This window comes from Elephas maximus, chromosome 6 (assembly GCF_024166365.1).
Source record: "Elephas maximus indicus isolate mEleMax1 chromosome 6, mEleMax1 primary haplotype, whole genome shotgun sequence".
Classification (NCBI taxonomy): Eukaryota; Metazoa; Chordata; class Mammalia; order Proboscidea; family Elephantidae; genus Elephas; species Elephas maximus.
Window position 1 is genome coordinate 20,676,127 of NC_064824.1, and position 144,179 is coordinate 20,820,305.

At 43.8% G+C, this 144,179-nt stretch overlaps 1 protein-coding gene across 2 annotated transcripts; it reads right to left on the reverse strand.

Moving 5' to 3' along the window:
• Nucleotides 1-8,407: 8,407 nt before the first annotated feature.
• Nucleotides 8,408-67,724, reverse strand: MARCO (macrophage receptor with collagenous structure). 2 transcript variants are annotated; one of them, XM_049889182.1, is made up of 17 exons: nucleotides 67,604-67,724; nucleotides 33,258-33,359; nucleotides 32,167-32,394; nucleotides 30,565-30,600; nucleotides 28,452-28,559; nucleotides 28,327-28,371; nucleotides 25,734-25,778; nucleotides 25,315-25,422; nucleotides 22,398-22,496; nucleotides 22,258-22,293; nucleotides 21,674-21,772; nucleotides 21,520-21,582; nucleotides 12,898-12,942; nucleotides 11,647-11,745; nucleotides 10,809-10,853; nucleotides 9,836-10,012; nucleotides 8,408-8,679 (listed from the first exon to the last, which is right to left on the reverse strand). In XM_049889182.1, exons 2-17 carry the CDS (start codon nucleotides 33,310-33,312, stop codon nucleotides 8,549-8,551), a joined length of 1,419 nt encoding a protein of 472 aa, XP_049745139.1. In that variant the 5' UTR covers nucleotides 33,313-33,359; nucleotides 67,604-67,724; the 3' UTR covers nucleotides 8,408-8,548. The 2 variants fall into 2 exon arrangements, with proteins under 2 accessions (XP_049745139.1, XP_049745138.1); XM_049889181.1 differs by lacking the exon at nucleotides 67,604-67,724 and adding an exon at nucleotides 46,788-46,955.
• Nucleotides 67,725-144,179: the final 76,455 nt, after the last annotated feature.

A 144,179-nucleotide genomic window follows, 5' to 3' on the forward strand; every position in this document is an offset into this window, starting at 1 on the left:
TTAAATTTTTTTCTTATAATTTTTCTGAACATGTGCAATTAGTTGAATTTGTGTAAGCTAATTGTGTATTTGTGTGACTCCACAGTGTCACTTTATTGGTCCAGTCTTTCAGGCCTCCCAGCATACATGCCCTTTGCCATCCTTCCGCCATGGACGGAGTGAACATTCCAGCCATTAGACTTTGGGCTCAGCCTTGTGACTTGTTTTGGTCAGTGAAACATGGGCAGAAGTGACAATGAGCCACTTCTGAGCCTAGGCCTTAGGAAGCTTCATGTATTTCTCTGAATGCTACGACCCTCATCCGTAGATGAACCCTAAAGAGGATACAGGTGGAACAGACCTAATTCCAGCCTCAGCGAGGAGCCCAGCCTAGGTGGACCTGCAACTTGAAGCAGAACTGTCCAGTTGAGCCTCATCTAGGATCAGCCAGCCCCCTCTGGCCCGCAGGTGCAGCAGTGAGAATAAATCACCATCGTGACCCAAGCGATTTTGGTGGGATTTGTTACTCTGCAATAGCTAACCAATACAGTGGGCATTTCTGACTGGTTCTTCTTTCTGGTTCAGAAGAAGCACACATTTTGTAAGGCTCTTGGTACGTCTTACCAAATTGCTCCCTGTAAGATTGGATCCATTTATTCACGTGATCCATCACCATCCACAGCGGGCAGTAGTGCTTGCTTCCCTCTTGACCAACTCTGGGTATATATTTTTTTTAATTGCCAATTTAGTATGTAAATAAATGGTCTCTCTCCCTCTCTCTCTTTTTTTTTTGCATTTCTCTTATTATAAACGAGGGTGAACTTTTCCCCCCTTATGTTTAGTGGCCAATAGTCTTTCTTCATTTGTGAATTGCTGGTTTACTGTGACAAAGAAGTAAGGTCATGGGTATCCAGCAGGAAGTGAAGCTGCATCTAGCCTGGTGTTAGCCACACAGTAGGCCCTCATAAACTCTTAGTTTCTCCACTGCTCTCCATCCTTACATAGATGGGCCGTGGGGAGTGAGAGAAAGAAAAGCTCTCTCTGGAGTGAGGACAATCAGGCAAGGTTTCATGACGGAAGCACAATCTGAACCGGGCCTTGAAGGGTGGGGAGAATTTTGGGGTGGCGGATGGAAGAAAAGGAAATATCCCGGGTGGAGAGACGTGGTAAGGATAAGGCATGGAGTCAGTCGCTCTAATAAATTCTACCAGTTTCCAGTCCCCAATATGGGCCAGGAGCACAGCAGTTAATCCACATAACAAGGCATTCTTCTTAGGATTATTATGCGCATTCCCACTTTACAGATGAGGAAGCAGGAACTCAGAGAGGTTATGTGACTTGCCCAAAGCCTCAGCTGTAATTGGTGCTGGGGTTTGAATCTGATCCCACACTTGTCAGCACACCGTCTGCAGAGCCAGGAAGGGCCTCTGGGTCCAGCCTGCAGTACAGCCGTGCAGGAGCCAGCTCTGCTGTCAAGCCACGGCAGGGGCCAGGCAGTGACAGAGCAGGGCGGGTATTAGGGCCCGGCCATTCCTGCCCCACACATGACTCCTCTGAGGGGTTCTTTGCTCTGTAACCGCCTGTAGAATTGGCCAACACATCACCATATCTGCATCGCAGTCTGAGGCTCTCCCTGCCCGGTCCTGCTCCCTCTGCCTTTAATCTTTCCCAGGGTGACCCTCTAATAAGCCTCTCGCCCACCTAACCCCACCTGTGTCAGCTTCTGGAGGACCAACAGGCGCACCATCTTAGACACACCCTCTACCCTCCACATCTGGCATGGACAGGAAGACTGTGAGAAGACCCTTATCAGATACAGAGGATTCCATGGGGACAATACGGGCAGGTGAAGGGTGGGCTGTGAAGGGTCCTAAAGTGTAATAATAACTAACACTGAACATCTACCATGTGCCAAGAACCATTTTAAATGCTTTCTTTTTACTTATTTCAATTAATCCTCACAAGAACTCTGTGAGAGAAGAAATGCCTTTACTCCAAAACAAAGCAAACCAAAAAAAAAAAAAAAAAACAAATCCAGTGCTGTCGAGCCTATTCAGACAGGCTTGTAGACAGCCTCCAAGACAGGGTAGAACTGCCCCCCCACAGGGTTTCCAAAAGCTGTAAATTTTTACAGAAGCAGACTGCCACGTCTTTCTCCAGCGGAGTGGCTGGCAGGTTTGCACCACTGACCTTTTGGTTAGCAGCCGAGCGCTTTAACCACTGCACCATCAGGGTTCCTCTGTCTTTATTACTGTCTATTTTACAGATGAGGAAACTGAGGCCCAGAGAGACTCAATAAATTCATTGTTCAGGCTACAGAGCTGTTACGTGGCAGCACCACGGACTCCAGCCCCAGCAGCCTGGCTCCAGAACTTTCGTGCTTAGCCACACCCCTATGATTTGAGGCTGGGGAGGGCTCTCTGGATTTGCCCTGCTGAGCCCTGCAGAGTGATAGAAGGTCCTTTGACGGTCCTGTCACCTCTGTCCCGCCCAGCCAATCTGCTTGTTGCTGGCATCTGTCCCACAGGCCACAGCCAGATCACGTTGTCTCCCCAGGAAGGGGAAGCAGTCCATCCAAGAGGGAGGAGAACTTCAAATGCCCAGCCCAGCCTTCTCCCTCTGTGCCATGCAGAGGACATGCCTAACACCAACTCCCAGCAGATCTGCCCTTCCCCCACCACAGCCCGGCTCTCTGGCAGCTGGGGATGCCGTCGTGTGGATTTAACCCAGTTCCTCTTTAGCCCCACAATCAGCCAGGAACCAGGGTGCTGACACTCGGTGGCCATGTGGATCCCAAAGGGAAATTTGCTTAGCTTTTTTTTTTTTTTTTTAGCGTGGCCCAAGAGGTTATCAGAGCAACTGTTGTCGGGGGTGACTGGTGGCTGCCACAGCCCTTCCTTTGTTAATCTTATTGGTGTCAAACAGACCCGATTCAAATCCCAGCTCTGCCTCTTACTAGCTGTGTGTCCTCAGTCGAGTTAATTTTATCAGCTGATTATTGCTATTTAACAAACCACCCCCAAACCTAGTAGTTTTAAGCCATGGCCATTTGTGATTTCTCACAAGTTTGGGGGTTGGTTGGGCAGGCTTAACCAGTCTTAGCCAGACTCACTAAACGTGACTGTGGTTAGCTAGGGGCTGGCTGACGGTGGGTGGCCTCAGCTGGGGCAGCTGGGCCTCCTCCGTGTGCCAACTGGTCTTCCAGCAAGCAGGCTAGCCCAGGATCATTCTCAAAATGGTGGCAGGGGTTTCCAGGGCAAGAGTGAGAGTGCAAGGCCCTGTACGGCCCAGGCTTGGAGCTGTTTCATGGCCACTTCTGCCCCATTCTGTTGACTAATACAAATTAGGAAACCAGCCCAGGTTCCAGGAGTGGGGAAACCGACCTCACCTCTGATGGGAGAGCTGCCAAGTCACCTTGCAAAGGCTACTGATACGTTGTTGTTGCTAGCTGCAGTCGAGGCAATACCAACTCATGGTGAAATTATGCACAACTTGCCTGCATTGCAGCTATTGTGTGAATCCACCTCACCAAGGGTCTCCCTTCCCCTCACTGGCCCTCTACTTCACCAAACATGATGATTGGTCCCTTCTGGTGATGTGTCCACAGCAAGGGAGTTGGACAACGTCCTGTTCTGATTCATAAGGCTTTCACTGGCTAATTTTTGGAAGTAGATTGCCAGGCCTTTTTTCTTAGTCTGTCTTAGTCTGGAAGCTCCACTGAAACCTGTCCACCATGGATAACCCTGCTGGTATTTGAAATACTGGTGAAGTAGCTTCCAGCACCATAACGACACACAAGCTGATATTATACAAAAAACTGTACACAGTACAACAAACTGATATGATTGATGTAAAGGTGGGGAATAGGGGCCAGCATACTGTATTACTTAACCTCTTTGAGATTCAGTTTGCTCATTTATAAAATGAGAATAATAATACTTGTATAATGTGGTGGCCTAGCTGAAACTTGGGCCTTATTTATTTTTTTTCCCAAGATAATCTTAACAAAGGTAAAAAGCAAAGAATTAGATGTGCCTTTTTTTTTTTTTTTAGGGCAAAACAAATCCTGGTGGCATAGTGGTTAAGAGCTACAGCTGCTAGTCAAAAGGTTGGCAGTTCGAATCCACCAGGTGCTTCTTCGAAATTCTACGCAGCAGTTCTAGTCTATCGTATAGGGTTGCTATGAGTCGGAATCAACTAGATGGCGATGGGTTTGGTTTTTCGGTTTGGGGGAAAACTATTGGTGTGTATCTGAGAAAACTTCGAATGGGGTCCTTTGGTTACGTAAATATAAAGAGTAATAAGGCAAGACAAGTGCACACCTCCTGCCTGACAAAAGACTATGAAGCAATCCCAATGCAGATTGAGAAGCTAAATGTTTCACTTAGCATTGCTTCATTCCTTCATTTGTTCACTCAATCGTTCATGTATCCAGTGAGTCAATCAGAAAATATTTTGTATGAGAGAAGCTGAATGAACAGAGTCAGATGTCAGAGAGAGGAAATGTAAGCATTTCTGGTAGCTGGAGGACTGTGTGGGGGACAGAGAGATTGTCTGGGGCAAGTCCTTGTAAGCCACAGGGAGGAGCTTGGCCTGCTGCCTAAGGGGATGGGGAGCCATTGAAGGTTTTAGACAGGGAGCGACATGATCAGCTTTGAAGATTTTAAAGATTCCTCAAGCTACTGTGTGGAGAATGAACGTGAGAGGTGGAGAGTTGGGGGTGGGGGAGGAAATCATTAGGACATGTTCCAATCATCCAGGCCAGTGATGTTGTGGAATCAAGAGGTGGAGTGGAGGAAACTGGATGATCTGAAGAGATATTTGGGAGGGAGAATTAGTGGGATGGATGCCAGGTGGCACAAGGTGGTGTTTGACACTTGAGGTTCTGTCATGGGACTGTATGGAGGGGGCAATTCCCTGAGACAGGGATCTCAAGAGGGGCAGATGCTGGATCAGGGTTTAGCTGTGTGAACTTTGAGGTGCCCACATGGAGGCAGTTGACAGAGTGTTGGCTACACATGACTGGAGCTCAGGAGAGAGGTCTGTACTCCGGGTATAGAGAGAAAACTAAAGCTGTGGGAGCGAATTGTTGGGTGTGGCTGAACTTCACATATCAGTTTCATTGTGTGATGCCTGAGATGTTTCATTTCTCTGCAAGAATTTTGGCTATTCTGTGCCTGTGAACTCTTATTTGTTCCTGTAGAAAGATGTGTGTGTGTGCATTTGAGATTGAGTGTGTGTGTATACATATACTCTTGTGATCCAGCACACCTTGGAGACAAGGAGCTGACACAGATGACTTCAGGATTTGCAGGCCATGACCTTTATGGTATCCTCTTCCCCTGCACCCCACTCCATTATAAACACTGCAGTGATTTTCCTTCACTCTTAGGATTAAGACAAAAATCCCTAACGTGGTGTGTAAATGACCCTGCTTACTGTGGCTCTAGCTTACTCTCCAGCCCGATCTCCTTCTATGCTCGCCTCACTATCTTGGTTTCAGTCACAACAGCCTTTCTTCAGCCCTACTTGACCTATTCCTCCCACCACAGGACCTTTGCACATGCTGCTTTCTCGCCCTGGTACAATCATCTCCTCTTTCTTCATCTTGTTGTTGTTGTTAGGTGCCATCAAATTGGTTCTGACTCACAGTGACCTATGAACAACAGAATGAAATGCTGCCCGATCCTGCACCTTTCTCACAATTGTTGCTATGCTTGAGTCCACTGTTGCAGCCACTGTGTCAATCCATCTTGTTGAGGGTCTTCTTTTCCCTGACCCTATACTTCACCAAGTATGATGTCCTTCTCTAGGGACTAGTCCTTCCTGATAACATGTCCAAGTATGTGGGATGAAGTCTTGCCATCCTTGCTTCTAAGGAGCATTCTGGCTGTACTTCTTCCAAGACAGATTTGTTCATTCTTCTGGCAGTCCATGGTATATTCAATATTCTTCGCCAGCACCATAATTCAAAGGCAACAATTCTTCTTCAGTCTTCCTCATTCATTGCCCAGCTTTCACATGCCTATGAGGCAATTGAAAATACCATGGCTTGGGTCAGGCACACCTTAGTGCTCAAAGTGACATCTTTGCTTCTCAGCACTTTAAAGAGGTCTTTTGCAGCAGATTTGCCCAAGAAAATGCATCGTTTGATTTCCTGACCGATGCTTCCATGGGTGTTCATTGTGGATTTCTTCGTCTAGTTAACTCCTGTCCTCCTTCTTTGTCTTCCTCTTACCAGGTCAACTCCTCTGTTATACACTCCCATGCAACTTCTGCATCTCCTTCATAGCACTTATCATATTTATCAGTTTACATTTATTTGTGCAATTGTTTAATATGCTCCTCTACTGTCCTGAAAGCTCCATGAGGGCAAAGACCATATCTTATTCTCAGTTATTCTCAGTGCCAGGCACATAGTAAGAATTTAATAAACATTTGTTGAATGAAAGAGTAGTTGAAGGAGAAACAACAAAAATGCCTTGGAGTGGCTGTTGTTAGTTGCCTTCAAGTTGGCTCCAACTCATGGAGACCACCAGGAACAATAGAAGGAAATGTTGGCTGGTCCTGTACCATCTTCATGATCACTGGTATGCTGAAGTCCATTATTGCAGCCATTGTGTATTTTGAGTGCCTTCCAAAACTACAGTCTTCAGTATGGATTCCACTTCAACATAAAGAAAACAAAACCGAAAAAAACAAACTCAGTGCCATTGAGTCGATTCCGACTCATAGCGACCCTATAGGTCAGAGTAGAACTGCCCCACAGAGTTTCCAAGGAGCGCCTGGCAGATTCGAACTGCCGACCCTTTGGTTAGCAGCCGTAGCACTTAACCACTATGCCACCAGGGCTTCCTAAAGAAAACAGTGGACCAATAAACAACATCATGATAAATGGAGGAAAGATTGAAGTGGTCAAGGATTTCATTTTACTTGGATCCACAGTCAATGCCCATGGAAGCACCAGTCAAGAAATCAAATGCTGTATTACATTGGGCAAATCTGCTGCAAAAGACCTCTTTAAAATGTTAAAAAGCAAAGATGTCACTTTGAGGACTAAGGTGTGCCTCACCAATACAGTAATACCCCTTCTTTCTGCCATAGGGAGGTATTTTCAATCCCCTCATATGATTGTAAAAGCTGGACAATGAATAAGGAAGACCAAAGAAGAATTGATGCCTTTGAATTGGAAGAAGTCAGCAAGAGGGCTCCGTGGAAGCATGGATATCGGGGCTGCATCCCATGTGCTTTGTAAATGTTACCAGCAGGGATCAGTCCCTGGAGAAGGACATCGTGTTTGGTAAAGTACAGGGTCATCAAAAAAGAGGAAGACCCTCAATGAGATGAACTGGCACAGTTGCTGCAACAATGGGCTCAAGCATAATAGTGATTGTGAGGATGGCACAGGACTAGGCAGTGTTTCATTCTTTTGTACATAGGGTTGCTATGAGGTGGAACTGACTTCATGGCACCTGGCAACAGTAACAAATTCAACCTAAGGGCTCATCTTCCAGCACTGTATTGGACAATATTCTGTTGTGATTCACAGGGTTTTCAGTAGCTAATTTCTTAAGTAGATTGCCAGTCCTTTCTTCCTAGTCTGTCTTAGTTTGGAAGCTTTGTTGAAAACTGTTCATCCTGGGTGATCCTGGGAGTATTTGAAATACTAGAGGCACACTTCCAGCATCAGAGCACCATACAAGCCAACACAGACAAACTGACAGACAGGGGGTGGCAATCTGGGCCACTGGCACCCTTTTGGACACCAGGTGTTTGAACGAGCTCCCTGGAGTGCACTAATGGTGGATCCTGTCCCTGTCAGGGGCAAGGGCAAGTCAGCCTGCCTATGGCAGGAAGAAAGGGTTTTCCGGGGTAGGACCCAGCCCCCTGGGCCGTCATTCTCGGAGGAGGCAGATCTTGGCATAGGCCATGCGGACTGGGAGCTGGTCCTCCCACTGCCAGGAGTGACCCTCCCCATTCTATGCTGCCTCCTTACTTCCTTCCCACATCCAAGGGAGTGCATGGGTGGGTGGGTTTCCCCCATATTCCCCTCCTGTTGGCTCAGCAGCCCCTTACCATAAACTCTATGATTGAGTCAGCCAGGAGTGATTTTTGATAAGCTAGTTACTACTATAATGAATTGCTCTGAGTCCAAACTGACTCAACAGCACCCAACAATCACAACAAAAAGACCAATTTTGACTGCAAGTGAACTTCACCTTCTGCATTCAATTTAGAGCCCCCTTAGGTTTTTTTTTTTAGGTCCCCCACCGTCACTGCAGCCATAAATTGAGACTCCACCACGTGTGTGAGTGTGTGTGTGTGTACACACACGTGCATGCGCCCGCGCATGTGCACACAAATTCAATGGAGTACCAAATAAAGGATGGGGGCACTAACTCAGCACCACAAGCCAGAGACAATGACGTCACCAGGTAACACTGTGAGCTTTATTGAGGTCCTCGCCCAGAACCTACGCTGCCGCTCCCTCAGAGCGTCTGCCCCCACGCAGGTCAGACACACCTGTGCCGCGAACACCTGGGGCAGAGCGGTGAAGGGCCGCAGGGGGTCAGCTGCACTCCACGCCTGCGTCCTCACTGTGGCCACAGTTGTGCGTGCCCCAGGAGCTCTTGTTGCATTGCCACAGGCTGGTCTCTGAGCCTGTACAGGCGACATCATCCAGCCAGATCTGTCCGGTGCCTTGATGCGGAGGAAGCAAGCAGGGAAGGAGAGAGAGGGAGAGTCAAAGCAGGAAAGGTGCTGTTACCCCCGGATGCTTCCATCTGGGGCAGGTCAGCAATTTCTCCGCATCCTCTCTGGCCCAGGGCGCTGACAGCTTGTCCTTTACAATGATTGTCTCCATTCTGCTTTCTACTTTTTGGCAAAAGTCTTATCCAATTTTTCACTGTTTAATCCATGCACTATTTGAAATTTCCTCCTAGGGGTGTCCTGACATTCAGGTTCTTCCCTGCTAATTCACCATTGCTGTGACTCTCTTCTTGCTCAAATACTTTTTTCACCAAGTCATACCCCTGCTCCACCTCTCTCAAGCCCCCTTCCTTCTGATAGAATTGATTTCAGATCAAGAATCCAGAGGATAGCAGTTGGATTATTTGATTAAAGTAAATTACTCTATGGTGTGACAGACAGGCTTAATCTGTACAAGAAAAATGTGCATTTTAAAAGGCTCAGATAAAAAAGCAAAAATGCACTTAGGGGTGGGGCAGGGCCAGAGAGCATTTGGGGTCGGGGGCAGGAGAAGCCCACCCAGTGTCTCTGCTGCATCAGTTCTTATGGCCAAAGGAAGGGGCTTATGAACCTTTTTGCTGAAAATTTGAACTTCTTCCTGAAAGACACAGGGCTGAGTCTACAGTATCCCAGGACACCTTCCCCATGCCGACGTTAGTGACTGCTCTGGGTCTGTTTCCTTGTCCCTTCCCACTTTCTCCTCAAAGACCACCACAGCAGCTCAAGCTATGAGTCTCCAGACAGCTGGAGGGAGCATCTGCTGTTGCCTGCCCCCTTCCCCCGTCCTTCCAGTACCAGCTCCCAGCTGTCTTTTGGAAGTTCACCCCTCACAAACACCTTTGGCCAGGTGTCATCCTGGCACCAGGGCTGCACGGCTATTGACCCACGCCAGATCTGCTATCGTGATGGGGGAAAGGAGACATCATTCTGCTTGGGGTGGGTGGGGTGGAGCACTGAGCTGCAGGACTTTTCAATTGCTTGACCAATGCTTTGTTTAACCCAAACCACTCTGAACCACTTGCAACCAAAGGGTCTCGACACCCCACCAGTGAGAGAGGGCCCACTCAGCACCTCAAGGAAAGAGGCCCCTGGCCAATGACTCACTCACCAGCTGGCACGTTGATAGTAGCCAGCCCTGAAGAGTAACCCAGCATGCGGCAGAAGACTGTAGCATCGGAATTGTCCCAGCCATCGTCACAGATGGTCCCCCAGATGCCGTCATAGTAGACTTCAGCCCGGCCTTGAGAACGGCTGCCGATGATCCTGACGGTTAGTAGGGACTCGCCTGGATAAGGAAGCACATTTGGAAGGGAAGGCAAACTGCCCTGGGTTTGGTCTACATGCACTTCCTTCTTATTAACGTGAAAAAGAAGCCCAAGCAGGACCGTGGGCTGGTCCTCCTTTGCTGTCGTCACAGCCCCGAAATCTCCCATCACTGCACCAACTCAACCTGGCAGGCAGCCTCCGCACACCTGAGCCTATCGCAGGAAGCCAGAGAGTGCTGTCTCTGGGGCTGGCTGTGCAGACCCAACACAGCTTGTCTCCCACATATTGTGGAGGAAGAAAAGTAAAACTGAGAAAAAAGGAAGGAAGGAGCAAAGGAAGTGAGGCAAGGAGAAGAAAGGGATGAAGGAGGGACAGGGAGAGAAAGAAGAAAGGAGGAAGGGAGGAAGGAGAGGGAAGAAAGGAATAAGTAAGGGAAAGAGAAGAAAGGAGAGAGAGGGAAAGAAGGAAGGGAGAGAATAAGGGAGGGAGAGAGGAAGAAATGAAGAAAGAAGCAAGTAAGGAGGGACAGAAAGCAGGCAGGCAGGCAAGAAGGCAATAAGTCAGGGAAGCAGGAAGGAAGGAACAAAGGAGGAAGGGAGGGAGGAAGGGAGGCAGGCAGGAAGCAAGGAGGGAAAACTCTTGGAGTGTGGCTGTATGCCACGGGCAGCTTAATTCAAGGGTTGAACCCATTAGTTTTCCTCCTAAATGAGGAATTTCATTGAGAATCAGAGCCTCCTCTCCAATCATGCACTTAAATTTCCAAATACAGAACTGATTCTGAAGCACAAATTAAAAAGAATATAAATAGCAATTACCTTTTTGACCCTTTTCTCCCTTTGTCCCTTGCTGCCCAGAAGATCCTGTCATGAGGAGAAAAAACACACAATTTGAAGGAAACCAAGCCTGGGTGCCCTCGCCCTCCTTTGCCAGCAGTGGGAAGGTGGGCAGAGGGGTGGGAAGAGGTCAGGCTGTCTTCTCCAGTCTTGCCCAGGGAACCAGCATCATGGGAACTGGATCTGCCATGGGCTCCAGTGGTTCAGCAAGAAGAAAGGGGCCTAAGCTACAGCAGGATTTCAGTTAGATTGTTGTCAGCTGCCACCAAGTTGGCCCCTAACTCATGGTGACCCCATACACAATAGGATTGGACCATTATGATCCATATTGGGATGACATTTCATTGGCTGATTTTTTTACAAGTAGATCACCAGGCCTTTCTTCCTAGTCTATCTTAGTCTGGAAGCTCTGCTGAAACTTATTCAGCATCACAGCACCACATAAGCCTCCACTGACAGGCTGGTGGTGGCCGCACATTGGCTGGGAATCAAAGCTGGGTTTCCTGCATGGAAGGGGAGACTTCTATCCCTGAATCACACTACCCCTGTCATTTGACAGGTAAGAGACACGGAGTGGGATGGAAGCATCCCTTCACAGAAAGATCTAGTCAGGCATGGAAACCTTCTGGGGTGGCAGTGGTGTTGACAGGCATGGTGCAAGTTCACGGATCTGTCTCCCTGAGGTCATGTCTGTGTGCTCGGTGCCTGGGACACTGCCAGCTGAATCCTTGCACCTCACCTCCCTGGGTTCTGAAAAGCCCTGTACCCCTTAGGACAGGGCCTCTCCTATGAACCTACAAATCAGAAACAGAGGGCTTACCTTTCACTCCTGGTTCTCCCTTCTGGCCAACCAGCCCAGGTGCACCCTTGGGTCCTGCCAGCCCTGGGCTTCCTTTTTCTCCCTTCATGCCTGTAAAGCCTGGAGAGGAGAGAAACCACCGCCATCAAGCTCTCTGCTCTGCTTCCCAAGGAGACCCCAAGGGCCTTGGTGTCTAATGCGTGAGGGGCCTTAACTACTAGCTCTTTCCCCGTGAATGGGCCATTGGAATGCTTGGCCTGTATCTTTGGCCCAACAAGGCGGACGGCTCTGACCCCCTGACTTCCACGTAGATGCTGACGAGAGCAAGCAGGCGAACAGCTAGCAGGATTCCAGAGGTGACCAGTCCTCATCCAACTATGTTATGGTGTGGAAGTCCTAGCCATGTTGGGAGAATAGGCTAGAATGCTTCTAGGTTTCAATTTCTCATTTAATAAAATAAAATAGCAAAACTGTCTAGCTTCTGTCAACAAAGATTGCTCAAGAAATTTGTTTAAGAAACTGTTAGCGGGAAGGTCTGTTGAGAGGACTAGAAATGGTGTGCCCGAAGTGCCAACTCAGGAACCGGCTACTGGCGAGGGCTCAGTAAGCGAGCCCTGGCTCTAACGGTCCAGTTAAAAGCAGCAGGTGGAGGAGAGAAGGGCCTTGAGGGGCCACCAAACCAAGCCAAATCAAACCGGTTGCTTTGGAGACAACTCAGCTCACGGTGACCCCATTGTGTCAGAGTAAAACTGTGCTCCACAGGGTTTTCAATGGCTGTGTTTTTGGAAGTAGATTTCCAGACCTTTCCTCTGCAGTGCTTCTGGGTGGACTCAAACCTCTAACCTTTCAGTTAGCAGCTGAGGGTGTTAACTGTTTGCACCACACAGCAACTCCTGGGGCAGGGGTGGGGGCACAGAGGAGACAGAAGTGGAGCACAGCAGATTCGGGGAGGCAGACCTTTCAGCCGCCTTGGGGACTGGAGAGGAAGGTCGGCAGCTCCATGGTGTCTAGCTGCACAGCCTGGAGACCCCCACCTGCATCTCCAGCTCTCCTGACATTTTTCTTCCCCTTCACCACCCTAGCCCCTCCCCCAGGAGACTGAGTTCGTGTCGTTCCCCAGGTTTTCCAAAGGAACAGTCCAGGACGGAGTGACAGAGCCCTGGGGCTTGGGCACGGCAACTTTCGGGGGGACGGTCACAGAGCTGAATCCTCTGAGTGTGCGGGCCTCTCCAGTTCTCGTTCTGAGAAATTAAAATGAAGCCAGCCCTTTACCTGGAACTCCTGATTCTCCTTTTGTTCCTTTCTGTCCTTGAAGTCCTAAGATCAAAACAAAAAAAAAAAGGGAGGGGGGGAGAAGATAATAAAACTTAGATATTAGACACTTTTAATCTTAGACACCTCCACCTTTTGTCTGATTAATGCAGACGGAAAGATACATTGGTTCTCCACAATTGTTGAAAGGCTCTTTAGTGGCGCATAAAAGCAGACAGGCTGCAGATAAATGGGGACAAGGGGATTGGGGTGAAATAGAAACACAATAGAGTAAAGCCTGGCTTAGATGGACCTCAGACTCACTGGCTGGCCTTCCCTATCCAGTGATAACCTGACTTGGAGTCTAAATCCAATCCCATTCCTTTTATTGGAAGAAAATTGGGAGGTATTTTGAAAACAAAGTTACCTTGATTTTCAGAATACTGTGGAGGGACTCAGTGGCTACCAGGGCCTTTGGGGACCCTCACCCATAGTAGATGCTCCATTAGTATTTGTTGATTTATTTCAATGTGGTCCCCCAAAACCAAAAAACCAAACCCGTTGCCATCGAGACAATTTCAACTCATAGCAACCCTATAGAACAGAGTAGAACTGTCCCATACGGTTCCCAAGGGTGTAATCTTTACAGAAGCTGACTGCCACACCTTTCTCCTTCAGAGTGGCTGGTAGGTTTGAACCGCTGACCTTTCAGTTAGCAGTCAAGTACTTAATGACTGTGCCACCAGGGCTCCTTATGTAGTTCTCAGTGTGACTAAAGGGTCCCACTCAAGTCCAGAACAAGGAAGAATAATAACTGCAACCATTCATGATGATCCAAATTATAGTTCCAATGGGAAACATCTTTCCTTCCTTCCTTCCTTTCCTTCCTCCCTTCCTCTCTCTCACTCTCCCTTATTCCCTTCCTTCCTTCCTTCGACCCATCCATCTTTCCACTCAGCAAACTGCCATGGAAGACCCATTCTGCCCCTAGCTCTGTGCTGGGTCACGAGCTAGCAACACCATGGTCTCTCAGTTTTAAGTGCCAGTATTGATTTTATCTCAGAGAAATGGGACTCCCCAAAATGATTGCACAAACTTGGGAAGCTGCAAGCTCGTTACTATTAAATGACTGTTACTAGAAGGTAGTAACGGGAGTGCCAAAGGCTCTCTAAGTGGCTGTGCTCTCTGCAACATCTTTTCCTGGTTTCCCTCCCAGGGTACATACCCAGCCTTAAACAAAGACCCACCCTTGGATTCTCTCCAGAAACCACAAGGAATTGTTATCCTCACGACCAAGAGCCTATCTGGTCAGCTCTTGCCTCCCACTTCAATTCAATTCCCAACTTTCCTGAGCACCTACTGTGTGCTAGTCAACAAAGGATGAGAAGAGGTGCCTACTCAGGACCCCCTTCTCGGAATGATGAGCAAGAGAAGTCCAAGCTCCTTTCAGATGACCCACCTGAGGCCTGGTGCTGCCTGGGGAGCAGCTCAGAGGGCTGAGGAGCTGGGGGCTACTGAGGCAGGCCATGGCAGCAAGAGAAGCAGGAAGTACTGGAAGGATCTAAGTGGGCAACTGGTTCAGCTGCTCACTAGCAGGAGCAGAGCAGTGAGGCTACCAAAGGATTTTCTGAGCACTGGAGGTGCCTTAGAGGTCAGCCCCTGGCAAACAGGCCCAGCTCACATGTGCCATTCGTGCTGGTCCCTCTGCTGCCAATGCCTTCCTCCTCCTCTGGTCTGCCAGGACCACTTGGATGAAGTCTTTAAAACCCTGCTACAATGTCCCCGACTGAGAACCCTTCCCTGGCCTCCCTGATGGATGGTACTTTCTCCCAAAGCAATAGAGCAAAGTAGTTCCAGGGCCTGACAGACTAGGCTTCAGTCCTGCCTCTGCCTTTTACTGCCTTTGTGACCTGGAGCAAGTTATCCCCCTCGACATCCTGTTTCCATCCTGTTTCCTCTTGTTGAGTTATCTTGTTGACTCGGGGGCAATTGTGAGTCTGAAATGGTCGCGTGTGTCAAGTGCCGAGCCCTGTGTTGGGCAAGTGCTCCATCAGTGGTGCCACGGACACCCTGTGGCCCCCCTCCTTGCCCCCTCACACATCTGTCCTCCAGGCTGGGAGTGCCCGGGGGCTGGGGCCTTGGCGCCCAGCAGGCACCCAGGAAATAGCTGCTGTTGAACTGAACAGACTTTGCCAAGGTCACCCAGCAGAGTTGGCAGATGTTGACTCTCCCTGCTTACCGGTATCTGAACTGCATATTTCAAGATTAGGGGAGAAAATCACATTCAGAAGTATGTCTTTTCTTGTTCTTAAATAGAGAAAGAATTCTCATCTGGACTCTTGGCCCTCTCTGTCTGCCTCCGAGAGGGCGTCACGTGGCAGAAATCTGTCTGAAGGGCTTGTCCTCAGAAGCAAGGTCCATGGACACAGGGCACTGTAACCTTCCCTTATTCCCTCATCCGCCCAAGAAATGCACCTCCCCAGTTGTCATCCAAAGCATGACCAACAGATACCCTCTCCAAGACAGGAGACACAGAGAAGCCCCCTTTCGCTGGGTTCTTGGTCTCCAGGCCCTACCCTTCCCACTTCATTTCCTCACACTCCCTTCTCTGACCTCCTGGGGGTGTCCACACGTGCTACTGCTGCAAGGTGCGAGGCATGGCACCACGGGCTTTGCATACACTCTCTCATTTCCTCTCTCAGCTGCCTTGCAGGGCAGGGGCATTTCCCTCCTTTACAGAGGAGGAGGTCGGCTCTCGAGATGATTTGTCCAAGGTCACACAGGGACTGGACGGTAGAGCTGGGTTGTAAGCCTGGCTTGGCCTCCCACTGTGCCCTGTTGCCCCCTTTGTCCCACCATCATTCTGGGCTCACTCTTTCCTGGAGTGTCACTTAGACTATCCACATGGTTCCAAAGATATCCCAGCCCCCTTTGGGCACCCCTTCCCCCAAAACCAGTGGTCAGACTTGAGAGCACAGCAGAATCATCCGGAGAAACTTGTTAAGGAACAGCTTGCCAGGGCAGTGCGGGTTCACTGGTAGAATTCTCGCCTTCCGTGCAGGAGACCCAGTTCAATTCTCAGCCAATGTACCTCATGCATAGCTCCCACCCATCTGTCAGTGGAAGCTAAGACGCTGAACAGACTTCAGAGGAGCTTCCAGACTAAGATGGACTATGAAAAAAGGCTGGTGGCCTACTTATAAAAATCAGCCAGTGAAAACCCTATGGACCACAAAGGTCCCATTTGAAACTGATCATGAAGATGACGCGGGACCTACTGGCATTTCATTCCATTGCGCATGGGGTCACCATGAGTTGGGGGCCCACTCCGCGGCAGTTAACAGCAACAACAGTCCCCACCCAGAGCTGCTGATCCAGCAGGTCTGGGGTGAGAATCTGAGAGCTTGCATTTCTAACAAGCTCCCAGGTAATGCTGCTGCTGCTGGTGGCTCAGGGACCACGCTTGGAGAACCCTGCCCTAAGCAATTCTCACTCATCCTTCAGGGACCAACTCAAAGCTCACCTCCTCCGAGGAGCCCTCCCCTATCTCACTTATGAACTCTCAGAAACACTGCTCCTGGCCAGAGGTCGGCACTTGATGACAGGCCCCTGATGGGTTTTTAATGGGTGTCAGCTTTGTCTTCAAGGGTCCCCTCATCAAGGGGAGGAGATTGGAACTAGACGTTGTATGATTTTTTTCTAAGTCTGGCTGGAATCCAAGAGAGTGCTCACTGAGTGGCTCATTGACTAATTCATCAGGGGGCTGGTGATTACTTCACTATAAATCAAGGGAGCACCCTGGTTGGATTGGTTCCTGCACATTGGAGGAAGAAATGGCCGAAAAAATAGGACCTGTAACTGCATTTGTCAAGAACATTGATGTTGGCATTTTCCTCTTAGCCACATGCAGACTTGTTTTCCCAGGGTATTCAGGAGCTCACCAAGCTGAGAGGGCCCAGAGTATTTATTCAGAAGGGTTTTATTTAGAAAGAGGATACCTCCCTCAAGAAAACAGTTGGTTTAGTTAGAAAGCATCATGCCTTCCCATTGCTTAGCGTTCAGCTGGTGTTCTGACAAAGATCTCACCCTGGACCTGCTCTGAGGTGAAATTGCCTATTTCAAACCCAGTGTGTGGTAGAGCTGGTTGGGACCTAGGTGATTCTAGATGACTCCTCACAATTCACAGATGAGAAAACCAAGGCCCAGAGAGAGAAAGTACTTGCCCGTGGTCACCCAGGGATTCAGTGGCAAGTCGGAATCAGGTCTCCTGACTCTGACATTAAATGTATGGATTTCTAGTACATTAAGAAAGTTCCTTAAATACCATCCTGGCTCACAGGCCAAGGGCAGCCTGGCAAATTCAAGATCCATCTAATAGCTGACAAATTGTGCTGTGGGGCAAGAAGAAAAAAAGTGGGTAAGGGTAAATAGACACAGGGTCTTGGCAAATAACTAAGAGACCATAACAAGGCCTGAGAGCTCTGTGGTTCCTTCTGAAAGTGGAAGAAGCTACTGCTGCTTCTGCTCTGATCCTTCCTGAAGTGGAAAGGAGGGTGGCGGTGTCTCACATTAGAGTCCCCTGGTGGGGATGGGATGGGGGACTTTAAGGCTAGCTGGGGAAGAAGACCCCATGGTGAATGAGAAAGGAGCCCTGGTGGTACAGTGGTTAAGTGCGTGGCTGCTAACCAAAAGGTCAGAGGTTTGAACCCTTCAACCTGTCTGTGGAAAAAAAAAGACCTGGCCATCTGCTCCCATAAAGATTACAGCCTTGGAAACCCTATCGGGCAGTTCTACTCTGTCCTAGAGGGTCACTATGAGTTGGAATCAACTCGACGGTACACAACAGTAGAAGGGAAGGAATTCCCTACTTGTCGCCTTTAATCTGAGATAGTGCCTCTCTCTCAAGAGCTACAAACATGAAGACACATTCTACCTGAGTGAGCTGGAGTATGGTTATTGACTGTTTACAAAAGCAGAAAGGTGTGGTAGCTGGGCCAGGATTTACCTGTCTATTGTGAGACACCTCCAAGGTGCAGGATGGGAGTGAAGGCGATTCTACCTTCTTGTAAATCATATACTCTATGTTGTTCACACAACAAAATCTGACAAAGTACAGATTTTGGAATCAGACTTTGGGATTAAATCTCAAATTCAGTGTATGCTAACCATGAGATCTTGAGCAAAGGGTTTACTCTCTCTGAGCCTTTGCTTCCTCAGAAGAAAAGTAGGTATGATGAAGCTCACTTTGCAGGTGTGTTGGTAGATGAACTAAGATCATGGGAGTCAAGTTCAGGCACAGTGCCTGGTCAGAGCGAGAATCATCAATGCAACCTTTTGTTTTTATGATTATTTCACCATAATGGAATCCAGCTTTTATCTAGGTTAAATAAATCCACTGCCATTTCTCTGTCTTCGTTCAAAGCAGTTAGACGCTCTTTTGAGAGATTAATGATTTTATTTACAAAATGGGAAATATATCAGTTTGAAAACCTGGCTCGATATAATCAAAACTGGACAAACACCACAGTACCTTTAGTTTGGGGAATACCACTATCCTGAAATTGATGAGTATGTATTATGTCCCATTACGAGAAGACTTGGCTTTCATCAACCACCACCACTCCTTCTGCCAGTTTAGAAATTGTCAAATGCAATCTCTCCAAAAGTCCATTAGCCTATGACTTCAGGATGCTATATGGACCTGGGTAAGATTAGCCAGGTTATGGTCATCTGAGATGTTGAGTGGCTCATCGGCTCCTTGATCAAGACAAGCATTTGGACTTGGTTGGCAAACTAAAGCGGTTTTACATAACGATTTCATGTCCCAGTTTGAAAATGTAATTCACCATGTTCCTCTAGAATTTGCCTGGTTGGTATTCATGAGGCCTAGTACAAATAAGCACCCTGATCAACAGAGAACCTGTAAAGGTGCTCAACAGATATAAAGGGAATCAACGATAATAGATTAAAAGTGCTCTCCAGACTATGGGGCAAAGTCTCTGGGCCAAAATGGATGCAGGGTCTTGGTAAATAACTAAGAGACCATAACAAGGCCTGAGAGCTCTGTGGTTCCTTCTAAAAGTGGAAGAAGCTGGTGCTGCCTCTGCTCTGATGCTTTCTGAAGTAGGATGGAGGGTGGAGTTGTCTCACATTAGAGTCCCCTGGTGGGGATGAGATGGGGGTGCTTTAAGGCTAGTTGGGGAGGAAGACCCCATGATGGAGCACAGTGGTTAAGGCCCTAAGCTTTGGGTCACAACTAGGCCTGCATTCGGACTCTGGCTGTGCCTGTCTCTGGTTGTTTGACTTTGGGCTAGTTACTGTACAACAACACTAGCAAGAGTGCTTATCCCATTGGGTTGTCATGAAAATGTTCATGACTGGGAGCTGCTCTTATTATGCAAAATTTCCTACCCTCAGACATCAGGAGACACAGGCTGGGGGCCTGGGGAGTGGGAACAGTGCTCCTCGTGGGTAAAGTCCTGTTCCACCACCAATACTCTTGCTTAATCAAGAACCGCTAGTCTGGCAATGGAAGAATTGCCTATTTATAACTGAGGGATGACAGCTGTCAACCCTATGAAACCAAGCAGAAAACTCAGGGGCAAGAAAGCCTCGGGCCCCAAAGCCAGACAAACCTTAAGATCTGGGTCAACCAAAAAAACCAAAAACCACTGCCGTCGAGTCGATTCCAACTTATCACGACCCTATAGGACAGAGTAGAACTGAAGTATAAAATCAGAAAGAGGCAGCCCACAAGTCAAGGACACCTGACCACCCCACCCAGATGGAGCCTTCCAGAAGGCAAGATCTTGCTGGTGGCATCTATGTGGGATCAGGTAGCAGAACCCTTCCCCACATGAACACACATATAACACACACACTGAGGCAGGGCAGATTGAAAAGACAAAGAGAAGGTGCAGGAAGGGCTGCAGATTCCATGGCTTCTGACAGCCTTTAGGAAAACCCCAAAGCTCATAGACCCAGAGTACAAGGCCCTTGAGGAAATGGCCCTACCCACTCCTCTGGCCTAGCTCCTGACCCTCTCCCACACCCCAGACTCCAGGGATACCTCCCTTACCCCGTCATGAGTTCGCCTTGCTCTTCCCCACCCCACCCGCCCCGTACCACCTCTGGTCAACCTCCACGACTCAGGTCAACGTCTCACACCATCCCTGCACTGGTCTGCCTTTCCCCCACTCCCACCACACTGGGGCACATCTGGCAACTCTGTATCTGAAGCGTCTAAGAATTGAGTAACATTTGCTTAAAGAATGAGCATATCAGTCGATCATTTTATTGGTTAGAACTGGGAAGAACCTACTCTGGTGTGGGTCTGTAGCACTGCCCTGGGGTGAGGGAATCCAGTTGTCTGCCAGAGCTGTGACCCTACGCTTCTGCAGAGAAGGGGGCCTAGGCTGACTGTTCAGCAGACAACCTTTCTTGAAACTCTGTCCTCACCCAGACCCCTTCTGACCTGCATGGCACAGGCAGTCCTCTATGCATATACACACACTAGAGTGTGCCTGACACAGTCTGAGACTGTCAGTCTGTCTGTCTCCGGCATCACTCTGTGTGTCATCTGAGCACAGGAACTGAATCTTACATAGCCTCCAGGCCCCAGCATGTTGTTCCAGACTTTCTTGACCAAGTGAGCACATTGTAGGTGCCCAGGACATACTTGGTAAGTAGACAAAATTGGCACAACAGTTTATAATTTAGTCTCTGTGAGTTTAGTTAGTGTGGGTCAGTCCTCCCAGGCCAAGCCCCCTTGGAGCATATGCAAGATGGGGCTTCTGGTCCACCTGCCTGAATCCAGAGCCCTGACTTTGGGGCCCTACTGAAGGTTAGTAGGTGTCATGAATTGAATTGTGTCCCCCCAAAATTTGTGTCAACTTCGCTAGGCCATGATTCCCAGTAGTGTGTGATTGCCCACCATTTTGTCATCTGATGTGATTTTCCTATTTGTTGTAAATCCTACCTCTATGATATTAATGAGACAGCATTAGAGGCAGTTATGGTAATGAGGCAGGACTCAATCTACAAGATTAGGTTGTGTCTTAAGTCAATCTCTTTTGAGACATAAAAGAGAGAGTGAGCCAAGAGACAGGAGAACCTCATACCACCAAACAAGAAGAGCCAGGAGTGGAGTGCATCTTTTGGACTTTGGGTCCCTGTGCTGAGAAGCTCCTAGACCAGGGGAAGATTGATGACAATGACCTTCCCCCAGAGCTGACAGAGAGAGAAAGCCTTCCCCTGGAGCTAGCACCCTGAATTCGGACTTCTAACCTCCTGGACTGTAAGAGAATAAATTTCAAGCATGGAAACCATGCATACAGCTGGGAGACAAGGAGATGGTATGGGCGGGTACCCTGCTCCCCTCCCTAATGCTAGAGATTTTGTCTTGGCATTCAAGGACTGACAGGAGCCCTAAGCAGAGGGAGATCAGCCCAAGAACCTTGGACTCACGGGGCCTTAGAGGGAGGAACTGCCCTCCTTAATCTCTTTCTGAAGCAGCAGGGAACCTAAGAGGCCAGAGCACCTGAGATCCTCTGCCGCCTTCTAATGGGACTGTTGGGAAGAAGCCTTCTTCCCTGTCTATCCTAGACACCAGAAACCCCACCCACCCCATCATGCCTTCTGTACCTGTGTCTCCCTTGCTTCCTTTCAGACCTGCAGCTCCTGGGTTTCCTGGTGCCCCTGGTAGTCCTGGAGAACAGATCCCATAGAGGACATAAGCGGTGGGCTAGGTGGGCCTTCAGGCATCTCCCCCCACCCACCTCAGGACTGAGCACCTCACCTGTCAGCCCAGGGGAGCCAGCTCTGCCAGGATCACCCTTGGGACCTGGAGATCCCTCCACGCCTGGAGGGCCTGGTAGACCCTGTACTCCTGGATGTCCTGAAAGTTAAACAGCAACTTCAAGGGTGAAGGTGGTTGCAGAGGACCTGGCAGCTCTCCAACCTGTTCTCAAGACTGAGGCAGGTACCTGCTAACATCTTACATGTCTCCCCAGCAACTTTTAAATCTCTCTTTAGAAGCTATAAACTAGTTCAATTAGTGGGAGGGAAATTGGCAATTTATTCATCTTCTCCATTCACTACTACAGAGCTTGAGACTTGTCACGTATTAGGGAATGCCCAGCTCCACACCTCTGGGTAGCAGAGTGGGGCAGAGACCTGAAGAGAAATATCAATTAAGCCTTCTGCCTGCTGCTCTATTCCTTGTAGGAGAGGCCAGGTTTTTAAGAAACTCCAGGTGCTGGTGAAGATTACCTCTGGGGTAATAATGCTGCAATGAAGAATGACGGTGGCATCAAGGTTCTGGACATGATGTTACCTGGGACAGTGTGGTTGGGATGATGCCCAGATTCCCATAGTTCTTACCTTGATTTCCTTTGATTCCAGGAAATCCAGCTGCACCTAAGAGGAAGAAAAATTTTTAGGGATTTTTTTTTCTTCTGGCTCAGCCTGCCAGAAAACCAGGATACCTACAAGTCAATGTACCTGACCTTGTGGCCTCTTACCTGGTGCACCTGGAATCCCAGAAACACCTTTACTCCCCGGGGCTCCAGGGGGTCCCATGATCCCCATATCTCCTTTCACACCCATGTCCCCTTTGCCGCCTGAAAAGCCAAGGAGTCACAGTCAGGTGTTGGTAGGGGCACACCCAGCCAGGAGGTCCCACCCAAACGCCAAACTTAACAACCCTTTAAGCCCCCACATGATGCCTAGAAGGGGATGATATGGCTTCTGTCTTCAAGGAGGGCACCACTTTGCCCCACAGCCAAGACATAAACTCATGAAAAGGTGACATCGGTGACTCCCTCTCAGAGTCCCGCTCAGCACCCTGCTCCCCTTTGAGAGGGCCCACACCTCAGGCTCAATCAGCACGGCCAGGTTCATTTTAGTGTCTGCAATTGGGAATTATTTTTTAAAGCCCTCCAAACTGAAATCTGAAGATTCCAGAAAACAGATCCCAAATGCTGAGGAGAACGGAAACACTGGGGCACTGATTGTGAGACGGACACACTGTGGCATCTCATATTTCTGCCAACTGTTCAGACACAGTGTCTCCTGGTTCCCAAGATTTCAAACTTTCCACTTGTCATCAGCATGCGAGGTACACCCCAGCCCGTCCTCTCCTCAGTCCCTCCTCCTCTTGTTTCAGTGCTTGGTGAATATCAATTGGGGGGCTCCTCACAGGGATGGTCGAGCCGCTTCTTCCCAAACTTCAAGCTTGGTTTGGGAGTGGGCTGTTCAGCCCTCCCCAGCCACACCAGGAAGGGCTGTTCCTCCACAGTCAGCTGGGTTCATTGCTATTTCGTCAGCCCGGGAGTTTCCACCATCAGCCAAATCCGACTTCAAGGGCCCCTTAGGCCCTCAAACTGGCTTGTTGGAATGGGATTTTGCTAAAAGGTATTTTTTGCTCCGTTCTATCATTTTCAGAATATAAGAGATGAAGAGGAATCTAGAATTACGGCTAACTTCTCTGTAGTGAAGTAGGAAAGGGGACAAAACAGTCGGAATGCAGGAGGGACAGAAGCAACTGCCGCAAAGCTTTCTACATCTGAACTTGGCAAGCTTCTTGAGTAAAGTTAGGTGCAAGGCTTGGGAATTAGATGCTTTTAGGTTGTTTGGGTACTGAAGAATAATTTCTGCTTGATGGGAGACAAAACAACCATAAAGGGCTTTGTTACAGTTGAGGCCTCTTATAATAGCCTCAGATGCAAACAGCATAGAAGGCAGTCCTTAGTCATTTGGGAGAAGGATCAAATGGCACTTATTATAAGGGGCTGGGAATTATTTCCCTGTAGGCATTTGTTCCACTATCTGTCTGTCAGTGTGTGGTACTGTGGGGGCTTGCGTGTTGATGTGGTGTTGGAAGCTACGCCACCCAGTATTTCAAATACCAGCAGGGTCACTCATGGTGGACAGGCTGCAGTGGAGCTTCCAGACTAAGACAGACTAGGAAGAAAGGCCTGGTAATCTTCTTCTGAAAACTAGTCAGTGGAAACCTATGAGTTGCAACAAAATATTGCCCAACTACCAAAACCCACTGCCATCAACGCTATAAGACAGAATGGAACTGTCCCATAGGGTTTCCGAGGCTGTAAATCTCTACAGAAGCAGCTTGCCACATCTTTCTCCCACAGAGTAGCTAGTGGGTCCAAATCACTGACATTTTGATTAGCAGCTGAGCACTTTAACCACACTGCGCCACTAGGGCCCCGTTGTCCGATTAGACACAAACATGTCAATGATCATAAGACCGAGTGGCATCTCGTTCTGTTACCCATGCTGTCACCATGAGTTGGAACCAACTCAATGGTAGCTAACAACAGATGTTGTTTGTTGCCCTATTGTTCTGGGCCAGAATCATCAAGTTCTGGCAATTGCTTGCTTGGCTTTATGAAGGCCAGGGCCTGCATCTGTGTTGCTATCACTTCTACGTCCCTATCAAGGGGGACAACCTTGGGAAGGAAGGCAGGATCATATCAGTGAAAGGCCTGGGCTCTGCCTCCAACCAAGGAGTCTCGGTTTCTTCTGACTTCAGAACTTTACAATCATAGCTAAAAGGCCAAGTGAGGAGAGTAGACTATCCCCTGGAAATGACCAGATCGTGGCATTGCCAACCAGCTGGGGAGAAGAGAGTAGAACCACAGTCTCACTGTGGCCAGGTTTTACCTGGCTTTGTAGAGCCCCATGGGCTGGAAGGGGATTGGGCAAGCAGTTGGCGAGAGAGATCTTGTGATCCTGGGGGAGGAAATTTGGGAAGAGGAGTGGGTGGAGTTCTGATTTCGGGAGAACTGAAACTACTGCATTTCCCCTGGCCAACAAGAGCATTTCCATGTCTGAGCTGGGGTGTGGACACCATGACATCCTTGTGGCCATTGGTGAGTGTGGGATGGGAGACAGCCTGGCTCACACTCAGAGGGCAAAGAGCTGGAAGCCAAAGGTCTGGCTGGCAGCCTCTTTTCTGGGCTGGCAGGGTCTGAAGAAAGCCTGGACCTCCTTCCCCAATCTGCAAAGAGAACTGCCAGGTGTCAGCTTTGGAACAGTCCTTAGAGGTCAACTGTCCAGGCATTTGCCTGAGCCAAGAATCCCCTCTTCAGTACTGCCAAGGAGAATTCTGTGGCCCCAGTAAGTGGGCTCCCACCATTTCATCACAGGTCAACCCATTCTTAAACAATTCTTCTTCTTTAACTCAGCACAATTGGTCCTTATTCTCCTGGGAACCACACAGACTAGTCTTTTTTCTCTCCCACAAGTTCTTTTCAAATATTTTAGGATGGCTGATGTGCCCTGCTATGGGCTCTCTTCTTGAAGACAGACATCTAGTGCCCCTAGGATGCCCGCCGACTGAGTAGATTCTGTGTACAGAATGAGGCCACAACCCCCTCAGGCCTCCTGGCCAAGAAAACACCCTCATGTCAGCCTTACCTGGGAGGCCTCTCTCTCCTCTGTCTCCTTTAGCTCCACTTTCTCCTTTTGGGCCAATGAGACCCGCATCACCTTTGCTGCCCTTCTCTCCTTGAGGTCCTGGGGTGCCTGTGAAAAGAAGCCAGTGAAATGACTGTCTCCTGTCCCTCCTGGGGACAGACTCACAGGCAAAGGGGTAGGCAGCATTCTGAGAAGGGAAGGGGGCCCAGAGGAAGTAGGGGATGTGTTGGCTCATCTCTTGGACAGCCTTGATGAGGTCTCTCAGACCCAGCTGTTTCCCCCACAGAAATAAGGCTCAAAAGAAGAGGACTGTGAGGAAGGTGTCAACCCCCTGGGGTCAGAGTGGGGCTGTGGAGAGGGGAGACTCATGGCCTTAGCCAGAGCATCACTGATCCTGAGGCAGAGGGAAGTGCAGTTACCCGTGGCTCCTGGCTTCCCTGGCTCGCCCATGGGCCCTTGGAGGCCTGTGGAGAAGGAAGGAAGAGCTCAGTCAGTGTAGCCTGGGTCCCTCAGGCAACCAACATGCTAGCGGCCTTGTCTTAGACAAGGTGCCAGCAGCCCCTGTTCTCAGGGGGCACAGAGTCAAGCAGAGTGGTCACTCTCTCTGTGTCTCTGTTTTCTTTCTCAGCCTCTCTCTCTCTCATTCTCTGTCTTTCTCTCTCTCTCTCTCTTACACACACACACTCATGCATGCACGCACACATGCAAGCGCACCTCTATTCCCAAGGGTGGAATAGTACCAGGCAATGGCATCTTGCATGGTTGTGGAAGAAAGGCTTTAGCACTGGTTTGAATCATAGTTCTGCCACTCAGCAGGCTGGGTGACTTTGGAAAAGTCACTTAAGTTTTCTGCATCTTGGTTTTCTCATCTATAAAATGGGGCTGGTAATTAAAACAGGTGCATAATTAGTGCCATTAGTGCCTAGTGCCCCAGACAAGAATGAACTTAAGAAAAAATGGCTCCTGTCCACATGACACCAGGACTCGTGGGCTGGGGTGTAAGGTAGAGATTGCAGGTGCAGGGTGTCCCTGCGGTAGGTAGGGTTCAGGGATGGCTCCATGGAGGGGAGCAACAGAAGCAAAACATTGAGTCTAAAGGGAGATAAGGGATACAGAAGGTAGAGTGAGAAAAGAGGGGGGAAAAAGGAAAGGAAGGTGGATGTGGGGTCGGGGGAGGCCCTGCGGGGAGTTTCTGAATTATATGGCTCTTCCTCAGTGTGCCAGTGGTACCCAGAGTGGCAGGTGGAGGGGAGAGGCCCTCAGGTGGGTCTCTGGACCACATGCTCCCTATTGGGACCACGGCAGCCTTCTTCTTTAGCTCTGTTTTAGGCTTTTGGGGTCCAGGTAAGATCTGGTTAAAGAAAGGGTTGCCCAGCTTCAGTGGGATTACACAGCCCTGTTCCGAGGCCTTCCTGTAGACCAGGGACTGTCTGTCAGCACAGGTCTGATGCAAATAACTGCCAGAGTCCCGAAGAGAAGGGGAGACTCCCACTCCGTTCCTTCTTCAAGGAAGTGAGGAGCTGCTTGGGAGGGCAGCGTGGCAGTGTTGCTGCCTTTTTCTTTCAAGCTGGCCTCTGTGGCACCGTATCTGTTGAGTTACCGGAACCTAGGCTGCTTCCCTTTCCCTCTGGGAGAAAAGAGTGGGGAGGGAGGCCCACTCCTCTCCACGTGACCCTGCCCTGCTCTGAGCTCCCACAAGTCTGGGAAGGTTGAGGCTGGCTCCCTGGAGTGTGCATGTGTGAGTGTGTGCATGTGAGGGTGCATACGAGTACGCGAACGTGTGTGTGAGTGCTAGGGTGAGTCCACAGAACCCTGTGCACAAGTATGCACTCGAGCGTGTGCTCGTGTGTGGCTGTTTATGGGTGTGCAAGGATGTGTATGTGTGTGCAAAAATGTGTGTGTATGTGTGTGAGTGTGTGTGGGTGTCTGAGTACATGGTGTATTCTCCTTTAGAAGCCCTGTGCCCTCACTGTACATACACTCTCCTTCCCTGTCTCCCCAGCTGCACACCCCCATCCCGCCCCCTCTTGCAAGCCTCCGTCTTCCCCTTGAAATCCCTGCTAGGGACTTAGAAGAAGAGACTCTTTGGGATCCCTTCTATTAAATTTCCTCCAAAAATCAGCTCCTCTAAAAACACTTTCTCTCCTAACAAGCTCCTTGTGGAACTACAGGATTTCTGTAAACCGATGGTGTTTTCTGCCTCAGCGGCCTGGAGGCTTAGAGAAGCCTTAATATCCTGGAGGTGGTTGTTTGTTTACTTCTCCTTCCTTGAAAATCTCCCCATTTGCTCTTTCTCTGGTAGTGGTCTCATTGTCTTTGCATCTTTACTTCCCAGCAGCCTTCAGGAATTTGGGAGTTTGTGGGGTGTAAGTGGACAGTGGACTGGATGGAGTAGGGTGGGTAGACTGTAAGAGTCGATTGGCTCTGACGTTGGTTCTTAACCCTGGGGAGGGACAGCTCTTGGTCCCCCACACTGAAGGAACCATGCCGCGGCCATTTGTAACATGGCGGGCAGGCCTACGCTACTGCCTAAAACAAGGAAACTTTTCAGCCACAGTAGTAGTGCTTTAAATCATTCTCTCTAGTCTGCCTAGCAGCACCCCGAAGCATTGTCATCCTCATCCTCATTTTACAGACAACGAAATTGAGGTCCGGAAAGGTCACAGAGCTAGCTCGTGGTGGAGGCAGATTTGGCTCTCAGACTGGAGGGTCCACGGTACCAAGAAGCTGGGCTTTTACAAATGAGACCCCAGGTGTGGACTCCGGAGGCTGAGAGGAAATTAATGCATCCACCTGGTCAGCTCCTCTCAGGCCCCAGGCTGCCATCTAGCTGCCACAGCCTCTGAGGCTTAACAGCAGCCCTGCCTGTCTCGAGGTGGGGTGCTCCTAGCCGCCCCCAGCACACCTAAGATCCCTAGCAGGGTGGCCCCCTCCCACACAGACTTGTCAGGAGTGGGTCTGGGAGCAGCCCGCCGCCACCCTGAGGATGCCTGGTGTTCATTTCCTACTCACCTGCCTCTCCCTTGATTCCTGGTGGGCCTTGGAGTCCTGGGGGACCTGAAAGGAAAAGGGGATTCAAAGTATGGCCTGGACAAGGGGAAACATGATTAACAGGGCCAGGAGACCAAAGTCAATACCTGTGGCTCCGTCACGTCCTGTGGCCCCCTTGGCTCCCTTCTCGGCTGGTGGCCCCGGCAGTCCAGGGGTGCCAGGTACACCCGGGTCTCCCTTTTGACCTGGAAGACCTGAGGATGAGAAGCAAAGACACTGCTAACTCATCGGTGTGACAGCACCACTCACTCACTCATAATGCATTCATTCAACAAACATCCACTGAGCACCCAGGATGAAGGCAAGGAAGGCTGAACTTCTCCCTGCAAGAAACTCATGGTCCAGTGGGCCAAAACCAATGGCATGTATGACATCTGCCAAGAGAGATGGAGTCAGACAGGCCAGAGTTCAAAGATCAGCACCACTTCTTTGGCTCCATGGCCTCGTGCAAGTTACGTCACGGTTTTGAGCCTCAACTGCCTCATCAATAAGATGGGGTTAATGTACCAGGTCCGAAGGGCTGCCCTGGGGTCACCATGTGGACACCCATCTTGGAAAATACACTCAGCAGGCCCTGAATAAATGGGATTATCATTGCTACAATTTACATGTTGTTCTCTATGGTTCGTAGACAGGGGCTCACATGATTCCCACATGGGTCCTACCCGGGGCAGGTAGGACAGGGCTCCTCGTCCCATGTCACAGAGGAGGAGCATGAGGTTCTGAGAGAAGTGAGACAGAGTCTGAGAGAGACGTGGAAAGACAGAGTTGGAGATTTTATTTGTGCACAGAGAGAGAGCATGTGTCCACAGCAAGTCTGTTGCTGGCCACCGTCCGCTCCTAGAGAGCTCAGCTTGGGGCAAGGGGTGGGCAGATTTTAAAGGTCAGGGTTGAGAATTAAGTTAAATGTAGGCTGTGTCACTAACACGATGGAAGTTATTACAGCAACCTCTCCTTGGAGGGGAGGAGCTGACATGCATCAGGCTGGGTGCCAGGTGAGTGTCTGCCCATTCGGTCTTCCCAACAACAGAACAACAACAATAATGACGGCAAACAAGAAGTAATAAATAATAATGAGTGACATGACTGAGTACTCACTGTGTGCAGATGAAGCATTTTAGACTTTATTTCGTAGTATCCTCACACCAATCCTGTGAGGTGGTATCACCATCCTCATCTTATAGAGGAGGCCGTGGAGCACAAAGCCACACTTGAGAAAACATGGAGCCAAAGAGTTTCATCCCAACAATGTCATGAACATTTATCTTCAGGGTTAAATTTCAATCACTCAGCTGCATCAAACGCAGTAGCGTTGTGAGTGAAGAGTGTGTATGTGTGTGTATGCAAGTACGTGTATATTGTATGTGTGTGTGTATGTGTACATGTGTGTGTAGACGAGCATGGGTGTATGTGTATGTGTGTGCACCTGTGTTTGTTGAGGAAAGAGGAAAAGGCAAATAAGCCACAGGCTTTGCCCTCAGAGAGCACCTGCTGTGTCAGACATATTCGCGTATCGCCTCAATTGAGTCTTGCAGCAACTTTGTGAGGTGAGTCAAATTATCTCCATTATTTTCTGCACAGACAAGTGGCTGAGGTTCTAGAAAAGTTAAGCAACTGGCTCAAGGTCACACAGTTAGTAAGCAGCAGACCTAGGATTAGACTTGGGCCAGTCTGAGCCCATGCACCCTCCCTCTCCCTCATCCTTATCATCCTCTAGGAATGATAAGCCATACACCTTTTGAAAATGTTGGGTGATAAACTGAGGGGATGGCAAATGCTAAGTATCAGATAAAAAAAAAAAAAAAAGGCACCTGGAAAATGTGCTTACAGGTCACGAAAGGAGATGGCCTCTGCTTGCAGCTGGACAGCTGGGGAAGGCTGAAGGGGTGGGTGGTGGGGGATGGGGGCTTGGACTGGTCTTGGAAGGTGGCTGGGATTTGGGTGGGTTGGGGTGGAGGGGTAAGCCACTTCAGGCAAGGAAGCAGGTAAGGCAGGGAAGCTGGGAGTCAAAGCGTGGTCAGTGGAGAGAAAGGACCCCCGACTGAGGACCAGCAAGTTGAGGAGGTTGTGGCAGTCAATGGAAGGTAAGCTGGGGTTATACATGGAGCCCCAGAAGGGCACAACCAGCTCCCCTCCCTTGGGGATGAGATTGTGGGAAGGCAGCAGGATGGTTGGGGGGGGAGGGGGGAGTGAACCTACCTGGAATGCCTCGTTCACCTTTGGCCCCGAACAGCTCTACAAGGGAAGAGTGTGGGATGCAGGCTGAGCTGGGGGGCACCAGGGCTTTGCCCCTGCCATACAACACCCAGGTTCTGTATCTGCAGGTTGAGCCCACCCGAGGGGGAAGCAGGAGCTTCAGTCAGATTGCTGGGGTTTGGAGAACAGGGGGTCCAGCCCCTGGGAGTTTACCAGAAAAGAGCCCTTGGAAAGAACCAGATATTTAGTTGTAAATCATGGTCAACAGCCTGAGAGCTGTCGGACCTTCTGAGCTACATATGTTTGGAAAGAGGGTTGGGACCACCTGAGTGCCCCAGGCATTGCCCCAGGCAAGCCAGCCTACGGCTCCTGAGGCCTCTTTGTGTTGGAGGAGAATGGGCTCCTTCACACTTCAAGGCAGGGAGAGATGCTCCTTCAGTTTCTGCATGAGTGCCATTGACCTTGGCATTGACTCTGTCCATCTGTCCCATAGCTGTACAGCCTTTTATCATATGAACCCAGCTTCATTTTTGACCACTGGGGGCTACAACTTCTGCTCTGGAGGGACTTCCTCTCCTGGGTCCTGGGTCCAGGACTTTCTCTGGCCAGCAGGGCCCTGGATATGATGTGGCTCTGCTAAGCCCCAGATCATCTCAGACTGTGAGACCAGAGCAATGAACCTTGGAGCTGCCATACACCAGTGTGAACCCAGCAACAGTCAGGTCTCTAGTCTAGCTTTGTCCAAATTGTTCCAGGATTAAGCCATTCCAGGGCGGGGTCAGCCTGAAAAAGTGGACAGTGTCGTCTTTTTGGCCAGCTGCAAGGCCCCAAGAGGAGCGACGGAAGGAGGATGATGACGTTTCTATCTTTGGCTTCATTTTCTCCTGCCTGCAGCCCCACCATCCTAGCTACCCTGTTTCCACCCAGCAATTCCAGTTGTCCTCTCACCTCCAAGGTCCCCACAGCATGTGGACTGGCCTGGGACCCTCAACTGCTTTCTCCCCAGCCACCAAAAAAACGAAAACCAAACCCAGTGCTGTCGCGTTGATTCCGACTCATAGTGACCCTATAGGACAGAGTAGAATTGCCCCATAGAGCTTCCAAGCAGCACTTGGCAGATTGAAACAGCTGACCCTTTGGTTAGCAGCCATAGCATTTAACTACTACGTCACCAGGGTTTCCTAAGCCACAGGCCCAAGTAAGTCCCAAAGTATGGGAGTGGTCCTAGGACTCGCCCCAGGCTCTATGTCTTACCCACCCTCCTAAACATTCTGGCTCAGTCTGGGGATTTCATGACTCTGACCTGGCTTTGGCTGGATGCTCCAGCCTCTGGCCCTTGGAGGTCACACTTTGTTTGGACAAGGTCCTTGGTTCCTGATTGGACTGTCTCCCAGACCCCTGTCTGCAGCAACCCATGGTTCTGTCCCACATGGCTCCCACACCTGCTTTGGCCCCCTGAGTCCCTGACCAGGTCAGGGTGTTGGAGGCTTCCCTTGCCAAGGAAGAGGGTTCAAGCCCAAGCAGGACCGCCATGCCTGTGAAGGAGCAGCTCCTCCTTCCTCACCCTCCCCTGAGGAGCCCCCACCCAGAGGGAAGAGGCCAAACCTGTGCTCTGAGTGAAGTTGTCCACCTGCCACTGTAGGTGCTGCTGGCTAGCATGGACCTGCATGAGCTCCTCCTGCAGGGCTTGCAGTCTCCCCCTGTTCCGTGTGCCCCCAGACGGGTGCCAGTGGTGAGCCAAATGGTGCAGGAAGGATGGGCTGTCCTTGGTGGCCAGTGTGTCATTGAGGAAGTCCATCTCCAGGACCCAGAGCCGCTCCTGCAGGTTCAGAACTAGATACCCCACCCAACGTTCTTTTAGGGCCCTCATTGAAGCCTGAATATATCCTTGTTTTTTATTCTTGTGTGATTGTAATGTGTGCACAACTTCTACAGACCCTGAATACATAAACACACATTTATGTGCTGTAGGAACCCAGCGGTAGCACAGTCCTTTTTCCATAACTTGAACAAGTACACGCCACACTCAGGCATGACATTACCTGTCTACAAACATTCTGCATGGTCTAAAGCTGGACAGATGTGACCACTGCATCCACAATCAGTCTCCAACCTTCACGTAGTTCAGACCTTAGGTCTTGCTCTGGGCACGAAGTCACAACAAGTGCGGGCAGGCGAGTTGCTGCTCTGACCTGAGTATGTACCAGCAGCACTCATGTGTGACCTTAATATGCATGTGATGTGTGTTGATAACACCTGTGCAGACGTTACTGAGTGCCTTCAATGTCTGCTGATGCAACTGCTTTCTCAACATCTGGACCATGAAGCCTTTAAGTTATGTTAATGTGACTCTTCAATCAACAAAGCTTCTTCCCACTAAGAGGTTAGGAAACCCTACCTGTAAAATGTATGTGGTGTATCCTTGTGAGATCATAACACCTTTCACTGCTTTAGATACACACGGGCTCACATGCATCCTGGGTCTCTTTCTCTGTCTCTTTCGTACGTGTGTACACACACACACACTCTTCCTTTTCCTTGCCCCCTCGCCGTCACTGTGACTGCCAGGGGCTGTGAACTCTCTCCCAGCAGCCTGGTAGCCTTGGCCCAAAGCTCTTCTCTCAACCTGAGCCCCGAGTCAAGGGCCATGTTTGGTCACACCAAGAGGGAGCCCAAGGGGGCCAAGGCTGCCTTACCTTGCATCACCAGTAGCCCTCCTCCCGCGGTGAGCAGACTCAAGTAGATGGCCATCAGAGACAGTAAGCAGGTCACCCAATTTCTCTTCTTGGGTTTTGGATCTGAAACACAACCCAGGCAGAGATGGCTGCTGCAGAAGGTGAAGAGCAGGTTGTCCCCACCTGTGCCAGAGAGCCCGCTGTATGAGCAGAGGGCTCGCTGTGAGGTGGAAGAGGGAAGACACCAAAGACCCATCCTCCCAATTCCCACCCCCCCCATCCTATTTGCACAAGGCAAGAGGTTTCACTGTGGGTCACTCATCGGTGTGGTAGGACAAACAAACATCCATGCCACCACATGCCAGTGGCTGGAAAGGTAAGGCTCTTATGAGTAGGTGTTGCACAGGCCTCAGTCACTGCTGACGCCCCAGCACGGTGTCTGGCCCATAGTGGGCTCTCGGTATGTGTTTACTGAAGGGACTAATGAATTAATATGTTTAAATTTCAAAACTCCAGGGGGAGGAGGATTGTTCCTATTTGATAAACAATGAGAAATGGAATAATTTATGAGGTTATAAGACGCAGATCTGGAATTCATGTGCAGGTCTCCATGGTCTTTCCCTTTAGAAATTTTAATGATAAAGTAAAACATGCTTGACACAGTTTTTCAAACAATGTAGAAGAGCATTAAAGGGGTTAATAATCTTCCCTCAACCCCTTGAAGTTCTAACCCCTTGAGGGAACCTACATAGCTTTCTGGGGCTTTCCTCCCATCTTTTTAGCTCACAGAAACTTTCAAACGCATACACATAGACAGGCTTAGGTGTTTTCCTTTCACTCTTACACAAATGATATTGTACATATAATATAGCACTTTGCTTTTTGCAATGAGTAATTTTTCAGGGGCATACATACCTTCAGCAAAAGATTTAACATTCTTTCTAATAACTGCCTAATACTCCCAGGGAGTCCTTGTGAGGTGCAAATGGTTAACACTCGGCTGCTAACTGGGAGTTTAGAGGTTTGAGCCCACTCAGAGGCACCTCAGAAGAAAGGCCTGGTCATCTACTTCTGAAAAACCTGCGGTTGGAAACCCTATAGAATACAGTTCTGTCTACTCTGATAGACATGGGGTCACCATGAGTGGGAGTTGCCTCAATGGCAATTAGTTTTAAGAACCCACTGGAGGCAAAAGCCACAATGCATGTAACTCTTTTCCTGCTGATGAGCTGTTTGGGGCATTAGAGAACAGGCTGCAATGAATATTTTCCCAGGGATCCCGACTCCAGCCTTTCCCCCACCAGCTCTCTCCCTGTTTTGAGACATCAAGTGCAGGGGCAGAACCTGCAGAAGGTTGAGCACCCACCCTGTGCCAGGTATTTTACCAACAATCTCTCTAAAGCTTGCAGCAACCCTATAAGTTTGATGTGACTGTGGAGTAGAGACCTGGGGTTCAGAGAAGTGAAGTAATTCGCTCAGGTAACAGAGCTAGCATGTGACCCCAGGACTGTTTAAGTCCAAGGCCTCAGCTTGCCTCACTAGCCCTCACTGACTATTGCCCCTGAAAAAAGCCCAGTCAAAATGAGCCACCAGGGTAGAGTGGAAGTAAAAGAGATCATAAATGAGCAGCCCAGGGGAAGGATGTGGGCATATTGGTGAAGGTGGGTTTTCAGTTGACTATTCTATGTGTATGAACCTCGAGTCTGTTTTTCATTATCCATGTGTCACCCCCGCTGGTATTCTTTCCAGCCACCTGCTGAAGAGGGCTTCCTTGCTTGATTGTCACCCTGATGTCTAGGGATAGCTCTGAGCAGTACCTAGAGGAGTGGTTTTGTTGGTTGGTTGGTTGGATTTTTTAGTCTAGTGGCACTTTGCCTAACCCTGAGTAGATCCCTCCTCCTTACTCACTCCCACCAGAATCCAGGCCCACACAGCAGCTCTGCAGGACACAATCTTGCCAAGTTACTCCCCTGCCTTCAGCCTTCCAGTAGCTGTTCATGGTCCTCAGGACAAACCAAAGTCCACACCTGGCACTTGAAGCCTTGCTGTTGGCTAGATTTCCTCTGAGTGATCCTCAAAACCACATCTTGAAGTGACCCTGAGCAACAGTGAGGCCAGATGATTCACAGTTACATCCTTCTGACTCAGAGACTTTGGGAAATGTATTTCCTTTGTTGCACAGCTCTTCTTCCTCCCTTTCATATGACTAATTCCTACTCATCCCTTGGGAGTGTAGTGAAGCATTTCCTGCTCCAAAATACATTCTCTGACTCCCATGAGTTGGGGGGCCCTCTTCTGCTTCTCCACATCACCCTGAACTCAATCTGTTTGTTTGTATTTTAAACTCCTCCAGATACCCTGGAAGCTTCTTGAACAGTACATCCAGCACCAATATGGCGTCTTGAGCACAATATGCATTGGAAAAATGATGACTGAGTGGATGAATGAACGGGTGGCTGTAGAGGTTTGGGTGCTGGACATGCGCAGAGTTCAACGCAGCTAGTCTGGAAGTGTTGGAAAGCACTTGGAATACAATTTAGGACCTCACATATCCAAATTCCCACCATGGGAAGAATGAATAATAAACAAGGGAAGCCTCACGTTTAACACAAGATGGTGGATAGTAAATACAATCTTGTAGAGAGCTCTAAGGTTGGTTAAACATAACATGTGATGGCAATGGAAAGATAAACTGTGCTTCAGAGACGCAAGTATTATAGAGGTTGTGGGTAGGGGTAGGGGTAGGCGCAATGATGGAAGACGTAGATATTTTCAAACCAGATGGTGGAATGTGATGGATGGCATTTGCTTAAGGAAATGGAGAAAGTCGTTGATGGACGCCCACCCAAGCCTGGAAATTTTTTTTTTAATTCAGCACTAGCGCCTGGCATAGATACAAGGTGTTTTAAGTACTGGGAACTTTGCAGTGGCTCACTCTGTGCAAAGTGGAAGATCTGATAAATTCTTTACTCTCTAGGCTGAGCATTTAATCTTTTAGAAGGTATAAGAAGCCACTAAGGAAACATCTACTCTGGGTTGGGTTTAACCAGTAAGGAAGAGCCAACTGGGATGAGAGAATAAAAAAAGCTCCAGGTGAACCAGAATGGACTTCTCTGGAGTAAACCATGGTGAGGCTGGAGGAAGACCTTAGGGAAACAAGCTTTAGAAATTTGAAAGCAATTCTACTGCCTGATTCTCAATGAAAATATGGATCCAGTGGGAAATAAAAATGATGTTCCAATTCCACAAAAGATACCAGTAAAGGAAACAAACAAAAAAGGCTGCACAAACACTTAGGGTTCCCAGAACTTCCATCTCTGAACATCCCACCCAGTGGCAGAAGGGGCCCCAGAAGGTGCTTCTCTCCCCTAGCATAACACTAGTAGAGACTGAACTGGAGTCCCACCAGCACTGGGATGCCTACTGAGTAGGCCCAGGGAAGTGGTCTCTGGTCTGTGGGCTTCCCATCTCCCACCCCCAACCTGGTAGCACTGGGCAGCCTGGAGAAGTGCCTTCCAACCACCAGGCAGCAGCAGCAGGAATCGAGCAAGACCACCAATGGCATCCAGTGAACAAAGCAGACCAAAATAGCACTGGCGGGGCTCTGAAAACTAAATTGTCATTGGAACCACAGTCCACAAAAGTAGGCCAGAACCTCTCTAGTAAATCTAAACAGTGTGCTATCTATCAAAATAGTAAATTTAAATAAGACCCAGAGCCTTCTAACATAATATCCAAAATGTCCAGGATACAACTGAAAATCACCTATCATACTAAAAATAATTAAAAAAAAATCACAGCTAGAATGAGAAAGGAGCCCTGGTGGCACAGTGGTTAAGAACTTGGCTGCTAACCAAAAGGCTGGCAATTTGAATCCACCAGCTGCTCCTTGGAAACCCTATGGGGCAGTTCTACTCTGTCCTATACGGTTTCAACTTGGCTCAAAATGATAAAATGTCAATATCAGTGGACTGTGATAAGTTATGTACATGTACTCTAATATTCACTAAGAAAATTATTCAAGGTGATGCACTCAAAAATACTATAAATTAATCAAAGCAGAATTCTGTTAAGTGTTCAAGTAACTCACAGGTTTTGATACTGATACATCAAATTGGTGCAGAAAAAATCTGACAAAATCCAATACCCATCCATAATAAAAACTCTCAGCAGACAAGGAATAGCGAACTTCTTCAATTTGAAAAACAGCATCCACAAAATATTCAAAGCTAACATCATACTTAATGGTGAAAGGCTGAACGTTTTCCTTCTATGATTAGGAATAAGTCAAGGGTTTCTGTTTTCACCTAATTTGCATTTTCCTAATAAGACTGTCCGTCTCTCTTGTGACATAGTTCTAGAAGTTCTAGCCAGTGTAATAAGGCAAGAAAAAGAAATAAAAGCCATACAGATTAGAATGAAAAAAATAAAGTCATTCCTATTTTCAAAAGACACGACTGTCTATATAGAAAATCTCAAGCAGTCTGTGATGGTTAAGATTGTGTGTCAGCTTGGCTGGGCCATGATTCTCAGGGGTTTGGCAGTTATCTAATGATATAGGTTGACAGGTATATAATCTGGTAGTTATGTAATGATGTAGTTTTCCTCTATTTTGTGATATAATGCAATCATCTCCATGGTGTTATCTGATGTGATCAGCCAATCAGTTATAACAGAAGTTTCCTCAGGGGTGTGGCCTGCACCCAATATATAAGGATATTCCGGCAAAAGCTTGCTGGCCTTTGCTTGCTCTGGATCCTGCATTCAGCTCATCATCGTCTCACCTCTGGTTCTTGGGACTTGAGCCAGTGGCCTGCCATATTGCCTGCTGATCTTGGATTCGTTAGCCCTTGCAGCCCATGAACCAGCAGCCTGGCCACCTGACCTGCCAAACTTGGGTTCATCAGCCTCTGCAGCTACGTGCGTCAGAAGAAGCCTCCAGCCTGACACCTGACTCACAGACTTGGGACTTGCTAACCTCTATAACTGCATGAACCATTTCCTTAAGATAACTCTCTCTCTCTATGTACTTATGTATAAGTTTACCTGTTTTGTTTCTGTAGAGAACCCAGCCTAAGACAATCCCCTGAAATTAATAAGTGAGTTCAAGTGCAAACCAAAATTAAAAACACATTGGCATTTACAATCACTCTAAAGAAAAATTAAATACTTAGATATAAATCTAACATTTCAAAGAATGGGAATTCCAGAACACTTAGCTGTGCTCATGAGGAACCTGTACATAGACCAAGAGGCAGTCGTTTGAACAGAACAAGGGGATGCTGCGTGGTTTAAAGTCAGCAAATGTGTGCGTCAGGGTTGTATCCTTTCACTATACTTATTCAATCTGTATGCTGAGAAAATAATCTGAAAGGTTGAACTATATGGAGAAGAACACCGCATCAGGATTGGAGAAAGACTCATTAACAACCTACATTATGCAGATTACACAATCTTGCTTGCTGAAAGTGAAGAGACCTTGAAGCACTTAATGATGAACATCAAAGACCATAGCCTTCAGTATGGATTGCACCTCAACATAAAAAAACAAAAATTCTCACAACTGGACCAAAAACAACATTATGATAAACAGAGAAAAGATTGAAGTTGTCAAGGATTTCATTTTACTGGGATCTACAAATGAACACCCATGGAAGCACTAGCCAAGAAATCAAAGGATATATTGCATTGGGTAAATCTGCTACAAAAGACCTCTTTAAAGTGTTAAAAAGCAAAGATGTCACTTTAAGGACTAAAGTGCACCTGACCCCAAGCCATGGTGTTTTCAGTCACCTCATATGCATGTGAAAGCTGGGCAATGAATAAAGAAGATTGGAGAAGAATTCATACCTTTGAATTATGGTGCTGGCGAAGAATATCGAACATACCATAGACTGCCATAAGAATGAACAAGTCTGCCTCAGAAGAAGTACAGTCAGAGTGCTCCTTGGAAGCAAGGATGGCGAGACTTTGTCTCACCTACTTTGCACATGTTATCAGGAGGGATCAGTCCCTGGAGAAGGACGTCACGCTTGGCAAAGTAGAGGGTCAGCAAAAAAGAGGAGGACCCTCAATGAGATGGATTGACACAGTAGCCGCAACAACGGACTTAAGCATAACAACAATTGTAAAGGTGGTGCAGGACCAGGCAGTACTTCATTCTGTTGCACATAGGATTGCTATGAGTCAAAACCAGCTCTACGGTACCTAACGACAACAACGTAAATCTAATCAAATGTGTACAAGAAAATTATAAATCCTGACTAAAAAAAAAAGCAAAGACCTAAATAAATAGACATGCTGTGCTCATGAATTCTAAGAGTGAGCATAGTGAAGATGTTAATTCTCCCCAAACTGATCCATCGGTATAACACAATTATAATCAAAAGTCCAGAAGTTTCTTTCGTAGATGTAAACAAGCTTATCCGATAATGTACATGGAAAGGCATAGACTTTTCACTGAAATTTTGAAGAAGAATAATATGTATGAAGACTTATTCTACCTGATGTTAAGGCTTAGAATAGAGCTACAGCATTCAAGACAGTGTGGTTGGTGGAGGGATAAACACACACATCAATGGAACAAAATAGAGAATCCAGAAACAGATCCACACATATGTGCCCAACTGCTTTTTGACAAGGTGCCAAAGCAATTCAATGAAGCAAAGATAGCCTTTGCAACAAATGGTAATGGAGCAATTGGGCATACATACGTTAAAAAAAGAAGAAGAAGAAGAACCTTGACCTAAACCTCACACCTTATACAAAAATCAATTCTAAATATATTGTGGACTTAATTGTATAATGTACAATTATAAAAGCTTTAGAATAAAACAAGGAGAAAGTCTTTGGGAACTAGGGCTAAGTGAAGAGTTCTTAGACTTGACAACAAAAGCATAATTCTTAAAGGGAAAATTTGATAAACCGAGCCCCACTGAAATTAAACACTTTTGCTCTGCAAAAGACCCTGCTAAGAGGATGAAAAGACAAGTTATAGGTTGGGGGAAAAAACTGTGAAACCACATATTCAGTGAAGAACTTGTATCTGGAAAATATAAAGAACTCTTAAACTGAACAATAAAAAGCCAAATAATCCAATTAAAATGTGGGCCAAAGACTGAGGAGACATTTCACCAAGGAGGATCTACAGATGGCAAACGAGCACATGAAGAGATGTGCCATCAGGGAAATGCAAATTAAAGCCACAATGAGATATCACTGCACACCTATCAGAGTGGCTAAAATAAAAAATAGAAACAGCACCAAATGCTGGCAGGGATGCAAAGAAACTGGACCACCCATGTATTGTTGGCGGGAATGTACAATGGTACAGCCACTCCGGAAAATGCTATGGATATACCAGTTCGTTCAGCAAGAAAGAGGAACAAGCTATGGATAGACACACAAATTGGATGTATCTCAAGGGAGGTTAAGCTAAGTGAAAAATCCTATAAGGTTTCATACTGCATAATTCTATTTACGTAGCATTCCTGGAATAACAAAGTTGTAGAGATGGGGACCTGATTAGTGGGTGCCAGGAGTTACGGATTGGTAGGAGAGTGGGGAGTAGTGAGGGGGTGTGTGTGGCTATGAAGGGGTGGCAGGAGGGACTCGTGTGGTGATGGAACAATTCTGTGTCTTGATTTTGGTGATAACTACACAAATCTACGCACATGGTAAAACTGCCTGGAATTCTATCTACACACACATACAAATGAGTTCATGTAAAAACTGGTGAAATCTGGATAAGCTCTGTGGATTGCACCAATATCAATTCCCCGGTTTTGATATCTCACTCTAGTTAAGCAAGATGTTACCATGGGGGAAACTGTATGAAGGGTACTCTGAGAGCTTCCTGTACATTTTTGCAACTTCCTGTTAATTTATAATTACTTCAAACTTAAAAAATTAAAATTAAAACTATTCTAGGATAAAGTCAGATGTTTAAAAGATACTGAGAAATCTTTCATGACTACAACAAAGTGGGAAGTGCTACATGGAATGAGAGTAGAAAAGCTGGGAAGGCTGAACCTGAGTGAACTTGAAGGTTAAGGTCTGTTAGGAGATTGCTTAACAATATCTGCAGAGAAGGAAGAAGGGCCAGCTAGACCCACCGTTGAGAGTCAATGGTACAATATTAATTAAAACAAACAACAGCAAAAATCATAACTTTTCTGCCTGTATTTTATTTAGGCCTTCTCTGTCAAGAAGAATGCTTTTTAGACTGAAATTGGTGGGGAAAAAAAAAACAAACATGAAAAAACGCATGGACTCTGAAGTAGTTGAGGGGAGGCGTGACTGGACTAGACAAATTACATGCCACAGATCTAAAAGACCTTGCAGATGTGATAACAGATGCGAGCCAGCCAAAAGCTGACGATTTTCAAAAAGGTGGAAATGAGTTGTCTTAGCTTGCTAGTGCTGCCATAATAGAAATACCAGAAGTGGGCGGTTTTCTTAAAAAAGAAATTAATTTTCTCACAGTTTAGGAGGCTAGAAGTCCGAATTCAGGGCATTGGTTCTAGGGGAAGATTCTCTCTGTCCTCTCAGGGGGAAGATTTCTTTTTAGTTTCTCTAGACCCCATATTCCTTGATTCCTTGGTGATCGCCCCATGACAAGCATCTTCCCCTTTGTGCTTGCTTCCCTCCCTGTGCCCAAGCTGTTCATTTTGTATCACAAAATCAAGTAGGTTTAAAACACACTGTACGCTGACATGCCCTCATTCACATAACAAAGAAAACCCTATTCCCAATGGGATTATGTCCATAGGCATAGGGGTTAGGATTCCAACACAATTCGATCCACAACACAAGTGCATCCCAGAAATCATGTATAGTCAACAGGGATAAATATAAGGTCTCTTATTCGAGCTCGAATGCTCAATTATCTAACTATATAGGAGCTGGGGGCTGAGGCCGAACACCATTTCATGAGGAAAGATCTGGGATTTTGTTTAACTCCATGTGCAACAAGAGCCAACAGAGCTATCAAGCTTCATAAGAAAACAAATGACATCTTCAGCTGAGAAAAAAATAAAGAAACCTAGAGCCACTAACAATGCACAAACAGCAGAAGAGAAACTAGGTAACTTGGAGCTCCTAAAAATCAAACACTATGCTCATCAAAAGACTTCACTAAAAGAGTAAAAAGACAACCTACAGAGTGGGAAAAAAATTTTGGCTATGATATATCCGAACAGGGTCTAATCTCTAAAATCTACAAGATAACTGCAATACCTCAAGAACAAAAAGACAAATCATACAATTAAAAAATAGGCAAAAGATATGAACAGACACTTCACCAAAGAAGACATTCGGGCAGCTAACAGACACATGAGGAAATGCTTACAATCATTAACCATTAGAGAAATGCAAATCAAAACCACAATGAGATACCATCTCACCCCAACAAGGCTAGGATGACTCCAAAAAGCACAAAATAATAAATGCTGGGGAGGTTGTGGAGAGATTGGAACATTTATACACTGTTGGTGGGAATGTAAAATGGTACAACCACTTTGGAAAATGATTTGGCGCTTCCTTAAAAACCTAGAAATAGAAATACTATATGATCCAGCAATCCCACTCATAGGAATACATATCCTAGAGAAATAAGAGCCATCACATGAATAGACATATGCACGATGATGTTCATTGCAGCATTGTTCACAAGAGCAAAAAGATGGAAACAATCTAGGTGCCCATCGACAGACGGATGGATAAACAAATTATGGTACATACACATAATGGAATACTACACAAAGATAAAGGACAATGATGAATCCTCAAAGCATTTCACAACACGAGTGAATCTGGAGGGCATTATGCTGAGTGAAATTAAAACCCAGTGCCGTCGAGTCGATTCCGACTCATAGCGACCCTATAGGACAGAATAGAACTGCCCATAGAGTTTCCAAGGAGCGCCTGGCGGATTCGAACTGCCAACCCTTTGGTTAGCAGCCGTGGCACTTAACCACTACGCCACCAGGGCTTAGTGAAATTAGCCAGCCAAAAAGGACAAATATCGTATGAGACCAGTGTAAGAACTCAAGAAAAGGTTTAAACACAGGAAAAGAAAACCAAAACATTCTTTGATGGTTACGAGGGTGGGGAGGGAAGGGGAGCAGAATGCACTAACAAGATAGTAAACAAGGATCAACTTTGGTGAAGGGAAGAACAACACACCCTGCAGGGGAAGTCAACACAACTGCACCAAAGCAAAAGCTAAGAAGTTTCCTAGACATATCCAAACACTTTGAGGGACAGAGTAGCTGGGACTGGGGCCTGGGGACCATGGTTTTGGGGTCATCTAGGTCAATTGGCATAACAAAGTTTATTAAGAAAATGTTCTGTATCCAACTTTGCTGAGAGGCGTCTGGGATCTTAAAAGCTTTCGAGACACCATCTAAGATGCATCAACTGGTTCCATCTCACTTGGAGCAAAGGAGGAAGAAGAAAACCAAAAACACAAGGAAAATATTAGTCCAAGAGATTAAAGGACCACGTGAACCAGGGGCTCCACCAGCCTGAGACCAGAACTAGATGGTGCCTGGCTACCACCAATGACCGCCCTGACAGGGAATACAACAGGAGTCCTGAGTGGAGTGAGAGAAAACTGTGGAGCAAAACTTAAATTCTAGTAATAAGACCAGACTTAATGGTCTGAGACTGGAGGAACCCCCAAAAGTATGGCCGCAGAGGTTCTGTTAACCCGTAATTGAAACCATTCCTGAAGCTCACTCTTCAGACAAAGACTAGACAGGACAATAAAACAAAAAATAATACACATGAGGAGTGTGCTTCTTAGTTCAATCAGCTACACGAGACCAAATGGGCAGCTCCTGTCCAGAGGCAGCATGAGAAGGCAGGAAGGGACGGGAGCTTGTTGGAGGGACACAGGAAACCCTGGGTGAAAACGGGGAGTGTGCCGTCACACCATAGGGATTGCAACTAACGTTACAAAACTGTATTGCGTAAATTTTTGTATGAGAAATTAACTTAAGCTGTAAACTTTCACCTAAAGCACAACTAAAAAAAAAGAAGCCTGGGGCCATTTAGTGCTGAGGCAAGCAGTTTTACTTAGTCCAGTAAATCCTGAGAAGATCACTATATTACAGAGCCCTACAGTGATTATGGGGCCCTGGTGGCACAGTGGTTAAGGGCTATGGCTGCTAACCAAAAGGTTGTCAGTTCAACCAGCTGCTTCTTGGAAATCTGATGGGGCAGCTCTACCCTGTCTTATAGGGTTGCTATGAGTCAGAATTGACTTGACAACAACAGGTTTGGGGTTTTTTTTTTTTTTTTTTGACAGTGATTACTGTTTGTCATGGTACTCATCTAGAAAGTTTCCTTATGTTCCATGACCTTTGAAGCAGCAAGCAGGAAGCTGAGATTGAACTCAGGAAAATGCTCGTCCAAATCGGGGTGATTCTTCTTTTAGATTGTGGCACCCATAACCTGAACCAGAAACCTGGAATTTATCCTTGGCCCTGTATCTCCTCACCTGCCCTGTTCTATCGTTAGAAAAAACAAAACAAAAAGCAAAAACCCATATAGCAACCCTATAGCACCGAGTAGAACTGCTCCCTAAGAGTGGCCAGCGAATTTGAACTGCTGACCTTCTGGTTAGCAGCCAAACTCTTAACCACTGTGCCACTAGGGCTCCTCTACCATTCTAGCCACCCAGACAGAAACTTCTACTGATTTGACATGCAGTATTTCTCCAGGACATCCCCTCCTTTCCTTCCTTACTGCCACCGCCCCTCATCTTCTCATGCTGTCAGGCTCCTCTCTGTCCTCAGCCTTGTTCTCTCCAGCTTGCTCCCCCCAACCCCACTATGACAGTGAGCAATCTCAAATGCCTCAAATGCAATTCAGTGCCTCTCAGCACGACTTTAGCCCCTTCCAGGATCCCATTGTCTTTCAGATAAAGTCCAAATTCATAGGTTCCAGCCTCAACAGCCACCAAGCTTCCCCTCCCAATTTGGGGGCTATTTGTATATTTCTGAATTTGTGGTGCTCTCTTTTTTTTCTAGATATTTATTTTATTTCTCTGCATATTTCTCCACCATCTCCTTTCTCTAATCTTTTTTATCTTTTAAATTTTAGAAGTGTCAGCTCTGACCTCCAGCGGTTCCCACGCCAGGTAGACACCTCCATAACGCCCTATGTGTATCTCAGTCACGGCCAATGATAAATTGTATAGAAATAGTCCATGGATGGGCCGGGCTCATCCTCCTGCCACCCCCAGATAAAGCTGTGGACACCTTGAGGCCAGAAGTCATGTTTATTCCTCTCTGCTTCCTCGGTACTGAGTGTAGGGCCCAGCAGGTAGTAGGTGCTCAATAGGTTTGATTTGGGCTTAACCTGGACATTTTCAGTAATCTTAAGAAGTCAGATAGCCAAAATGCTGCATTCCTCAAATTTCCACTAGCCAAAGATTATTATACTCATTTGTGTACCGGCCTTTCTCTGTTGCCACTGTCTAAATTCCTAGAGGTCAGAGCCAGACCCTTTATTTTTATACCCCCATGAATTCCAGCCAGTCACCTGCACTGACAGATGTTTATGACTACCGGGGAGGGCTGGGGGACCTCCAGTTGGGGGACAGAGCTGTCATTATTCCTGAATACACAACTCTCAGAAAAGCTTGGGAGTGGGCAGATGCTAATCTCTTTGGAAGATGATTCGAAGAGTGTTCCCACTGGTGACTTTGAATGCTGCAAATCCTAGAAGATTTTTAAAAAATGTATCATCAGTGCAATGCTCACTGAGAATACAAAGACAACAGAATTTACTGAATTTTTCAAGCCTGAGTTTAATATAAGACAAACTAATTATGAAGCTATGAACGTATCCTAACCAATGTATCCAAAGTGAAAAAAAAAAAGTGTTCTCTGACCACCTGGTATAAAAGAAGTCCCCTTAACAAATTGTAAAGAAATTGCGTTACAAATATGTGGAGCTCCGCTTCAGGTTTGTGGAATTTTGCCGTTCTCTTTTTTGTATTGCTATTTCATCACATAATCTATGTAGAGGAAAAAGACACTAACAAAAAGGGTGTATTTGATAAGCATTGGCATTTCTGTAAGGGAAAATACTTAAATGCAAGTTAAAGGAACTGTAAAGCTAGCAAAATATACTAAAGAAGGAGCCCCTCAGTGGTGCAAATGGTTAATGGGCTAGGCTGCTAACCAAAAGGTCAGTGGTTCGAGTCTACCCAGAGGCACCTCAGAAGATAGGCTTGGTGATCCACTCATGAAAAATCAGTCACTGGAAACCCTGTGGAGCATAATTCTGATCTGACACACACAGGGGCACCATGAGTCAGAGTCAACTTTATGACAATATTTTTTGGTATATGAAAGACACGGTATTTTTAGCATTCTAGAAATTCTAAATTTAAGTATTCCAGAAATATATTAATAAGAATCAGATGCAAAATATCGCTAGACTGCAAACCTAATCTTCCTATCGACTCGTCTGTTCTCGTATCGCTGGCAGAGAGAACACATTAGCAGGTAATTGCATTATTGGGGAGTTGTACTTTACCACTGGTCTGGAAGGTCTCCATTGCAGGGAACATGGTTTGGTTGAGAGCTGCTTCTTCTTTGGTGCACCCCAAGATCTCGTCCTCATTAAGACTCCTCTTACTTTCCATTGCTGAGCTTTATAGCGGCAAAGTCCTGGAGCCAGCAGAAATGCTGCCCTCAAGAGGAACCACTTGGGGGAAGATCGCTCCCATTTAACTACTCCAGCGAGCTGTAGACCACAGGACACTTCCCTTTGGCTTGATTTCTGAATTTGCAAAATGTTTCCCGACAGGATCAGGAGCAGACATTTATCAAAAGCTCACTGTTCACACATGGAGCTTCTGGCTAGTGCAACTGCTTGTTAAGGGGGGTCCAGGTGGGCTTGGAGCACAAGTTATACACCCTGACCACCTCCTTGCTCCCGGGCCCCTGAGAGCCAAGAGCTGGATGACACAAGAAGATGTTTCTCTCCCTCTTCTCTGCCTATCCAAGCCCTGCCGTGGTCCCAGACCCAGCTGGCAGTCCCAGGACCTCTCCAGCCCACACTGACTTATCCCTCCTTTGACGTCCTTCAACTCCGAGAGTCCATGTTCTTGCTACTCAAAGCATGATCCATGGACCAGCAGGGTTGGCATCATCTGAGGACTTGTTAGAAATGCAGTGAGTCCAAATCCACATTCTCGCAGGATCCCCAGGTGCTTTACACACACATTAAAATCTGACAAGTGCTGCTCTATACTGCACATTTTAGCATTTAATTATATTTCCCCCTGTGGTTTTTTTCATGCTCTTTGCATGCGTGCGTGTGAGTGTGTGTGTGTCTTTGTGTGAGTGAGTGTTTGTGTGTGTGTGAAGGCATGTGTTTGTGTGTGTATGTGAGTGTTTGTGTGTGCGTGTGAGTGTATGCATGTGCAGACTCTGGGCCCAGTAATAAATGAGCCCCTTGAGGGCAGACACCTTTTCTGTCTCCCACATGCTGGCATTCCCTACCAGAAAGGTTGTGTAATGTGCTGGTTAAGACAAGTCTCAAAAAGCTAGAATGCCTGGGTTCAAATTCCACCTCTTCCACATAGTGGCTGTGTGGCCTTGGGCAAGTCACTGAAGTTGTCAGAGTCTCCCTTTCCTCGTTTGTAAAATACAGAAGATGTTAATAGGTGTTGTGAGTATTAAATGAAGTTCCTGGGTGGGGCAAATGGTTAACATGCTGAATTGTTGGCCAAAAGGTTGGCACTAACCAAAAGTCCACCCAGAGGTGCCTCCGAATAAAGGCCTGGCAATCTACTGCTGAAAGATCAGCACAGATCTACTCTGACACACATGGGGCGCCCTGAGTCAAAATTGACTCTCTAGCAGCTGGTGGTGGTTGAGTGTTAAATTCACGAGGTTAGATGGCACTAGATACATTGTAAGCCCAATGGCCGTGTTGTTATTACCATTAGAGATGTTGTGAACTTACCGGGTGCCAAAACCATACACCCATTGCCATTACTGGGTGCTGAGGAGACTAAAAAATGCCCTTTGCCTTAAAGAAGCTCACAGTGTAATGTGCAAGATGGATGTGCACAAAACCACAGAAGAGTCTGTTACGTCCAGCAATGACTGAAGCACTAGGAGGGCAGAAGTAGCTGGAAGCAAGGATGAGAATGTCAAAAAAGCTTTATCAACGGAACGAAAGAGGCAGCAGAGCTGGAGTTAGGGGGATGGCTGGGAGCTTGCCAGGAGGGCAGAGCAAGGCAAAGGCCTTCCAGGCAGGAGAGAGGCAGGCACAACCTCAAAGAGGAAGGGCAGCAGGGGGGCAGGGGAGCCATGAACAATTTGGAATGGAAGAGGTGAGGAGGAAAGGTGGCAGGAGACGAGGCTGTGCCAGCCTAAGCCTCTTTCTTTGGTGTGTGGCTTGGCAGAAAGCAAATGGGGAAAGAAACTCAGGAAAGTGTAAGTTACTGGAGGTGCCACGCAAAACAGGGGTCGCAGGCGGAACGGCCGATTTCACCAGTCAGGAAGCCACTGGCTTTGGTAGAGGGCTGGGAGCAGGAGCCAGGACAGAAAAAGTTAAAAGCAAAGAGTTGGAAGTGAGGAAGTGAAGGCAGCGGGCAGCTCCATCCAGAAATATGTGGGTTAACAGTGACAGATAACAGGGGCTGCAGGGCTTCCCCCAGTAAGTGGGAAACCCCCCAGCAAGTGGGAAACCCCCCAGCAAGGGGGCCGCTCGCTTCCTTCCTCTGCCTAGTCAGCTCTGCTCTGACATGCGCAGTCCTCATACGTGTGTGTGTGTGGGACCCAGCGTTGAAGGAGCTTGTCATAACACACAGTGGGGTAATTACTGAATGCAGTCCTTCTTAATGGAAGCATAAAGTGGATATGAGGTGTGTCCCTAGGCGGTACAAATGGTTAATGGGCTGACTAAAAGGTTGGAGGTTTGAGTCCACACAGAGGCACCTCAAAAGATAGTCTTGGCAATCTACTTCTGAAAAATCAGTCAATGAAGACACTATGGACCACAGTTCCACTCTGACACACATGGGGTCACCAGGAGTTGGAATGGACTCTGCAGCAACTGGTTATTGGTTTTTAGTTGTTTTAGCTGTAGAGCCAGGCAGAGCTGAGTACCAGTCTTGACTGTCATTAACGTGCTGTGTGACCTTGGGCGATTTACTTAACTTCTCTGAACCTCCTCAGTAAAGTGGGGATTAAAATACCTACCGCAGGGCAGGCATTGCTGTGGTGATGATGTACAGCACAGAGTAGGGCTCAATAATGACAGCTTATAGAGCTGTCATTAACTGTCATTAACATTTACTAGGCTCCCTGGTGGCGCAGTGGTTAAGAGCTCGGCTGCTAACCAAAAGGTCATTAGTTTGAATTCACTAGCTGCTCCTTGTAAACCCTATGGGGCAGCTCTGCTCCGTCCTATAGGGTCTCTATGTGTCAGAGTTGACTCAAGGGCAATGGGTTTAGGCACATGCTGGAAATTTATGTACATTCCTTAACACTCTCAACGACCTGTAACTAGTCTCAGATGATATGGTTAGAAAGTGATGGCACCCTTGTCTCCACAACCTGGCTTAACCCCAAGGCTCTAATCTAGGGGTGGCCATAGAGGAGCTTTTTCAAAACACAAATGGCAGTCCCCCACACCCAGCCTGGGACTCTGGTTTTCATAAAAGCACCAGAACCAAAAACCAAACCAAGCCATCAAGTCAATCACAACTCATGGTGGAGAAATGAGTTCCTTTATGGGGCCTTTTGCCTTGGTTCTTTAGGAGAACAGCCTAAGAGATTTCCCCCCTTATCCCTGAGGAGTTACCTTTGCCCTAGTTTTTTACCCCAGAGGATTTATTACATTTCCTGTAAACAGATTTAATACATTTTGTCTGGCCTTGGGCTAAAGCATGCCCTGGGATTGTTCTATTTTACACACCTTACAGGGATTGTTCAATATATGTATGTAAATGAAGTGATTACAGTCTACTTTGCAAATGAAGTGCCTGTGGCCTACCGAGAGTGGATTGGTCAATTCATAGCCCTGGTAGGGCCATGCCTTGAAACTCACCAGGAATTTCCCTATATATGCAGCCAACCTCAGAGAGGTGGGTAGACAGAAGACGAAGAAAGAAAGACGGGAGAAGAAGCAGAGAGAGAGGAGGCAAGGAAACTCCTAAACACTGTAATATGGATTGAGGGATGTAACAATGAAGACAACAACAGGCCTGGAAGGGGCCCTGAGGCAGAGCCAGTGGTGACTGCAGAAACCAGCTGCTACCATTGCAGTTAAGAGAGCTGAACAAAACTGCTACACTGGCTATGAGATAGGTCAGTTGTCTGCGGAGAGGCTGATGGCAGGGAGGCCTAAGGCAGAGACGTCTGTCCTCAGGCAGCAGAGAGGAAGCGTGTCCTCCGAGGGCTGAGATGAGAACTGCACAGCTGAGAGGCGGCGTGCTTGCTTGCATGGTGGAGAGGAGCTGAGAGAGCTGTCCTGCACTGAAGAAGGGAGGGATGTGCTCTCCACTTTGGGGGAACCTTTCAGACTTTTCCTACATGCTTCCTGATCCTGATTCCTAGTTGTAGCCTCTTGGTCTTGATCCTGAGTTGTACCCTATTACTTCTTTATTAAACCATTTAACTGTAAGTATTGTCCAAGAGTTCTGTGTGGCCATTAAAATGAATTATCAAACCCAGCACAGAAGTAGTGCCATGGGGAGGATGGCTGCTGTCAGAATTGGTTGAACGATTAGAGAGTCGGAGGTATGCCTGATCTCTACATAATAGGGATCAGCCTTGGGCTAATCTTGATTGTCATTAGACATATCCTGATGCTACTACTACTACCCTTTTACAGCAACTCTATGTATGTCAGAGTAGAACTGTGCTTCACAGAGTTTTCAATGGCTATGGCCTTTTGGAAGTAGATAGCCAGGCCTTTATTCTCAGGCACATCCAACCTCCAATCTTTTGGTTAGCACCAAGCACGTTAACCATTTGCAACATCCAGGGATTCCTATAAGCCCCATAGGTGTTTGCTACATGCAGCTAGGCTGAAGACCCATTATGGACTGAATCGTGAACCCTCAAAAATATCTGTCAACTTGGCCAGGCCATGATTCCCAGTATTGTGTGATAGTCCACCATTTTGTCATCTGATGTGATTTTCCTATGTGTTGTAAATCCTATCTCTATGATGTTAATGAGACAACATTAGAGGCAGTTATGTTAATGAGGAGAGACTCAATCTATAAGATTAGATTGTGTCTTGAGCCAACCTCTTTTGAGTTATAAAGGATGTAAGCAGAGAGAGAGTGCGCCCTCATACCACCAAGAAACAAGAGCCAGGAGAGTAGCACGTCCTTTGGACCCAGGATCCCTGTGCTGAGAAGCTCCTTGACCAGAGGAAATTGATGACAAGGACCTTCCCCTAGATCCAACAAGACAGAGAAAGTCTTCCCCTGGAACTGACACCCTGAATTCAGACTTTCAGCCTCCTAGACTGTGAGAAAATAAATTTCTCTTTGTTAAAGCCATTCACTTGTGGTATTTCTGTGATAGCAGCACTAGATAACTAAGACAGGACCACTGAGCAGAAAAATGAAACTTTCACTGAGATTGGTGGCAGTCCTCACCACACCATCCTAGGAGGACCCATTAGTTTGAATCATATGAAATTGCTGATATTCATTCCTTTTTGGCATACCAAGATGGATACTTTGTATGGTTCAAGCTAATACATCATCTCTGCTCCACGGTTAGACTCAGGACTGGGCTAGGATGAGGCAAGAGAGGCACTCGCCATGGATGCAAAAGGGTCAGTAATCAAGATAAATAATGTTTTAATCATGTGGGCCTCTATCAAGAAGAATAACTTGCATGCGATTGGAGTTCCAGAACAGGTAGGGATAACAGAAAATACAGAGAGAATAGTTGAAGATCTGTTGGCAGAAAACTTCCCTGGCATCATGAAAGATGAAAAGATACCTATCCAAAATGCTCATCGAACCCCATACAAGATAGATCCCAAAAGAAAATCACCAAGACATATTATCATCAAACTTGCCAAAACCAAAGATAAAGAGAAAATTTTAAAAGCAGCCAAAGCGGAGCCAAGATGGCGGACTAGGCAGACGCTACCTCGGATCCCTCTTACAACAAAGACACGGAAAAACAGGTGAACCGATCACATACATAACAATCTACGAACCCTGAACAACAAACACAGATTTAGAGACGGAGAACAAACTAATACGGGGAAGCAGCGATTGTTTCCAGAGCCTGGAGCCAGCGTACCAGTCAGGTACGGCACAAGCACAGAGAGCTGCTTCACCCCCCTGAACTAACCCCGGGAGGGAGACCAGCCGGTTCCACGGGCGGCGTGGGACGCATCCGGTAGGAGAAGTCCCTGGGAGGCAGTGACTGGTCTTGGAGCAGGAAGAGCAGCGTCCCAGCCGGGGAACCGTCTCGCCGGGATTTGGACTGGACGCAGGTACAGCATAAACACGGAGAGCTGCTCCACCCCCCTGAACTAACCCCGGGAAGGGGCCCAGCCGGGTCGCGCGGGCGGTGTGGGACGCAGCCAGTAGGAGAAATCCCCGGGAGGCAGCGACTGCTATTGGAGTGGGGAGAACAGCGTCCCAGCCGGGACACTCGGTCACGGCACAAGCACGGGGAGCTGCTCTACCCATCTGAACTAACCCCGGGAGGCGGCCCAACTGGTTCGCGGGGGCGGCATGGCCACGCGGCTGGAGGGACGAGAAGTCCCCGGGAGGCAGCAACTGATTTTGGAGTCGAGAGTGCACCGTCCCAGTAGGGGAGCCTTGACGCTGGGCGTGCGGCTGGAAGCGGAGGATCTGACCGTGACTCCAGCAGGCCAGACCCCCCGGGGGCAATCTCCACACAGCCAGCACACTAGGCGACGCGCCCGCGGGAACCTCAGATATAATAGTCATTCCAAGCAAGACAAGCAACTCTGGCTATATTCTGAGGTGCTACTCTCCTATCTCTCTGTTCCCTCCCCCACCCTCCCCAGGCGGCTTCATTAACATCCGAATAGCCTGAGCCAGAGGGAGAACTCTGATAGGGGTCTGATTGCATTTTTTTTTTAGCGGATTTTCTGGAAAAACTAGTTTCCCAGTGATGGCTCGGAGACAACACTCCATATCAAACCACTTAAAGAAGCAGACCATGACAGCTTCTCCAACCCCCCAAACAAAAGAATCAAAATCTTTCCAAAATGAAGATACAATCCTGGAATTATCAGATACAGAATATAAAAAACTAATTTACAGAATGCTTAAAGATATCACAAATGAAATTAGGATAACTGCAGAAAAAGCCAAGGAACACACCGATAAAACTGTTGAAGAACTCAAAAAGATTATTCAAGAACATAGTGGAAAAATTGATAAGTTGCAAGAATCCATAGAGAGACAGCATGTAGAAATCCAAAAGATTAACAATAAAATTACAGAATTAGACAACGCAATAGGAAGTCAGAGGAGCAGACTCGAGCAATTAGAATGCAGACTGGGACATCTGGAGGACCAGGGAATCAACACCAACATAGCTGAAAAAAAATCAGATAAAAGAATTAAAAAAAATGAAGAAACCCTAAGAATCATGTGGGACTCTATCAAGAAGGATAACCTGCGGATGATTGGAGTCCCAGAACAGGGAGGGGGGACAGAAAACACAGAGAAAATAGTTGAAGAACTCCTGACAGAAAACTTCCCTGACATCATGAAAGACGAAAGGATATCTATCCAAGATGCTCATTGAACCCCATTTAAGATTGATCCAAAAAGAAAAACACCAAGACATATTATCATCAAACTCACCAAAACCAAAGATAAACAGAAAATTTTAAAAGCAGCCAGGGAGAAAAGAAAGGTTTCCTTCAAGGGAGAATCAATAAGAATAAGTTCAGACTACTCAGCAGAAACCATGCAGGCAAGAAGGGAATGGGACGACATATACAGAACACTGAAGGAGAAAAACTGCCAGCCAAGGATCATATATCCAGCAAAACTCTCTCTGAAATATGAAGGCGAAATTAAGATATTTACAGACAAACACAAGTTTAGAGAATTTGCAAAAACCAAACCAAAGCTACAAGAAATACTAAAGGATATTGTTTGGTCAGAGAACCAATAATATCAGATATCAGCACAACACAAGGTCACAAAACAGAACGTCCTGATATCAACTCAAATAGGGAAATCACAAAAACAAACAAATTAAGATTATTTAAAAAAAAATACACATAACAGGGAATCATGGAAGTCAATAGGTAAAAGATCACAATAATCAAAAAGAGGGACTAAATACAGGAGGCATTGAACTGCCATATGGAGAGTGATACAAGGCGATATAGAACAATACAAGTTAGGTTTTTACTTAGAAAAATAGGGGTAAATAATGAGGTAACCACAAAAAGGTATAACAACTCTATAACTCAAGATGAAAGCCAAGAAAAACGTAACGACTCAACTAACATAAAGTCAAACACTGTGAAAATGAGGATCTCACAATTTACTAAGAAAAACGCCTCAGCACAAAAAAGTATGTGGAAAAATGAAATTGTCAACAACACACATAAAAAGGCATCAAAATGACAGCACTAAAAACTTATTTATCTATAATTACCCTGAATGTAAATGGACTAAATGCACCAATAAAGAGACAGAGAGTCACAGACTGGATAAAGAAACACGATCCATCTATATGCTGCCTACAAGAGACACACCTTAGACTTAGAGACACAAACAAACTAAAACTCAAAGGATGGAAAAAAGTATATCAAGCAAACAATAAGCAAAAAAGAAGAGGAGTAGCAATATTAATTTCTGACAAAATAGACTTTAGACTTAAATCCACCACAAAGGATAAAGAAGGACACTATATAATGATAAAAGGGACAATTGATCAGGAAGACATAACCGTATTAAATATTTATGCACCCAATGACAGGGCTGCAAGATACATAAATCAAATTTTAACAGAATTGAAAAGCGAGATAGATACCTCCACAATTATAGTAGGAGACTTCAACACACCACTTTCGGAGAAGGACAGGACATCCAGTAAGAAGCTCAACAGAGACACGGAAGATCTAATTACAACAATCAACCAACTTGACCTCATTGACTTATACAGAACTCTCCACCCAACTGCTGCAAAGTATACTTTTTTTTCTAGCGCACATGGAACATTCTCTAGAATAGACCACATATTAGGTCATAAAACAAACCTTTGCAGAGTCCAAAACATCGAAATATTACAAAGCATCTTCTCAGACCACAAGGTGATAAAACTAGAGATCAATAACAGAAAAACTAGGGAAAAGAAATCAAATACTTGGAAAATGAACAATACCCTCCTGAAAAAAGACTGGATTATAGAAGACATCAAGGAGGGAATAAGGAAATTCATAGAAAGCAACGAGAATGAAAATACTTCCTATCAAAACCTCTGGGACACAGCAAAAGCAGTGCTCAGAGGCCAATTTATATCGATAAATGCACACATACAAAAAGAAGAAAGAGCCAAAATCAGAGAACTGTCCCTACAACTTGAACAAATAGAAAGTGAGCAACAAAAGAATCCATCAGGCACCAGAAGAAAACAAATAATAAAAATTAGAGCTGAACTAAATGAATTAGAGAACAGAAAAACAATTGAAAGAATTAACAAAGCCAAAAGCTGGTTCTTTGAAAAAATTAACAAAATTGATAAACCATTGGCTAGACTGACTAAAGAAATACAGGAAAGGAAACAAATAACCTGAATAAGAAACGAGAAGGACCACATCACAACAGAACCAAATGAAATTAAAAGAATCATTTCAGATTATTATGAAAAATTGTACTCTAACAAATTTGAAAACCTAGAAGACATGGATGAATTCCTGGAAAAACACTACCTACCTAAACTAACACATTCAGAAGTAGAACAACTAAATAGACCCATAACAAAAAAAGAGATTGAAATGGTAATCAAAAAACTCCCAACAAAAAAAAGCCCTGGCCCGGACGGCTTCACGGCAGAGTTCTACCAAACTTTCAGAGAAGAGTTAACACCACTACTTCTGAAGGTATTCCAAAGCATAGAAAATGACAGAATACTACCCAACTCATTCTATGAAGCCACCATCTCCCTGATACCAAAACCAGGTAAAGACATTACAAAAAAAGAAAATTATAGACCTATATCCCTCATGAACATTGATGCAAAAATCCTCAACAAAATTCTAGCCAATAGAATCCAACAACACATCAAAAAAATAATTCACCCTGATCAAGTGGGATTTATACCAGGTATGCAAGGCTGGTTTAATATCAGAAAAACCATTAATGTAATCCATCACATAAATAAAACAAAAGACAAAAACCACATGATCTTATCAATTGATGCAGAAAAGGCATTTGACAAAGTCCAACACCCATTTATGATAAAAACTCTTACCGAAATAGGAATTGAAGGAAAATTCCTCAACATAATAAAGGGCATCTATGCAAAGCCAACAGCCAATATCACTCTAAATGGAGAGAACCTGAAAGCATTTCCCTTGAGAACGGGAACCAGACAAGGATGCCCTTTATCACCGCTCTTATTCAACATCGTGCTAGAGGTCCTAGCCAGGGCAATTAGGCTAGACAAAGAAATAAAAGGTATCCGGATTGGCAAGGAAGAAGTAAAGTTATCACTATTTGCAGATGACATGATTATATACACAGAAAACCCTAAGGAATCCTCCAGAAAACTACTGAAACTAATAGAAGAGTTTGGCAGAGTCTCAGGTTATAGAATAAACATACAAAAATCACTTGGATTCCTCTACATCAACAAAAAGAACACCGAAGAGGAAATAACCAAATCAATACCATTCACAGTAGCCCCCAAGAAGATAAGATACTTAGGAATAAATCTTACCAAAGATGTAAAAGACCTATACAAAGAAAACTACAAAGCTCTACTACAAGAAATTCAAAAGGACATACTTAAGTGGAAAAACATACCTTGCTCGTGGATAGGAAGACTTAACATAGTAAAAATGTCTATTCTACCAAAAGCCATCTACACATTTAACGCACTTCCGATCCAAATTCCAATGTCATATTTTAAGGGGATAGAGAAACAAATCACCAATTTCATATGGAAGGGAAAGAAGCCCCGGATAAGCAAAGCACTACTGAAAAAGAAGAAGAAAGTGGGAGGCCTCACTTTACCTGACTTCAGAACCTATTATACAGCCACAGTAGTCAAAACAGCCTGGTACTGGTACAACAACAGGCACATAGACCAATGGAACAGAATTGAGAACCCAGACATAGATCCATCCACGTATGAGCAGCTGATATTTGACAAAGGACCAGTGTCAATTAATTGGGGAAAAGATAGCCTTTTTAACAAATGGTGCTGGCATAACTGGATATCCATTTGCAAAAAAATGAAACAGGACCCATACCTCACACCATGCACAAGAACTAACTCCAAGTGGATCAAAGACCTAAACATAAAGACTAAAACGATAAAGATCATGGAAGAAAAAATTGGGACAACCCTAGGAGCCCTAATAAAAGGTATAAACAGAATACAAAACATTACCAAAAATGATGAAGAGAAACCCGATAACTGGGAGCTCCTAAAAATCAAACACCTATGCTCATCTAAAGACTTCTCCAAAAGAGTAAAAAGACCACCTACAGATTGGGAAAGAATTTTCAGCTATGACATCTCCGACCAGCGCCTGATCTCTAAAATCTACATGGTTCTGTCAAAACTCAACCACAAAAAGACAAACAACCCAATCAAGAAGTGGGCAAAGGATATGAACACACATTTCACTAAAGAAGATATTCAGGCAGCCAACAGATACATGAGAAAATGCTCTCGATCATTAGCCATTAGAGAAATGCAAATTAAAACTACGATGAGATTCCATCTCACACCAGCAAGGCTGGCATTAATCCAAAAAACACAAAATAATAAATGTTGGAGAGGCTGCGGAGAGATTGGAACTCTTATTCACTGCTGGTGGGAATGTAAAATGGTACAACCACTTTGGAAATCTATCTGGCGTTATCTTAAACAGTTAGAAATAGAACTACCATACAACCCAGAAATCCCACTCCTGGGAATATACCCTAGAGATACAAGAGCCTTCATAGAAACAGATATATGCACACCCATGTTTATTGCAGCTCTGTTTACAATAGCAAAAAGTTGGAAGCAACCAAGGTGTCCATCAACGGATGACTGGGTAAATAAATTGTGGTATATTCACACAATGGAATACTACGCATCGATAAAGAACAGTGACGAATCTCTGAAACATTTCATAACATGGAGGAACCTGGAAGGCATTATGCTGAGCGAAATGAGTCAGAGGCAAAAGGACAAATATTGTATAAGACCACTATTATAAGATCTTGAGAAATAGTAAACCTGAGAAGAACACATACTTTTGTGGTTACGAGGCGGGGAGGGAGGGAGGGTGGGAGAGGGTTTTTTTATTGATTAATCAGTAGATAAGAACTGCTTTAGGTGAAGGGAAAGACAACACACAATACATGGAAGGTCAGCTCAATTGGACTGGACCAAAAGCAAAGAAGTTTCCGGGATAAAATGAATGCTTCAAAGGTCAGCGGAGCAAGCACGGGGGTCTGGGGAACATGGTTTGCGGGGACTTCTAAGTCAATTGGCAAAATAATTCTATTTTGAAATCATTCTGCATCCCACTTTGAAATGTGGTGTCTGGGGCCTTAAATGCTAACAAGCGGCCATCTAAGATGCAGCAATTGGTCTCAATCCACCTGGAGCAAAGGAAAATGAAGAACACCAAGGCCACACGACAACTAAGAGCCCAAGAGACAGAAAGGGCCACATGAACCAGAGACCTACATCATCCTGAGACCAGAAGAACTAGTTGGTGCCCGGCCACAATCGATGACTGCCCTGACAGGGAGCACAGCAGAGGACCCCTGAGGGAGCAGGAGATCAGTGGGATGCAGACCCCAAATTCGCATAAAAAGACCAAACTTAATGGTCTGACTGAGACTAGAGGAATCCCGGCGGCCATGCTCCCCAGACCTTCTGTTGGCACAGGACAGGAACCATCCCCGAAGACAACTCATCAGACATGAAAGGGACTGGTCAGCAGGTGGGAAAGTGATGCTGATGAAGAGTGAGCTAATTATATCAGGTGGACACTTGAGATTGTGTTGGCAACTCTTGTCTGGAGAGGGGATGGGAGGATAGAGAGAGAGGGAAACCGGCAAAATTGTCAAGAAAGGAGAGACTGAAAGGGCTGACTCAAGAGGGGGAGAGCAAGTGGGAGTAGGGAGTGAAATGTATGTAAACTTATATGTGACAGATTGATTGGATTTGTAAACTTTCACTTGAAGCTTAATAAAAGTTATTAAAAAAAAAAAAAAAAGCAGCCAAAGATAAATGAAAAGTCACCTACAAAGGAAGATCGATAAGAATAAATTCAGACTACTCGGCAGAAACCATGCAGGCAAGAAGACAGTGGGAGGACATATAGAGCACTGAAGGAGAAAAACTGCCACCCAAGAATCATATACCCAGCAAAACTCTCTCTCAAATATGAAGGTGAAATTAAGACATTTACAGATAAACACAAGCTTAGACAATTTGCAAAAACCAAACCAAAACTGCAAGAATTACTAAAGGAAATTCTTTGGTCAGAAAAGCAATAATTTCAGATACCAACACAACACAAGGTCACAGAACAAAACATCCTGATATCAACTCAGATAGGGAAATCATTAAAACAAAATACGATTAATTAAAAAAAAATTGCTCAAAACAGGGAATCATTGATGTCATTCTGTAAAAGATTACAATAGTCAAAAAAGAGGGACTAAATACAGGAGGCATAGATCTTACATATGGAGAGGAAACCAAGGCGATATAGGATGATACAAGCTAGGTTTTTACTTAGGCAAATAGGGGTAAATATTAAGGTAACCACAAAGAGGTCTAACAATTCCATACTTCAAAATAAAAACCAAGATAAACATAATGACTCAGCAAAAATAAATTCAACTATGAAATGGAGGAACACACATTCTACAAAGAAAAACTTCTCAGCACAAAAAAATAAGTGGAAAAATGAAGTTGTCAACAACACACAAAAAAAGGCATCAAAGTGACAGCACTAAACTCATACATATTTATAACTATGCTGAATGTAAATGGGCTCAATACACCAATAAAGAGACAGAGAGTTGCAGACTGGATAAAAAAACACGATTCATCTGTATGCTGCCTACAAGAGACACACCTTAGACTTAGAGACACAAATAAACTCAAACTCAAAGGATGGGGAAAAAAAATCAAGCAAATAACAATCAAAAAAGAGCAGGAGTGGCAGTACTAATTTCTGACAAAATAGACTTTAAAGTTAAATCCACCACAAGGGATAAAGAAGGACACTACGTAATGATTAAAGGGACAATTTACCAAGAAGATATAACCATATTAAATATCTATGCACCCAATGATAGGGCTGCAAGATTCATAAAACAAACTTAAACAGAATTGAAAAGTGAGATAGAAACCTCCACAATTATAGTAGTAGACTTCAACACACCACTTTCGGTGAAGGGTAGGACATCCAGTAAGAAGCTCAATAGGGACATGGAAGATCTAATTGCTACAGTCAACCAACTTGACCTCATAGACTTGTACAGAACTCTCCACCCAGCAGCTGCAAAGTATACTTTTTTTTCTAGTGCACTTGGAACATTCTCTAGAATAGATCACATATTAGGTCACAAACAAGCCTTTGCAGAATCCAAAACATCAAAATATTACAAAGCATCTTCTCAGACCATAAGGCCATAAAAGTAGAAATCAATAATAGACAAACTAGAGAAAAGAAATCAAATACTTGGAAACTGAACAATATCTTGCTCATAAAAGACTGGGTTATAGAAGACATTAAGGAGGGAATAAAGACTGAAAACACTTCCTATCAAAACCTTTGGGACACAGCGAAAACAGTGCTCAGAGGTCAATTTATATCAATAAATGCACACATAAAGAAGAAAGAGTCAAAATCAAAGAACTGTCCCTACAACTTAAACAAATAGAAAGAGAGCAACAAAAGAAACTGTCAGGCATCAGAAGAAAGCAAATAATAAAAATTAGGGCAGGATTAAATGAAATAGAGAACAGAAAAACAACTGAAAGAGTTAACAAGGCCAAAAGCTGGCTCTTTGAAAAAATTAACAAAATTGACAAACCATTGGCTAGACTGACTAAAGAAATACAGGAAAAGAAACGAATAACCCAAATAAGAAATGAGATGGGCCATGTCACAACAGATCCAACTGAAATTAAAAGAATCATATCAGATTACTAGGAAAAATTGTACTCTAACAAATTTGAAAACCTAGAAGAAATGGATGAATTCCTAGAAACACACTACCTACCTAAACTAACACAAACAAAAGTAGAACAACTAAATAGACCCATAACAAAAAAAAGATTGAAAATGTAATCGAAAAACTCCCCCCCCCCCCCAAAAAAGCCCTGGCCCTGACAGCTTCACTGCAGAGTTCTACCAAACTTTCAGAGAAAAGTTAACACCACTACTACTGAATGTACTTCAAAGCATAGAAAAAGACGGAATACTACCTAACTCATTCTATGGAGCCAGCATAACCCTGATACCAAAACCAGCTAAGGACAATACAAAAAAAGAAAATTACAGACCTACATCCGTCATGAACATAGATGCAAAAATCCTTAACAAAATTCTAGCCAATAGAATTCAACAACATATCAAAAAAATAATCCACCATGACCAAGTGAGATTTATACCAGGTATTCAAGGATGGTTCAATATTGAAAAACAATTAATGTAATCTACCATATAAATACAACAAAAGACAAGAATCACATGATTTTATCAATTGATGCAAAAAGGCATTTGACAAAGTCCAACACCCATTCATGATAAAAACACTCAGCAAAATGGGAATAGAAGGAAACTTCCTCAACATAATAAAGGGCATTTATACAAAGCCAACAGCCAACATCATCCTAAGTGGAGAGAACCTGAAAGCATTTCCCTTGAGAACGGGAACCAGACAAGGATGCCCTTTATCATCACTTTTATTCAACATTATGCTGGAGGTCCTAGCCAGAGCAATTAGGCTAGATAAAGAATTAAAGGGCATCCAGATTGGCAAGGAAGAAGTAAAATTATCTCTTTTTGCAGACAACATGATCTTATACACAGAAAACCCTAAGGAATCCTCCAGAAAACTACTGAAACTAATAGAAGAGTTCAGCAGAGTATCGGGATACAAGATAAACATACAAAAATCAGCTGGATTCCTCTACACCAACAAAAAGAACATAGAAGAGGAAATCACCAAATCAATACCATTCACAGTAGCCCCCAAGAAGATAAAATACTTAGGAATAAATCTTACCAAAGATGTAAAAGACCTATACAAAGAAAACTACAAGGTACTACTGCAAGAAACCAAAAGGGACCTACATAAGTGGAAAAACATACCTATCTCATGGATAGGAAAGCTTAACACCAACTTCATATGGAAGGGAAAGAAGCCCCAGATAAGAAAAGCATTACTAAAAAAGAACAAAGTGGGAGGACTCACTGTACCTGATTTTAGAACCTATTATACTGCCACAGTAGTCAAAACAGCCTGGTACTGGTACAACAACAGATACATAGACCAACGGAACAGAATTGAGAATCCAGATATAAATCCATCCACATATGAGCAGCTGATATTTGACAAAGGCCCAGTGTCAGTTAATTGGGGAAAAGATAGTCTTTTTAACAAATGGTGCTGGCATAACTGGATATCCATCTGGAAAAAAATGAAACAGGACCCATACCTCACACCATGCACAAAAACTAACTCCAAATGGATCAAAGACCTAAACATAAAATCTAAAATGATAAAGATCATGGAAGAAAAAATAGGGACAACATTAGGAGTCCTAATACATGGCATAAACAGACTAAAAACATTACTAAAAATGCCGAAGAGAAACCAGATAACTGGGAGTTCCTAAAAATCAAACACCTATGCTCATCCAAAGACTTCTCCAAAAGAGTAAAAAGACCACCTATAGACTGGGAAAAAATTTTCAGCTACGACATCTCCGACCAGCACCTGAGCTCTAAAATCTACATGGCTCTGCTGAAACTCAACCACAAAAAGACAAACAACCCGATTAAAAAATGGGCAAAGGATATGAACAGGCATTTCACTAAAGAAGACATTCAGGCGGCTAACAGATTCATGAGGAAATGCTCTCAATCATTAGCCATTAAAAACCAAAACCAAACCCATTGCCGTCGAGTCGATTCCGACTCATAGCGACCCTATAGGGCAGAGTAGAACTGCCCCATAGAGTTTCCAAGGAGCACCTGGTGGATTCGAACTGCTCACCTCTTGGTTAGCAGCTGTAGTACTTAACCACTACGCCACCAGGGTTTCCTGTTAGCCACTAGAGAAATGCAAATCAAAACTACAATGAGATTCCATCTCACCCAAACAAGGCTGGCACTAATCCAAAAAACACAAAATAATAAATGTTGGAGAGGCTGTGGAGAGATTGGAACACTTACACACTGCTGGTGGGAGTGTAAAATGGTACAATCACTTTGGAAATCAATTTGGCCCTTCCTTAAAAAGCTAGAAATAGAACTACCATATGACCCAGCAATCCCACTCCTCAGAATATATCTTAAAGAAATAAGAGCCTTTACAGGAACAGATATATGCACACCCATGTTTATTGCAGCACTGTTTACAGTAGCAAAAAGATGGAAACAACCAAGATGCCCATCAATGGATGAATGGATAAATAAATTATGGTATATTCAAACAATGGAATACTACACATTGATAAAGAACAGTGATGAATCTGTGAAACATTTCAAAACATGGAGAAACCTGGAAGGCATTGTGCTGAGTGAAATTAGTCAGTTGCAAAAGGACAAATATTGTATAAGACCACTATTATAAGATCTTGAGAACACACTTTTGTGTTTACAAGAGGAGGGAGGGAGGGAGGGTGGGAGGGGGTATTTATTAAATAGATAGTAGACAAGAACTACTTTGGGTGAAGGGAAGGACAACACTCAACACAGTGGAGGTCAGCACAACTGGTCTAAACCAAAGCAAAGCAGTTTCCTGAATAAACTGCTTCAAAGGTCAGCGAAGCAGGGGCAGGGGTTTGGGGACCATGGTTTCCGGGGACATCTAAGTCAATTGGCATAATAAAATCTATTAAGAAAACATTCTGCATCCCACTTTGAAGAGTGGAGTCTGAGGTCTTAAATGCTAGCAAGCGGCCATCTAAGATGCATCAATGCGTCTCAACCCACCTAGATCAAAGGAGAATGAAGAACACCAAGAACACAAGATAATAATGAGCCCAAGAGACAGAAAGGGCTACATGAACCATCATCCTGAGACCAAAAGAACTAGATGGTGCCTGACCACAACCGATGACTGCCCTGACAGGGAACACAACAGAGAACCCCTGAGGGAGCAGGAGAGCAGTGGGTTGCAGACCCCAAATTCTCATAAAGAGACCAGACTTAATGGTCTGACTGAGACTGAAAGGACCCCGGTGATCGGTGATCATGGCCCCCAGACCTTCTGTTGGCCCGTTACAGGAATCATCCCCAAAGCCAGCTCGTCAGACATGGATTAGACTGGACAATGGGTTGGAGAGGGATGCTGGTGAGGCTTGAGCTACTTGGTTCAGGTGGACACTTGAGACAATGTTGGCATCTCCTGCCTGGAGGGGAGGTGGGAGGGTACGGGGGCTTAGAAACTGGCAAAATGGTCATGAAAAGAGAGTAGAAAGAGGGAGCGGGCTGTCTCATGGTGGGGGAGAAATAATTGGGAATATGTAGCAAGTTGTGTTTAAGTTTTTATGTGAGAGACTGACTTGATTTGTAAACTTTTGCTTAAAGCACAATAAAAATTATTTAAAAAAATAATATTTTAATGCAATACTTTAAAAATCAAAACTAATGCAAAAAAATTTATGACGAATAAAATATCAAAATTTTAAATAAAGACAGTATCCTACCCTCACCGGCAGGGCTTTCTCCACTTGCTCAGCCTGTCCTGGCCCTGCCCATTTGCTCTGTGTCTCAGGGTTCCCATTTAGGAAATGGATACCAATAGTTGCCCTGATTGCCCAGAGGGTGGGTATGAGGATCAAATGAAATAATAAAAGTGTGAGCACTTTGGTAAACTAAAGAGCTCTAAGTGAAAAGCATCTTATATCATGTCAGCACAAAATATGAGACTCTTACGTTGCCAACATTGCCTTTAAAAATCCTGAAATCTCTCATAAAGCACAAAACGCACAATTTGGAAAATATTGTACAGTCTCTTCCTAAGTCCCACTCAGACACTTTTATCTCCAAGAACACAGATCTGGCTGTCTCTTCCCTTGAGCACCAGATGAAGTGGTTGACTTGCATTTAGGGACCTCGTAGTTGAAGAAATGTAGGGTTTGGTTTTATGCTTCAGGCAGAATGAGTATAATTGGATTGGAGTATTTAAATGTGTGTTCAGAGTGGTTCCAATACAGTTATATCAAGTTTGGATGTTCTTCAAAATGACAGCCAACTAGCACCTGGTGCTTTATTAGACAAAGGTAATGGGGTTGGGGTCCTAGGAAAGTGTGATCTCACTCCTGGTGGCCTTCGCAGGGCTGGATTTTCTATCAACTGTTGTTAGTTGCTGTCCACTTGGCTCTGACTCATGGCGACCCCGTGTAAAGCAGAATGAAACACTAACAGGTCCTGCATCATCTTCACGATTGTTGGTGTCTTAGTTATCTAGTGCTGCTATAACAGACATACCACAAATGGATGACTTTAACAAAGAGAAATTCATTCTCTCACAGTCTAGTAGGCTACAAGTCCAAATTCAGGGTATCAGCTCCAGGAAACGGCTTTCTCTCTCTGTCAGCTCTGGGGGAAGATCCTTGTCATCAATCTTCACCTGGTCTAGGAGCTTCTCAACTGAAGGACCGCAGGGCCAAGGGACATGCTCCCATCTTGGTTCTTCATTCTTGACGACATGAGGTACCCCCATCTCTCTGGTCACTTCTCTCTTTTATATCTCAATAAAAACTGACTTAAGACACAATCTAATCTTGTAGATTGAGTCCTGCCTTATTAACATAACTGCCTCTAATCCTGCCTTATTAACATCACAGAGATAGAATTTACAACAGACAGGAAAATCACATCACATGATAAAATGGTAGACCATCACACAATACTGGGAACCATGGCCTAGCCAAGATGACATACATTTTGGGGGATATGATTCAATCCATAATATTCCACCCCCCAAAATTCATGCCTTGCCACAGGTAAAACACATTCACCCCATCATATCATAGCAAAAGTCTTAAATCAACTCCAGTCCAAAATCCAAAAATACCTTTTCATCTGTAAAATTTAGAATACAAGTTATCCGCTTCCAAAGTAAAATGATGGAACAAGTACAAGGTAGACATATCCTTTACAAATGGGAGTAACTGGAGGAAAAGAAGGGATAATAGGCACCAAGCAAGTCAGCAGAACATATTACATTAGCTCTCACGTCTTGAAAATAATCCTCTGTTCTCTGAGACCATTTAGGCAATGGCCCTGCCCTCCACACTCTGAGTGTTGACTATACTCTCTGAGCTCTGGATGGAGGACCCAAGGCCCTGGGCTTCAGCTCAGCCTTCCAGGCCCATTGAAATGGCAACTCTGCTCCCTCGGCTTTGTGTGGCCCCATTCTCCTAGTCCCTCTGAGTGACATCCCTACCCCCTTGCCCTCAGCAGGCCTCATTTTTCTGCCCATTGGGCATGGCAGCCCAGCACTCACAACTTTCAACAGCAGATCTGGCCCTCTCCCCTGGCACTAGTGAAAGGCAGCCCCACACTCGAGAACTGAGTTGGTGAAGATCTGACTCTTTGAAACCTAGGAGGCTGTGTCCCCACCCTTAGAAACTCCAGAGGTCATGATTCCACCCTTGAGACCCCAGAGGTCATGTCCCTACCCTTTGAGAATGATGCAGCTCTGCTTCCTGGTTTCCTTGTCTCTTCAGCTTTTGCTTCCTGGTTCCTTGGCCTCTCAGCCCTTTAAGCCTCACGGCCTACATCTGCCCTGCTGGGGTAAGTATTCCAAAGCTCTTCAGCTCCACCTGGAGGGATCCCACTCCACCAATAAACTTCAGCCAGAAGGCAGTCAGCTCTCTCACTCTGTTATTGGCAAGCCTAGCTCCACTGATAAGTGTTGGGAGGCAACTCACTCTGCCAGGAAGTCTCCTGCCAACGGCGCTCAGCTCTCTCATTCCATGAGTTGGCTCCAGCGCTGTCTCATGCTGGTCTCCTGGATCTGCTGCTACTGTTTCTGCTGCTGCTTCTCACAGTCTGCACTGTCTCCAGTGTAACAGCTCTCCTCATTTCCTTCTGAGTCTTAACCAGATGTCCATAATTCCACCAACAGTCTCTTCAAGGCAATCTAGTTTCACTATTAGGCACTTTAAAACTCCTCCGGCCTCTATCCATTCACAGTTTCAAAACAGCTTCCACATTTTAGATATCTGTCAGAGCAGCACCTCACCCTCGATACCAAATTCTGTCTTAGTTATCTAGTACTGCTACAACAGAAATACCACAACTGGATGGCTTTAACAAAGAGAAATTTATCCTCTTATAGTCTAGTAGGCTAGAAGGCCGAATTCAGGGTGCCAACTCCAGGGAAGACTGTCTCTGTCAGCTCTGGGGGAAGGCCCTTGTCACCAATTTTCCCCTGGTCTAGGAGCGTCTAAGCTCAGGGATCCTGGGTTCAAAGGACACATTCACCCTGACACTACTTTCTAGGTGGTATAAGGTCCTTCAGTCTCTCTGCTCGCTTCTCTCTTTTATGTCTCAAAAGAGATTGGCTCAAGATACAGCCTAATCTTGTAGATTCAGTCCTACCTCATTAACATAGCTGCCTTTAACCCTGCCTCATTACCATCATAAAGGTAGGATTTACAACACATAGGAAAATCACATCCAATCACAAAATGGTGGACAATCACACAATAATGGGAACCATGGCCTAAACAAGTTGACACACATTTTGGGGGGACACAATTCAATTCATAGCTATTGGTATGCTCATGTCTATTGTTGTGTCCACTGTGTGCTTTGAGTATCTTCCAACCTGGGGATCTTGTCTTCCATTACTATATCAGACAGTATCCTTTCGTGATCCATAAGGTATTCATTGACTAATTTTCAGGAGTAGATCACCAGGCCCTTCTTCTTAGCCTGGAAGCTATGCTGAAACCTGCCCACTATGGGTAACCCTGCTGATATGTGAAATGACAATGGCATAGCTTCCAGTACTATGGCAACATGCAAGCCACCATGGTACAACAAACTGACACCCAGTGGTCAGTGGCATCACTAAGGGTGTGCTGGGGGTGTGAACCATACCAGGTGACACTGTTAGAGGAGGTGACACCAAAATGACTATCTATAAAATTTTTGTGCAGTGTTTCAGGAGAAATTTATTATTTTTTAATAAAAATATCCCTGTAGCTAGTTACAACAACAACAAAATTTTGTATGCCCAGCTTGTATGTGTCAATATACCTATAAGGCTAAAACTCTATATTAATTTACTTTCTGAACCTTCTAATGTGCTCTGGTCAGAGATGTCATTATAACTCATTACAGTGATGCTTCAAATCATGTGGTTTCAAACAGAAAACACAGACAGGATCATTAAAGATTTGCTGACTGAAAACTTACCTAATATCATGAAAGACAAAAAGCCAACTATCCAAGAAGCTCAAAGAACTCCATATTGGCTGGACCCCAAAAGAAAAAAACCAAGACATGTTATAACCACACTCACTAAAGCCAAAAACAAAGGAAGAATCCTAAAAGCAGCTCAAGAAAAATGAAAAGTCACATACAGAGGGGAAGCAATAAGACTAAGCTCTGACTACTCAGCAGAAACCAGGAAGGCAAGAAGGCAATGGGATGACATATATAAAATCTTGAAAGAAAAAAAACTGAGAACTAAGAATAATATATCCTGCAAAACTCTTCCTCAAATATGATGGTGAAATTAGGATATTTCCAGATAAACAGAAATTAAAGGAATAAGTAAACACCAAATGAAATTTATAAGAATTATTAAAGGGTGCCCTTCAGTTTGAAAACAAACAACATCAGACCACAGCCTGAATGTAGGGCACAAGACCAGTTCAGTCAGATATCAACCTAGGTAATGAACTCTCAAGGATTAATCAAAACTAAAAGATTTACAGTGAGAACCAAAGAGATAATCTGTAATGACAACAACATCAGAACAATAAAAGAGGGAATAAATGGTGTTGGTATAGAACTTTCAAATGGAGAGGAAGGCAAGGTGATAACAAGTAATAAAATACTGGTTCAAACTTAGGAAGATAAGGGTAAATTTCAAGGTAACCACAAAGTTAACCAACCTACTCATCAAAATAAAGAGAAAAACAAAGTCTCAGTAAACACAAAATCTACAAAAACAAAGAAACAAACAAAACACACACACAAAAGGAATTCACCACAAAAGAGTAAGAGGAACAAAGAAAACATCAGCACCACAACAAAAAAGCACTACAAAATGACAGTAATAAACTCACACCTGTCAATAATCACACTGAAAGTAAATGGCTGAAATGCACCCATAAAGAGACAGAGAGTGACAGAATGGATTAAAAAAAAAAAAAAAGGATCCATTAGTATGTTGTCTATAAGAGACACACCTTAGAAACAGAGATGTAAATTTATTAAAAATCAAACGATGGAAAAAATATACCAAGCAAACAGCTACCAAAAAAGCAAGAGTTACAATACTAATCTCAGATGAAACAGACTTTAAAACAAAATCCACCATAAAAGACAAAGAAGGGCATTATATAATGATTAAAGGGGCAATCCATCATGAAGACATAACCATAATAAATATCTACACATTCACTAACAGGGCTCCAAAATACATAAAACAAACTCTAATAGCACTGAAAAGAGAAACTGACAGTTTCACAATAATAATAGGGGATTTCAACACATCACTCTGGGTAAAGGACAGAACATCTAGGAAGAAACTCGACAAAGTTACAGAAGACTTAGAGGACACAATCAGCCCACTTGACCTCATAGACATGTATAGAACACTCCACCCAACAGCCGCAAAGTACACGTTCTTTTGCAATGCACATGGAACGTTCTCCAGAATTGACCGTATCTTAGGCCACAAAGCAACCCTCAACAAAATCCCAAACATTGAAATGATACAAAGTATATTCTCTGATCACATTGCCATCAAAGTAAAAATTAACAACAAGAAGAGTGAGGAAAAAAATCAATTGCATGGAAATGGAATAGCACCCTGCTTAAAAATCACAGGTAATAGAAGAAATAAAAAATGGAATTAAAAAATTCCTAGAATCAAATGAGAATGAAAACACATTATACCAAAACCTTTGGGACACAGCAAAAGCAGTGCTCAGAAGTCAATTTAAAGTAATAGATGAACACATCAAAAAAGAAGAAAGAGACAAAATCAAAAACATTAGCCACAAAATGAACAAATAGAAAGAGAATAGTCAAAGAAGCATATAGCCACTAAAAGAAAGGATATAATAAAGATCAGAGCAGAAATAAATGAAATAGAAAACCAGTGTAAAGAATCAACAAAACCAAAAGTTGGTTCTTCTAAGGGATCAACAAAATTGACAAACCACTGGCCAAACTGACAAAAGAAAAACAGGAGAGGATGCAAATAACCCAAATAAGAAATAAAATGGTGGACATTATAACAGACCCAACTGAAATAAAAAGGATCATAACAGAGTTCTATGAAAAACTATACTCCAACACATTTGAAAACCTGGAGGAAATGGACAAATTTCTAGAAACATAGTACCTACCTAAACTAACACAAAATGATGTTGAAAATCTGAACAGACCCATAATAAGAGAATAGATTAGAAGGATAATTAAAAAAAAAAAAACCTCCCAACAACAACAAAAGCCCTAGTCCAGATGACTTCACTGGAGAATTCTAACAAACATTCAGAGAAGAGCTAACACCAGTACTACTCAAACTATTTCAGAACATAGAAAAGGAAGGGATACTTCTCAACTCATTCTATGAAGCCAGCATAACCCTGGTATCAAGACCAAAGATATCCCCAAAAAAGAAAAATTCAGACCAATATCTCTCATGCATATAGATGCAAAAATTCTCAACAAAATTCTAGCCAATAAAATTCAGCATCATATCAAAAAAGTAACAGACCACGACCAAGTGGGACTCATACCGGACATGCAAGGATGGTTCAACATTAGAAAACAATCAACATAATTTGCCACATAAATAAAATAAAATAATCACACGATCATCTCAAATGACACAGAAAAGGTATTCGACAAAGTCCAACACGCAGCCCTGATAAAAGCTCTCCATAAAATAGTTATAGAAGGGAAATTCCTTCACAAAATAAAGTGCACCTATACGAAACCAATGGCCAAAATCATTCTGAATGGAGAGAGGCTGAAAACATTCTCGAGAACAGGAACAAGAAAAGGATGCCCTTTATCACCACTCCTATTTAACATTGTGCTGGAATTCCAAGCTAGAGCAATAAGGTAAAAAGAAGAAATAAAGGGCATCCAAATGGTAAAAAAGAAAAGAAGAAAAACTGTCCCTATTTGCAGAAGATGTGATCTATACATAGAAAACCCAAAAGACTCCACAAGAAAACTACTGGAACTAATAGAAAGTTTCAGCAGAGTTGCAGGGTACAAGATAAGCATACAAAAATCAGTTGAATTCCTACATACCTTTGAGAAGAATGACAAAAAGGAAATCAGTAAAATAATACTATTTATAATAAAAACCCTAAAAAATAAAATACTTAGGAGTAAATCTAACCAGGATGTAAAAGACCTATACAAAGAAAACTAAAAAACACTACTGCAAGAAACCAAAAGAGATCTACAGAAATTGAAGAACATAACATGCTCATGGATAGGTAGACACAACATTGTGAAAATATCAATTCTACCCATAGCAATCTACAAATATAATGCAATCCTGATCCAAATACCAAGAGCATTCTTTAAAGAGATGGAAAAACTAATCATTAACTTTATATGGAAAGGGAAGAGGCCCCTAATTATTAAAGCACTATTGAAGAAGAAGAATAAAGTAGGAGGACTCACACTACCTGTCCTCAGAACCTTCTCTACAGCTACAGTAGTCAGAACAGCCTGGTACGGGTACAATGACAGATACATTGATGAATGGAACAGAACTGATGACCCAGATGTAACTCCATCCACCTATAATCACCTATCTTTGACAAGGGTCAAAGTCCATTAAATGGGGAAAAGACAGTCTTTGTGAAAAATAGTGGCGGCAAAACTGGATGTCCATCTGAAAACAATGAAACAGGACCCATACCTCACACCATACTCAAAAACTAATTCAAAATGGATCAAAGACCTAAATATAAAAACAACGACTATAAAGATCATAGAAGAAAAAATAGGATCAACACTAGAGGCCCTAATATGTAGCATAAACAGGATGCAAACCCTAACTAACAACACACAAACTCCAGAAAATAAGCTAGATAACTGGGATCTTCTAAAAATTAAACACATATTCTCACCAAAAGAGCTCACCAAAAGTGTAAAAAGAGAACCCACAGATTGGGAAAAAAATTTTGGCTGGGAGAAATCTGACAAAAGTCTAATCTCTAAAATCTACAGGAAAATTCAACACCTCTACAACAAAAAGACAAGTAATCCAATTAAAAAATGAGCAAAGGAAATGAACAGACACTTCACCAAAGAAAACATTCAAGTGGCCAACAGACACATAGAGCCATTAGAGAAATGCAAATCAAAACCACAGTGAGATACCATCTCACCCCAGCATTACTGGCACCAGTCAAAAAAACAGAAAATAACAAATGTTGGAGAGGCTGCGGGGAGACTGGAGCTCTTATGCACTGCTGGTGGGAATGCAAAGTGGTACAACCATTTTGGAAAACGGTACGGTGCTTCATTAGAAAGCTAGAAATAGAAATATATGATCCCGCATCCCACTCCTTGGAATATATCCTAGAGAGATAAGAGTCATTACATGAACAGACATATGCACACCCATGTTCATTGCAGCATTGTTCAGGGTAGTTAAAAGATGGAAACAACCTAGATGCCCATCAACAGGTGAATGAATAAACAAACTAAGGTACACACACACGATAGAGCACTACACAACAATAAAGAACAGTCAATCTGCAAAGCATCTCACAACATGAATGAATCTGGAGGGCATTATTCTGAGTGAAATAAATCAATCACAAAAGGACAAATATCGTATGTAGGTCACTATTGTAAAAACTCATGAAAAGGTTTACACACAGAAAGAAACAATCTTTGATGGTTATGAGGGAGGAGAGGGGTGGGGAGGGAACAATACTAAATAGACAACAGGTAAGTGGTAACTTTGGTGAAGGGTATGACAGTACCTGATACTGGAGAAGCCAGCACGACTTGTTCAAGGCATGGAAGCTCCATAGACACATCCAAACTCCCTGAGGGATCAACTTTCTGGACTGAGGGCTGTGGGGACCATGGTCTCAGGGAACATCTAGCTTAGTTGGCACAGCATAATTTGTAAAGAAAATGTTCTCCACGCTACTTTGGTGAGTAGCATCTAGGGTCTTTAAAGCTTCTGAGTGGTCATCTAAGATATACCACTGGTCTCACCCCATCTGGAGCAAGGGGGAATGAAGAAAACCAAGGACACGGGGGGAAGGATTGATCCAAAGGACTAAGGGACCACAGCTGCCATGCCCTCCACCAGACTGGATCCAGAATGGCTAGATGGTGTCCAGCTACCACCACTGACTGCTCTGACAAGGATCACAGTGGAGGGTTCTGGACAGAGCTGGAAAAGAATGTAGAACAACATTCTAACTCACAAAAAAAGACTAGGCTTACTGGCCTGACAGAGATAGGAGAAACCCTCAGAGTGTGGCCCCTGTACACCGTTTTAGCTCAGTAATGAGGTCAATCCCGAGGTTCACCCTTCAGCCAAAGATTAGACATGGCCCTGGAACAAAACAAAACTAAAGGGGCACACCAGCCTAGGGGCAAGGACTAGAAGGCAGGAGGAAACTCGAAAGCTAGTAATATGGAACCCAAGGTCAAGAAAGGAGAGTGTTGAAATGTCATGGGGTTAGTAACCAATGTTAAAAAACAATATGTATGCTAATTGTTTAATGAGAAGCTAGTTTGTTCTATAAAGCCTTCATCTAAAGTACAATAAAAAAAAAGAAATTAGAAGAAAAAGAAAAACATTACTGAGGATTCTGTATCATCTAGTATGGAAGGAGATCCATGGGGAGGGGGTAGTGACACCGTGAGTTACCGCGCTCGGTGACACCAACCCTAGCGATGCCACTGCCAATGATTCTATTCACTAGGGTCCCAAGCTAGTTCTGTTCATGCGCCATCTGCTTGATCACCAAGAAGAACCCCCGGGGCAACCCTATTCCAGCTTAAATGGGAAACCTTATTAATGCAGGATATAAAAACCAGCAACACAAACACAAGTGTTCAAAATGTACAAAACCCCACAGCAAGCAGGCAAGCCCAGCCCTGGTGGCTGTTCCAGATTCTCCCCACCATTCTTCACTCCCTATTTAGCCATTTGTTCGGTCATCTGCCTGAGCTCACTAACAGGGACAATGGAAAGGGGAGCCTGAGTTAAAGAAAAATGTATAGGAGATAAATGTCAAAAAATTCTACCTAAGTTCATGTGTATTAATGCAGACAATAGAGCACACAAGGGGCACAGTCATGGAAACCTTTTAGAGATAACCAAACACCTTGCAGGACAAAGTTCCTAGGCTTAAAGGCAAAGGACCACAAGCTTGGGGGACATCTACATCGATTGGCCCAACGTAGTTCATAAAGACAATGTTTTGCATCCTACTTTGGTGAACTGTGTCTGGGGTCTTAAAACCTTGAGAATGGCCATCCAAGATACAACTATTGGTCACTTCCCACCCAGAGCAAAGGAGAATGAAGAAAACCAAAGACTCAATGGAGCAATAAGTCCAAAGGGTTAATGGACCACATGAACCACAGCCTACACAACCCTGAGGCCAGAAGAACTAGATGGTGCCCAGCTACCACTACCAACCACTCTGACGAGGATCACAACAGAGGCTTCTGGACAGACTGGGAGAAAAATGTAGAACAAAAAATCAAACTCACATAAAAGATCAGACTTACTGGTCTGACGGAGACTGGAGGAACCCCTAAGACTATGGCCCTAAGACACCCTTCTGACCTGGAACTGCAGCCATTCTCAGAGACTACCCTAAGGTCAAACAATACACAGGTCCATAAAATAAATAATAACACGGAGAGGAATGTGTCCCATGAGATCAAAAGGAAAACATTTGCCCAAAAGCAAAGATGAGAAGGCAGGAAGGGGAAGAAAATCTGGACGAAAGAAAACGGGAACCCAGGGCAGAAATGGAGAAAGTGCTGACACATTGTGGGGAATCCAACAAATGTCAGGGAACACTTTATATACAAACTATTGGTTGGGAAATGAATTTGCTCTGTAAACTTTCACTTAGAGCGCAATAAAATTAATTTTTTTTTTTTTTTTTACCACGGACTACATTTTCCTGGTCATCTGTGAGTGACAATTACTGTCACTCTGTGTCCCCAGTCCTAGTTCAGTTACTGGTACTTAGTGAAGCTCAGTAACTGCTAACTGGTTTTTAAAAATGAGAAAATCAACAAAACAAATGAGCATCAACAGGTGAATAAATTATGGTATACCCATACAATGGAATATTGATCTGCAATAAAAAAAAAAAAAGCAACAACACGGGTGAATCACAAAAGCCTTTATGCTAAGCAAAAAAACCCAGACACTAAAGAGTACATATTATATAATTTCATTTATACAAAGTTCTATAATAAGAAAGACAAAGCAGCAAACAGAGCCATGGTTTCCCGGTAGGGCTAGGGGTTCAAGGGAACATTCCGGGCTAATGGAAATGTTTTGTATCTTGACTGGGGTGTTGGTTACAAGGATGAATTTGTTTTTCAAAACTCATTGAACTTTACCCTTGAAATGTGTGCATTTTATAGTATGTAAATCATACCTCAATAATAAGCTAATTACCTTTATTAAATGACTCAGGAAACATCAGAAGAAAATGGAGAGAATACACAGAGTCGCTATACCAAAAAGGATTGGTCGACGTTCAACAATTTCAGGAGGTACCATATGAGCGGGAGCCAGTGGTACTGAAGGAAGGAGTTCAAGTTGCATGGAAGGCATTGGCGAAAAACAAGGCTTCAGGAATAGATAGAATATCAACTGAGATGTTTCAACAAACGGGTGCAGTGCTGGAAGTACTCACTCGTCTATGCCAAGAAATTTGGAAGACAGCTACCAGGACAAAGACTAGATTTTGCATGCAAAAGTTGGACAATGAATAAGGAAGACCCAAAAAGAATTGACGGATTTGAATTGTGGTGTTGGCAAAGAATATTGACTATACCATGCACTGCCAAAAGAATGAACAAATCTGTCTTGGACTAAGTACAACCAGAATGCTCCTTAGAAGCAAGGATGGTGAGACTACATCTCACATGCTTTGGACATGTTATCAGGAGGTCTCAGTTCCTGGAGAAAGACATGCTTGGTAGAGGGTCAGCGAAAAAGAGGAAGACCCTCAACGAGATGAATTGACACAGTGGCTGCAACAGTGGGCTCAAGCACAGCAACAATTGTGAAGATGGCACAGGATAGGGCAGTGTTTTGTCCTGTTGTACATAGGGTTGCTATGAATCAGAGCTGACTCAAAAGCACCTAGCAACAACAAGAAAGTTGATCTTACTGAATGCAGAAATTATCGAAGAGTGACATTAATATTGCACCCAAGTAAAATTTTGCTGAAGATCATTCAAAAGTGGCTACAGCAGTATATTGGCAGGGAACTGCCAGAAATTCAAGCCAGATTCAGAAGAGGGCACGGAAGGAACCAGGGATATTATTGCTGATGTCAGATGGCTCCTGGCTGACAGCTGGGAATACCAGAAAGATATTTACCTGTGTTTCATTGACTATGCTAAGGCATTCGACTGTGTGGATCATAACAAATTATGGATAACGTTGCAAAGAATGCAAATTGCAGAACACTTAATTGTGCTCATGAGGAACCTGTACATAGATCAAGAGGCAGTCGTTTGAACAGAACAAGGGGATGCTGGGTGGTTTAAAGTCAGGAAAGGTGTGTGTCAGGGTTGTATCATTTCACCATACCTATTCAATCTCTGTGCTAAGCAAATAATCCAAGAAGCTGGACCATATGAAGAAGAACAGGGCATCGGGATTGGAGGAAGACTCATTAACAACCTACCTTGCTTGCTGAAAGTGAAGAGGACTTGAAGCACTTACTTATGAAGATCGAAGACCACAGCCTTCAGTGGTCACCTCAACATAAAGAAAACAAAAATCCTCACAACTGCACCAATGAGCAACATCATGATAAAGGGGAAAATATTGACGTTGTCAAGTATTCCGTTTTACTTGGATCCACAATCAGCAGCCATGGAAGCAGCAGTCAAGAAATCAAACGACACATTGCATTGGGCAAACCTGCTGGAAAAGACCTCTTTAAAGTGTTGAAAAGCAAAGATGTCACCTTGAAGACTAAGGTGCGCCTGACCCAAGCCATGGTATTTTCAATCACACCGTCTGCATGAGAAAGCTGAACAATGAATAAGGAAGACAGAAGAATTGATGCCTTTGAATTGTGGTATTGGCGAAGAATATTGAAAATACCATGCACTGCCAAAGGATGAAAAAATCTGTCTTGGAAGAAGTACAGCCAGAATGCTCCTTAGAAGCAAAGTTGGGAAGACTACATCTCACATACTTTGGACATCTTGTCAGGAGGGATCAGTCCCTGGAGAAAGACATCATGCTTGGAAAAGTAGGTCAGCTAAAAAGAGGAAGGCCCTCAATGAGATGGATTGACACAGTGGCTGAAACAATGGGCTTAAAGTAAAACAATGATTGTGAGGATGGTACAGGATCAGGCAGTGTTTTGTTCTGTTGTACATGGGGTCACTATGAGTTGGAATGGACTCCATGACACCTAACAACAACAACAAAGTTAATTAAAGCAAAAATTAAAGTAAAAGAGATGAAAGAATCATTGTTGTTGGATCTTGGCTCAACTCACAGAGTTTGTTGTTTGATAGTCACTGGAATGGGTGTGGACCCAGAGCTGTTTCCTCAGAGGGCTGTGTTTGTGTATGAGACCTCACGGAGCCACGATAGCCTCTCTCCCCTGTGATCAACATCCTTACACATAAACTGGAATTGCTGGGCTGGGGCTGCAGCCTGGGTTCTCACAATAGAGGAAATGAAAAGAGAAACGAAGTGGTCTGTGGCAAGTCCCTTCCTCTGATTCGGCCCTCCGCCCTGTAGGTGGCAGAGAACTAGTCCCTGACCTCTGGGCACTTAGCGCATCCAGGGCCACCCAGGAAAAAGCTGCTTCCCACCAACACTGGTTACCTTTCAATTGGCTTTGACTCATGGGGATCCCACTTGTGTCAGAGTAGAACTGCGCTCCACAGGGTTTTCAATGGCTGCTTTTTCAAAATAAATCATCAGACTTTTCTTCTGAGGCACCTCTGAGTGAACTCGAAACTCCAGGCTTTTGGTTAGCAGTTGAGTGGGTTAACTGCACTACCCAGGGACTCCAAAGGCCGGCTACATGGTATGATTTCTGGGACTTAGGCTCTCCTGATCCCAGACACCATGCCCTGTCTTCCTGATACCTGCTATGTTTTCCAGGGAAATGAGCCTTTTATTTCCCCACTTAGAAATGTGTAAAAATGCACCCTCTCCAAAGAAAGGAAAACATAGCAGGTATAGGAATAGGTAGTGACTCTTCCTAGCAAAGTGTATAAAAGCAGTATTACTCCTTGCTGAGAGCAGGAGGCAGTAGGAGCACATGGGGACCCGGAGGTCCATGAGGGAGAAGCTGGCAAATATGCCCTGAAAGAAAAGCAATAAGCAGTTGCAGTTCCATGGTTGTGCCAAGGGTCACTTATGCTCACTTTCATTGATACAAAAACAAAGTGGCCTGAGCAATCCTGGTTAAGAGCAGGTGGAATGGAACAGCAAAGTCAGGAAATGAGTCATCGAAGGTGGCTGAACAGACTCCACAGCCTTGATGCAGGAGAGATAGCAGTCTTTTCCATTTATCCAAGAGGGGTGTGCTTAGGGTCCACTGTGACCTAGGCTCTGTGCTAGTAAGAGAATACAAAAACAGAAACAGGCCCTCATGCCTTCCAACGAACTTGCTTTGCTATCCACTCTCCCTCAGCCACATACTCCCAGGATCATACTTGACCTGTCATTTTTAGAAACTGTAAACCCATCATAATTGGCTTCATCCATCCCAATCTGGCTTTCTTTCTTCCAGCTCACTCCCTTGCATACTAACTCCATTTCTAGGACCTCCAATCTATTATTCCACCACCCTCCCACTCCCCATCACTCCTTTCATGTCCTCTCTCCCTTGTTGTTTTATTAGCTGTCACTGACTCAGCTCTTGACTCATGGTAACCTCATGCACAATGGAACAAAACCCTGCCCAGTCCTGCACGGTTCCCATCATTGGTTTGGAATCGGACCATTGTGATCCATAGGATTTCATGGGCTGATTTTGGAAGAAGAACACTGGGCCTTTCTTCCTAGTCTTTCTAAGTCTGAAAGCTCAGCTGAAAACTGCAGCCTCAGAGCAACACTCAAGCCTCCACTGCTGGATGAGCAGTGGCTTTGCATAGGTGCACTGATCAGAAAGAGAAACTGGGACTCCCATAAGAGAAGGCAAAAACTCTACCACTAAACCATCAATGCCTCCCTCTCTACCCTACAGTTATTATAATCAGTCCCTTGTCTACACCCTCAACTCCTTTACCCCCTTTTTCTTCCCCGCACTCACTGGAAAAACCACACCCTGGTTAGATCCAACCCTCCATGCACCTGAGTGTGACTGGGGCACCTATGCACCCATGCTGACAGCCTTATTTTAAGTTTATGACACAAACTGCAAATGAACCTTAATCCTGTCTGACAATCATACTACAGTTCTTTATTCAAGCCACGCTCCCCCTTGCCTGAAGAACCCTTTCATATCTCTTCTCAAATCCCCAATATCTCCTCTCTTGTCTTCACTCTCAGCTGATGATCTTGCTGTCCACTTTACTGAGAAAATTCAAGCACCCAAAAGTCAAATTCTCCAGTCACTTATCAGCACCCATACCACACACTCTGCCTTCCTGCCTGGGACTCAGATGCACTTTCCACACCCTGATCAAAAGGCCCCTAGGTTGTGCAAACAGTTCGTAGTCTAGTACTAGCCTAAAGGTTGTGGTTCGAACCCACACAGCAGTGCCATGGAGGAAAGACCTGGCAATCTGCTTCCATAAATATTACAGCCAAGAAAAAACCCTGTGGAGCACTTCTACTGTGTAACTCATGGGGTCACCATGCGTCGGAATCAGCTCAATGGCAATGGGTTTGGTTTTTATTGTTGATCAAAAGTCAATCCCGTAAGTGGAACAACCAGAATGGAAGTGAGAATGTTCATGCATTGTGAGCAATGTAACCAATGTCACTGAACAACTTGTGTAGGAATTGTTGAACGGGAACCTAAACTGTTGTGTAAACCTTCACCAAAAACACAGTAAAATATTATTTTTTTTAAAAAAGGTCAATCCTGTGACCTGTGCACTAAATCCCATCCCCTCTCACCTACTCAGGGACCTTGCTTCAGCAGCACTCTTCCTTCTCTGTTCTCTACAACATCAACTCTACAGCTTCTACTGGATTATTCCCAATTGCCAAGAAACATACCATCTTTCCTTTCCTAAAAAACCTACTCTTAACCCCTGAGGAGAGCAGTGGAATGCAGACCTCAAATTCTCACAAAAAGACCAGACTTAACGGTCTGACTGAGATAAGAAGGACCCCGGAGGTAATGGTCCCCAGACCTTCTGTTAGCCCAAGACAGAAACCATTTCCAAAGCCAACTCTTCAGACACGGATTGGACTGGACTATGGGATAGAAAATGATACTGGTGAAGAGTGAGCTTCTTGAACCAAGTATACACATGATACTATGTGGGCAGCTCCTGTCTGGAGAGAAGATGAGAAGGAAGAGGGGGACAGAAGCTGGCTGAATGGACACGGAAATAGAGGGTGGAGAGGAGTGTGCTGTTTCATTACGGGGAGAGCAACTAGGAGTATATAGGAAGGTGTATATAAATTTTTGTATGAGAGAAGGACTTGATTTGTAAACTTTCACTTACAGCACAAAAAAAAAAAAAAAAAAAAAAAACCTACTCTTGACCCACTCCCCTACAACCTAATGCCCAATTTTTTGTTCATCTTTGTAACAAAATTCCTCGAAGGGGTTGTCTATACTCACTGTCCGCAACTCCTCTCTTCTGCCTTCATTTAAATTCGTTCAACCACAGCTCTCCTTGTTAACATCACCAATGACCTTGACGTGGTGTCATCCCGTGGTCAATTTTTAGCCCTCATTTTACTTCTTTGAAGCATTTCATAGGGTTTTTCACTCAGTTTATTTTGCTCATGCTTCCTCTTCTTTCCCACCTCTTAACATCGGGGTGCCCCAGGGTCATATTCTTTGCCATCTTTTCCATCTATACTCACTTCCTTGGTGATGTTATCTAGTCTCATGGTGTTAAATTCCTTCTATGTGCGGTGACTCATAAAACTTATATTTTTATCAAAGACTTTTAAACTTCCCACTCATATTTCTGCCTATATATCATATAGACATTTCAAATTCTAGATGCGGAAACAGAACCCCCGAGATTTCCCCCATTTTGGTTGATAACGATTTCATTCTACCTGTTTTTTTAGTGAAAAACCTTAAACTCTACCTTAACCCCTTTATCTCTCTTGCTGTCTTTCTCTCCCTGCATTCAATCCTGTTGGAAAACCTTTGGGTTTACCTTTAAAACATAACTGAGAATTTAAAACTTCTCACCATATCTCTGCTACCACCCTGATGCAATTTGCCCTCACCTCTCACCTGGATTGCTTTATAACTTTCTAGTTGGTTTCCTTACTACTGTCCTTGCTACCCTGTAGGCCATACTCAGTAGAACAGCCAAAGTGATCTTTTTTAAATGTAAGTCAGATTGACCAGAATGGCCTAATACCATCCCTTGCTAGGTGCTTTGGCAACCTTACGTGTAACAGAATGAAACATTGCCCGGTCCTGTGCCATCTTCATCATCATTGGTATGTTTGAGCTCACTGTTGTGACCATTATATCAGTCCGTCTTGCTTTTGCTGACCCTCTACCAAACATAATGTCCTCTTCTAGCCATTGGTCTTTCCTGATGATGTGTCCAAAGTAAATGAGTAGAAGTCCCGCCATCCTCACTTTGAAGGAACATTCTGGTTGTATTTCTTCTAAGATTGATTTGTTTGTTCTTCCAGCAATCCACAGTACAGTCAATATTCTTCATTAACCCCACAATTCAAATGCATCAATTCTTCTTCTGTCTTCTTTTTTCATTGTTCAGCTTTTGCATGCATATAAGACTTACTGTGTAATCAGCCCTTATACACAGTAAATCTGGAGGATGGTGTCTATCTTCCCCATTCTCTCCACCTCAAGCCTTGTCCTGGCTCCACTGTCCCCAAGAAGTCTAGGTTCGGGGGGACACTGCCTTTGGAGAGAATAAAAGTTCATTCACCAGCTGTTAGTGTCATATGACTCCCTGGAAGACCCAAGGGATGAATGGAGTGATCCGAATTGAAAAAACAGAAGTGGGTGGTTGTGAAAGATGACCTAGGGCTGGAACAATTGCTTAGGTTTCTCTTCTCTTTCTGATTTTCTCATTTCTGGACGCTACTAGCAGTGAGTTTCTGGCACTGAGTGGGGTGGGGGAGTGCAAATTGTCATGCGGACCGGAAATGTTTTGTTGAAGAAGGGCTCACTTGCAATTGCATGAGGTTCCAGAGAGCACCTCAGGGGCATTGGGAGAGAGGGGAGTAATGAGTTAATGAGCTGAGGGGAGTAACTGGGAAGACTGACAGATAATTAGATGGATGATAGACGGTGGCTGCATCCTGGTGAATGGCTGGCCTCACAGATCCAGACAGAATCCTGGTGTTACATTGTCTCTATGTTGGCTGAAGCAGGACATGGGGTGGCCACATCCACAGCCAAATAACTCTTGGTTGCTGTCATGGACTGAATTGCATTCCCCCCAAAATATGTGTCTATTTGGTTAGGCCATGATTCCCAGTATTGTGTGGTTGTCCTCCATTTTGTGATTGTAATTTCATGGTGAGAAGATTGGTGTGGGATTGTAATACCACCCTTATTCAGGTCACCTCCCTGATCCAAGGTAAAGGGAGTTTCCCTGGGGTGTGGCCTGCCCCACCTTTTATCTCTCAAAAGATAAAAGGAAAGGGAAGCAAGCAGAGAGTTGGAGACCTCGTACCACCAAGAAAGCAGCACTGGGGGCAGAGTGCATTCTTTGGACCCGGGGTCCCCGTGCCTGAGAAGCTCCTCCACCAGGTGAAGATTGACCTCCCTCCAGAGCTGACAGAGAGAGAAAGCCTTCCCCTGGAGCCGATGCCCTGAATTTGGACTTGTAACCTCCTAGACTATGAGAAAATTAATTTGTCTTTGTTAAAGCCATCCACTTGTGGTATTTCTGTTATGGCAGTACTAGATGTCTAAGACAGTTGCTTAAGCCTGTAGCAGTCTATGAGGTTATCTTGGAGTGCCAAATAGCACTCTGATCTGCAAAAGAATCCCTGTCCCCCCTCCAAACCCCAACTGCCCCTATGGGACAAAGAAATGTATTTAGGTTGAAGTTAGGAGAGTGAGATCAGTGTTCCTGTGCCTGTGTTACACCTGAGCTAAGCTCAGACCCAAGAGGAGATGAAGGGGCTTCTTGGTCACTTCAGCAATGAGAACTGGTTGAAGCGGTGCCACATACTTGCTCAGGATTGCTGGAGTGGACATTTATGGGTTTGGGGGCTATCCAACATCCATTTCCCCTTCCTAGAGCATCTTGCTTTCCTTTACCAGCATTACTTCTTTCCCATTATGATTCTGTCTACCACAGTTATAATAAAGGCACTTGCGTGCCCCAGGTCAAGAGGCAGGCAATCAAACAAAGTCAGTCCAATGGCATGATCCCTTCCTGGTACTTAAATCTTGAGCAGAGGGACAGATAGACTAAAAATATTTGTGGCTGGACTTCTTCCTAACAGTGCTGTCCTCACCGAGCCATTTCTGCTACCTGACCTTAGCCAGGCAGCTCTAGAACTGCCTCAATTTCTTTCTTTTCTTAGCCCAGTTCTTCAATCTCTGTCACATCTGGGAGTCCTCAAAATTCTTCAAATAAATTTCATCTTACTAAAAGTCATGAATTAAATTGTGTCCCCCACTACCCACACAATACGTTTTGGAATCCTAATGCCTATACTGGTGGCGCAGTGGTTAAGAGCTCAGCTGCTAACCAAAACTCAGCAGTTTGAACCCACCAGCTGCTCCTTGGGAACCCTATGGAGCAGTTCTACTCTGTCCTATAGGGTGGCTATGAGTCAGGATCGACTCAAAGGCAACGGGTTTGGGTTTTTTTGGTTTTATAACTGTGGAAAGGAGCCCTGGTGGCACAATGGTTAAGTGCTTGATTGCTATCTGAAAGGTTGGTAGTTTGAACCCACAAACTGCTCCATGAGAGAAAAGAGTGGTGGTCTGCTCCAGTAAAGATTACAGCCTAGGAAACCCTATGGGGCAATTCTACTCCATCCTATAAGGTCACTATGAGTTGGAATCAACTTGACAGCACACAACAACTTACCTGTGGATATAATCCCATTTGGGAACAGGGTTTTCTTTGTTATGTTACCGAGGCCATATCAGTGCCAACTCTGTCTTAAATCTAATCAGTTTTGAGATATAAAGACAGCAGATTAGACACAGAGAGAAGCAAGCACAGAAGGAGGCAAGAGAGATGCCGAGTACAGGTCACCAAAGAACTGAGGCTGCAAAAGGAAAAGATCTTCCCCTAGAGCCAACAGAGACAAAGAGCCTCCCCCTAGAGTTGGTGCCTTGAATTTGGACTTCCAGTCTTCCAAACTGTGAGAAAATAAATTTCTGTTAGTTAAAGCCACTTTCTTGTGGCATTTCCGTTACAGCAGTACTAAGAAGCTAAGACACTAAGTTAGCTAGATTTGGTTCCTGTTGCTTATGGCTAAAGATCCCAAACTCTCCTGGCTCTGCACAGAGGGCTTCCAGGGCTTTCACCTGGCCCCTTTCTCCTTACCTTGGGTTTGCATGCTCCCCGAATCCAGACTTCCTCATAGCTTTGAGTAAGGCGCCTTCTCCATCAGCCTTAGTCTCAAGGGGCCCAGCCAGCCCCCACTCAAGCCAGAAAGAAGAGAGGCTCAGTTTCCAGAACTGTTACCCCAAGGGTTTGGACTCAACCAGTGGTACCAAGGAAGAAAAGGCCTGGTAATTTGCATCTATAAAGACGACAGCCAAGAAAACCCGATGGAACAGCTCTACTCTGTAACACATGGGGGTGCCATAAGTTGGAACCATCTTGCAGCTACTAACAACAACTTAAATAAGCCAGATTTCCTTTTCTGTTACTTGCAATGAATGCTGCAGATTGAGAAGAGAGGTAATCAGCAATTCAGACCATCAAGGGGCCCAGTTATTTAAATTTTGGGAGAGTGGTTAGGCCCAATTTCCTTAGCTTAGTATAAGGCAGCCTGTGATTGTGCCCTCGCCTCCCTCTTTGGTTTGTGCCTCACTCTCCTTCACTCCACCTGTATTTTTCTTGTCGCCTTTAAGTACTACAGCTTACCAAGGCTGGCCCTTCAGCTTGAAGAGATTTTCCTACTCCTGAATCTCATCTGGTGGGTGCCCAACGTTCAACCTAAGAGAAGCCTTCTCCGTGAAGCCCACCACCAGTAGAACTGACTGCCCACACTCGCTATCTGGCTTTTCAATGTATCTTCTATATGGTGACTCTTCCACTGAACAAGTTACTCTGCAGGACTTGTATATTGTCTCCTCCCTAATCTATGAGCTTCCCAAGAGCAGGAAGAGTACAACTGCTCCATTACAACAGTTTAACCCCAGTGCAAGCACCAGCACAGAAACAGAGGAATGACTGGAAACACCCAGATGCAGGGCAGCAGCTTCCAAGCCATGTTCTAGCTGCACCAGGAATTGCAGAGGGAGAGGACAGGAAGGGGCAGACTCAAGGACCTTTCATCCTCTTATTAACTCAGCTAGATTGCAGTCCAAAAAAGTTCTGTGGGCACCCATGGTTTGTTTTTATCCAGCACAAAGGTTATCCTGTGAATATCCTAAACCATTTATGGCCAAGCCCATCTCAGGTTCACTTTTCAGGGTTCTAGACCTCAGCTTCTAGCATTAACAGCCGCTCCTGACCCTGGGTATTCATCTTCCTATGAATTGGACACTTTATTGGAGAACCCAGACCGTCGAGTTGTGAAATTTTCACAGAGGAGAAAATTTGGAGGCTGAGGAAGTTAGGTATACCACATAAGTGAATTTCTAGCCATTAAGCCAAACTCTGCCCCCTTCTCCTGATTTTAACCATTTCGGAATGAGAAGATGTACCATAAACAACATAACTTTGCTTTTATCCATCATTTGGTCTGACTCCTTGTATGTTTCTGTGCGTGAGACTGAAATCTTGGGACTTACGATTCTAAGCACTGTGCTGAGTGTGATGAAACTATCTTAGGCATAAATGCAAGGAGTTATATTTTGAGTGTAAAAAATTCCCGGCTATTATTATCTCTCCTGTCATGTCATTTCTGATCACAGAAGGGAGTCAAATAATGGTGATTGTGCAAAATGGATCTAAATAAGAAAGGAAGAAAAGTCCTGACACAGAGTTTTGAACAGCTGGGTGGAGGGTCCTGAAGTGATTGCATTTCCGTAGACTCGCTTCCAAAACGGTAGACTCCATAGAGTCACTTCCTCGAAGAAGGGGAAGTGAATGGTTACATGTTGATACCTACTGTGGGCCGGGCACAATTAGGCATTTGTAGAGGTTCACTCTTCACAACAACAAAAAACAAGCTGTGGTTTGAACTGCTGACCTTTTTGTTAGCAACCATAGCTCTTAACCACTGCACCACTAAAAACAAAAACAAAAACTCAGTGCTGTCAAGTTGATTTCAACTCATAGCGACCCTATAGGACAGAGTAGAATTGCCCCATGGGGTTCCCAAGGAGCACCTTGGATTCTAACTGCCAACCTTTTTGGTTAGCAGCTGTAGCATTTAACCACTACACCATTAGTGTTTCCACTGCTCCACTAGGCTCCAATAATCCCCTGTAAATGTAAATGCCGCTGTTCCCTTTAGACAGATGAAGAAACTGGGGGTTAGGGCCATTTCAAAAGACCCTCAAGATCTGTGTGACTGCACAGACAAGACGTATCCACTATGCAGTGTTGAATGCTGGAGTCACCAGGCAGAGAAGGGGAGTCAGAGTTATTTAAATGATGCATTTATAAGAGGATTCTGGTCTAAAACAACAGAGTGATACCATCTGCTCTAAGAAATCCAAAGAACTAGACGCTGGTGAGCCCACTGGAAAATTGTGAAATATGCAATATACGTCTCTGACATGCCACCTCCTCATTTTCGATGCCCTTTCCCCTACTCGAAGTCCTTGCTCTCTCTCTGAAAGAGTCTGTGTGTAAAGCTCCTTTGACTCATTACTTTCACAACCAGAGCCTACCCAAAGGAGACACTCACAAGAGTGCACTGTGATCCAAATACGTTGCAACACTCTTTTTTTATAGCAAAAAACCGAAGGTGGCCCAAATGACCTACAGAAGGGGACACAATATTTATAGTATGGAATATTATGTAGCTGTTACTAACAATAGGGTAGACCTGAATATGTTCAGAACAAATCAATAGTACTATTTAATTTGTACCAGTTGCATATACAGACCTATAGAATGGCTTGTTAATAAAATTTTAGAAAGTAGAATAATGTACAAAGATCTTTCAACAGTAGCTGCCTTTGAGATAAGAGATCTAGAGTGGGAGGGATATGTTTTTAAATCAATTTTTATTATCATCATTTGACGTCATAGATTGAATTGTGTCCCCCAAAAATGTGTGTCAACTTGATTAGGCCACAATTCCCAGTAGTATGATTGATTATCCACTTTTTTGTTATCTGATGTGAGTTTCCTATGTGCTGTAAATCCTACCTCTATGATGTTAATGACTCAGGATTAGAGGCAGATACTTTAATAAGGCAGGACTAAATCTATAAGATTAGGTTGTGTCTTAAGTCAATTTCTTTTGAGATATAAAAGACAGAAGCAAGCAGAGAGACATGGGGACCTCGTCCCACCAAGAAATAAGAGCCAAGGGAATAGCACATACTTTGGACCCAGAGCCCCTGCACTGAGAAACTCCTCAGCTGTAGAAGATTGATGACAATAACCCTCCTCCAGGGCCAACAGAGAAGGAAAGCCTTCCCCTGGAGCTGGCACCCTGAATTCGGACTTCTAGACTCCTGGACTGTGAGTGACTAAATTTCTCTTTCTTGAAGCCTTCCACTGGTGATATTTCTGTTACAGCAGCACTCAATAACTAAGACACTTCATAATAAGAATTGTTAACCCTTATGTCATGTTTCCACCACCTGTCTGCCAGTTTGTCATCTGTGGTGGCTTATGTGTAGAAGCTATGCCACCAGTATTTCAAATACCAGCAAGGTCACCCATGGTGGGCAGCTTTCAGCAGAGCTTCCAGACTAAGAAAGACTAGGAAGAAGGGCCTGGTGGCCTACTTCTGAAAAATTGGCCAGCATAAACCTTATAAATAGCAGTGGAATGTTGTTTGATATGGTACCAGAAGATAAGCCCCTCAGGTTGGGAGGCAAGACTAGGAAAGGGCTGCTTTCTCAAAGTAGAGTTGGCCTTAATGATATGGATGGAGTAAGCTTTCAGGGCCTTCATTTGCTGGAGTGGCACAACTCAAAATGAGAAGAAATAGCTGTAAATATCCACTGATAATTGGAATTTGGAATGTACCAGATATGAATCTAGGAAAATCAGAAGCCTTCAGAAATGAAATGGAATGCATAAAGATCAATATCCTAGGCATTAGTGAGCTGAAATGGGCTGCTATTGGCCATTTTCAATCAGACAATCACATGGTTTATTATTCCGGGAATGACAAATTGAAGAGGAATGGTGTCAAAAAGAACATTTCAAGACTTATCTTGAAGTACAAAGTTGTCAGTGATAGGATAATATCTTTATGCCTACAAAGAAGACCAGTTAATATCACTATTATTCAAATTTACATACCAACCACTAATACCAAAGATGAAGAAACTGAAGATTTTTACCAACTTCTGCAGTCTGAAATTGATCACACATACAAACAAGATGCATTGATAATTACTGGTGATTCGATTGGAATGCAAAACCTGGAAACAAAGAAGAAGGACTGGTAGTTGGAAAATATGGCCTTGGTGATAGAAGTGAGTCAGAGATAGCATTATAGAATTTTGCAGGGCCAACAACTTCTTCATTGCAAATACCTTTTTTCAACAACTAAACAGTGACTATACACATGGACCTTACCAGATGGAGAAGACAAGAATCAAATCAACTACATTTGTGCAAAGAAGCAATGGAAAAGCTCAATGCCATTAGTCAGAGAAAGGCCAGGGGACAACTGCAGAACAGAGCATGAATTGCTTATATGCAAGTTCAAATTGAAGCTGAAGAAAATTAAAACAAGTATATGAGAAGTAAAATACGACTTTGGGTATTTCCCACCTGAATTTGGAGACCATCTCAAGAATAGATTTGACGCATTGAACACCTATGACCAAAGACCAGACAATTTGTGAGATGACATCAAGGACATCACATATGAAGAAAGCAAAAGGTCATTAAAAAGATAGGAAAGAAAGAAAAGACCAAAATGGATGTCAGAAGAGACTCTGAAACTTGTTCTTGAATGTAGGGTAGCTAGAGTGAACGGAAATAATGATGAAGTAAAAGAGCTGAACAGAAGATTTTAAAGGGCAGCTCAAGAAGACAAAGTAAAGTGCTACCATGACATGTGCAAAGACTTGGAGTTAGAAAACCAAAAGGGAAGAACACTCTCAGCATTTCTCAAGCTGAAAGAACTGAAGAAAAAATTCAAGCCTCGAGTTGCAATTTTGAAGGACTCTGTGGGCAAAATGGATGGCCAGACTATGTCTCACATACTTTGGACATGTTATCAGGAGGTATCTGTCCCTGGAGAAGGACATCATGCTTGGCAAAGTAGAGGCTCAGTGAAAAAGAGAAAGACCCTCCATGAAATGGATTGACACAGTGGCTGCAATAATGGGCTTAAGCATAACAACAGTTCTGAGGTTGGTGCAAGACTGGGCACTGTTTCTGTTGTATATAGGGTCATTATGATTTGGAACTAACTCAATGGCACCTAACAACAACAACATGGTCAAAATATTGAACAACACAGGAAGCATCAAAAGAAGATGGAAGGCATAAACAGAATCACTGTACCAAAAAGAACTGGTTGACATTCAACCATTTCAAGAGGAATCATATGATTAACAACTGATGGTATAGAAGGAAGAAACCCAAGCTGCACCAAAGGCATTGGTGAAAAACAAGACTCCAGGAATTGACGGAATACTAATTGAAATGTTTCACTGAATGGATGCTGCTCTGGAAGTGATCACTCATCTATGCCAAGAAATATGGAAGGCAGCTACCTGGCCAACCCACAGGAAGAGATCCATATTTGTGCCCATTTCAAAGAAAGGTGATCCATCAGAATGCAGAAGTTATCAAACAATGTCATTATTATCACAGGAAAGTAAAGTTTTGCTGAAGATAATTTAAAAATGGTTGCAGCAGTATATCAACAGAGAACTGCCAGAAATTTAAGCTGGATTCAGAAGAGGATGTGGAACCAGCGATATCGCTGCCGACGTCAGATGGATCTTGGCTGAAACCAGAGACTACCAGAAAGACGTTTACCTGTGTTTTATTGACTGTGCAAAGGCATTTGACTGTGTGGATCATAACAAATTATGGACAACATTGTGAAGAGTGAGAATTCTAGAACACTTAATTGTGCTCATGCAGAAACTGTGCATAAACCAAGAGGCAGTCATTTGAACATAACAAGGGGATACTGTGTGGTTTAAAATCAGGAAAGAAGTATATCAGGTTTGTATCCCTTCACCATACTTATTCAATCTGTATATTGAGCAAATAATTCTATAAGCTGGATTGTGTGAAGAAGAACGTGGCATCAGGATTGGAGGAAGACTCGTTAACAACCTGCAATATGCTGAAAGTGAAGAGGACTTGAAGCCCTTATGGTGAAGATCAAACACTACAGCCTTCAGTATGGATTACACCTCAACATGAAGAAAACAAAAATCCTCACAACTGGACCAATAAGAAACATCATGTTTAATGGAGAAGATTGAAGTTGTCAAGGATTTCATTTTACTTGGATTCACAATCAATGTCTATGGAAGCTGCAGTCAAGAAATCAAAAGATGCATTGCACTGGGCAAATCTGCTGCAAAAGACCTCTTTGAAGTGTTGAAGCAATGACGTCACTCTGAGGACTAAGGTGCGCCTGACCCAAGCCATGATCTTTTCAATTGCCTCACATGCATGTGAAAGCTGAACAATGAATAAGGAAGAGAGAAGAAGAATCGATGCCTTTGAGTTATGGTGCTGATGAAGGATATTGAATATACCACAGACTGCCAGAAGAATGAACAAGTCTGTCTTGGAGGAAGTACAGTCAGAGTGCTCCTTGGAAGCAAGGATGGCAAGACTTCATGGCACTTACTTTGGGCATATTATCAGAAGGAACCAGTCTTGATAATGTAGATGGTCAGTGAAAAAGAAGAAGACCCTCAAAGAGATAGATTGACACAGAGGCTACACATTGGGCTCAAACACAGCAGTAATTGTCAGGATGGCATGGAACTGGGCAAAGTTTCATTTTGTTTTATATAGGGTTGCTTTGAGTTGGAACTGACTTGATGGCACCTAACAACAACAATATGTCATGTTTGCATCAGCCTTGCACTATCCTACGCTTTTATGTGTTTAGTCTTCATGCTAAGTGAATTATAGTACATAAAAAGGTCATGCTAAGTCCTCATGATAAAGAGTCCCTGGGTGGAGCAAATGGTTAACTGTTTGGCTGCAAATCAAAAGGTTGGCAATTCAAGTCCATCCAGAGCACTTCAGAAGAAAGGCTTGACTATATATTTCTGAAAACTCAGCCATGGAAAACCCTATGGAGCACAGTTCTACTCTGACATACATGGGCTCGCCATGAGTTGGAGTTGACTCAATGACAGCTGAAAAACTGGAAAAGTCCTCATACTAACCTGATGAAATTGGTATCATTGTTATGCCCATTTTGTAGATGAAGAAATCTGGGCAGAGAGAGGTTAAGTCACTCGCTCAAGGCCTCATAGCTATTAACTGACAGAGTAGGGATTTGAGCTCAGGCACTCAGGTTCCAGAACTTGCACTCATCTCCAGAGCACATGCTGCCTCCTAAAATAGCACCACACATGCGTACAGATGAAAAAGGAAAAATTGATTAAAGGCTGATATCTACAAAAGAGCAGTCCACTGTCCTACATTTCCTCCCCAGAGGCAACCACTTCCAAACTTTTTTAGTTGTATCTCCTACTTATTATCTCCATATTTTAATACACCCACTCCTCACTTACTGACATGGTTAGGTTCCAAAAACTAGGTTATTATGTGAAAATCAGCATAATGCAAAAATGAAGGGTGACCACGTCAGATCACAAAATGGAGGATGACTACATCGTTACATGGTTGCCAAATTACATCATTACACAACCTGCAAATTACATCATTATATAACTGCTAAACCAGTGAGAATCACGGCCCAGCCAAGTTGACACATGACCTTAATCATCACAGCCAGTGTTACTCTTGCTTTGCACCTCACCCTTTGTTACCTACCGCCAAACGTAAGTCGTTAATGCACAAAATAGTTGAATAGTAGATTTTTTTACTAGTGTCATAAATGCAAAATGTTGGATAATGAGATAGTCGATAAGTGAGAAGTAGGTATGATAATATGTTTATGTTGCTATTTCTTGATTTACCAATTCTTGGATGTAAGATATTTATTTCTTGTTATGGAAAATGAGTATTTAGCTTCCTACATTGCCACTGTTTACTTCCCCTAATCTTGCTCTCCCAACATTTAATCATTTAGGGTGTATCAAGTTTCTATAATATGGCCATTCTAGCCATGGTCTTCTGACTCCTACAAAATAATTGGGTGAAACTATGGAAATAAGATACTTGTGGCCCACCAGGGATATAGGACAGACTGTTAGTAACGCAAATAAGGTGTATGGGACCCTGATGAGGGGATTGGTCAGTTTTGTCACTTCACTAGTTTTAAAGGGAGCCAATCACAGAAATGGAAAGAGGGGACCTCACTACCATTAAGAAGAGTTGGGAGCAGAGCCTGTCCTTTGAACCCAGGGTCCCTGTGCTGAGAACCTCTTATGCCCAGGAGACAAAAAGAGCTGCAACACTGGAGAAAGCACAAGACAGCAAGAAGGGGTGGAAGGCATAGCAGAGAAACAGCAGCAGCAGAACCAGGAGACTGGCACAAGATAGCACGGTGGGTTTCCTGGCCCACAGAGAGAGGTGGCTACAGTGGGCATGCCAACATGGGGAGTGAGGGAGCTGAGAGCCTTGGGTCAGGAAGCTTGCTGGCAGAGTGGGGTACTTCTGGGCACTTGTTGGAAGAGCTAAAAAGCTGTAACACTTGCCTGAGCAGGACTGAGGCCAGGCCAGAGCAGGGGCAGAGGCCAGGGCCCAGGCTGAGAACATAGGCCCAGCGACAGCAGGCTGAGAAAAGGCCGTCCTGATTGAAGAGTTTTATCCTGAGTTGAACCTATTACTTCCCTAATAAACTCCATAACCATGAATGTAGTCTGTGAGTTCTGTAGGGCCATTGAAACGAATTATCAAACCCATCAGAGAAGTAGAGTGCTGTGGGGGGAATGGCTGGTGTCAAAATTGGTAAAAAGTTTGGAGAGTGGAGGTATGTCTGACTCCACCTCACAGGAATCATCACCTTTGGGCTGATGCTGATGCTACTCTCTCCCCATGAAGAGAGAGGAGGTCTGACACCACAGTGGCATTTTTACCTCGATTATTTGTTAAATCTATAGTCAATGCGTAAAATCTCTATGACTAGGTATGCGATCAGATTGACAACAGCAACTCAAAAGAATAGATTGGAATCCTAGCGGGAGGTGAGTTTATGTTAACGGGGGAGGAAAAACTTAGAAAAGGAGGGTGAGAACCGTCGCACAAGTCAAAGAATGTTATCGATGTCACTAAACTGTGTACGTAGAATTTTGAATTGGTGTTACCTTTTTGCTGTATATATCCTTAACAATAAAAAATTATTTTAAAAAACCTCTGTCATTATGTACACCTGTAAAATCATCACCACAACCAAGATGGTGAACATAGCCATCACCCCAAAAAGTTACCTTAGACTCCTTGTAATCCCTTTATCCCACTCTTCTCTGCAACCCCCAGCCTGAAGCAACCACTGTCTTCCTACCTCTACAGATTAGTTTGCATTTCCCAGAGCTTATATAAATGAAATCATATGGTGTGTAGTCTTTTTGGAAACCCTGGTGGTGTAGTGCTATGACTGCTAACGAAAAGGTCAGCAGTTCGAATTCACCACAGGAACTCCTTGGAAACTCTGTGGGGCAGTTCTACTCTATCCTATAGGGTCGCTATGAGTTGGAATTGACTAGACAGCAATAGTTTTGGTTTTGGTTGGGTAATCTTTTTGTCTGGCTCTTTGATTCAGCATAATTATTTTGAAACTCATCCATGTTGTTACATATAATAGTTCATTCTTTTTATTATTTAGTAGTATTACATCATATTGATATACTACGATTTGTTTATCCAATCACCTGATAATGAACATTTGGGTTGTTTTCAGTCTTGGAGGTATTACAAACAAAGCTATTATGAACATTTGTGTACAGTCTTTGTGTGGGTATATATTTTCTTTTCTCTTGGATAAATACATAAGAGTAAAAGGCTGGATCACATGGTAGGTGCGTGCTTAAAACTTTTTAAGAAACTACCAAACTGTTTTCCAAAGTAATTGTACATTCCCACCAGCACTGTATGAGAGTTCCAGTTCCTCTACATCCTTGTCAACACTTGGTATGGTCATTCTTTTTAATTTTGGCCATTCTAATAGGTGGGTAGTGGCATTTCATTGTGGTTTAAACGTGCATTTCCAAAATGACTAATAGTAATTAGCATCTCTTGATGTGCTTATTTGCCAACTAGATATCTTCTTTGATGAAGTGTCTGCTCAAACTTTCTCCCAGTCTTTAATTGGACTGTTTTTTTTTTATTGTTGAATTTTTAAAGTTCTTTATATTTTATTAATACAAATCCTTTATCAGATATATGCTTTCCAAAAAATTTTCTCTCAAACTTGTTTTTTCATTTTCTTAAGAATGTTTAAAAAAAGAAACAAAAAATTGAAAACCAAACGGCCACCTCAGATGAAAGAAAAGCATTTAACACCACCCAACATCTGTTACTGACAAAAATTCTCAGCGACTTTGGAATAGAAGTTTTAGTCCAATGCTTTAATCCAATGAAGCATATCTACGAAAATCCTACTTTAAATATCATATTTAATGATAAAAGATTGAATGCTTTCTTCCTAAGATCAGAAACAAGGCAAAAATACCTGCTCTCACCACTTCTATTCAACATTGTACTGGAGTTCTAGCCATATAATAAGGCAATAAAAAGAAATAAATCTAGATTGGAAAAAGAAAAGTAATATTATCTTTATTCACAAACAACATGATTATTTAAATCCTACAGAATCTACACAAATACTATTAGACTTTAAAGGTAATTTAGCAAAGGTGCAGAATATAACACCAATACAGAAAAACAAATTTCTATATGCTAAACAATCCAAAATTTTAATTATACAATTTATAACTGCATCATAAATATTAAATGTGTAGAGATAAATCTGACAAGGGATTTAGAAGACCTGTAGACTGAAGTCTACAAAAAATCATTGAGAGAACCCTAAACTAGTGGGGAGATACGTGATGATCATGGATCAAAAAACTCAACACAGTTAAAATATCATTTCTCTTCCAGTTGATCTAGATTCCATGCAGTTGCAAACAGTATCCCAGCAAGTTTGTATCTGAAGAAATTGACAAGCTGATTCCAAAGTTTGTATGGAAATATGGAAGACCTAGAACAGCCAAAACAAACTTGAAGAGAAAAACTAAGACTCATTATAAAGGCGCCATGATGAAGACATCACAGTATTTGAAAATTGGTTAAGCATTTGTTCAAATCTTTTGCCCATTTTTTATGGTTTCTATTTTCTTACCATTGAGTTTTGGAGTTCTTTGCACATTCCAGATGCATGTCCAAACATTTTCTCTCAGTCTATGGCTTGTCTTTTCATTCTTTTCTGAGTATCTTTTGATGAGCGAAAGTTCTTAATTCTGAAGAAATTTAGCTTTTTTTTTTTTTTAATGGACCTTGCTTTTGATGTCCTAGCTAAGAAATCTTCACCTAACTGAAGGCCACAAAATTTTTTTCCTATGTTTTCTTCTAAAAGGTTTATAACTTTAGGTTTTAAATTAAGGTCTATGATCTATTTGGAGAGATTGAGAAGCCTAAGGCCCTTTCGAGTGACGCTGACCTCACACCCATGGCAAATTTTTCTTACATAAGCAACCATCAATTGCAAAATATAATAAATTTAATATAAGAAAATATCCCATTAATACTGCAAACAAGGAGATAAACACCTAGGAATGAAGGTAACAAAAAATACTAAAGCTCTATGTAAAGAAAACTTTAAAATTCTACTGAAATACATTTTTAAAAGACTTGAATAAATACCTTGGATAAGAAGGTTCAATATTATTAAAACGCTGATTGTCCCTAAATGAATATATAAATCTAATGCAAGCTAAATAAAAATACTAACAGGATTTTTTAGGGAGAAGGAAACTAGACAACTTCTTTCTCAAGTTTATGTGAAAGATAAACATGTCAGAACAGCCAGAAATTTATGAAAATTAAGCATTATGAGGGGAGACTAATACTACCATATATTATAAAGTGCAGTTAAACCCATGGAAGCCAGTGCAATGGGGAAACACAAGTATTTTCCACTAACAGAGAGAGATAGAAAGGGGATAAGGCTGCACCCTGTCAAAGGTGGAAAACTTGCAAGACCCAGAAAAATAAGGCAGTCCAGTCCAGTTCCTGTTGTCACAGATTTCATGGTGTTACAAAGGTGGAGTAATTAAATTTGTCCTTGCTCATCCATGAATAGGCGATAGTAATAAAAAGAATAGAGTCCACAAATAATGAAAATGTACCTTGAAATTCATGGTGTTAAAGGGGTATATTTCATATCAGAGGAGAAAAATGGAGTATTTGATAAATTATGTTGGGAAAACCGGTTCACAACTCCTTACAAAAAAATTAAGTGCTGGTAAATCAGAGATACTAGTGTAAAAAATAAAAACACTGACAGTACCAGAAGAAAAGAAGATCTGTTTTATTGTATTGTTAATATACTCGGAACTGGGAGAACTTTAAGAAAAATCAAAGCATGGGAGCTACACGTTTGACTACATAGAAATTGTAATTCATTATATGGGGAGAAAATATTATAAACAAAGTTTTATTTTAAAAGAATAAGTTGAGAAAAGTATTTAAAATACAGTTCACAAAGTCCTAACTTCCTAAAGGTGTAAAGAGTCTTTACAAATAGATGAAAAAAAGATTAAGTGAAGAATGAACAAAGCACGTGAACAAGCAGTTTGTAGGAGGGAGATGAGTCACAAACAAATGATAACGTAAGTCAAAAGTCCACTTTTTATCTGCCGGATTGGCAAAAACCAAGTTTGATAAAACATTGGCAAAATTATAAGAATAGGCATTCTCAAACGACATTGACAGGAGTGTAAATTGTTGGACTTCCTTGGAAGAACAACTTGGCAGTGTCTCTCAAAATAGCTATCCTATGACTCAGCAGTTCCACTTCTAAGACTTTATTTTATAGATATTCTTGTACACATGTACAAGGATATACAAGGATGTTCACTGCAGTACTGTTTGTAAAGGGAAAAGACTGAAAACAACCTAAATGTCCTCAGTAGGGAGCTTGTTAAATAAATGATGACCCATTTATATAACGGAGCTCTACTGTAGCACAATAATGTCTTGAAATACCACCTGATATATTTCTCTTCTTGCTAATCCTTTTTTATTTTACATTATTTCCTCCTCTGCCCCTGGGCCATTAGGACTAGGCCTAGAAACAGAGGCCTGTGTGCAGTGTTACATTGCCTCAGGACAAGCAAAGCTGATACAGCATGGAACCACCAGTTGCCACGGACTTGACTAAGACTCATGGCAACCCCATGTGTATCAGAGTAGAACTGCACTCCATAGGGTTTTCAATGGCTGACTTTTCAGAAATAGATTGCCAATCCTTTCTTCTGAGGTGCCTTCGGGTGAAATCGAACTTCCAACCTTTCAGTTAGCAGTTGAGCACACTAACCATCTGAACCACCCAGGGTCTCAGCCTGGAACAGAGAAGTCATTATTCACCTTTCATTTCAAGCCTTTCCCTATAAGGTCCAGAAATTCTCCATTTTAAGAAAGAAAAAAGGGACCTTTCAGAACTCCCAAAGTGGAATTTTTGTATTTCAAGAGCCAGAGTTTAGAGGGTAGGCCACAAAGTAAAGGACAAAAAGTTTACATAGAGTGAATGGCTGAAGAGTGACACTCTCCTAGTGCCAGAGGAGCAGCCAACAAGGAGGATCTGGGACAGTAGGAGAGAGGAAGAGAGAAGGCAGAGGGCGAGGGTTCTGCCTCCCTTGTCAGGGCGAACCAAGAAAGCTTTGTGGAGGCTCGGATCACACTGGGGCTCTTGTGCCGCTTCTAAAGGCCATCTTAGGGATTTGTCAATGCCTTAACATTACGTCATGCTCAATGTGACTTAGGAGTGGAAGGGAGACCACACTTGGAGGGTGGGTGGGCCTTAGGGCACTCTTCAGTCTATAGAAGCACCAAGGACCAGACCTGCGGGCTAGCAGTTGCTTGGGCTTAGGATAAAAAAACCAAAAAACCAAACCCACTGCCATCAAGTCAATTCCAACTCACAGCAACCGCATAGAGTTTCTAAGGCTGTAAACCTCTATGGAAGCAGACTACCACATCTTCCTCCCATGGAGCCGATGGTGGTTTCAAACCACCAACCTTTCAGTTAGCAGTCAATTGCTTTAACCACTGTGCCACAAGGGCTCAGGATAAGGGGCCACAAAAGGTAGAATTTTATTCTGAAGGCCTTGGCAATATCTGAAGTCAGTGTCAGAAGGTGCAGCACCTTCTGATGGTCAGCCTCTTCTCAGCAGATACCAGTGTGGGTGCTGAAGGGCCAACAGCTGATCACAATGCAGCAGATGTCACAAAAAAACCAACGTGCAAAATTGTGTAAGCTTGCGTGTGCAATGTCTGCTTATAGAGAGAGAAGTAAGAAACTGATGCCCATGGCTATCCCCGGCAAGGGGCTTATGGAACCGAAGGTCTGGCAGGGTCCGGGCTCAGACCCATATGAGGTCCCCAAGTACAGGATCTGTATTGACCCCGTTAGACTGTGCCCTCACTGAGGTCAAGGTCAGAGTTTCCCCTATTAGACTGGTGGCTCTACAAAGGCAGAGAATATGCCTTCCCCCACAGGTGCTGGGCTTGGAGGTTTCCTGATTGTGTCTGTAAAGAACTCAGTGATGACCTTACTGAGCCCTGCCTCTCTAGCCACTAACTACCTTCTAACCCTCTACACATTTACCAAACTTTTGCTGAAGAAATTGGCAAGTATGATCTGAACGGGAGCTAGGAGATGAGCAGAAGAGGGGGTTCATCATCTCCTGTCAGATATACATCGGGCATGGTCCCTGGCTTGAGGAAGATTCCAGTCCATTGAAAGAGGTAAGAAAACATGCCTGGGAGACATGCTAAGTATTTGTCATGGATTGAATTGTGTCCCCCAAAAATATGTGTCAACTTGGCTAGGCCATGATTCCCAGTATTGTGTGGTTGTCCACCATTTTGTCATCTGATATGATTTTCCTATGTGTTGTAAATCCTATCTCTGTGATGTTAATGAGTGGGATGAACAGCAGTCATGTTAATGAGGCAGAACTCCATCTACAAGATTAGGCTGTGTCTTAAGTCAATTTCTGTTGACATGTAAAAGAGGGAAGCAAGCAGAGAGACACAGGGACCTCATACCACCAAAACCAGGGCCAGGATGATAGCGTGTCCTTTGGACCTGGGGTCCTGAGCTGAGAACCTCCTCGACCGTCGGAAGATTGATGACAAGGACCTTTTCCCAGAGCTGACAGAGAGAGAAAGCCTTCCCCTGAAGCTGGCACCCTGAATTCAGACTTCTGGCCTCCTAGACTGTGAGAGAATAAATTTCTCTTTGTTAAAGCCATCCACTTGTGGTAATTCTGTTATAGCAGTATTAGATGATTAAGACTGTGCTTAACAAGTGTTATAAGCCCTCTAGAACTTTTCGTAATCTGCTTCCTCCTGACCTGTCCCTTGGTAGAAATGTGATAAAAATAACAAAAGCCACCTATTTTAAGGATCCTTGGTGGCTTGTGGTTAAGCGCTCCACTGCTAACTGAAAGGCCAACAATTCAAATCCACCAGCTGCTCTGTGGGAGAAAGATGTGGCAGTCTGCTCCCGTAAAAATTACAGCCTTAGAAACCGTCTGGGGCAGTCCTACTCTGTCCTGTAGGGTGACTATGAGTCAGAACAAACTCAATGGCAATGGGTTTGGTTTTGGTGTTTACCTATTATGTATTGGTGGTTCCATGGTAGAATCTCCCCTTCCATGCAGGTGACTGAGGGTTCATTCCCAGCCAACGCACCTGCCAGTGCACCTAAAAAACAGCAACCACCAGTCTGTCACTGGAGGCTTGCATGTTGTTATGATGCTGAACAGGTTTCAACAGAGCATTCAGACTAAGAATGACTAGGAAGAAAAGCCTGGTGATCTTCTTCTAAAAAATCAGCCAATAAATCCTCTACGGACCATGATGGTTTAATTCACAACCAGTCATGGGGATGGTACAGGACAGGGCAGCATTTCCTTCTGTTGTGTATGGGGTCACTGTCATGGATTGAACTATGTACCCCCAAAAATGTGTGTATCAATTGGGCTGGGCCATGATTCCCGGTATTGTGTGATTCTCCTATGTTGTAAATCCTGCTTCTATAATGTTAATGAGGGAGGATGGGCAGCAGTTGTGTTAGTGAGGCAGGACTGGGCCTACATGATTGGCTTGTGTCTTGAGGCAATCTGTTGAGATATAAAAGATATAAGCAAGCAGAGAGTCAGGGGGACTTTATACCACCAAGAAAGAAGCACCGGGAGCAGAGCGTGTCCTTTAGATCCAGGGTTCCTGTGTAGAGAAGTTCCTAGTCCAGGGAAAGATTAACAAGAAAGACCTTCCTCCAGAGCTAACAGAGAGAGAAAGCCTTTCCCTGGAGCTGACACCCTGAATTTGTACTTGTAACCTACTAGAATGTGAGAGAATAGATTTTTCTTTGTTAAAGCCATCTACTTGTGATATTTCTGTTATACCAGCACTAGATGACTAAGACAGCCGCCATGAGTCAGGGGTCACCAAGAGTTGGAGATCACCAAGAGTTGGGGGCTTAGAAATAAACATACACACCAGAAGAAGAAGAAAGGGCCAAAATCAAAACATTAACTCTACAACTCAAACAAATAGAAAGAGAGCAGCAAAAGGAGCCCTCAGTCACCAGAAGAAAGGAAATAAATAAAGATTAGAGCAGAAACTTTAGAGCAGAAATTAATGTAACAGATAACAGAAAAATAATAGAAAGGATCAACAAGATCAGAAGTTGGTTTTTTGAAAGGATCAATAAAATCGACAAAACACTGGCCAAATTGACAAAAGAAAAGTAGGCGAAGAAGCACATAACTCAAATAAGAAATGAGATGGGTGACATTACCACAAAACCAGCTGAAACAGAAAGGATCACAATAGAATTCAATGAAAAATTGTACTCCAACAAATTTGAAAACTTAGAGGAAATGGAGAAATTTTTAGAAACATAAACTAAACACCTACACTAACACAAACTGAGGTAGAAAAACTGAACAGACCCATAACAAAAGAAGAGATTGAAGAGGTAATTAAAAAAAAAAATCCCAACAAAAAAAAGCACTGGCCCAGATGGCTCCACTGGACAAGTCTACCAAACATTCAGAGAAGAGCTCACACTAACACTACTCAAACTATTTCAGAGTACAGAAAAGGATGGAACACTCCCAAATTCATTCTATGAAGCCGGCATAACCCTGATTCCAAAGCCAAGCCATCACAAAAGAAAAAATTACAGAGCAACATCCCTCATGAATATAGATGTAAAAATTCTCAACAAATACAATTCATTTCAACAGCATATAAAAAAATAATACATCATGACCGAGTGAGTCATACCAGATATTCAAGGTTGGTTCAACATTAGAAAATCAATCGACATAATCCACTCCATAAATAAAATGAAAAAAAAGAATCACATGATTATCTCAATCAGTGAGGGAAAGGTATTTGATAAAGTGCGACACGCACTCCTGATAAAAACTCTCAGTAACATAAGAATAGAAAGGAAATTTCTTGACATAATAAAAGGCATTTATACCAAGCCAACAACCAACATTATTCTCAACCGAGAGAGGCTGAAAATATTCCCCTTGAGAATGGGAACCAGACAAGGATATTGTTTATCCCCATTCTTATTCAACATTGTACTGGAAGTCCTAGCTACAGCAATAAGGCAAGAAAAGGGGATAAAGGGCATTCAAAATGGTAAAGAAGAAGTAAAACTACCCCATTCACAGATAATATATTCCTATATATAGAAAATCCCAAAGATTCCACAAGAAAGCTACTGGAACTAACAGAAGAATTCAACAAAGTAGCAGGATACAAGATCAACATACAAAAATCAGTTGAATTCCTCTACACCAACGAAGGGAATTTTGAAAAGGAAATCAGGAAAACAATACCATTTACAATAGCCTCTAAAAAGAGAAAATACTTAGGAATAAATCTAAGCAGGGACTTAAAAGACCTCTACAAAGAAAACTAGAAAACATTATTGCAAGAAACCAAAAGCAACCTACATAAATGGAAAAACATAGCATGCTTATGGTTAGGAAGACTTAACATTGTAAAAATATCAATACTGTGATCTATAAATATAATGCAATCCTGATTCAAAAGCCATGACACAAATAGACATATGCACACCCAAGTTCACTGCAGCATTATTCACAAAAGCAAAAAGACGAAAACAACCTAAGTGCCCATCAGTGGATGAATGGATAAACAAACTGTGGTACATACACACAATGGAATATTACTCAATGATACAGAATAGCAGTGAACCCGAAAAACATCTCACAACAATGGACGAATTTGGAGGACATTATGCTGAGTGAAATAAGTCAATTACAAAAGGACAAATATTGCATAAGACCACTATTATTAAAAAAAAAACAAGAAAAATTTACACGCAGGGGAAAAAGAAACAACATTCTTTGATGGTTACTAGGGAGGGAGGGAAAATTGCTAGCTAGATAGAAGACGTGTTAATATCAGTGAAAGGAAAGGCAATACACAATATGGGGGAAGTTAGTCATATAGTGCTGTTATAACAGAAATACCACAAGTGAACGGCTTTAACAAAGAAAAGTTTGTTCTCTCACAGTCCAGTAGGTTACCAGTCCAAATTCAGGGTGTCAGCTCCAGGGAGGCAGGCTTTCTCTCTCTGTCAGTTCTAGGGGAAGGTCCTTGTCCTCAATCCTCCCCTGGATGAGGAGCTTCTCAGGCACAGGGACCCTTGGTCCAAAGGACACACTCTGCTCCTGGCACTGCTTTCTTGGTGGTAATGAGGTCCCCAACTCTCTGCTTGCTTCCCTTTCCTTTTATCTCTTGAGAGATAAAAGGTGGTGCAGGCCACATCCCAGGGAAACTCCCTTTACCTTGGATCTGGAAGGTGACCTTAGTAAGGGTGGTGTTAAAATCCCACCCTAATCCTCTAATTTTTTTTTTTAATCCTCTCAACATAATATTACAATCACAAAATGGAGGACAACCACACAATACTGGGAATCATGGCCTAACCAAGTTGATACACACATTTTTGGGGGGACATAATTCAATCCATGACAATGACCAAGTAAAAGGAAGACACTGAGAGGAATGCAAGAATAAAGGGCAACTATTTTTTTTTTATGGTAATTACTACAACGTAGCCAATCCTACAACAACAGTATTAACAAATGATAATTTATAAAGGAATACATACGTAGATAGGTATGCTAAAGATGTGTGGTTTCTGTCCTCGGCAGAATAATGACTCCCCCTGGATGTTCACATCCTAATCCCAAGAACCTGTGACAGGATAGAGCCATCCTCCAGCATTTGCTCAGCCTAGGATGTCAGGCACAGAAAAACTAATATTCTGTCCCTACCCAAGGAACTTAGAATTTGTTAGAGAGACAAGAACTCAAGTTCTGAAACAACCAGGAAATATAAAAGCTATAACTGAGGGATGATACAAGGGGGCAATTAAAAGCCACTTTCCTTTTGAAAAAAACTTTCTTTCCTCCAGAGCAAAGGGAAGTGAGCTTTGGTAATGAACTATGGCAGGAACCTCAGGCCACAGATCACTGGGAAGTCACTTCTTTGACTTCCTGGGACCCACAGGGCCTGTCCACACTGATCTAATAACTCCAGTTAAATAAAGGCCTCCTGTCTTTGAACTGTGCAGATATGACCCCAGGCTTGGAGGCCTCTGGAAGCCTCCAAGTGTTGAGTATTGACTTGGACGGAACGACCAGGTATCTGGCTGAACATTTCCTTATTCCATCAAATATTCTAGAGTCCGGGGGAGGACAAGGGTGGGGGGAGTGTTCCATGCAGTGCTCAAAAAACCCTCAGTCTTTAAAGGAGCTGGATCCAGACCAGGGCATGTCACACTTTTGTCTGGTTCTTCTCTTCTCCTTGGCCGATGGGGAACATACCTCAGAGCCCTCTTGTATTAGTTGGAGCCACGTGACAGGTCCACAAGGAGACGTCTTACCTAATTAAAAGCCAGTGTGTTCCACACTCTCTCTTGTTGTCCTGGAGTAACTCAGGAAGTCATATGTAAAGATAGGAGAGCTATAGAATAGAAGCAGCATGAAATGATCAGGTATCACATGGAGAACAGCTATGCTGGGGAGTCAGCCAACCCACACTAGAATTCTAGAAGCAAGAAATAAACTTTGATTGGTTTAAGCCATTGAGATTTCAGCATCAATTTGTTACTGCAGCATGACCTAGCCCATCCTGACTCTTCCCAACATCCCAGAGTACTGATGGGGAGAAGACTCAGAGGAGGGCAGGGCTTGGATGGAAATTCTTTCATTTGCTTCATTTGCATTTGGTGCTCTTATGAGCCCTCTTTCTCTCACCCTTCTCCCCTCATTTGTCTAAATATCTACCATAGCGCTTTCCCACTGGTCTGCCACTGTAGACAAGAGGACTTGCCTGGTGCCTTTGCTTTGCAATCTATTGTGCTTTAGAAAATGTCAGGGCCAAAGGGGGTTCCAGAGCCCACCCAGTTCAACATCTTCATTGAACTCAGAATCTGTGGCTTAGGAGGTAATGAGACACGCACAGGTCACAAAACACCTGGGTGATAGGACTGATACCCAGGTCCCCTGGCTCCGAGGCCCAGACTTTTTCTCCCTTCCTTTCCCATTGATTTAGGTCCGATTTAGCCTAGCAATCTTTTTCTAAATACTTTCCTGATGGACTATGTAAACTTGAGTTCCTCAAATTCTCAAATTAAAAAAAAAAAAAAAATTTATTATTTTTTTTCTATAAATTTGAGTTCCTCAAAACTGGAACCAGTTTTACTATGTTATTGGCTCTCTTATTCGTTAATTAAAATGCTGAATAAAATCTCTGACACATGTTCATTCTATATTTGTAATGAAATTTATGGTGGTGTTAACTTTTTGGAAGTTATATGTTGACACTTGATGGAAGTGTCCACTATTTTCAACTTTGGACCCCCAGGACCTGGCACAATGTCTGACAACTTGGAGGTTATAAATGACTACTGCATAAATGAATGAAGCAGTGCCTAGTCACCTGGGTGAAAGATTTACATTTTACCAAGACGTTTCATGTCTTGACTCAAAGGAGAAACTTTGAGGGTACAATCTCTGCAACCAGACAGCCTAGTTGGGGAAATATTTGGGCTTTTGCCAGTCTTGTCTGGTCTTCCTCATAGGCACTAACTCTGCCTTCACGCAGAAACATGGTACTTCTGTCCTGATGCCCAACACCAAGTCCAAGTTTGTCTCTTGGAGTCTCTGGCTGCTGGAGACATACCTTTCAGCTCAGAGGCAAAAGCTGGGAGAAGCATATTTCTATGAGGCTCCCTTTGACCACTCAACCATTAAATCTACATTCCCTAGCAGCTAAGAGGAAGAGGGATTGGTAATTCCATCCCCCCACCCCCACCCCGCTCCACTGTATTCCAGCAGTTTAGCTGGTCATCTCTGATAGGTTAGTCCCCACCAGTCAGCCAGGAGCTAGAAAATTTTCCCTGTTCCTCTCTTACCTGCTCTACTTACTGCCCTACACCTAAGACTCCTTGGAATCTGTGGGTGGTGCTAGTGGTTAAGTTCTTAGCTACTGACCAAAAGGTTGGTTGTTCAAATCCACCCGGAGATGCCCCCAGAAGATCACAGCCATTGAAAATTCTGTGGAACACAGTTCTACTCTGAAGCACATGGTGTCACCATGAGTTGAAATTGACTTGATGGCAACTAGTTTGGTTTTTTAACCCAAGACCCTGGTGCTCCAAGGGGAGGCTTACAATAGTGTTGTTCCTAAGAAATCTTGGTTCTTCTTTTCTCCTAGAGGCACTGTTAGGTCCTCAAAACATTAAGACTAGTTAGCTTTCCACCCCAAATAGGCAGACACTTATTCCCAGAGGAAGGTCTTCTAAGTGTGGCCCAGCAGAATTTCTTCAAAAAGAGTAGTGTCCTTCCTGGCCCAGGAACATCATTTGAGCTGAAGGAAACCATTAGTTTTGCCTGTCATTTTTTATCCTTACCGGCAGCAGCTCTGTGTTTGTCATTCAGCACCAGGCTTGGGATGGGACTGAGTGGATCGGAACTAAAGTAGCTGATTTATATTCACAGTGAAGTTTAAATTAACTGCGCAGAAGTCAAATCTAGCATTGCTCCTGTTTACTTTTTCTGAGCAGTGCTGAGGACTTATGCTTTGGTCCATCAAAATTCCTAATGGACCAAGCACCCCAATCAGAGATGATTTCCATAGCTTCTGAGAGCTGACGCAAGGATGATTCAGAAGTCTTCGTGTCCTTCAGCTGGTTGTGTGCAAGCGACACTGCAGGAAGCAGAGCTGCTCTGGGCTTGTAAAAGCTTTGGGTGAGGCTGAGTGACTTTTGTAGTTCTCCAGGCCCCCTTCCCCCAGCTAAGTCTTTACAATGCAGCAGGTCTTCAAAAGGACTTGTGTGCTGTTTAGTGCTTTTTTTTTTTTTTTTTTAATGGAAAGAGGACTATTGGGGGCAGATGCCATAGATGAAACAGGATTGACTTGTTTGTACTAAAGGGTGAAAATGTTAAACCTTGCAGATGGCTAAATAGGGGATCAGTATACCATTCTCTTCTTTTGAATATGCTTGAACTTTTTCATAATTAAAAGGTTTTTTATTTTGTTTTGTTTTTGTATTTTTGCACTTTAGGTGAAAGTTTACAGCTCAAGTTAAATTCTTATACACATATTGTTATGTGACCCTAGTTGCAATCCCTGTAATGTAACAGCACACTCTCCCTTTCCACCCTGGGTGTCCCCTGTCTATTCTACCAGCTTCTGTCCCTTTCTGCCTTCTCATCTGCCCCTGGACAGGAGCTGCCCTTTTTTTTTTTTTTTTTTAATCTACTTGAACTAAGAAGCACACTCTTCACGAGAATTATTTTATGTTTTGTAGACCAGTTTAATCATTGTCAGAAGAGTTGGCTTCAAGAATGGTTTTAGTTCTGGATTAACAGAGAATCCAGGGACCATGTGTTCTGGGGATCATCTAGTCTCAGTCAGACCATTAAGTTTGATCTTTTTAGGTGAATTTGAGTTCTGAATCACACTTTTCTCGTGCTGCATTAGGGACTCTCTTTTGTGACCCCTGTCAGGGCAGCCATTGATGGTAGCCAGGCACCATCTAGTTCTTCTGGTCTCAGGCTGATGGAGTCCCTGGTTTATGTGGCCCTTTTTTTTTGTCTCTTGGGCTAATATTTTCCTTGTATCTTTGGTATCCTTCATTCTCCTTTGCTCTAGGTGGGTTGAGACCAGTGGATGCATCTCAGATGGCTGCTCACAAGCTTTTAAGACCCCAGACACCACTCACCAAAGTGGGATGCAAAATGTTTTCTTAGTATACTTTGTTATGCCAGTTCACCTAGATGTCGCCTGAAACCATGGTCCCCAGGCCCCCGCCCCTGCTACTCTGTCCCTTGAAGCATATGGTTGTATTCAGGAAACTTCTTAGCTTTTGGTTTAGTCCAGTTGTGCTGACTTCCCCTGTATTGCATGTTGTCCTTCCCTTCACCTAAGATAATTCTTGTCTACTATCTGGTAAGTGAATACCTTTCTCCCTCCCTCCCCATCCTCGTAACCATCAAAGAATGTTTTCTTCTACGTTTAAGCTTTTTCTTGAGTTCTTTTAATAGTGGTCTCATACAATATTTGTCCATTTGCGACTGACTAATTTCACTCAACACAATGCCTTTCAGATTCGTCCACGTTGTGAGATGTTCCTCAGATTCATCATTGTTCTTTATTATTGCATAGTATTCCATTTTTGTATTTTGCCTTTCATGGACTTGCTCTGATTTTCTTCAGTTTCAACTTGAACTTGCATATGAGCAATGGATGGTCTGTTCCACAGTCAGCCCCTGGCCTTGTTCTGACTGATGATATTGAGCTTTTCCATCGTCTCTTTCCACAGATGTAGCCAATTTGATTCGTGTATGTTCCATCTGGTAAGGTCCATGTGTATAGTCACCATTTATGTTGGTAAAAGAAGGTATTTGCAATAAAGAAGTCATTGGTCTTGCAAAATTCTATCATTCGATCTCCGGCATTTTTTCTATTACCAAGACCATATTTTCCAACTACTGATCCTTCTTCTTTGTTTCTATCAATCACTCATATGCAAATTCAGGCTGAAACTGAAGAAAATCAGAGCAAGTCCATGAGCACCAAAATACGACCTTGAGTATATCCCACCTGAATTTAGAGACCATCTCAAGAATAGATTTGACATATTGAACACTAGTGACTGAAGATCAGACGAGATGTGGAATGACATCAAGGACAGAATACATGAAGAAAGCAAGAGGTCACTGAAAAGACGGGAAAGAAAGAAAAGACCAAGATGGATGTCAGAGGAGTCTCTGAAACTTGCTCATGAACGTCAAGCAGCTAAAGCAAAAGGAAGAAATAATGAAGTAAAAGAACTAAACAGAAGATTTCAAAGGGCTTCTCGAGAAGACAAAGTATTATAATGGCATGTGCAAAGAGCTGGAGATAGAAAACCAAAAGGAAAGAACACACTCGGTGTTTCTCAAGCTGAAAGAACTGAAAAAAAAAATTCAAGACTTGAGTAGCAATAGTGAAGGATTTTATGGGGAAAATATTAAATGATGCAGGAAGCATCAAAAGAAGATGGAAGGAATACATAGAGTCATTATACCAAAAAGAATTGGCCGACATTCAACCATTTCAAGAGGTAGCACATGATCAGGAACTGATGGTACTGAAGGAAGAGGTCCAAGCTGCACTGAAGGCATTGGCAAAAAACAAGGCTCCAGGAACTGATGGAATATCAACTGAGATGTTTCAACAAACGGAAGCAGAGCTGGAGGTGCTCACTCATCTATGCCAAGAAATTTGGAAGACAGCTTCCTGGCCAACTGACTGGAAAAGATCCATATTTATGTCTATTCCCAAGAAAGGTAATCCAACTGAATGTGGAAATTATAGAACAATATCATTAGTATCACACACAAGCAAAATTTTGCTGAAGATCATTCAAAAATGGCTGCAGCAGTATATTGACAGGGAACTGCCAGAAATTCAGGCCAGTTTCAGAAGAGGATGTGGAACCAGGGATATCATTGCTGATGTCAGATGGACCCTGGCTGAAAGCAGAGAATACCAGAAGGATGTTTACCTGTGTTTTATTGACTATGAAAATGCATTCAACTGTGTGGATCATAACAAATTATGAATAATATTTCAAAGAATGGGGATTCCAGAACACTTAATTTTGCTCATGAGGAAACTTTACATGGATCAAAAGGGAGTTGTTCGGATAGAGCAAGGGGATACTGAGTGGTTTAAATTCAGGAAGGGTGTGTGTCAGGGTTGTATGCTTTCAGCATACCTATTCAATCTGTATGCTGAGAAAATAATCCGAGAAGCTGGACTGTATGAAGACAAACGGGGCATCAAGATTGAAGGAAGACTCATTAACAACCTGTGTTATGCAGCTGACACAACCTTGCTTACTGAAAGTGAAAAAGATTTGAAGCACTTACTAATGAAGATCAAAGACCACAGCCTTCAGTATGGATTGCACCTCAACATAAAGAAAACAAAAATCCTCACAACTGGACCAATGAGTAACATTATGATAAACAGAGAAAAGATTGAAGTTGTCAAGGATTTCATTTTACTTGGATCCACAATCAACAGCTATGGAAGCAGCAGTCAAGAAATCAAATGACAAATTGCATTGGGTAAATCTGCCGCAAAGGACCTCTTTAAAGTGTCGAAAAGCAAAGATGTCACCTTGAAGACTAAGGTGCGCCTGACCCAAGCCATGGTATTTTCAATCGCATCATATGCATGTGAAAGCTGGACAATGAATGAGGAAGACCGAAGAAGAATTGACGCCTTTAAATTGTGGTGTTGGTGAAGAATATTGAATGTACCACGGACTGCCAGAAGAATGAACAAATCTGTCTTGGAAGTAGTACAGCCAGAATGCTCTTTAGAAGCAAGGATGGCAAGACTGCATCTCACATACTTTGGACATGTTGTCAGGAGGGATTAGTTCCTGGAGAAGGACATTATGCTTGGCAAAGTACAGGGTCAGCAGAAAAGAGGAAGACCCTCAACGAGGTGGATTAACACAGTAGATACAACAATGAGCTCAAGCATAACAACGATTGTAAGGATGGCGCAGGACGGGGCAGTGTTTCATCCTGTTGTGCATAGGGTCGCTATGAGTTGGAACTGACTTGATGGTACCTAACAACAACAACAATATTCCATTGTGTGAATATACCATAATTTGTTTATCAATTTGTTGATAGGCACCTAGCTTATTACCATTTTGTGCTATTGTGAACAGTGCTGCAGTGAATATGGGTGTGCACGTATCTGTTCATGTGAGGGCGCGTATTTCTCTAGGATATATTCCAAGGAGTGGGATTACTGAATAGTATGGTAGTTTTATTTCTAGCTTTTTAAGGAAACACCAATTCAGTTTTTGAAGTGGTTATACCTTTTAAATTTCCACCAGAAATGTACAAGTGTTCCAGTCTCTCCACACCCTCTTCAACATTTATTACGTGTTTTGGACTAATGCTAGCTTTGTTAGGGTGAGATATATCTCGTTGTAGTTTCGATTTGCATTTCTCTAATAGCTAATGATTAGCTAATGATCCTGAGCATTTCCTCACGTATCTGTTAGCTGCCTGAATGTTTTCTTTGGTGAAGTCCCTGTTCATATTCTTTGCCCATTTTTTAATTGGGTTATTTGTCTTTTTATTGTTGAGGTTTTGCAGTATCTTGCAGATTTTAGAGATTAGACCCTGATTGGATATGTTGTAGCCAAAATATTTTTCCCAGTCTGTAGGTTGTCTTTTTACTCTTTGGTGAAGTCTCTTGAGCATAAGTGTGTGATTTTTAGAAACTCCCAGTTATCTAGTTTCTTTTCTGGTATTTGTGCATTGTTAGTTATGTTTTATATTCTGTTTATGCCATATTTAGGGCTCCTAGCATTGTCCCTATTTTTTTTCCATGGTCTTTATTGTTTTAGGTTTTATATTTAGGTCTTTGCTCCATTTTGAGTTAGTTTTTGTACATGGTGTGAGGTATGGAACTTGTTTAATTTTTTTGCAGAGGGATACCCAGTTACGCCAGTATCATTTGTTAAAGAGCCTGTCTTTTTCCCCATTTAATGGACTTTGGGCCTTTGGCAAATATCAGCTTCTCATAGGTGGATGAATTTATGTCTGGGTTCTCAATTCTGTTCCATTGGTCTATGTATCTGTTGTTGTATCAGTACCAGGCTGTTTTGACTACCATGGTGGCATAATAGGTTCTAAAATCAGGTAGTGTGAGGCTTCCCACTTTGTTCTTCTTCAGTAATGCTTTGTTACCAGGGGCCTCTTCCCTTTCCATATGAAATTGGTGATTAGTTAAAAAATGTCATTGGAATTTGGATTGGGATTGCATTGTATCTGTAGATCGTTTTGGGTAGAATTGGCATTTTCACAATGTTGAGTCTTCGGTATGTTCTAGTGTTATCTGAAGAAATCTTCAGAGACCCTATTTCCAAACAAGGTCACATTCATAGTTACCAGAGGTTAGGATTTCAACATTAATTTTAGCAGGATACAATTCAATCCATAACAGCTGCCTCTGATGAGAACCAAAGGAGATTTTGTTATTCTATCCCAGGAGGACTTAGGCATGGGCCCTCCAAGAGAGGGTTGTGGAATCCAGGGTCTGTTGTGTCTGGAGTGACATTAGCTGAGCAGCTTACTCCCTACTGCTCCTGGTATACCCAGAGTCTCAGTGTTCCCATCAATGCAATGGGCATTAGGATAACCACTTTCATCATAGATCCCAAGTCTAGAAACTTCAAAGGGATTTCTGGCCTTGGTATTCAAAGAAGCAGCCTGTCTGTTAGCATGTCCATTGTATAAATGAAGCCACAAAGGTTGGATGCTGTTGGGATGGCTCTCCTTTAGCCATGCAGTTCTAATGGCATGTTTGGGGCCATGCCAAGGACTCTTGTTTTCTATATTGATCTTCCTACTTACACTAGGTCCAGAATCAGCTGTCAATCCTGTGAGGGCCAAAGACTCACACCACCTCCCTCTCACACAAGCGGAAGTGGGAGCTGACAATTACACAGTCATTTGAATTTGCCTAGACAGTAAAAACTTTCACTGGCTGGGACTCTGGGATAACCAGAAACGAGGCTGGCAACATATGGCTCAATCCGGGCTCCACAAAGTAACCAATGGGTTCTTTTAAAGTGCGAACCACATGATATGACTTCTCTGTTCAAGAAACTTTCATGGATTTTCATGCTCTGAAAATAAAATCAAACTCCTTGGCAGGACCTACAGCTCCTCACCAGGCCTGGCCCCCACTTCCTCTCAGACTCCCTTCACACCCTCCCTAGCTCGTCAAGCTGCAGGCACAAGCCTCTTCCCTATTCCTAGCCCTGGGTCTTCCCAACCATGGTTCTTCCTCCCTGGGACATTGTCCCCCAGCTCTTTGCCTGCCTGGCTTACCCTTTACCTTGAGGTCTCCACTCATGTGTCTTTCTCTTTAAGAAATCTCCTTTGACCCTCCTCCCCGAAGTTGCAGCTGCCCAGCACCTCTGCACACATCACCCTGGGTATCCCACTCACAGCACTTATCACGGTCTTTAATCATCTTGGCTACCTCGTGAACTTGTTTCCTGGACTGTCTGGAAGGCCAGGGGTCCTCATCCATTCTTGGCTCTATCTGCAGTGCCCAACCCTCCATGCACACAATCCTGTGTGGGGCGAGTAAACCAGAGAATGATTGAGTGAACCTCTGTTCACTTCTCCACAGACCCAGGTGGCCAGACCCCAGCAGGACACTGGTCTAAACACCCTGCGATGTCCTTGACCAACAGAAGTGTCATGACCACCACAAGACATGCTTCAGTGCAGCTCTGTGGTGAGTGTTCAGATGGAACTGACCACATCGGCCTGACCACCAAGGGTGCAACCATTGCCAGCCATAACCCCAGGTCTTGCCCTGAACAATCACCACTTTCCAACCGCAAGGGAGTTCTGCCTCCCCGAGTTTCCCCCTCGGGGGAAACTGTTTGGAGGAAGTGAAGACTGGCCTCCCTGCAGCCCAGCTGGGCAGCTCATTGGGAACTGGAGTAACCACTGGGCCATCAGGGCAGCATGGAGCAGCAGTCCCCTGGGAGCCTGCCTGGTGTTTCCTATGCTGGTCTGACTCCTGGGAACAGAGTCAACAGGGCATCCTACAAATCAAGTGTGTTTGGGGAATTCCAAGGCTGAAGGAAGTGGAAACCCTCACTCTATCCAAGTGGTGGAGTATGAAGTATGAGAAACATAACTAGTAAGATCACATGAACCCCTTCCTCACCTCCGCCTCCAGCAAGAAAATGGGCTCACATATGCACACACACATGCATACACATATACACACGTAACACAGCTGAATTTTTTTTCTTTGCCATGGAGTTGATTACAATTCATGACAACCCCATGAAGAAAACTATGCTCCATAGGGTTTTCAAGGGCTGATTTTTCAGAAGAAGACCGCCAGGACTTTCTTGGGAGGTGCCCCTGGTTAGAAATGCCAACCTTTTGGTTAGCAGCTGAGCACTTAACCGTTTGCATTTAACCCCTCATCCAGGGACTCCCCCTCACACACACAGCCACACTCTCAACACACACACATACTACCACAAAAGGGGGCGTGTTTCCCCCCCCTTCAAAAATACCAAACATTTCTGGGAAAGTTATTTGAGATCAGAAACTCCCTGGCTGTTAGCGAGGTCAGAATCCCTACACCAGGTCAGCCCCTCGGCTTATCCTGGTCGAAATTCTATCTCCGCCGGAGGTCCCAGAGAAATGACTAATGGAAAGAGAGGGATGTCTTTCCTGATATCAAATTCTGAGTGTTCCCAATGTCTCCAAACATCCAGTTTCCCTTAATAGTTCCAATCTGGGTCTGTCATTCTTGTCTTAAATCTAGTTATAATTTCGGCTGTCAGTTTATTTCCCAGAGTGAAAGTAGAAAACAAGACTTTAATGAATCAATCAGCAAGTGCTGTTGTGCAAACAGACATTGGAGGAGGCCTGAATATTGCACTGGGAAGTAAAAATCCGGGGTCTTGGGCCTCTTGCACCCTCACTGCTGAGAACCTGGGGGCGTCACACCCTCAGGAGGTCTCGGTGGACTCATCTGCACATGGGAATAACATTAATGCCTCCAAGGACCACGTGGAGCCTTGGTGACACAGTGGTTAACAGCCCGGCTGCTAACCAAAAGGTTGGCAGTTCGAATCCACCAGCCACTCTTCAGAAACCCTGTGGGGGAAGTTCTGCTCTGTCCTATAGGGTCGCTATGAGTCAGAATCCACTCAACAGCAATGGGTCTGGTTTTGTTTTTGGTTTAGGATCACCTGAACTACACGGTCAGTAACTGAGCACAAACCATTTGTGCCACCCAGGGTCTTGGCACAGTTAAGTGATCAGCTACAAACCAAAAGGCTGGAGGTTCTAACACATAAAGAGGCCCCTCTGAAAAAAGACTTGGTGATCTGCTTCCAGAAGGTCACAACCCTGAAAATCCTACGGAGCCCAACTCTACTCCGCACGCATAGAGTCGCTATGAGTCGGAATCAACTTCATGGCAACCAGCTTGGGTTTTTTGGTATTAACACTTAAAGGCAGGGCTGAACCTGGTGGACTTTAAATTTCTGTCCAGTGCTGAACTGTCTGCCTAGCACTGTTTCAGATGCTTTGGAGCACATGAAGGAGTTTGCTGGTACGTCAGAGAAAGCTAGGACTGAAGGAGTTTGCTGGCATGTCAGAGAAAGCTAGGACTGAAGGAGTTTGCTGGCATGTCAGAGAAAGCTAGGACTCTTTCTGTGTTTATTAGAAAAGCTGGTGGTGTAGTGGTTAAGGCCTACTGCTGCTAACCAAAAGGTTGGCAGTTCGAATCCATGAGGCACTCCTTGGAAACCCTATGGGGTAGTTCTACTCTGTCCTGTAGTGTCACTATGAGCTGGAATCGATTCCATGGCAACAGGTTTGGGTTTTTTTGGTTTCTTCTCTCCTAACCTTGGGGACAAAGATTAGTATGCGGAACTGGGGCTCTTGAATCACTTTATGGCAGGCGCTATTGGATGACTTCACAATCATGCCTCCTTCCTTACAAACAGAATTAGGGGGCCTTGTCCTTTTGGAAACCCTGGTGGCATAGTGGTTAAGTGCTATGGCTGCTAACCAAAAGGTCGGCAGTTTGAATCCACCAGGCGCTGCTTGGAAACTCTATGGGGCAGTTCTACTCTGTCCTTTAGGGTCGCCATGAGTCGGAATTGACTTGACAGCAATGGGTTTGGTTTTGGTTTGGGTTCTCCAGGGGGAGTCCCCGGGTGGTGTAAGTGGTTAACATGCTTGTCTGCTAACCAAAAGGTTGGAGGTTTGAGTCCACCCAGAGGCACCTTGGAAGAAAGGCCTGGAGATCTACTTCTGAAAAAAAAAGGAGAATCAGCCATTCAGAACACTATGGAGTCCATGAAGTCTTCTTAAAACTAAACAGTAAACTTAAAACTTAACTAGTAAATAAAGAATCTCTGCCTTGAGCATTGTACGCTTTTAAGAACTATCTATATGCGACCAAATTGACAACAGCAACTGGAAAGGTTAGGTAGGAAACTTAGGAGGCAATGAGTTCAGGGGAGGAACAGCTCAGAGAAGAAGGGTGAAAATAGTTACACGACTTGAAGAAGAATATAATCAGCGTCACTGAATTGTGCATGTAGAAATTATGGAACTGGTGTATGGCCTACTATATATAGTCTCAACAACAACAACAACAAAAAACTTAAAAAAAGAAAAGGAAGAAAACTCTATGGAGCACAGTTTTACTCCGACACACATGGCATCCCCATGACTCAGAGTTGGCTCAAAGACACCTGGTTTGGATGCTTCATGGGAGGACAGGCCCCTCATCAGCCCCAGGGGAAGGAGCCTAGTTAGCCCAGCAAATCAGTGTTCATTCTATTCTTCTGACAGTATGGGGGCATGTGACACGGATTCGGCCACGGAGGCTTGAAGGCAGCTGCATTGGGGGAGGGCACTCAAAAAGGTTACGTTGGTGCTTAAGAAGGGACACGAGAAAAGGAAGTTCTCTCTTCTGACCCCTGCTAATCGGGTGAGAATGCAATGCCTGGAGCTGCTGTTGCTATTTGGCCTGTTGAGGACGAGAATTAAAGGGCTGAGGATGGGAGGTGGAAAAACACCTGGGTCCTTGAGGATGTCATTGAGCCTCTGAATTGCCCAAACTTAGACTGACTTTATTTTCAGACATTTTGTACAGGACATAATAAATGTCCTTATTTTAAGCCATTTTCTGATGGATTTTCTTTTACCTGCAGCTGAAATCATCTTCATTGTATCAGCCAGGATAAGTGAGGTGATATGTGACGACAAAGGACCCTCACGTCTCAGGGGCTTGATACCAGCTAAGCTCTCACTCAGGCTCTATGACCTTGGGAATGGGCAGGGGGGCTCTGTTCTCACAGTTCCTCAGGGGCCCAGCTTTCAGAGGTGGGAAGACAGCCTTGTGCATCACACATTAGCCCCAAAAGGTTCTTCTGCCCTGCGTGATACCCAGCACGTCCCCCCACATTTCATTGGTTAAAACAAGTCACACAATTATGCATTGCTTCAAAAGAGGCTGGAGCCCCTGGGCAGTACAAACAGTTAACACACTTGGCTGCTAACCGTAAGGTTGGAGGTTCGAGGCACCCTGGGAGAAAGGCCTGGTGATCTACTTTCAAAGACTAGCTGTTAAAGCCTTATGGAGTGCAGTTCTACTCCAGCACACGTGAGGTCGCCAGGAGTGGGGATCCACTTGAAGGCAACTGGATTGTTTGTTTTCAAAAGAATTTAGGAAATGCAATTCTGCTACCTGCCCAGAAAGCGGAAAGCTGGAAATAGCTGGTGGACACTAAAGTCTACCATATTAACTGATACCAACTCTATTAGTGACTGGTTGTATGGCATCATACCACAGCTGAACTTCTTTGAATCTTCGTTTCCTCATATTAAACTTTAATTTCTTTGAATGGTTCCTTCTTTTCCTCCTGTTTTGTATATACAATGAGGAATAAATATGAAGCACAATAAAGCCTACTTAGTGGGCAGCAGTGTACCCACAGTGCCAAGAAAGTGCCCAAGCCTTCTCAGCAAGGATCCCTGGCTAGTGCCCGTCACTCTTGGCCATCATTTCTCAGTCCCTGTCTTGTGCCTGCAGCTAGACCATTTGGTAGTGAAAACGCTGGCTGTTTCCTATTTTCAGGACGAAATAGAGAAAGAATGTTTTGGGGGTGGGAGGAGAGAAGGGATAGGGTTAGGGATTATTTTCTCTATGGCACTTCTAGGAGGCCGTCACTTTCCTCCTAATGAGAAAATGTCCACTGAAAAATAAATACTAATTGCCACTATAAGCAAAAGGAAAGGGAGAAGATTAAGGTGAAGGCCAAGGGGATGAGGAGAAAGAGAAGAAGAAGGAGAAGAAGGCAAAGGAGGAGGAATGGAGGGAGCCTGTAAATGCTTAGAGCAGGGCTTGAGGAGCCCTTGGATGAGCCGCACGGAGGGTGGAGCTGTCCGCAGAAGGAATCAGAGCATGTGGGCATCACCCACCCTGAGGATCTACCTACCTGGACGTCAGGGCCAAATCTGCAGATGGCAAGAGACCTGAAGAGCTAAGAGAGTCAGATGAAGCCACTCCTGGCCAGTGAACTGCTGCCAGCTTCCTGTGTACGGAGGGATTGGTGGCCTAAATGAAACTCAGAGCTTGGAGTTTACTTACAGATATAGTTGTATAAGATATTCATAATTAATTACGTAGGTTTAAATGTTAATTAAAGTTTATTTATAATCTTAACCATAGTCTCTGCATTAAGTTCATCTTAACCAGAATCCTAATTTGGCAGACTCAGCAAGATATGAGTTACAGCTGATATATTTAAATATGGGTGAATTCACTCTTCGTCTGGGGTCTTACAGACTCTATCTATTGGGCAAAGAACTAGGGTAGTAGTGAAAGAACCATTCGAGTATGACGATGGTTTATTACCTGTGAACAAATGGATGTGCTGCTGGTCTTTGTTTTCGTTCCCCAAGACTCCAAGGCCTAAAAACAGAGAACAGTAGACAGCCAGAGGAATCAGTTCAGAGCTACTAACAGGAGCGCCTATTTGTGCTACCCTTGGGAAGAGTTGGGTGACCCACCAGGTAGACAAACACATGCTTGGGGCAAAAACAAAGCAGATCGAAACATTCTGAAAACACTTGATTTTTAACCATTTCCCCAAAAAAGCATTCAAGTAGTCATCTAGGGGAGAAGGGGATTTTATTGGACTTCTTTGCAATTATTTTACAGGTTAGCATTGGGAGTGAACCCATTGCCATCCAGTTGATGCCGACTCCTGGCGACCCCAAGAGTTTCAGAGTAGAACTGCACCCTGTGGGGTTTTCAATGTCCGTAATCTTATGAAAAGATCCCCGGGTGGCACAAACGGTTTGCACTCGACTACTAACCTAAAGGTAGGCAGTTCAAACCTACCCAGTGCCACCACGGGAGACAGACCTGACGATCTGCTTCTGTAAAGATTACAGGCAAGAAAACTCTATGGAGCAATTTTACTCTGTAACACATGCGGTGATGAGTTGAAATCTAATCTACCGCAACAGGTAATCTTAGGGAAGTAGATTGCCAGGCCTTTCTTTTGCAGCACTGCTAGATGGATTTGAACCGCCAACCTTCTGGTTAGTAGTCCAGAGCAAACCACTTGCACCACCCCGTGACCTAGTTTTGGGGGTGTTATTACCTGCTGTCTAGTCAGCCTCTGATTCATGGTGACCCCACATGTTGCAGAGCAGAGCTGCTCCATAAGGTTTCCTTGGCTGCAATTTTTATAGAAGTAGAGCATCAGCCCTTTTCTTCTACAGAGCTACTCGGGGGGTTCAAACCACTAACCTTTCAGTTAACAGCTCATCACAAACCGTTTACACCTCCCTGTTACCCTAGTGTTGGGGTGAGCCATCTGAATCATCAGAAGGGCTTCCAGAAGGGCTCCCTTCTTAAATGAGGTATGTGGGTCTACACATATCTCATAAAGTGGAAAATTGGAAAGAAGATTCACTCAGATCAGGCCCCAAGCATTCAATCGTGCGAAACATCTGGATGATGGTAGTCCAGGGCTTTCTTGCAAGAACCCAGCATTTTGCTCCTTTTGAGACGTGAAGGCCGGTCTCAGCCTGGCACGGCCTCACAAAGTACTTTGTCCAACTGCAGATGCAAAGTGACGATGAAGCAATTTTTATTCTTATTGTCATCATTAATCCTTTAATTAAGATTCCTGTCAATATCCTGCCCCTTTCTCCCCTCCCTCTCTTTTAAATCTCCTTTGTTGGACTGGTTCCTCCAAGCTCTCTCGGCTCAGATTTTAATTAAAGTGATTCACAAGCCTGGAATTGCTAATGAGCCGCTTTTCCAGATCCCATTAGAAATCGGGGGCAGCACTCTCAGCGGTGTTGTTGGTCAGCACGATGTCATAACGAACACAGACTGCGCCTCTTCTGCTCTTTTCACTACGAGTTGATATTCAGGTGAGAAACAGCCCTTTCTCACATTTCGCATAGGCATAAATGGCAATGGCATTGAAGATATCAAGATGAAACGAGCAAAAGATATGTGAGAGGAGCCCTACTCACCCTGAGAGAGAAGGATTGGCCATTTATTCTGTGTCGTTGGCGACTTGGGCATTCCATATTGGGAAGGTGTTCAGGTACTGAGACCACTCCTTCAGGACATCAAGACTTGTAACCAGTTAAGAATGAAAACTTTCTAAAATTCAGCCTCTTCTTAAGATATTGAAGCCAACTCAATGTTTTCTTAATGCTCAGACTTCACATTGGGATAAGTAGGCAGCCTGGGTTGACTAAGGAGCTCCTGCAGTTACATGCTGAGTAACAGCCATTCTCTGGAAAGTTGAGGTTTCTGCAAGCTGGGCCTCCAGATAAGTCTGGAGGAGTGGGGTGCTGGCAAGGAGAGTGTGCGTTGCTGCATTTACTCTTAATCCCATTGTAGGAGCTGGAGAGAACCTTACCCACCATCTCCTCCAATGCCCTAATTTTACAGAGTAGGAAAAGCAAATTTCTGTTTGCTCAAGTTCACGACAATTCAATGGCAGATTTGCTCAAGGTCACAATGGCGGAGGTAGGCACTGAACCAATTCTCCTGACCCAGAACCAGTGCTTTTCCTGATCCAGAGCAGGGTGGTCACCCCGCTTGCACCTTTACCATCCACAGCCTCAAAGACAGCCCTTTTTTCTGATAACACTAGGGAATGGATCATCATGTGGGGTCCACCAGCAAAGATGCAGAGGACTGGTCCATATGACCTTTCCCAGACAATCACTGTTGCTGGTGGACAATCACATTCTACTCGGTCATCATGTCTAAGTACCTTTCCCTCCTCCCCAGCTCTCCTCCACTTACCCCCCTCTATAATTATTTGCCAATGTATTATGTATCTGGTATTTATATAGTCCTTTAATCCAAGTTCTTTTTAAAATTTTTAACTTTTTAAAATACTAATCGTCAAACATATGTAAATATGAAAGAATAGTATAATGATCCCCTACCTGATTCACACCCACAGCAGACATCATACAACTTCGTTTGAAAATATTTCACCAAGAGACTAAAGGACCACATGAACCAGAGACTCTACCAGCCTGAGACCAGAAGAACTAGATGGTGCCCGGCTACCACCAATGACCGCCCTGACAGGGAACAAAACAGAAAGACCCAGATGGAGCAGGAGAACAGTGTGGAGGAGAACTCAAATTCATGTGACAAGACCGGACTTAATAGTCTGACAGAGACTGGAGGAACCCCCAAAACTATGGCCCCTGGAAGCTCTGTTAACCCAGAACTGAAAACATTCCCAAAGCCCGCTCTTCAGACAAAGATTAGACTGGACTATAAAACAAAAAGTAATACTCGTGAGGAGTGTGCTTTCTAGTTCAATCAGATACGTGAGACCAAACAGGCGGCTCCTGTCTGGAGGCAGAATGAGAAGGCAGGAAGGGACACAAACAGGACAAAAGGACAGAGAAGCCAGGGTAGAAAGGGGGAGTGCATTGTCACATTGTGGGATTGCAAGTAATGTCGAAAACAATATATGTATACATTTTTGTATGAGAAATTGAGCTGTGACCTTTGGCCTAAAGCACAATAAAAATATATATGTATTTCAGTGTGTGCCTCTAAACCTCTGCTACCATTATTGTTTTCTAACGTCACTTTTTTTTCCTTTAAATATACATGTAGTAGTCTCTTCAGTTTTCTTTTAGAGTACTCTTTTCTCTTTTTTAGATATTTAAGTAGGTTTTTTATTTATCTTTATGTTTTCATTTTCATGGATAGAAATACATAGTTATAAATTTCCTTCTGATAGCTGCTTTACTTAATTCCACAGATTCTGATGTATCATATTGTCATTATCATTATTTTTAAGAAATGCTGCACTTTGTTTTCCATTTCTCCTTTGGCTCAAAAATTGCTTAACAGCAAGGTTTTTTTTTGTTTTAATTTCCATGTGTTCCAGTTGCTGCCGAGTCAACCCTGACTCATAGCAACCGCATGTGTGTCAGAGTAGAACTGACACACATCGGGTTGTCAGTGGCTGAGTTTCTGGAAGTAGGTGGCCAGGCCTTTCTTCCAAGGCACCTCTGGGTGGACTCAAACCTCTAACCTTTCAGTTAGCAGCTGAACACATTAACCGTTTGCACCACCAAGGGAATCCTAGCCAAGCGTAAAAGCCTTTTTAGTCTTTGATTTGTTATTAATTTCTAGTTTTATTTCTTTCTGATGCAGGAGTGTTGTTTTTGTAGTTTCTGTTTCTTGGACTGTATTGAGGTTTTCTTTGAGGCCCAAGTTTCATGTGTACTGTCTAGTACTGGGCTTCAGAGTTTTAGATACGTCTTTAGATTAACCTTATTGATTATGTTGTACAGGTCTTCTGTATCTTTGCAATTTTTTGTTCATTTAATCTTTATCGTACTGAGAGTCGTGTGCTGGAGTCTCCCTAGTGTGACGTGTGTGTCTACGCCTCCTTCATCTCCTGTAGGTTCTGGTGTGTAACAACTGCTGATATGTAATGGGGTGCCTGGATATAAATAGCTGTTAATCAGCATTGTGAACTTCAGCATAATAAAGAATTGTTTCTTTGAATGTTTTTTTGAATGAATTCTACTTTATTAGGTATCAAAATTACAATCCTTGATTTCTTTTTATTTGCATTTGCCTGGAATACTTTTGTCCAAGCTTTTATCTTTTATTTTTAACCTTTGTGAATCTCTTGGTGTCTCTTTTACGAAAAGTCTCTCTCTCTTTTTTTAAATAGAGTGTGTCTTTTTATAAAGCACACTACTGGATTTTGTTTTATTATCTAGTCTGAATTTTTTTCCCATTAAAAAGTATCTTAAGTTTATTCCTAAGTATCGATATAATCAATGTATTTGGCCTCAGATCTGTTGCATATTGTGTGTGTGTGTGTGTTCACGCACACACTTTGAGGGTCTTTCACTATGTGATCTGTTTGATTTGCTTTCTTTCATTAATATATCATTTTGTATTTAGAAAGGTTTGTATTTTTGTTCTGAAGCTTACTTTTTTGGGCTAATACATTTATATGATGCCCCCCTTTTATGGCTTCTTGTCTATCAGTTCCCTCCTATAAACAACACTGAAATTATCTACTTCTTTTACTCTTTTCCTCCCTGTTCCCCCAGCACTGATCTGAAATTACATATTTTACTCTTACTTGATAACTCTAAAACAATTAACAAATTTACTCTATTCTACATGTACTCTTACCACTCTCCTCCTTTTTTGTAGTTGTATTTACACTGTCAGAGCACCTAGCTTTAACATACTATATTATCTGCCTTATAAGATCATTTGTTTTAGATCCACTGTAAATATATATTTAATGCTCACCATTATTCCTTACATTGATGTCTTTCCAGCCATTTTGGTTGTCTGAAATTGCTCTCCAACACATTCCTAAGAAAAAGACCATGAGAAAGTAATTACCCCTGTCCTTAAATGGTGAGTACTATTTGCTGTTGTATCAAATGTCAGTTTGGCTGACTACAGAAACCCGTAAAGTATTGCTTTCAAAAGTCTGATGACAATTTGATTTTTTTCCCTTATAGACGACTTTGTCTTTTTGCCACGCTGCCCAGTGAATTTTTTTTTAAGTCCAATAGTTTTTACTAAACTATGTCTCAGTATTATTCATTTTGGATCAATTTACTCAAGTATGTATTATGACTTCTCAATATGTGGTTTCAAGTCTTTTTTTTTCCTACCCCTAATTTCAGGAATGTTTTTAATTTACAGATTTTAGTACTTGTTCTGTTGCACTGGTTTGGTCTTCTTGGTCAACTCCTCTTACAAGTAGGTTGGATCTGCTTTGCCTGTCTTGTGTATCTGTTACTCTTTATCTAATTTTTAAAAACCATTTCCTTTATCTCTTCTTGATATTTAAATTTTTCTACTTTCCATCTTCTACTTCTCCTAAGTCATTATTCATTGTCTGTTTTCACTCTTGTGTTCGTTCTAGTTTAGTTTTCGTTTATGATTTTTCCTTGTCTAATTATTTTTCTGAATGTCAACCTCTCTTTTCAAATCTTCCCTCTCTCTAATTGGCTCATGTCTGAGTTTTCCTAATTCAGCTTTATGTGGTTCTTTCATAGATTCTATCATTTTAAGAATTATTTTAGCTTGCTTGGAATATGGGATGATATTTTCACATGATTGTTGGGCATGTTCTCTTAGTCTGCATCCTTGTTTGTTTGGGACATTATTCTTTTCCTTGTTCTCTTTTTTCTTAGAGTTATTTTGTATGAAATTCTTTGGCAACCCTTTTCTGTAGCTCATTTTTAAGGGAAATGACTTTTCTTGTACTTTTAGGAGGGTGAGTGCCAGCTCTGCATAGCTCTAGTGCTTCCTCTTGTGTAGGATTTATGAAGCAATCAAAAACACAGTCTTGTAATTTGTGAGATCTGCCTCCTCTACTTCCTTCCCCATGGACCTTCTCTTCCCTTCCCCTCTATGTCCCTCTCCTGCTCAATTTGAAATCTACTCTCAGCAGTTTCTCCTCAGGGTTGGGCTTTGTCCTGAAAGCCATCTTTGATTTGGGCTTCATGAATTCACAGGCCCACACCATCTAATACTTTCAGACCTTTCTGTGGTCTCTTTGAGCTAACCCATAAACTGGATTCTACAGAACTCCGAGTTTCGACTGCTGTTCTCAGATTGGTCCACTGTGTTTTCCAGTGAGTACCTGTGGTGGTTTTGGAGTTCTCCTGTTCTCAGGGTCATCAGACACTCTGCCATCTTACTTCTGCACAGATGCTGATACCAAGCAGGCCTTGAGGCACTCAGTATTGGTCCCCACTCACTCATATTTTGGCATTTGTGAGAATACCTTTTGCTCAGTTTTGTTGTAAATATGGTTCATGGGTTTTCAATTTTGCTATCCTGGTTATTATATATGCTTTAATGGGGGACTTAGGGAAAATTTTTAAAAACTACACTGCTGCCACCATCTTCCCAGAATCTACCCTCAGCATTCTGTACATAGCTAGGCTGTTAGTTTTTTTTATCATAAGCTCTTTGAAGACAGGAAGACTGATAACCTGTGTCCTGGAGCACAGCATAGAGTGGTATATATAGATTGGTTTAAATTTTTGTTACCAGATTATAAAAGTAATACATGGCCATCCCCCAAAACTTATAAAATACTACCAGGTACTGTGCCACCATAGAAATAGCCACTATTAGCAGCCTGATGGTTTCTCTCCCAGTCCTTTATTCAAGTAAATGTTTATATATATATATATATATATATATATATATATATATATATAAAACATACATTTAATTGAGATCGTAGTGTACATCACAATCTTTTTGTCACAACAACCAGAGGCTCACTCACATTACTTTAGGGATCAGCGATATTATTGTAAAGTTAGTTATGACTGGAAATAAGCCATCAGCTTGTCTTCATTGCACCTGAATTCCCAGGCCACCGTGACATGTTGAGTGCTGCTGTATTATTACTCTTCCTGGTAGCTGGTATCCAGGAGATATGTTGACATCTTCATGGTCAAGAACAACAGTGACATTCTAATTCTGCTGCCAATCTCTGCCCTGCTGTTTAATTCAAATTTCTATACAGAGGAGTTTGCCTCCTCCCTCAGTGACAAACAGGATTGTGGTGATCCACACAATGAACAGACCTACTGTTAAGAGAGATTCTTCACTGCCTCCAAGGACGAGCTTGTTCCCTTACAGGTCCAATGATAACACTAAATCATCCACCTAATAGACCGCAACACCCAGACAATCAGGCGTATACAAACTTGAGGCAGAGAGGGGTGTTATTTCATCACAGCCTTCACATCTGGGGATCCTCAAAAAGTAGGGTTTGCAAGAAGGATTAGGAAGCACAGAGAAAGTACCAAGTGAGGGGCTTAATTCCAGATCTCTCTCACTGAGCAGGAGTTATTTAGAAGAGTGGTTATCAGACATCAGTGAACCTCAGGGTCATGGACTGAAAGCAGCTTGCTAAAAACATAGATGCCTGTGCCCTGGTCCTAGAGACTTCGATTCAGTAAGTTTAGTTGAGACCCAAGCAAAAAAACCCAAACCGGTTGCCATTGAGTTGATTCCAATTCATAGTGATCCTATAGGGAAGAGCAGAACTGCCCCACAGGGTTTCCAAGGAGCACCTGGTGGATTCAAACTGCCGACCTTTTGGTTAGCAGCCGTAGTTCTTAACCACTACACCACTAGGGTTTCCGGTTGGGATCCAGACATCTGTTTTTAACAAGCATTCCATACAAGTTCAATACTCACCAAAATCTGAGCATCACTGGTTTAGAGGACTGCCATCTTCCCATCCTTTTATGGATTCAATTATGTTTCCCTGAATATGTGTTGGAATTCTACCCCCTTGCCTATGGATGTAATCTCATTTGGGAATAGGGTTTTCTGCGTTATGTTCATGAGGCCGTATTGGTGTAGGTTGAGTCCTAAACCTAATCACTTTTGTGATATAAAAAGAGCAGATTAGACACCAAGGAAAGCACAAAAGCTGGGAAGACAGACGCCATGTGAGGATTATCTATTAGTCAAGGACCCAGGGATAGGACAAGGAAGGAACTGAAATGGCCAAGACCTTGATTTGGACTTTTAGCCTCCAGAACTGTGGAAAAACAAATTTCTGTTCTTTACAGCCACCTATTTGTGGTATTTGTGTTACAATAGCATGAGAAAACTAAGACACATCCCCTCATTAAGCTGAGCAAGATCGAGGTTCACAAAGCCTTCTCCTCATCCCAGGAAACCTGGAGGGCAGCTGATTGGCAGTGGGATGCTTCTTCAAGGCCAGTCCACAAATCTCATGCCACCATGAGTCACAAGGGTAGAGGTGCAGCCACAAACCTGGTACATAGCTAAGGCACTTTTTGATGAACAGTACAAGTTCTTTGGTTGGTCATCAAAACAAAAGACGGACTACGTTTTCCAAAGGCATTTGACCAACTGGCTGGTCTCAGAAGTAAAATAGAGAAATGCTTCAGAGGTTTCCAACCCTCCAGTAGCTTCCTAAGAGCACATTGGGGACTGACTCCAATGGCACAATGGTGTGTACCAGCTCCTGCCCCTGAGGCTTTCTTAGTGCCCTCTTCTGACAGCAGAGAGGAGTTATCCTTTGATTGGATAATCATACTTGTGGGGATTTATATTGGAAAAAGACATCTGAAACTTGGGAAAATCCTGATATCCAGTGGTAGCTGGGGAATATTATCTACCATAATGGAGAAATTTACAACAACCTAAACGTCCCACAACTGGGGAAGGACTCATTAAACTAAGAGACATTTATTATTTTTGCAGCTGCCAATGGTGGACAGGTGTCACAACCTGGAACATGCTTACAATACAATCTCAAATGGATAAAAATAAGTTGTAGTTCTATAAAAATTAGGCATGTATATAGCAACATCTGGTATATAACATAAGAAAATTAAAACAATTGTTTGGAATGGTGACAAATTTTTTTTTCAGCTGCAAAATGGAGCAATTTATTTCATTTCGGTCATATTTTATGGTATTTCAGAGCTTGAAAGTACTTATAAACAAGCCTCCTAATGCAGTGATTCACCCTATAACCTAATCATAAGACTCTCCTGGGGCATTTGTTAAAAATACAGATTCATGGGCCTCAGCCCAGATTGATTATATCAGGATCTATGTAAGAGGAGCCTTGGGGTCTGTTTTTCTTTGTTTGTTTTGTTTTGTTCTGTGCTTTAGATGAAGGTTTACAGAGGAAATTAGTTTCTCATTAAACAATTAATACATGTATTATTTTGTGATATTGGTTGCCAACTCCACAACATGTTGACACTCTTCCCTTCTCAATCTTGGGTTTCCCATTACCACATTTCCTGTCCCCTCCTGCCCTTGCCCTGTGCTGGTGTGCCCCTTTAGTCTCATTTGGTTTTATGGCCCTGTCTAATCTGAAGGGTGAGCCTCAGGAGTGACTTTAATACTGAGTTAAAAGGTTAAAGTTTAAGAAGCCACACTCTTGGGGTTTCTCCAGTCTCTGTCAGACCAGTAAGTATGGACTTTTGTGTGTGTGTGTATGAGTTAGAATTTTGTCTACATTTTTCTCCAGCTTTGTCCAGGACCCTCTATTGTGATCCCTGTCAGAGCTGTTGATGGTGGTAGCTGGGCACCATCTAGTTGTGCTGGACTCAGTCTGGTGGAGGCTGTGGTAGTTGTGGTCCATTAGTCCTTTGGACCAACCTTTCCCTTGTGTCTTTGGTTTTCTTCATTCTCCCTTTCTCCAGATGGCGTGCCCAGTGGAATATCTTAGATGGCCCCTCACAAGCTTTTAAGATGTAGCGTAATTGCTAGCTTTGCTATTACAATATTATTGGTGTAGTTTTAAAAACAAGAGCATGGTAAAGAAAACTTCTCATTGTATGAATCTTGAGAATAACCAGACTGGTATCAAATCTTCCAATAAGTCCCAGAGCCCAAGAGTCTCTGATCCTCTCCCAAGAGTTCAAGCAGAAGCTGGTGGACCACTCATCAGAGGCGAGGAGAGGTAATGGCCGCACTGGGTGGAGGCTGCCTCTGTTCAGCTCTGTCCTCTATGATTTTAAAACCATGTTTGATTAGATCAGGGTTTCTCAACCTATGGTATTTTGAACCAGACACTTCTTCGCTGTGGGGCTGTCTTGTGCACTGTAGGATGTTTAGCAGCATCCCTTGCCTCTACCCACTAAAGGCATTAGTATTCCCTCCCAGTTGTGACAATCAAGAATGTCTCCAGATGTTGCTCAAAGTCTCGGGGGCAGAGGTGGGGGACAAAGATTGGGAACCTCTGAATTCGTTGAGAACCTCTGAATTAGATCAAACAAAAATAAACGAAGAGCCTGCTTACTCTATCAGGTATGAGAGATTCAGCCTCAGTAAAAGCATCCTTGAGGTGTTTTGATTTAAGGAACGACATGAAGCTATTTGGCATTCACCATCAGCGAGAGGCAAAGTTTGTCTTCAGGACACCCTGACCCTCCTTTTGTGAATTGTTCTCCTTTAAATCATAACCACCACTACGACCCCCAAACCCCAGGAGTACAGAAGCTTCTCTTCCTACTGCCACACACAAACGTGATTTCAAGAGAAGAGCCAATGGGGAATCTGAGAGATGGTATACAAGCAATAAGGTGCAAGAAACTCAACTGAGACTCGGGCACCCTGGATTCTAGCCTTGGTTTTGCCATAACCAGTGACCTTGGGCCTCCATTGCCTTCTCTGCAGAGGTGAGTATTGGACCAGATAACCTTTCTTCACTCATTCTCACTAAAGGGAAATGATGAACACAGTAAGCCATGTTGGCCTTCCAAGGGGTGGTTGGCACATTTGTTGGAAAAAAAAAAAAAAATGCTTTCACTAAGCTAGGGAACAGCTAGCCTTGAATGCCAGACTGAGGATTCTGCATTTTCTCCTATGGATGATGAGAAAACATAGAAGGTTCGGGAGCATACACATGGCCATGGGCTTTAAGACTCTCATAGCTAGGAAGTATCCGAGAGACCGTTTTATAAAAGGAGACCCTGAGGCCTAAAGAGGAAAGGTGATTCATCCACCTCCTACTGCCAAGTGGTATAATCAATGCAGTGTTTTAAATACTGGAAACTTGAGACAGTAGGGAGAATTGCTTTAGGGGGGCGTTACGTGTTACTCAGCTCAAAGCATTTTCAGGGTCACTTATCTTCACCACTTAGCACACTGACTCATGTCTCCTGTCCTTGAGGGAATGAAAGAATTCATTTTCTGATGTATTTCTACAAATGAGCCCATCAGCAAGCAGGATAAACACAAAAAGAATATCAATAGCAGATAGACATTGAAAGACAAAAAAAAAACCTTCACTATATCATTCAGGTCCAGACAAGAGACCAAAACCACACAGGATTTTAAACCAACCCGTTGCCGTTGAGTCAATTCGGACTCACATCGACCCTGTAGGACAGAGTAGAACTGCCCCATAGGGTTTCCGAGGAGCAGCTGATGGATTTGAACGGCTGACCTTTTGGTTAGCAGCCATAGCTCTTAACCACTGCGCCACCAGGGCTCTGGGATTTGGAACAAGAAAGTTAAATAAATATCTATTAACTAGCAACAGGAGAATGTAGTAACAGGGGGTTGGCTACTAAGGGTAAAGAGAACTCTGAAGAATACAGGGATGGAAGGCAGAGGGATGAGGCACTGCCCTGGGGCTGAGGCAGAGCACCCTAGGAAAAAACAAACCTGGGAGACCCCCTCAAGACAGCTTCAAACCTCGTTGCAGAGAGTGTGGTTGTGGCCTACTAGGTGGTGGAACAGTGTGCGGAGGTGCTATGGGTGGAGATTGTCAAGCAGGAAACTACCCTCTGTTGGTGCCAACAAAAGTTGCCAGGAAGCTGTGCAAAGAAGAGTATTGTACTTTCTGGAAAGCTGGTTGGAACACCAGTGGGACTCTCCAGGAAGCTTCCAGGAAGCCATCCCCAAGGGGCACTCTGGAACTCTCTGGAAGCAGGAAGAGGGGTCTTCAGGACTCACCAGGAAGTCGCCCCTAGGGATGCCATTGAAACTCCTTTGGGGAAGAATCCACTGGGTGTCCAGCACACCTCCGGAACAAGAAAGACGCAAGGCACACAGGCACCTGGAAGAGAAGCCCCTTGCTCCTGCAGTAGGCCTCCAGCACCCTCTACTGGCAATGCTTAACATTGTGCCAGAAATGTTGGCAAGATTCAGTTCCAGAATCACAAGAAAGGCAGTGAAGGATGGATTGAGAGATATAAGCCATTATCAGTATGTTAATAACCAGCCCATTCATAACCAGGAGCACAGTCATTGAAGCTGTGCGTAGATGCGTACACACCTATGCATACCCAATACAGACACCTGTACCAAAGTACACACATCGCACCACACATACCACTGCAGTATGCACACACGCACTCCAAAACACACACCGCTGTCCAGGTGAAAAACTGTGAAGCAAGCACCCCTTTTCTTTAGTTCACCCTTGCCCCTGGGCACACAGAATCTCCACCTGCCCGGAATCACCAGGGAAGATACACCAGGCCCTCATGGTCCTAGGCAGAAGCCAAGAGCCCAGCCTCTCCAGTTTGTTTTACTTTCTTTCTTCTACCAGATCCTCCATTAGGGCTGTGCTAGATGACATCATCAATGTCAGGGCAACTGACAAAAGTCCTGTGTGAATCCCAGGAGCTAGGAGCATTATACAAGGAAGTAACTTAGCTAGGGTGACCTGTGCCCAGGTTTGCACCTATTGTTCCAGCTACTGTCCTGTTAGTGTTTCCTCTCACTAGAGGGGACAATAAATTACACGGCCCCCTAAATGTAGCCAGCAGCCAGTCCACCATCTTGGTTTATAGATGAGGGACCCTCCGTCACTGATGACGAAGGCTTCGTGGTGTCATGGGAGGACTGGTCTTGATTTACTGTGCTACATTGGGCCGGTTACTAAACCTCTACAATGGTCCACCAGGCTGGGATGATAACGGGGAGGTAATGTGTACCACTGGTTGCCATCCTTTTGATTCTGACTCTTGGTGACCCCATGCATGTCAGAGTAGGCATCTAGTGGGGAGAGGACAGGGATGCTACTGAACACCCTGCAATGCCTGGGATGTAGAGTTTCCAATGGTAGAAGTTTTGGAAGTAGATTGCCAGGATTTTCTTCCAAGGTGCCTCTGGGTGGACTTGAACCACCAACCTTTTGGTTAGCAGCTGAGCACATTAACCGTCTGCGACAAGATAACGTGCATGGAGCATTAGTCACAAGGCGAGGCCCAAGGGTGGTAGCAACCCCCTCCCCCCGACCCCAAGCTTCGCTGTCTGCCCACCTCCTCATCTCCCGTCACACGAGCTTCTGTTGTCTTTAGACGGGGCAACAGGATGCATTTTTGTAATGAGGGAAAACCTTTCAGAATAATCACCGTGGACTGCCAAAAGAATGAACAAATCAGTCTTAGAAGAAATCTGACTAGAATGTTCCTTAGAAGCAAGGATAGTGAGACTTATGCTGACTTACTTGGTATATGTGCTGCTGAACTGAGCACTCGACTTGCTTACTTCGGACACGTCATCAGGAAAGACCAATTGCTAGAAAAGGATATCTATCCTATGTGGTAAAATAGAGGGTCAGCGAAAAGGAGGGAAACCCTCAATGAAGTGGATTGACACAATCGCCCTAAGAATGGCCTCAAACATATCAACAGTTGTGAGGATGGCACAGCAATGGAAACATTTCGTTCTGTTGTACTCGAGGTCGTCATAGGTCAGAGCTGACTGGCACTGCCTAACAACAACTGGGAGGTTGAAGGGACAAATCTCAACTTCCTTGAGAAGGAGGATCAGGGCTGTAAGTGCCCAGGAATTGCTAAGCAAGGAGATATTGAATCCTCTCTCCAAGTCATGCTTCCCTCTTCCCAAATTCCCTCTTTCTGAAGGCTACCAGGTGCTTAGTGCAGGAGTGAATGCCACCCTCTGGGAGGCAAACTCAGCCCAGGTGGAAGGCTTTGCAGGAAAAGAGCATCTCAACGTCGTCATCTGGTGGCCAAACTGGAGAAAACACCCACTGGCCAATTTGGGCAGCAACTCTGAGGCCCTTCAAGAGGAAGAAACCACAGGAGGGGACCCCTGTGCAAGAGACCTAGAGGTGGCTGTGATGGAAGCTGCTGGAAGCAGGCGTCTGCAGTTTGACCTGTGCCACACGGAGGTGCCGTCAGAGACTGCACTGCCGGGCTCGGTGCTCTAGATACAGGCCGGGCTACTCCAGGGGTTCTCAACCTCAGCACTATTGACATTTGGAGCAGGTAGTCCTTTGTGGTGGGGTAGGGGGTGGGGCTGTCCTGGGCATTGTAGGGTGTCTAGTAGCATTCCTGGCCTCTACCCACTGAATACCAGTAGCACCTGTCCCCCTCCATCCTGACTGTGACAACCAAAAAGAAATCGTCAAATGTCTCCTGGGGGCAAGATCAGCCCCAGTTGAGAACCACTGGATTATTCTATCAGTTGGCTGTTTATTTAACAAATCCCCCTGTGGAATGGTGAGGTCAATAACAGCCCCTAAGCAGCCACGGTGTGCTGGGCTCCAGAAGCAAAGAGAAGTCAGCCCCCCATCTCAGCCCTCCAGAACCCCCCACACAATAAAGCTTTCCTCACAGGATGCCCCACCCCCTGCACACAAACAGGAATTTTCAGACTGACCTCGGGCTTCCCAGGGTCCTCTCTTGACACCCCTTTTAGAACTGAGCCCAGAAGATGACTTAGGTGGAAAACAAAATCCTTTCCAATGAAGTTGAGGTGGGTTTACGGGGGCTGCCGTCTCAGAACCCTTCAAAAGGAGCACTTAAGTAATCATAAGAACCAAAAAACCAGATCAAACCAGTTCCTGCTGAGTTGATTTCAACTCATGGTGAATAACAGCCACATTTTTTTTTAGCATGAAACACATGCCCAACGCTGTGCTAAGCACTTGGCTGTCTTCAGTACTCAAAACTCTGAGAGGTGGGTGCCCTTTTACAGAGGAGAAAACTGAGTCACAGACGGGTTAAGGAACTTGCCCCCACAGGACTTGCATGTGGTAGACCTGAATTCTGAACTTGGACTCCACACAGCCTTCTGCAAGGTACTGCAGCACCCTCTAGAGAGCTGCCTTCTCAGATACTGCTTGGAAGTTGTCAGTACCTTGTGGTTGAGGATTTGATTCAGTTCTCCTTTTTCTCTACCTCAGATGTGCTCATTTTTTCTCCTAGAACAAGCTGTAGGCATCTCAGGGAAAGGGATCGCATCTTTTGCTTGTCTTGTGTCTGCTCTCAGAGCCCAGCACAGTGCTGGGCACATATGTTCTCAAAAGCACCCAACAGATTCACCAAGGCAGTCCCGTTCCATGGAGGGTGGGGTCTCTCAAAATTATGATGGCCCCACTGGAAGCCCCCAGAAAGCCACAAAGCTACTTGTCCCCTCTTTCCTCGGAATCATGCCTAATGAAGAGATCCATCTCATTTCCACCTCCATCTCCCTCCAGCAGCAAGCTAATTAGGTTCTTTTACAATTAACTATTCATAATTAGAGAGGAGCAAAGCCCATGTGTCATTCTTAAACTTCATCCATTAAACAATAATGTCCAATTTCGAAATCCCTCTTCAGACAAGGAGAAATGGTCCATGTGAGGGAGAAGAGCTCTCCAGATATGCTAACCTAAATTTAATTACGCAAGGAGAGCAGAGGTTTCACTTCGTTCTTCCTGGAAGTGCTGTGATTAAAACTCAATTAGGGACAGTGCTGGCCAGCATCATTATTCGAGTGTCACACGGGCCCAGCCCTGAGGCCCTCACAAGCAGAGGGGTCATTTGGATCATACTTTGCCTTTCAACAGACTTCCAGAAGCACCATTTGTTCAACTTCTTTCTTTCTATTTATAACTTTTTTAAAAAATTATGCTTTCGAAGCACCCAGTTCAAAGGAGGAAACAGCCATTCATATGTTTTATCTGATAATAATTTATCAAGTGCTTATGACAGACTGCAGTCCTGGAGGCATAGTAGTTAAGAGCTTGGCTGCTAACCAAAAGATCGACAGTTGGAACCTGCCAGACGCTCCTTGGAAACTCTACGGGGCAGTTCTACTCTGTCATATAGGGTCGCTGTGAGTTGGAATCAACTCAACGGCAATGGGTTTGGGTTTTCTTTTTGTTGGTTTATGATGGACCAGGTACTTCACATACCTCATTTATATGTATAAACAAGGGACTCAAGGTTCAGAGAAGTTAAAGAACTTGCCTCGTGTCAGACCAATGCTAAATGGTGAAGCTAGAATTTAAACCAACCAGACTCTGCCTCCAGAGTCTATGCCCTTAACCACTGGCATTTTGAAATCATTTTGCCAATGTCTGATATTTGACATCATAGGCAGTCTAACTCCACTTTTTATTGTAAAAATCAGCAGGGAGTTTTGAACTTTCCTTACACACATTGTGTTAGCACAAAGTCCTCAGAGGTTGAGGTGAAGGGCAAAGCTAAGTACAAGAGAAATTTTAATTCTTCCCATATAACAAGAGGCTCTCCAGGCTGGGGATGGTGCTGTTCCAGTGAAACCTGCTGCTCCCAGCTCAGGGGCAAAATGTTATAAAGTCAGAGAGGCCTCAGATACACACAGGTCAGCATCTTCTAGGAACTCAGGGTCCATAGACGGTTTTGTGACAACCTTTGGACTGTATGTCAGTGCCCCTGTTCACACCCTTGCCTGGAGTCCAGTCAATTCCAGTGTGGTTTTGGATCAATCAAAAGGGAACTGTGGGCTTTACACATCGGCTGTGAGAGGGCAGGACCCAGCCACACACATTGCCAGAGAAACAGATTCCAGACACAGTCCACCCCTTTGGCGGGGCTGTCTGCACAGACCACCCGTATTTGTGGATTATGCTGGTGACCCTCCCCTGGAGTACCACAAAGATCACATGTCGAATCGGGCCAGGTATCTCACCCAAGGCCCCCACTTGCAGTTGGCCAGTTGTGTCCTTCATAGGGACGCCTCCCCAGGTGGCGAGTGGGGCCTGAGATCCTGCTCACGCTTGAAACCAGACAAAGAAAGAGTCATCTCTTCTAATTTGTGCAAAGGCACCGGCTGGGTTAACAGCGGCCTTTTAGGGTCCCCAGGCTTCAGGGTCTCCAGGAACACAGCCGACTGGACATACCGCTTCTGTCTTTCCCACCTAGAACACTCCGCCAGTTGCCATACAGTCAATTCCGGTGTGTCAGAGCAGAACTGCTCCACAGGGTTTTCAATGGCTGAGTTTTTGGAAGTAGATCACAGAGACTTTCTTCCTAGGTGCCTCTGGGTAGACTTGAACAGCCAACCTTTTGGTTGGTAGCCAAGCAGTTAACTATGTGCACCCTACTCCCCTCCTTTTCCTGGGCATCCAAGGCCCTCTCCACTCATATTCTCCATGGCCAATTATTTCATCCTTTTTCTCCCCTACCGCATTTCTGGATTTCACTTCTCCATAGACAATGGGATGAGTCCTTAAGGAACCCAGATTTCAGAATAAGGGTGGGAAGAGCTTGGTGTTGAGATAATCCCTTCTTCCAATATAGAAAACTACAGTCCCAAAGTTACAAAGGCTCCAGACAGAGACGAGCTGTGTACCGATACAGAGAAAGGGGAAGGGCAAGGAGATACGCTACCAAAAGAGGGGTGAAATCAGCCCCTGAATCCCATCCTCAGCCTCCCTCAATGGATCCCTGCCCACAACTAACCTATGAGCATCCAAGCAAAGGAAGTGTGTTGTTACTCAGAGGGAGGGGCATTAGGAGCACTAAGTTCACCTGGAGGGTCATTTGGTGGCAGAGCTGGGGGTGTACTCTGGGGTGCTCCTTTAACTGCAGCCATGGGCATCTGCCTCCTGCTTTCCTAGTGAAGGGAATGGCATTTAATTACGATAAGGCTGACTGGAGTTTCTGCCAAAGAATGTACATTAAATATCCAGTGAGATCTGAAGTTCTTTGGTATAGTTTTCTGCACAGATGGAGCAGCCAGGAGTTGGAAAAAGGCACCAGGATGAGGCCAGTGAGCTGGAGGCATCTTGTCTCTACATGGTGGGCTGGAGGGTAAGCGGTTTCTTAGGTAATTCATTCATTCAAAGCTCACCTACTTCTCAAACATACTTCAGACAGCCTAAAACACATTTAATATTGAAGGTTAAGATAAAGAGAACATGATACAACCACTTTAGAAAACAGTCTGCAAGTTTATATCAAATATAAATATACATCTACCCTTTAACCGAGCAATTTCATTCCTAGGTATTTACACAAGAGAAATGAGTCTATATATTCCCACAAAACACTTGACAAGAATGTTTGTTGTAGATTTATTCATAATAGCCAAAAAAAATTGGAAAGTCTAGGTGTCCATCAATGAATGAATAAACAAACTAAGATACATTCATACAATTAATTGCTATTCAGTAATAAGTTGTTCTTGTTCATTGTGGACAAGGTTGTTCCAACTCATAGCGATCCTGGTTCCAATTCATAACAATCCTATGTACAACAGAACAAAACACTGCTTGGTCCTGTACCATACTCACAATCATTGTTATGTTTGAGTCCATTGTTGCAACCACTATGTAAATCCATTTCATGGAGGATATTCCTCTTTTTTGCTGACCCTGTACTTTATCAAGCATGATGTCTTTCTCCAGGGACTGATCCCCACTGATAACATGTCGAAAGTACATGAGACAAAGTCCCACCATCATTGCTTCTAAGGAGCATTCTGGCCGTACTTCTTTCAAGACAGACTTGTTTGTTCTTCTGGTAGTCCATGATATAATCAGTATTCTTCACCAACGCCGTAACTCAAAGGCTCAATTCTTCTTTGGTCTTTCTTATTCATTGTCTACCCCTTGCATCCATATGAGGTGACTGAAAATACCATGGCTTAAATCAGGCTTACATTTGTCCTCAGAATGACATCTTTGCTTTTTGACACTTTAAAGAAGTCTTTTGCAGCAGATTTGCCCAATGCAATACGTCGTTTGATCTCTTGACTGCTGCTTCCATGGGCATTGATTCTGGATCCAAGTAGAATGAAATCCTTGACAAATTCAATCTTTTCTCCATTTATCACGATATTTTGAGACTTTTGTTTTCTTAACGTTGAGGAGCAATCCATACTGAAGGCTGTAGTCTTCGATCTCCTTCAGTAAGTGTTTTAAGTTCTTTTTGCTTTCAGCAAACAAGCTTGTGTCATCTGCCTCTCACAGGTTGTTAATGAGTCTTCCTTTAATCCTGATGCCACATTCTTCTTTACTTAGCCCAGCTTCTTGGATTATTTGCTCAGCATACAGATTGAATAATTATGGTGAAAGGACACAGCCCTGACACACACCTTTCCTGACTTTAAACCACACAGCATCCCCTTGTTCTGTTCAAATGACTGCCTGTTGAACTATGTACAGGTTCCTTATGAGCACAATTAGGTGTTCTGGAATTCCCATTCTTCAAAATGTTATCCATAATTTGTTATGATCCACATAGTCGAATGCCTTTGCATAGTCAAGAAAATACAGGTAAACATCTTTCTGGTACTCTCTGCCTTCAGCCAAGATTCATCTGATATCAGCAATGACATCCTCATTCCACATCCTGCTTCTGAATCTGGCTTGAATTTCTGGCAGTTCCCTGTCAATGCACTAATGCAACTGCTTTTGAATGATCTTCAGCAAAATTTTGCTTGTGTGTGATATTAATGATATTGTTCAATAATTTCCACATTCTGTTCAATCACCTTTCTTTGGAATGGGCACAAATGTGGATCTCTTCCAGTCAGTTGACCAGGTAGCTGCCTTCCAAATTTCTTGGCATAGAAAGTGAGCACCTCCAGCATTGTATCCATTCGTTGAAACATCTCAACTGGTACTCCATCAATTCCTGGACCCTTGTTTTCGTCAATGCCTTCAGTGCAGCTTGTCCTTCTTCCTTCAGTACCATTGGTTCTTAATCATATAGTACCTCCTGAAATGGTTGAACATGGACCAATTCTTTTTGGTACAGTGACTCTGTGTATTCCTTCCATCTTTTTTTTTTTTTTTTTTAATACTTCCTGCATCATTCAATATTTTCCTCCACAGAATCCTTCAATACTGCAACTCAGGGGTTGAATTTTTTTCTTCAGTTCTTTCAGTTTCAGAAATGCCAAGCTGGTACTCAAAATACAACTAGGGAAGAGCTACTTCCTCAAAGTAGAGTTGACCTTAATGATGTGGTTGGAGTAAAGCTTTTGGGACCTTTATTTGCTCATGTAGTGGGACTCAAAATGAGAAAAAACAGCTGCAAACATCCATTACTAATTGGAACATGGGATATACAAAGTATGAATCCAGCTAAATTGGAAGTCATCAGAAATGAAGTGGAATACATAAAGATCAATATCCTAGGCATTAGTGAGCTGAAATGGACTGGTATTGGCCATTTTGAATCAGAAAATCCATGGTCTACTATGATGGGAATGACAAATTGAAGAGGAATGGCATTGCATTTATCATCAAAAAGAGCATTTCAAGATCTATCCTGAAGTACAGCACTGTCAGTGATAGGATAATATCCATACGCCTACAAGGAAGACCAGTTAATACGACTGTTATTCAAATTTTCGCAATAACCACTAAGACCAAAGATGAAGAAAATGAACATTTCTACCAACTTCTGAAGACTGAAATTGATCAAACATGCATTCAAGATGCGTTGATAATTACCAGTAATTGGAATGTGAAAGCTGGAAACGAAGAAGGATCAGTAGTTGGAAAACATGGCCTTGGTGATAGAAATGACGCCAGAAATGGCATGATAGAATTTTGCAAGACCAATGACTTATTCATTGAAAATACCTTTTTTCAACAATATAAACATCGACTCTACACGTGGACCTCACCAAATGGAATATATAAGAATCAAATTGACTATGTCTGTGGAAAGAAACAATGGAGAAGCTCAATATCATCAGCCAGAACAAGGCCCAGGGCCGACAGTGGAACAGGCAATCAATTGCTCATATGCAAGTTCAAGTTGAAGCTGAAGAAAATTAGAGCAAGTCTACAAGAACCAAAATATGACCTTGAGTATATCCCACCTGAATTTAGACACCATCTCAGGAAAAGATTTGAGCCATTGAACACTAATGACCCAAGACCAGAGGAATTGTAGAATGACATCAAAGACATCATACATGAAGAAAGTAAAATGTCATTAAAAAGCAGTAAAGAAAGAAAAGACCAAAATGGATGTCAGAAGAGACCCTGAAACTTGCTTTTGAACGTAGAGTAGCTAAAGCGAATGGAAAAAATGATGAAGTAAAAGAACTGAACAGGAGATTTCAAAGGGCGGCTCGAGAAGACAAAGCAAAGTATTACGGTGGAATGTGCAAAGATCTTAGTAATAGGAGATAATACAATTCTGAGATGTACAATGGCATTGATGAATCCCTCAGAAACGAGGCTGACAGAAGCCAGACCCAGAAGTTCATGTACTTATGATTCCATCTAAGTTAAGGTCAAGAAGCTGCGAAACTAACCTATGATAGCAGAAGTAGCAATAGTGATCGTCTCCACTTGGTTTGGGGGAGGGAGGGGGAGATTGAGTGAAGGGAGCTTGAGGGAGGGAACTTTCTGGGATGGTGGAAATGTTCTATACCTTGTCTTGGCTATGGGTTACACTGGTGTATACATTTGTCAAAATTCATCAAGCTGTATACTTAAGATGTGAGCATTTCACTGTGTGTAAAATATACCTAAAACAAAACAACAACAAAAACCTCTGTGAATTGGTTTAAAAAACAGAGAAGCATTTGCAATGACACCAACAACAACCATAAAAATATGTGTGTGTTTATACAAATATGTATATGGGCATATATGTATATGAGTACCAATATGAGTACATACATGTGCACAGGTTAAAGTATCTGTAGACATACGCACATACAGGTATGTGTGTGCATGCATGTATATCCATCTATAGAATGAGCCACGTAAGGGACGTAGTTATGGATACTTCTTAGACATAACCGCAAGATTTATTTTCTGGGTTTGAAGGTTTAGGACCATAGTCTGGTAGGACAACTCAGTCAATTGGCATAATATAGTTCATAAAGTGTATATTCTACATTCCAATATGGTAAGTACTGTCTGGGGTCTTAAAAGCTTGGGAGCATCCATCTAAGATAACACAATTGGTCTCTATTCATCCAGAACAAAAGAGAAAGAAATCAAAGGCTAAGAGAAGAAAGTAGTCTATAGGACTATTAGTCTACATGAACCACAGCCTTGTCTACCCCAAAACCAGAACTAGGTGATGCCTGGCCACCACTACTGACTGTTCTGATCAGGGCCATGATAGACGGATCTTGATAGAATGGGAGAAAAAAGTGGAATAGAGTTCAAATTCTTTAAAAAAAAATCCAGACTGATTGAAACTAGAAGACTCCCCAAGACGATTGCCTGAGATACTCTTTAAACCTTAAACCAGTATTATCCCTTGAGGTCACCTTTCAGCTAAATAACAGATTGGCTCAGAAAATAAAGAATGTTACCCATGAGTAATGAGCTCCTTTAAAAAATCATCTGTATGAGACCCAATGGTCCAAAATTACTCTAAAGCAAAGATAAGAAGGTAAGAGGGCAGGGAAACTGGAGCACAGAATGGTACAACCAGAATGGAAAGAATGAAAATGATGACACATTGCGAAAAATATAACTAATATCAGTAAATAATTTGTATGGAAATTTTTTAATGGGAACCTAATTTGATGTATAAAATTTCACCTTAAACACAAAATACTATTTTAAAAAAAACAAAAACAGAGAAGCAGCCTGGAGCCAGATGGACTGCATCAAGTCCTGTCTTCAGTTCTTACCAGTTGTGTGACTTGAGACAATGACTTAACCACTCCATTCCAGTATCCCTTCTTTACACAAGGCAAGAGTAATGCCTTCACTTAAGGCTGTGGTGAGGATTAAGAGAGTAAAGCACCTAGAACTGTACCCAGCACACAGCAAGCTTTCAATGCTGTTTGAAATAAATATTGACCATTTAAGGAAGTAAGCCTTTACCTGGAGACCATAAATTGAGGGCCTCCAGGATGCAGCTTTAGGAAGGGGATCACAAACCTCTTGAAAAGAGCTGACAATCTACAGTGCATAAGTCAATGTGTATTTGAGTTGGGAAAGTGTTCACAGCTTTAATCAGATTCTTGGATAATTGCTCCAGGACCCCAGGATAAGCTGATTCCTACAATGAACAACAAAGTTAAACTCGGAGCCTCTGGCAGAGGGCAGTGGTGGTTCAGGGGTAGAATTCTCGCCTTCACTGTGGAAGGGGTTCAATTTCTGGCCAATGCGCCTCACGTACAGCCACCACCCGTCTGTCGGCGGGAGCTTGTGTGTTGCTGTGATCCTGAACAGGTTGTAGTGGAGCTTCCAGACTAAGATACACTAGGAAGAAAGGCTTGGCAATCTACTTCTGAAAATCAGCCCATGAAAACTCTATGGAGCACAAGGGTCTGATCCACAACCAATCACAGGGATGCCACAGGCCCACGCAGCGTTTTGTTCTGTTGTGCGTGGGGTCACCATGATCAGGGCTGGCTCGAGGGCAGCTAACAACAGAGCCTCCCGGCATTCTGTTTGCTAAAACCCCCAAAAATTCAGCTCACGCTTGATGGGAAAGGATTACACGGTGTGCATATGAGGAGTGGGATTACCTGGGCCATCTCAGAGGCTGCCCCTGCAGGTGACAGGATGCTAACACACATGGCTTTCTTGGACTTTCACGGCCTTGTAAGGACAATGGTGCTCATCTTCGTGGCTGAGTGAGCCAGGGACACAGGAGCAAGCGGGCAGGGCTAGGCTGCGGGAGAGGGAGGGGAGAGAAAGCTTAGTGCTTGTAGAGAAGCTGCATTTCAGAAGTGCAAGAGGGGGTGAAGAGGGCTCGAAAAGAGGATGAATGATGGAACGGAATCCACGCCCAGGAAAGGGGCACATTGCTTCTTCCTGCCTGCCTACCCTCGTCTTTTTTTTTTTTTTAATAACTTTTATTAAGCTTCAAGTGAACGTTT

Bases quoted from the DNA above. Each gene is read 5' to 3' on its own strand.
- MARCO (XM_049889181.1), bottom strand. From the start codon at position 46,896: ATGGAAAGTAAGAGGAGTCTTAATGAGGACGAGATCTTGGGGTGCACC. The intron at 33,360-46,787 runs GTAAAGTACAAC...GTTGTGTTTCAG, and splicing joins GGAGACCTTCCAGACCAGTG to ATCCAAAACCCAAGAAGAGA. The intron at 21,583-21,673 runs GTGAGGTGCTCA...TCTGTTCTCCAG, and splicing joins TGGCTCCCCTGGGCTGACAG to GACTACCAGGGGCACCAGGA.